Source organism: Nelumbo lutea, chromosome 3 (genome assembly GCF_056320005.1).
Source record: "Nelumbo lutea isolate HS-2025 chromosome 3, American lotus-T2T, whole genome shotgun sequence".
NCBI lineage: Eukaryota > Viridiplantae > Streptophyta > Magnoliopsida > Proteales > Nelumbonaceae > Nelumbo > Nelumbo lutea.
In genome coordinates, this window is record NC_142686.1 from 62,372,337 (window position 1) to 62,494,731 (window position 122,395).

At 37.7% G+C, this 122,395-nt stretch overlaps 4 protein-coding genes across 14 annotated transcripts; 2 read left to right on the forward strand and 2 right to left on the reverse strand.

Annotated features, from left to right (window-relative positions):
* Window positions 1–24,431: 24,431 nt before the first annotated feature.
* On the reverse strand, window positions 24,432–25,907 carry LOC148865289 (Gibberellin-regulated family protein). The gene is made up of 4 exons (XM_088979044.1): window positions 25,659–25,907; window positions 25,526–25,567; window positions 25,250–25,280; window positions 24,432–24,762 (listed from the first exon to the last, which is right to left on the reverse strand). Exons 1-4 carry the CDS (start codon window positions 25,734–25,736, stop codon window positions 24,581–24,583), a joined length of 333 nt encoding a protein of 110 aa, XP_088835170.1. The 5' UTR covers window positions 25,737–25,907; the 3' UTR covers window positions 24,432–24,580.
* A 4,446-nt stretch (window positions 25,908–30,353) lies between these two features.
* On the reverse strand, window positions 30,354–34,240 carry LOC148865290 (Pentatricopeptide repeat (PPR) superfamily protein). Of its 5 annotated transcripts, none has more exons than XR_016110375.1 (4): window positions 33,750–34,240; window positions 33,072–33,462; window positions 32,454–32,579; window positions 30,354–30,857 (listed from the first exon to the last, which is right to left on the reverse strand). XR_016110375.1 is itself a non-coding variant. In XM_088979872.1 (3 exons), exons 1-2 carry the CDS (start codon window positions 34,122–34,124, stop codon window positions 33,073–33,075), a joined length of 765 nt encoding a protein of 254 aa, XP_088835998.1. In that variant the 5' UTR covers window positions 34,125–34,240; the 3' UTR covers window positions 30,354–30,857; window position 33,072. The 5 variants fall into 5 exon arrangements, 3 of the variants coding, with proteins under 3 accessions (XP_088835998.1, XP_088835996.1, XP_088835997.1); XR_016110374.1 differs by having other exon boundaries at window positions 30,354–30,904; XM_088979872.1 differs by lacking the exon at window positions 32,454–32,579.
* Window positions 34,241–70,391: 36,151 nt separating this feature from the next.
* On the forward strand, window positions 70,392–101,797 carry LOC148865291 (ubiquitin carboxyl-terminal hydrolase 2-like). 7 transcript variants are annotated; one of them, XR_016109245.1, is made up of 6 exons: window positions 71,182–71,335; window positions 71,443–72,979; window positions 73,070–74,564; window positions 97,239–97,435; window positions 97,896–97,998; window positions 99,755–101,797. XR_016109245.1 is itself a non-coding variant. In XM_088975286.1 (5 exons), the coding sequence occupies exons 2-5, from the start codon at window positions 71,659–71,661 to the stop codon at window positions 97,928–97,930; spliced, it is 3,048 nt and encodes a 1,015-aa protein (XP_088831412.1). In that variant the 5' UTR covers window positions 71,182–71,335; window positions 71,443–71,658; the 3' UTR covers window positions 97,931–98,056. The 7 variants fall into 7 exon arrangements, 6 of the variants coding, with proteins under 6 accessions (XP_088831409.1, XP_088831412.1, XP_088831411.1 ...); XM_088975286.1 differs by lacking the exon at window positions 99,755–101,797 and having other exon boundaries at window positions 97,896–98,056; XM_088975285.1 differs by lacking the exons at window positions 97,896–97,998; window positions 99,755–101,797 and having other exon boundaries at window positions 97,239–97,854.
* A 16,378-nt stretch (window positions 101,798–118,175) lies between these two features.
* LOC148865292 (uncharacterized) lies at window positions 118,176–120,186 on the forward strand. The gene has a single exon (XM_088976085.1). It carries the CDS (start codon window positions 118,982–118,984, stop codon window positions 119,873–119,875), a length of 894 nt encoding a protein of 297 aa, XP_088832211.1. The 5' UTR covers window positions 118,176–118,981; the 3' UTR covers window positions 119,876–120,186.
* Window positions 120,187–122,395: the final 2,209 nt, after the last annotated feature.

Consider the following 122,395-nt stretch of genomic DNA (forward strand, 5'->3'; position numbering starts at 1 on the left):
GGCTTAGGTAGATTTGACTTTGGCTCGCAGGAAGTGGCCTCTTGAAGGGTGGACCGAAGTGGCCCCTTTAGGGGTGGACCGGTTACTGGTTCAAGTGCAAGGGTGCGACAGACGTTATGGTTAGGAGGGCTCACAATTAGTGTCACCATGCTGCATTTGTCCTATATGTTGCATCCCCTGATGGTTAAATTTGTAAGAGTGTGACAGACGTCATGGTCAGTTGAAGGGTTGAGATATCCATCACATGGACGCCCAAAGATTGCGGAATAAGGGGCGAATTTCAAAAATTTTTCTCTCCCTTCAACTGGAAATCACATTCCCTATTTAGAAAATCATATTTTCAATGATCAATCTTGAACCTTAAATTGAACCAGATCTGAACCAAAAGAAATGTGAGAGAATAATACCTGATACGGAGAAGTAATATCTCCCAACGAAGGTGTTCACGCCCAAGGAAGGATCCAAAGACTGCTCCCACTGAAGATGGCGCAGTGCAGGATGGAGCAGAATCAGCAGTGTTCTTCCCAAGAACTCCGTCCTTCACAAGAAACAGCAGGATGGAACGTGAGCACAGCTTCCCTTTTCAGTCCTTTCTCAAAGAACTGATGTCAAGATTCAATCTTGACTTCTCCCACAGCTGGAGATCGAACTGGCAAACAGGGCGGCAAGAGCAGGGAGGCAGCAAGAGAGTATTCGCAGGGTGCAGAATTCTCTCTTCTTGATTTCAGCACTGAAGAGGATCTGATGTGTTTCTTGGTCTCTCTTCAAGGCTGCCGCCCCCTCCTTCCTTTTGTTAACTTGAAAATATCAGCTCCTAATCCCATTAGGAGGTGCTTATCCAAATCATATTTGGATCAGCCTTCTCTTCTAATGATAAGGATAAACCCTTATTTTATCTGCAGATTAGATTAGCTTTATCCTAATCTTATTAGGAGGTTCCTAGATCTGAATCACATTCAGATCTGGACTCTCTGAGTGGATAGGATTAAGACCCTATCCTAACTGCTAATCCATCTCATAATTCGCCCATTTAATTAACTAAATTAATAGCCCAGTTCGAAATGGGCTTTAGGCCCATTAAGCTTATGTGCTCACTTAACCTTCCTAACTGCTGCCCAGTTGGGCTTCCTTGTATGGCGTGGGACCCAAGCATTGATCTACACATCAGTCACATGGGTTTGGCCCAGCCTTTGTTACAAGGCCTGGTCGAATACACTGTTAAAGACAGTGCACCCCCTGAAACCCATCAAATGGGCTCTATGGGCCCAGCACTTACCCTAAGTGGTCTCTGGGCGAAGCCACCTTGTAACACCCAGGGACTGTGGGCAGATGCAAGATTAGCCCATCAGGTATTATCCTCAATGGTCTTACACTTAACCTCTCAGCCCATAATGATCATACACTACCCGACAAGAGAGGACCTCTCCCTCGGCTGCAAGGAACAGTGTTGCACTCTCCACTTATATGGATCCCGGGAATTAAAACCTTTTGCAAACATTTTAGAAATCATAATGTATATACTTTTATATCTCATATAAAATATATTTTGCAAAACAAATTTCAACGATTGAAATCGGCTACCGGCAGTCTTGGTTTCCAACAGTGAGAGTGCATCCCCGATCATTACCTTTGTCCGACAAAGGGGCTGATCCTGTCACTATGATCACCCACTCAGATGAATTCTCGGATTGTCCCAACATACCCAGGTTTTGATCCCGCTAAGGATCTCACTGATTGGTACATCAAAGACAGCCCGATCTGACACCTAGTGTAGTATCATAATCGAGTCTAGGGGTCGGGTGTAACTTTCCAGTTTTGCCCATCAATCTCCAAGGTCCAGGGAAATACTGGAAATCTGGTCCAGTTCAAAGATTTAATTAATCCCACATTGTATGTGCCTAGGGTCTCACCCCGGTAGCTGAGACAAGCCACCCCAACCGACTTGGTGGCACCACAGTGTCAGCCTTGTCAGGATAGGTCTCCCCAGACCGACCCACTAGCTGTGAACATTCAAAACTAACACGAGTCTCAACAAGTGTCCAGTTTAAGGGTAATAGACAGAAACATACCAAGGGAACATGAATCAAATATGTACTTTTATTCATTTACAATAAACTCATAAAATACATCAATTTTGATTGAAGTTAAGGGCATACAAAACTGTCTAACATCAGGAAGGTTCACATAGCTTGAGGGTAAATTTGTAAAATAAAAAACTTTCAGATGTAACATTTAGATTCTTTAACAAAGCAACTCCACTATATTCAGATGTTCAGATGTCTGCAAAAATATAAAAGTAAATTTTTCAGTAAATGCTTTTAAAGCTTTTTCAGAGTTTCAGACTTTAAATTTCTTGAACAGAACATATGAATTGAAATAAATGATCAACAGTCAAATCTAGTGGAGAATGCACCCAAATGCAATTGCAAGGTCCCTATACCTAGTTACCAGCCTAAGGGACAGGCGGACATAGTGAAAAGCAATGGAATGGAACTCCGTAGTCATATTGAAGGACATCTTACCAACTAAGCTGGTTGGTACTTTAGGCTGCATTTGGAAGGAGTGCAAATGCTGAACCATTGCAAATTTGCACTCCAGTTCAGATTTGTATCCGTTTGGTAAGAATATGAATTTGGATCGATAAACGATATAAATATGTATATGTGCCAAGTTTTATCTCAAGAATGAAAACAAAGTTTGATAAAAAAAAAACCAAAGCAAACTTTACTCTCATTCTTAATCAAAAGGAAAGAGGTAGATGGTTTGCTTTCATTCTCGACTGTAACCCTCAGAATGATACGATAATGGCTTCCTCTGAACTACAATATCTACCATCAGAGACTTAAAAAAAGTAAGGATTTGGCCAAGATGTTAGTAGATCTTGCGATTTTGACTGAGATCTAAGCCACCGGTTGCTTCTCCCTCATACGGTGGAACTCCATATCAACAATAAGTTCAGTTCATACTTCCTAGCTTCGATCTACTTATATTTATGCAAAGTTTGCTTCCAATATTTCAATACAAGTTCAATCTACTTATCAATGGTTCTCTTTTTTCAGATATGAGAAGCTTGTTTCTTTTTTTTGATAAGACAGGAAAGATTGTTACACAGGACCGGGGGTAGGGCGACCCCACATAAAAAAAAAAAAAAAAGGAAAATAAGCTCAAGAGAATTAGGGAACGTAGGTCCCAAAACTACATTATGGTGAGCTAAGTTAGCCAACCAATCAACCACTCTATTGCTCCATGGCAGTTCCACCATATTGTCAAGAGTGTCGATGACTAGTTTTGAATCTCCTTCAATGATGATCTTCCTCTTGCTGAACTTTGTATCCATGAGTATGGACCCTCCAGGCGGCCCAAGTTTCGACGGTGTTGATAGTGCTGGATCCAATCTTGTAGGCTTTGGTGTCATGGATTTGATCCATTTAACTAAGACATTACGGCTTTCCTTGTGGTCAGCATGAACTGGATTGATATGGGCTTTAAACTCCTGAAATGAGTTATGGGCCCTATCCAGAATGATCTGTTGTTAAAAACTATATCATTTCGATTTTTCCAGACTTGCCAAAGCAGAATAACAAGTTTTTCTTTTGTAAAGTTCCCACGCAATTGATATGGGCTTTATGCTCAGAAGGAATGAAGATGGCCTTGATTTTTTCCCAAATAGAATCTGGAACCAAGTTCCTAACCAACTGCTCTTTCCAAATTCTCCTCTCATGGTCAAAAACCTCACTAACCCTTAGGTCTAAGTTACTGATGCGATTAGTATCCACAGAATTAACGAGAGGATCATTAGTAGCTGATTTGTCGAGTCAGAACTTAGTCAAATTACCATTACCAATGACTTTACCCAGACCACTCTTAATAAGCTCTCTAGAATTCAAGATGCCTTTCCAAGCCCACAAATGAACCTTTTTTGGTTTGGTTCAATCAAGGTTATTGATACCTAGACCACCCCAATGTTTAGGTGTACACACCTGATTCCAATTGAGAAAGTGAATAGGATTTTTCTCTTTATTATTGGTCCATAGAATCTTTCTCTGAATTCTGTCCAAGTCTTTAATTATCACTTTGGGAATTTTAAAATCCTAATAGATAGTTAGGGATCATACTGGTAGAGGCTTTGATGAGTGTGATCCTACCCGTAAGGGATAGTGCGTTTTTCTTCCATCCTGCATGTTTTTGTTCATTCTTTCATAGAGGAAATTAAAAGTTTTCTTGCCAAAATTATTATTAAAAATCGGAGCTCCCAGGTAAGAGTTGCTTTTGCTACTTAAAAGGGATTTTTAAAATTTTGGCAAGGATTTTCTGAATTTTCGGGTGAATATTTCTTGAAAATAAAATGCTTCATCTTACAAAGTTTGGCTCTTGCCCGGAGGCTTTAGAAAACTTGTCTAAAATATCCTTCATTTTGAGGCAAGCCATAATGTTGAATTTTGTGAATATTATATGCAGTCATCTGTAAACTGAAGAATAAATAAGGGGAGAGGGGTCACCTTGTCTGATCCCTTGTGAATGAATAATTTCCCTTGTTAGAACACTACTCACTAGAATTTGGTATGAGACTGATTTCACACACTCCATAACCTACTCCACCGATTTGTTGTGGAACCCAAATTTCCTAAGACCTTTTTCAATGAACTCCCACTCCAACCTACCATATGCTTTCTACATATCTATCTTGCGAGCAATAAGGCTGGACTTAACTTTTTTCTTTCTCATAGAGTGGCTGATTTCATGAGCAATAAGGACATTATCTGTGACTTGTCTTCCAGGATGAAGGGTACTTTAAAAGGTGGAAATAATGTCACCCAAAAAAGGATTGATTATATTGACTAGAATTTTAGAGATAATCTTATAGATGACATTACATAGGTTTATTGGCCTAAAATCGTCAGCCAATTCGGGCTTTTGATTCTTTGGAATAAGGGTGATGAAGGTCTTATTTAAGATTCTATTCATTTTACCAGCATAGAAGAAGGCTTTAACCACACTACAGATAGTGTCAACTATCGTGGGCCAGTACTTTTTAAAAAAAACATGGCATTTGGCCCATCAGGCCCCAACGCTTTGAGATCTTTCATAGAGAGAATGGTAGTAAGAATTTCTTCATTTGTGACCTCCTGAATAATAGTTTAATTCTGCTCACTAGTAATACATGGATTAATGGCATTAAAAAATTCATCAACATCTTCAGTGCCCTCTGTATTAAACCTGATTTCAAACTTATTACGAACGCTACGTTTGAAAATGATGCAAATATGTATAGCGTAAAACAGTTCATATAAATTGCAAGGTTGGGTTAGTTTTTCATTGACAAATTTACCTTTTCTTACCATACAAACTTTTAGTTGTAATGGATGAAAATACGAATTCCAATAAAACATATGCTTTTTTTTATCAAAATCCCACTTGAATTCAAATTTACTTCTTTTTTATTGATGTACTTTTACATCTTATTATCAATGTAAATATCAATTGATCTGTCATTTGTCCAAGCAAAAATGCAATGTTGCCAAACACAGAAAAAAAGTAAACCAGAGTGCAAATTTACCCTGAACTGAGATTTACAGTCCATTTGCATCATTTCCAAGTGCAGCCTAAGGTGCTCGACAATATCCTCATGGTTTTTAATTCATTCCCCATATCATTTTTAATTCGAGAGATTTTATTTTTTTTCTTTCTCTTTTTCTGATAGTGGCCACAATGTAAAAGAATTTGTTATTCTTATCCCCTAATTTAATCCAGTCGATTCTTGCTTTTTGAGCCCAGTAAGTTTCCTCACGAATCCAAACTGCATCATATCTCTTTTGCAGATCACTTTCTAAATTAATCAGGATATTGGACTGGTCTTTAATTAAGTTCTTTTGGACTTACCTTAATTGGCTAAAAATATTTTCCTTAATGTGAAAAATGTTTCCCAATGATTTTTTATTCCAAGCTTTAATTTCTTCCTGTATCTCATGTACATCCTAGTCTTCCTCCATCCTTTTCTCAACTAGGTAACGATAGCTTCCTATCAGTTGGGTTCAATGTTTGGTCTGTGTTTACATTATGGTTTTTTCTCATCCTTGTTTGAGTTTCCAGTTCAATGGTTGTTCATGTACGATGTTTCCAATATTTCCAAATAGATCCAAGTTCTAATCTAGTTCTATGGCTGTTCATTCTTGTTTATATTTGTTAAATGGGGCTTCCCCTTTACCCCCTATTAGGACGGGCTTGGTATGTGTTTTTTAAGATCCCAAAGCAGCCATTTAATTATTGTATTCCAAAATTTTGGAATAGAGGGGATATTTAGATTTTGGAGCTTCTTTCATTTCATCACAACTTAGAATCTAGAGGTAGTTTTTTTTTTCAATGTTAACAATTTCCATTTCTGAAATGGCTACAAAAATCACATCAACATGTGGACTATTTTAAGATGGGCATGGATTTCCATACCTTTATCCTATTACAACATAGCCACAAATCCTGAACTCTAGGCTTATTTGCAGACCCAAAAAGGCTATATTCATGTTTACTTATAATATGAAACTTTTCTTGGAATAAAATCCCCTCTTCACATCTCATAATTTCAAATAAAACTAGCATAAGAGGACATTTACAAAGGACATGCCACCAGGATTTATTCAGTGTTGCTTTTGAAAGTTAAGAAAATGGAATCCAAGAAAGAAATCAACCTCAAGGAAGCCACCTTGGCAAATTAGTGGACAACCATTATATTTTTGATGGAGGGTGATTTGTCCCGACCTCGCAGGTGGGCGTGACCTTGCTCAAACAGTGACTCAGCATGACAGTGCAACGAGCGTGAGCACAACTCGGAGGGAAAGTCCCACCGATTTCAGCTCGGCAACTCACAGGTAAACTACTCGCCAAAAGCCGCCTAACCCGCACCTCCTCCCCAGGGTTAAGGCACTTCGAGGCGTCCCGAGTTCGGGGCGCCCTGACCTCTCTTAAGGCTCGAGCTCCTCCCAATGGACCTCGGGCCACTCCCAAGCAAGAACGCATCGATCCATCTCTGGACACCCCGAGGCATAGACACCTCAGGTCAGCTAGCTCGGCATAACTGGCTACAGGCAGCCCATCACTCAAAGGACAGCCCGGCTCAGGGTAATTCGTGGGTGGGTAGTTCGATATACCACAGGAGGGCTTCCTGCTCGACTGCCGTACCCGACAAATCTATGGACAACAAACATATCCCTCGTCAGATAGCGCCGCGCTTGCCACCTTTAGAAAGGTGTCCTGCACCTGACAAGCATGCACCCTGCAACTACGGCCCCACGCGTGCCACCTCAGCCTTGCTTGTAACGGCTATGGTAAACTAATAGTGGCAGTTATACCTACCCTGTCAGAAGTCAGAGGGCCTGAAGCAACGGAATTCAGTTATAAGGGGCTTATTCTCAAGGAACAAGGTATCTTCGAATCACCCGCGCAATCTGCACTCTTATCCTTCATTTTCCCTTTGCTTCTTGCACACAATACTAATTTAAGCATTGGAGCATTCCCCTCGGGAAACCCCTCGGGAGTTCTTCCTCTTTCCTATCGTCTCAGGTAACTCACAGCAGCCACGCGAGTGCCATCTAGGAGTGACCGGATTGCGCTACATCATTTGGCATCGTCTGTGAGAAACGCTTCAAAAGGCCTTTCTCTCTAAACTATCACAGTTATTTTCTTCCCTGAAAAAATCCAACACTCATGGCTTCCTCTAGCAACGTCTGACGAAGCACGGAAATGGATAACTCCAAGGAACAACCCCAGCTTCCTACTGTCTGTATCAGACAGTTCACCGTCCCCCTCTCGGTGGACGGAATCCCCAGCTTGAATGTACCTCTTACAGTGGCACCTGTCGTCGCCCCACTCCCTGCTACAGTCGGAGCGACGTTCACCGAACCTTTGGTCGTGCCCCTAGTGGCCAGCCCGAACCAATTGGAGGACTTGATGCAGTGCATGCGAGCCATGCAGGCCCAAATGCAACAGTTTCAGCAACTTCAGCTCTATCAACAACACGTACTGCACCAGGTCTCCTAGTATCAGTATCAGCAGCAGTTCCCCCAGCTGCCTCAACCTCAGCTTCAGCAGCCGCAGTTCCCGCCTCGGCACCCAGCCTTGCAGCAAGCTAAGTCTCGCCGCTAGGACAAACGCCCCTCTGGCCAAGGAGAGGCCCCCCAAAACCTCCCAAAAAACCAGGCCTCCCCCCGCAGCAGACAAGAGAGACCGGCTACCCCAATCTCGCCGCGGGTGGATAGGTCGGGAGGACCCCAGCTCGCCAGGTCTACATCACCTCGGCAATCGAAGTATGAAACCCCGCTCCTTGAGAACCGGTTCGAGATCCTCAACAAACTCCAACCAGGATCCCTCTATCCGCAATCATCGCCAGCAAACCAAGCCACTTCGGGGGACCATCCACATGATAGTAGGAGGTTCGATCGTTGCGGGTTGCACATCAGCAGCAGCTCGGACGTCAGTTCGTGAGGCCACCTGGGAGGAGCAAAACCCCCTCAAAGCGGCCAAGGACAGAAGAGTCAATCTTCTTCACAGAAGATGATACGCGAGGGGTCCACTATCCCCATGATGATGCGCTTGTAATAAAGCTAAGAATCAACGACTTTGAGGTCAGGCGCGTACTCGTCGACTCAGGCAGCTCAGCCGACATCCTCTTCAAAGTTGCGTTTGACCAGCTTCAGTTGCAGAGAGGCGACCTGAAGCCTATAGACATTTCTTTGGTGGACTTCAGCGGAGAAGAAGTCCAGCCCCTTGGGAAAGTAACAGTACCTATGGAAGTCGGCACATGGCCTTGTGTGGTCAGATTCAAACACGACTTCCTGGTGGTCGCGACCCCCTCCCCCTACAATGCCATAATAGGTCGACCGATCACCCATGTCCTGCGAACGGTGGTCTCCACCTACCATCTAGCTATGAAGTTCCCTACAGACTTCGGTGTGGGGGTAGCGCGGGGTGACTAGCTCGAGTCCCACAAGTGCTATGTCGCCGCCCTGAAGGAAAAGACCAAGGTAGTCGACGACCTCAAACTGGAGCAACTTACGGAGCAAGGCGAAGAATGACCCGCGCCCACAGAAGAAACTATGGCAGTCCCGACCTCAGCAGCAGACCCAGTTCGGATGCTTCAAATCGGCGCTTCCGTCCAGGAACCTCTACGATTAGAACTGGTAAGCTTTTAAAGTCAAAATTTAGATATTTTTGCATGGTCCGTGGCAGAGATGCCCGGTATAGACCCCGAACTCATAACTCACAAGCTGAATATTGATCTTGTAGTTAGGCCCGTTAGACAAAAGAAACACAACCTAGCCCCAGAGCGATGGATAGCAGTCGACGAGGAGGTCAAGAAGCTCCTCGCAGCTGACTTCATAAGAGAAGTTCTTTACCCGAGCTGGGTAGCTAACCCCGTTCTGGTAAAGAAGGCTAACGGCAAGTGGCGCATGTGCGTCGACTACACCAACCTAAACCGAGCCTGCCCGAAAGACTGCTTCCCGCTCTCCAGAATTGATCGTTTGGTGGATGTGACCTCAGGGCACGAGTTGCTGAGTTTCTTAGACGCCTATTCGATCTATAACCAAATCAAGATGGACTCAGCAGACGAAGAAAAGACTGCCTTCATCACAGAATTCGGTCTATACTGTTACAAGGTTATGCCCTTTGGGTTGAAAAATGCAGGGGCAACCTTTCAAAGACTTGTAAATAAGTTGTTTGCGCCATTAATTGGCAGAAAAGTAGAATGCTATGTAGACGACATGGTCGTCAAAACTCAATTCTCACATGAATTAATACAAGATTTGCATTCTGTTTTTGAAATTTTGCATAAGTTTAATATGAGACTAAACCCAAACAAGTGTGTGTTCGGTGTGACCTCAGGCAAGTTCCTAGGATACATTGTTAACCGGTGTGGCACTGAAGCCAACCTGAATAAGATTAAGGCCATTTTAGATATGAGACTACCCCGGAAGTTGAAGGAGGTTCAAAAGTTGAATGGCCGCATAGCCGCCCTAAGCCACTTCATGTCTAAATCGGCGGACCATTGTCTGCCATTCTTTAAGGCAATTAAGAGCAAAGGGTTCGAATGGACCCAAGACTGTCAGCTCACGTTCGACGAGCTCAAGAAATACCTCACTAGTGTGCCAACTTAACCTGGCCCGAGGAGGGTGATGTTTTAGAACTGTACCTCTCGACAAGCGACAAAGTGGTCAGTTCGGTGCTAATAAAAGAAGTAGATCAGGTCCAACGACCCATCTATTATGTTAGTAAAGTATTGTAGGGAGTAGAGACGAGATACCCAGAGATAGAAAAGCTAGCATATGCACTGGTAATTGTAGCTCGGAAGCTCCGCCCGTACTTCCAAGCTCATACTGTTATCGTCCTCACCGACAAACCTCTGAGGCAAGTATTACTTAAGCCTGAGGTCTCTGGTCGGTTGACGAAGTGGGTCATTGAGCTCAGCGAGTACGACCTCCAGTACAAGCCACAAACTGCCATCAAGGCCCAAGCCTTAGCAGATTTCATAGCCGAATGCACATTCAGCTCCGAAGTCCCCAGGCCGATTGAGCACAAGGCTCCCAGCTCGAGTGAGCCCGAAGCTCCCAGGCCGGTCGAGTCCGAACCCCATGAGGTAGTAGCTAGTGTGGCATCTCTCCTAGCTCGGCCAACCGCGAGCTGGGATGAGGAGCCCTAGATCCTTCACATAGATGGCTCCTCGAACCAATAGGACAGCAGAGCCGGAATAGTTCTACACGGCCCAAGCAGCACGAAACTGGAATACGCGCTACGCTTAGCAGAGCCGGAATAGTTCTACACGGCCCAAGCGGCACGAAACTGGAATACGCGCTACGCTTCGAGTTCGCGGTGTCTAACAATGAAGTAGAGTACAAGGCGTTGATAGCTGGACTAGCCCTAACCAGAGAAATAAAAGCAAAGCACATTGTTATCTGCAGCAACTCCCAGCTCGTGGTTAACCAGGTCACCGGAGAGTATAAAGCTCGCGAGCCAACCATGATTGCCTACTTGACCAAAGTTAGAGAGGCCCTGCTCAACTTCCAGTCACACTTCATCAGTAAGATACCAAGGTCAGAGAACGCTGAGGCCGATGCCCTGTCCAGACTAGCCAGCGCCAACAACATCACCATGAGGACTGTGCACATAGAGGACTTGCTCCGGCCTAGCATTCTCGGGGGGCAGAGGAGGTCGCTCCCATCGTTCAATCAAAGCCGAACTAGATTGACTCACTCACGAGCTTCCTGCTACACAGGACCCTCCCTACAGATCACAATGCAGCCAGAAGGGTGCAGCGCCAGGCAGCCAAATACGTCATGATAGACGAATGACTGTACAGGAGATCCTACATGCTCCCCTATCTACGTTGCTTGCGGCCTACCGAAGCCGAGCTCGTACTCCGCGACACTAATGAGGGGTTGTGCGGTGGGCACTTGGGGGGCAAGGCCCTTGTGTTAGACAGTTTTGTATGCCCTTAGCTTCAATCAAAATTGATGTACTTTATGAGTTTATTGTAAATGAATAAAAGTGCATATTTGATTCATGTTCCCTTGGTATGTTTCTGTGTATTACCCTTAAACTGGACACTTGTTGAGACTCGTGTTAGTTTTGAATGTTCACAGCTAGTGGGTCGGTCTGGGGAGACCTATCCTGACAAGGCTGACACTGTGGTGCCACCAAGTCGGTTGGGGTGGCTTGTCTCAGCTACCGGGGTGAGACCCTAGGCACATACAGTGTGGGATTAATTAAATCTTTGAACTGGACCAGATTTCCAGTATTTCCCTGGACCTTGGAGATTGATGGGCAAAACTGGAAAGTTACACTCGACCCCTAGAGTCGATTATGATACTGCACTAGGTGTCAGATCGGGTTGTCTTTGATGTACCAATCAGTGAGATCCTTAGCGGGATCAAAACCTGGGTATGTTGGGACAATCCGAGAATTCATCTGAGTGGGTGATCATAGTGACAGGATCAACCCCTTTGTCGGACAAAGGTAATGATCGGGGATGCACTCTCACTGTTGGAAACCAAGACTGCCGGTAGCCGATTTCAACCATTGAAATTTGTTTTGCAAAGTATATTTTATATGAAATATAAAAGTATATACATTATGGTTTCTAAAATGTTTGCAAAACGGTTTTAATTCCCGGGATCCATATAAGTGGAGAGTGCAACACTGTTCCTTGCAGCCGAGGGAGAGGTCCTCTCTTGTCGGGCAATGTATGATCATTAAGGGCTGAGAGGTTAAGTGTAAGACCATTGAGGATAATACCTGATGGGCTAATCTTGCATCTGCCCACAGTCCCTGGGTGATACAAGGTGGCGTGGCCCAGGGACCACTTAGGGTAAGTGTTGGGCCCATAGAGCCCATTCGATGGGTTTCAGGGGGTTCACTATCTTTAATAGTGTTTTCGACCATGCCTTGTAACAAAGGCTGGGCCGAACCCATGTGGCTGATGTGTAGATCAATGCTTGGGTCACACGCCATACAAGGAAGCCCAACTGGGCAGCAGATAGGAAGGTTAAGTGAGCACATAAGCTTGATGGGCCTAAAGCCCATTTCGAACTGGGCTATTTATTTAGTTAATTAAAGGGGCGAATTCTGAGATGGATTAGCAAATAGGATAGGGTCTTAATCCTATCCACTCAGAGAGTCCAGATCTGAATGTGATTCAGATCTAGAAACCTCCTAATGGGATTAGGATAAAGCTAATCTAATCTGCAGATAAGATAAGGGTTTATCCTTATCACTAGAAGAGAAGGCTGATCCAAATATGATTTGGATAAGCACCTCCTAATGGGATTAGGAGCTGATATTTCAAGTTAACAAAAAGAAGGAAGGGGTGGCAGCCTTGAGAGAGACCAAGAGATACATCAGATCCTCTTTAGTGCTGAAATCAAGAAGAGAGAATTCTGCACCCTGCGAATACTCTCTTGCCGCCTCCCTGTTCTTGTCGCCCTGTTTGCCAGTTCGATCTCCAGTTGTGGGAGAAGTCAAGATTGGATCTTGACATCAGTTCTTTGAGAAAGGATTGAGAAGGATGCTTTGCTCACGTACCATTCTACTGATTCTTGCGAAGGACAGAGTTCTTGGGGAAGAACAATGTTGATTCTGCTCCATCCTGCACTGCGCCATCTTCAGTGGGAGCAGTCTTTGGATCCTTCCTTGGGCGTGAACACCTTCGTTGGGAGATATTACTTCTCCGTATCAGGTATAATTCTCTCCTATTCCTTTTGGTTCAGATCTGGTTCAGTCTAAGGTTCAAGATTGATCCTTGAAAATATGATTCTCTAAATAGGGAATGTGATTCCCAGTTGAAGGGAGAGAAAAATTTTTGAAATTTGCCCCTTATTCCGCAATCTTTGGGCGTCCATGGGATGGATCTCTCATCCCTTCACCTTGCCCATAAGGCACTTCGACAGGGGTATTATTGGCCAACAATGAAAGCAGACGCTATTGAGTTTGTCATAAAATGTGATAAATGTCAAAGACATGCCAATATTCACCATCAACCCATTGCCCACCTCAAGTATCTCACCAGCCCGTGGCCCTTTGCACAATGGGGCATCGATCTACTCAGGCCATTCCCACCAGCAACGAGTGGAAGGAAGTTCTTAGTAGTGGCAGTGGACTACTTTACCAAGTGAGTAGAGGCCGAACCCCCTTGTAACGATCACAGCCCGAAATGTCCAAAACTTCGAGCTAATATGACCTCGGCACAACAGGACCCAGTCACCTTTATGGCATGGGCAAACTCCGAGAGTGGGCCATGAGCCACTCCTCCTTTCTAAGGCCTGAAATGCTGAGCTAATGGAGAAACCTCGGCAGCATACAAAGCTAAGTTGCCCCATCAGCACGAACTAAGTTACCCCATCGGCACGAACTAAGTACTTGCAGCACCTGAGGTGCAGGCGGCTCGGGCACGAACCTTACGACAAATAGCCTACCCTAGCATGCGAAGCGTTAAACCCGTAAGGACAATTGATAGAAAACTACCTCGGGTGTAGACAGGTTGGGCATGAGCCCTACCATGCCCTTCACCCGGGCATACACAAGGCAACCCCTACTAAATAGTTTGAGGCCGCGATGGCCGTTAAGGAACTCCCACCTCGAAAGTTCAATTCGATAAATTAACAGCCTGAGGTGAACGACCACTCCGACAAGGTAGAATACACAAACTCTTGGCAAAAAGAAAGAAAAAATCTCTTCATTATGGAAAGTTTGGTACACAAATTTCATTAAGAACGTCCTGATTAAAAGGGAGATTAAGTTTACAAATACAAATAGAAAACTACTTCGGAAGCTCATTGCCTTAGTTAAGGACCTCCTCGAGGGCAGTAACTGGGCCAGCATCCTCCGCTTCATCTTTGGCACCCTTGTCTTCAAAATCTAGATCATCTTTTGACTAATGCACGATGTTGTCAGTGATCCGTGAAGTGGTGATGGTGCTCGTATCCAAGTCAGGGTAGAGGTGTCTGATCAGCCACCGACTAAGCTTGAAGCCCTTACGGTAGGCCTCCATCATCACGTCGTTGAACCTTGAAGAATTGACGTAGTCAATGATGGCCTGAGTCTTGGCCTCCTCGAGAGCACCCTCAAAGATTGCAGTCTTCTCTCTTATGTCTTCCTAGAGGTACCCCACTTCGTGTTCCAGCTTCCCCTTCACCTCCTTGAGGCCTTGCACCTCGAGCTTCAAGGCATCCTGCTCAGACTTGAGGCTGTTCAGCTCAAGCCCTAAGGCCTCCTGACCGACCTTGAGGTCATTCACCTTGGCCCTCAGCTTGTCTTTGTCTCGGCTCAGCTCCCCCTTTTCTGCCATTAACACCTCGATGAAGCTCTTCTGAGTCAAGGCGTCACTCTCCAAGTGGTGGACCTGACAGCGAGCTGCCCTCAACTCAGTATGGGCTGTGTGAGATGACTTCTCAACCTCCAGAGCCCGCCTCAGGTGCCAATCTGATTGAAGGGTCAAGGCGCGAATGGCGGTGTTCAACTGCAAAAGGGAAACCGGTCAAGAGAGAAATCAAAAAAAAGGGGGGGAGAAGGAAAGAGAGGAAAGACTCACCACCATAGTATGAGTGGCAGCTCGGGCGTCGAGCTGACCAGGAGTGAGTTCAGTCCACTCGTTGACCTCCCCCGGGTACGCAGCCAGCTTGCTCTTCTTTAGGCTGCACTGGGGTTTCAGGACGGTTTGGCTCCCCTGACCCTCCGAGCTGGAAGCCGTCATCTCCACATCACGAGTGGAACTCTCAGAGGCCTCGATGACAGTTTCGGCAGGATGAGCCCTGGCAGCAGCAGCATTGGCCTCGGCAACGCTTTTACTAGCAGGTCCGGTGGGCTTAACAGCAGGCTCGGTGGGCCTAGCGGCAAGTTCTGCTATCACCTCAGGCCCCTTAGGCACGGCCCCTTCTTCTAGGTCAACGACAGGCGCGGCCACCACCTTGGGCCCCGAGGTTGAAGTCTGTGGAGGTTGGGGCTCGGCTGAAGCTCACGGGGACTCAACGCGCGCCTTCTTGGCTATGCGTTTCTTTCTCTTCATCTGGCGGAAGAGCTTCTGGTTGTCTATTCTCTCTGTCTTCATGGGACCTGCAGCAAAACACAACATCAGCGACCCGAAGTAAACATATGAACAGAAAGCCGAAGTGAAGGAAAACCTACCCGGGCTCAAGCTCGCCTGGACGAGCTTCTCCTCAGAAGTGAAGTCTTTATAATTCAACCTGATCTGAGCCAGTGATTGGAGCACCTTCTTGGTCTTCCTGTCTAGGATGACACTGGGGTCTTGAACGGCTATCCTCCATTCGGTGGGGAAGGGCCACCCCGTACTGCTCCGGACTACGAAGTAGTCCCGCTTCCAAGCTGGGACTTTGCTCGGAAGCTTGTGCATGAGTTTGAAACCCGGGCGGGGGGACAGGTAATAGGATCACCTGTGCCCCGGGAGAGCGCCCGAAGTGCTCTTCTTTATGGCCAAAATTGTGCTGAGAACATCTAAATCTATGGAGAGGGAACGGTCAAAGCAAAGAGAGATGGACCCCACCACATTCCGTATAGAGTTTGGGTGGAGTTGGTCCAGGGTGATGTTAAAATGTACCAACACCTCAACGATCAAAGGGTGAAGAGGAAGTCAGAGCCCGGCTATCAATTGCTCCCTGAAGATCATGATCTCGTTAGGACTGTGCTCCCATGGGAAGTTGCCGATGGGAAGGCTATATGAGTATTCCTTAGGGAGGCGGAACCTCTATATGAGGTCCTGAAGCCTCTCCAAAGTCATTATAGAAGGGCCAAACTGATCTGGCTCCCGGCCTCGGTGGGAAGTGGACGCCAGATGACCCGAAGCCACCCGTACTTTGGATGGCTGAGCAGCAGAGGAGCCACCCCGAGCCGAGGTACCCACCTCGGGCTCGTCGATAAGACTATCTACACTAGACGACATAGTGAACTGAGGGGAAGAAACAAATTGAAAAGAGAAAAGAAGCTCAGGGGGACTCACCAAAGAAACGCAACTGGACTGGGAGAACAGGACGAATTGTGTGTGACCTTGCTCAAACAGTGACCCAGCATGACAACGCAACAAGCGTGAGCACAACTCAAAGGGAAAGTCCCACCGAGTTTAGCTTGGCAACTCGGCAAGTAAACTACTCGCCAGAAGTCGCCTAACCCGCACCTCCTCCCCGAGGTTAAGGCACTTCGGGGCGTCCCGAGTTCGGAGCGCCCTGACCTCTCTTAAGGCCCGAGCTCCTCCCAATGGACCTCGGGCCACTCCTAGGCAAGAACGCATCGATCCATCTCTGGACACCCCGAGGCATAGACACATCGGGTTAGCTAGCATAGCATAACTGGCTACAGGCAGCCCGTCACTCAAAGGACAGCCCAGCTCAGGGTAATTCGCAAGAGGGTAGTTCGGTATCCACAAGAGGGCTTCCTGCTCGACCGTCGTACCCGACAAATCTATGGACAGCAGACATGTCCCTCGTCAGATAGTGTCATGCCTGCCACCTTTAGAAATGTGTCCCGCACCTGACAGGCACGTACCCTGCAACGACAGCCCCGTGCGTGCCACCTCAACCTTGCCTGTAACGGCTGTGGCAGACTAACAATGGCGGTTATACCTACCCTGTCAGAAGTCAGAGGGCCTGAAGCAACGGAATTCAGTTATAAGGGGCTTATTCTCAAGGAACAAGGTATCTTCAATCACCCGCGCAATCTGCACTCTTAGCCTTCATTTTCCCTTTGCTTCTTGCACACAATACTAACTTAAGCATCGGAGCGTTCCCACCGGGAAACCCCCCGGGAGTTCTTCCTCTTTCTTCTCGTCTCAGGTACCTCTCAGGAGCCATGCGAGTGCCAGATAGGAGTGACCGGATCGTGCTACATCAATTTTTTTCTTGGTTTACTGCTTTGTATTTGATAATTCTCTATATTTATATGTATTTTCTTTTATTTGTACTAGAATATAGTGGGAATGATCATATTTTTTGGATTTGGATCTGATTAGATTAAAATGGATTAGATTATTTTTACTAGTCAAATTCCAATTTTCTGAAACCTTAATTTCACACATAGGAAGTAATATGACATTTAAAGGTGCAATAAAAAATTTGAGACTGGACTAATAATCAAAAAAAGGGAAAAAAAAAGAATTGGAGGCTTGATTAATTGTAATTTTGTATTGATTAACCTAAAATGTTTCATGTGGAAATAGAAATGATACTAAACACAACTTTTGCTTACATCATTCGTTGTTCATTTTTGGTTCCAATAAAGCTGATATTACTTGTACAATATATCATCTACAAATTGGGATTCTTATCAACAAAGTTGATAATGATGGAAAGAAAGAATTGCATTCTGTATGAGAAAACAAAAACAAAAAATGATATTCTGATCCCTCTTCACACACCTACTCACAGCTTTTGTTTGTTTGGAAACTGAGTGTATGTGACCATCCAATTGTAAAAAGCATGGCATCAGGAAAGATAATCGCCACCCCCTCTTCTTTCTACATCCATTGCACTAAAGATGGCACTAATATAACATAACCAAAGGACAAGCCACAATCTATGGATCTCTCTCAAGCAATTACTACATTGTCGATCATGCCATAGGAGATCCCTTTATCAATGCCATGAAAAATGGAAATTGTTAATCCCCATTACTCCAATAGGGAAGGTAGGTCATAACCCAATCAATCGGAAATGGACCCACCAAATTAGGCGAGTTACATGATAATCCTATTCTCTCATTTTCCATTTTATTTAAACAAGATACTACTGATCCCTCTGACTTTCTGGAGGTGCACCACACAACTGACAACTGACAAAATAGATGTTATGAATAGGAAATGTCAAGTAGAGATCCTGACCTAGACTTAGAAGGATAAGAAGATCCAGAAATATTCAGAAAGCTCTCAATTCCCCAGGTGTTCTAGGGCAAAGATAAATACCTGAATTCACTAAGGGCGGAGGAGGCACGCCCAAACCATGCCCCCACCCATTCATGAAGATCCTCTCATGGAACTGTCAAGGGTTGGGGAGTGCCCAGGTAGTTCAACATCTTACAAAACTACTATACTATACTAAGCCTGACGTTATATTCCTCTCTAAAACAAAATTAGTTGAAAACAAAATAAAATCACTAGTAAGGAAGGTGAATTCGACTCATTATCACTATGTCAGTGCTATTGGTTTATCAGGCAAACTATGTTTGTTATGGAATTCCAACTAAACAATCCAAGTGGTGAACAGTAATGCCAATCTAATAATAGCTAGAATTTATAATCCCTTGAATAGGGGAGATTTGGATTTACTTTTGCATTTATGGATTTCCTCGTCGTGAAGATAACACATTCTTTGGGATGCAATCAGATTGTATCATCACAATTCCATTCTCCCTTGGACTCTAAATAGTGATTTTAATGCTATATCCTATAGTAAAGAAAAAAGAGGTGGAAGGTCAGTTATTAACAATCACACAAGGGGCCTTAACAAGGATTATTAACTACTGGATCTTGGGCACCATGGAACCATTTACACATGGTCCAATAAAAGAGACTTTCAGAAGCTTATTCCCATATGCTAGATTTGAAAGCAATTTGGACTACTTGTGATGGTTATAAAAGGAGCTTACAATAGGCCTAGTTAGGAAGCAATGGTTCCTTTACTCGAAAATGCCTCTCTTGTAAGGCAAATTTATTAAATCACACATCTCCCTCCTTCAGTTCAAGACTAGAATAGTAGAAATAGGAAAGCAAATTAAAGAGATTCATATGAGTGATATGGATGAAAACTCAATACAAAGAGAAAAGGAACTCAAGTCTGAATTCAAAGTGTGGTATATGACAAGAAAGAGCTCTATTCGAAACAAACACTCTCAAAGGGACTAGCTGAAACATGGTGATTGTGATACCAAATATTTCCACATTTCAGTAACAACAAGGAAGAGAAGGAATGGTATAAACTGGCTTAAGTGCAGTAGTGGTCAATGGATTTCAGACCCCAAAGAGATTGAGCTCTCTTTAGTTAACTTTTATAAAAATCTTTTCATTGCATCTCAATGTGATTTTTTCCACTATGGACGATCAATTACTGCCTTTCATCATAGCACCACTAGAGAATGAGTCTTTGCTCAATTCCTACAAATAAGAAAATCAAATCAGTTCTCTCTAGCATGGCCCCTCTCAAAGCACCTAGCCCCGATGGACAGACTACACACTCTCTTTTATGAGGATGGATGGAACATGATTGGCGAGGAGCTTTTCTCATTCATCATAGGTCTTTTTCTTAACCCTAATCTCATTACTTCCATTAATGACACTCTACTTATCCTCATTCCAAAAAAAGACAAGTCAAAACTATCTAGTGATTTCCATCCCATTGGTTTAGCTAACATCACTTACAAAATTGTGGCGAGGATCCTACAAGTAGATTGAAACAACTGCTTCATAAAATTATATCTCCTTTCGAAAATGCCTTCATTCTAGGAAGACAAATCTCTAGTAAGGGGTCTTTCTTACTAAAACTTAACCTTGCAAAAGCCTATGACAGAGTTGGTTTCATTTTCTTATTCACTATTGCTTACATAGGTTGGGTTTCTTTGAATGGCTTTTCTCTCTAATTAAGGCTTGTATTGTTTCACATTGCATGAGAATTATAATTAATAGTGAATGTGTCAGTGCCTTTACACCCCAAAGAAGTTTACATAAAGGGTGCCCTCTCTCACCCTATTTGTTTATCATCTACACTGAAACCCTCTCTAGATTATTATCTCAATCTCTTCTTAGGGGTGAACTACATGGTTTCTAATTCTGCACCCCTCATGAAAGACTAAATTATTTGCTTTTTATAGGCGATTTTTTACTTTTTGGTCAACTTCAGCATGAAGCCCTAAAGATTAAAAAAAATCCTCAATTTTTCTGTAGCTCGTTAGGTCATATTGTCAACTTTAGCAATTTGGCCATATATTTCAGTAAAAACAGCTCTAAGTAGTGAAAGAGGCTATAATGACAAAACTAGGAGTGGTGGAGATGAAAAATGATGAAGTCTATCTCGTCAGCCCTCTACTTACTACGAGCAGAAATGGAAAACATTTGTCGTGCCTTTTTGTAGGGCAAATGTCATGACCAAATATTAAAAGCATGGCACACTTTCTTCTCTGTGGCAAAGCATGCTTCATGGACGTTGATACCTATTAAATGGTTGTAAGTGGCTCATCTCTAATGGTTGGGAAGTTCATATCATTGGTGACCCATGGATGGATGGAGTCCCTACTGAAAAACCCTCATCTTGGTATATTACTTAAAGTAGATTTGCTACTATTATTACTCATAATATAGGCTTCTGGAATAAAAACCTTACAGAGCAATTCTTTGATGAAACAACCATGACCTGATTAGTTCCCCTTTCTACCACTACTCAATCTGGAAAGGATAGACTCATATGGAGGTTTACACCTTACAAAAAATATACCTGTAACTCGGGCTATAAATTGATGACAGAGGGGGGTGAATCATCCACAATGGGATGGATTTCCAAAGGTCTCACCCAGAAAAATTTTGAGGAATCAAACCTATAATTCTTTGCATTAAAACCTTCATTTGGAGATGCTCTATGAATGCCATCCTAGTTGGTACCAAAATGGCTAAGAGATGTCCCTCAATTGATCCAATTTGTAGACTTTGGTTGGCAAACTCTGAAACAGTTGGTCCTATTTGGCTTGCTTCTTCTATGAGTGTTAGGCCAATGGTGAACAATAATGGAGATCTAAAACAGTGGCTTGAAGAATAGATGCAGGTGGATATTGCCCATAGTTCTAGGGCTGGCAATTTTGACCCCAATCCACTTAACCCACCCACTTGATAATAGGAATGGCAACGGGGCAGGGGGGAACGAGGAGCCACTCCCATCCCCATCCCTACTGACGGGGACAAGGTTATCCCCACCCCCTTCCCCGTCCTCGCTAACGGGGACAATTTTACCCCCATCCCCGTCCCCATCGGGATGTTAACCATTTTGTTTTTGTTTTTTATTTTATTTAATACCATTCAATATCCAAAATCCCCATCCTCGTCCCCTCTAACGGGGACAAGGTTATCCCCATCCTCGTCCCTGTCCCTGCTAACGGGGATAAGGTTCTCCGTGATTTTTTATAATGTTAACCATTTTGTTTTTATTTTTTATTTTATTTAAAAAAATAAAAATAAAATAATTAAAATTTACAATCCTATTAGAAAAGATTCAAACATATTCAATCATATTTTTAAAAATATTAATATATAGATATATGTACATATATTCATATATAACGTATGTATACATATATACATATATATTAGTGGGGATCCCACGGGGTAGGAATCGAGGTCCCCGTGGGGTGGGGAGTGCTCTCCCCATCCTCATCCCCGCGGGGGAAATCATCCCCATCCCCGCCCCATTCGGGGTGGATCCCCACGGGAATCTAGGAAATGGGGAAAATTGCCATCCCTACTTTATAACCCACCCATTTGAATAATGGGTCAATATGGTTTGAATGACCCATAAGGGTCAAGAAAAAAGGGTTAGGGTCGATTAGGTCAAGGGTTACCCATCGACCCTCTCTTTAGGGTTAGATTTATTCTCCTAAGACCCTCCCTCTCCCTCTCTTTCTCTTTCATGTTAGCACCGCCAGTCACCCCTCTCTTCTTCCCTCTCACCCAAGAAGCTAATCAACTCTCTCTCTCTCTCTCTCTCTCTCTCTCTCTCTCCCATGTTGCTGGTCACCCCTCCTTGCCTCTCTCTCACCCAAATCTCTGTTTGAAGATGATCACGACACCATCTCTTCCTCTCTCATGTCATCGGTCACCCTTCTCTACTTCTCTCGCCTAGATCTTCATTTAAAGCCAACCGCTTCACCGATTCCTCAGATCTATGGAAGGTGGATGCTGCACCGTCCCTCTCTTAGATCTTGAAGTTGGCTGTCACACCGACTCCTCAGATCTATGGAAGGTGGACACTGCACCACCTCTCTCTTCTCTCTTTCTCTTTCTCTCTCTCTGATGTTGAAGTTGGTCGCCACACCACCACCACCCTTTCTCTCTCTATCACTCAAATCTCCTATTTGAATATAGCCACCACACTGCCACTCCCTCTTCCTCAGCCAAATCTCCAGATTGAAGATTTGGATCCCTATGATTAGAGATTTCAGCCACTAGTATTCTGAAATTGTAAACTTTGCAAATTGAATCTTGAATGTAAATTTTACATCATGTATACAAAAATATTTTTCTAAATTTTTATCTCATTGTCTAAGGTATTTTTTGAAATTTGGTGCAATATTCGTTGGATGCAATGTTTAACTTTTGTTTGAATTTTTTTTTGAAAAAAAATTACCATTTTATTAGTTTACCTACAATTTTTTTTTCTAATAAGCATTTTTTGTAGTTTCTGATTTTGATCGAAATATCTTTTATGAAAAAATTATCATTTCCTTGTTTTTCTACATTTCTTTTACTTTTTTGCTATGATACATAAATTTTTGAATATTTTATCATTTTATGTATTGTTGCAATTTCTTTTTTTATCCAATTTTATATTTTTCTGAGTTATTTTTGCCTTTTCCAATTTTCTTGTATTTGTTTTGCAATTTATGATGTTTTACACGAAATATATGCAGTTTTATCATTTTTCTGTGTTCCTATGTATTTTATATTTAAAAATATTTTTTGAACTTTATATATATATAATGCGTGTGTGTAAGTGTATTTATATTTTTCTGAAAATTTTTATTTTTTATAATTTTTCTGTATTTTTTATAAAATTTCTGGTGCTTTACATGAAATATATGTTATTTATTGTTTTCTATGATTTTTATAGGTTAAGATGGTCAAATGGGTGGGTTAGAATGGGTTAGAGTGGGTCACAACCGACTCTGACCCACAAACATGGGTGGCAAATGGGTTAACGGGTCAATATGAGTGGATTGGTACTCAACCCACACCCAACCTAACCCAAAGCACCCATTTGCCACCCCTACATGGTTCATATCTGCTCATTCCTATATTTGTCCATGGAGTGGGGTTTATGTGATATATTTAGAAGGCGAGAATTAAACCTAGTATAATTTTTGAAGATATGAACTTCTCTCCATTAAGTGTGATTAATTCTGGCAAGGCACATATTGAAAATTTGTTGAAGACCGGAAATAATGAGCATAGTGAAACTGGGCCTAATCCAAATCCTACATATCAAACTCTCCTCATTGGATTAAACCCACTCCTTTGGTGCATGGTCACCCTCAAAAAGCTACAGTGGAAACGAATCATCGTTAGAGATCACAATGGCTGTTTCATTGTTGCCCCCCATCTTTTGCTCCACATAGGAGGAATTTGAGGCCATGCATTGCGGTGGTGCAAGGTCTGAGACTTGACCATTACATGTCGATGGAGGCTATCCAACTGGAGAGCGATGCTAAGGCTGTCATTGAAGCAATTTATTCTCCATGGAGAATCCACACCAATATTGTTGATTGCCACAATCTTTGCTTTTCATTCTCACAGTGCAACTTGTTTGTTGCATCTCAATTGTGTAATGGAGTAACCCATTGGTTAGCTCAGTTTGCTATTTTTGTTGAATGAAATTCTGCCTTTAATACAATTAAGGGGTGGTCTGATAACATCCAAAGTGGCTCAACTGACATATATATATATATATATATATATATATATATATATATATATATATATATATATATATATATATTTGTTAATTTCGTCTTTTGGCAAATAAGTTATTCTAGGTTGAAAGCTTTTCTTAATGGCTGAGGCTGAAGTTGGATTGATCATTACGCCATTAAATTATTATATTCAATGTAAAGCAAAGCAATTACGTCGTTCAGTTCAGCCATTATCAAACATCTCCTAAAAGCAAATGGATATGTGGAAGAGAGAGAGAGAGATCTTCAAGCAACTTATAATTTATTTCTGGTCCATTTGATTAGAATGAGCACAAAGACAAGAGTATTAGCTAGTGATCTAAGCTCCATCCTCCATGGCTCGCTCACAAACCAAGAGATAAAAATATTTGTCCGGATGGGTCACTTAATTAATTCAAGGGCACTTGGGCGTGCCTCTCTGTGTTTTCCAATTGTTGTAGCATGGGCATTCCTCCTTGTGCCCGTATGTGCCAGACGGAACGCAGAGACACTTATCGCAGCACATATTGCAAAAGAATAAGCAAGGCTTCTTGTGGGATGTCGCTGAACATCTACGAGCACACTCTTTTGGGCAATCTGCCAAACAGATGTAGAGAATGATTAATTCTTTCATTCAGAGGACAAATAATCTATTTAACTTTGCATGCATCCATCTTATTTATCCAGCAATAACATATAGATCAAGGACTCAAATGGGCAATAGGGCTGCACATCATTTTTAATTCAAATTCAATCCCATTAAGGGCAATCCAGATCAGTCCGTTTATAAATGGATCAAATATGGATCCACCACTATCTACTTCAATAAAATCCAATTTCATTTGATTTATAGTTTTACTAAGATATGTTTAAGTTTTATATTTCAAATTCACTTTGTTCATTAAAATATTTTGATCACTTTTAGTTTAATTTCTTAATACCATTCAATATCCAATTGCTATCCGAATTTGATTCAAAATGTAATAAAAATAAAATGTTCAGCCCAGGCCCAAGACATGTTTACCATTTCATTAAATACAAATTGATAAATGAGAAATTAATAAAGGGAAATGGAGTCCTTTACCTTCTCTGCGAACGGATCCTTCTGCTCCTTCCTGTTAAGTTATGCAACAATCAAATATCACAAAATCATAAAAACACTAGCAACATTCTGTGCACAAGATACTACACCCGCACATCAGGAGGATCTTCTCATGAATTATGACATCAAGTACAAGAGATATTCCGAATGTGCGGGCTATATATAGAGTCTTGCAGCCAGTGAGTTGATGTCTATTAATAAATTTACGACTTGTTAATACAAAAAATATTTAATTCTAAGGAAAAAATAAATTCTTACAGGATGGTAAGTAGTGTTTTGACCATTATCAACTGGTTCAGCCTGAAAGAGAAGATAAGAAGAAACCTCCATGACATGGTCTAATATTAGCAAATCATAGACAAAATTGAGAGAGAGAGAGAGAGAGAGAGACCAATGAAACCTCCATGACAAACATCAAGACAATGAGGATAAGAAGAAAGACAGATGAAGGTCTTGAGGACTTGGCCATAATCTTTTCCTTGGAGACCCTGCAATTACAATCTAGAACACAAGAAGCACTTCAGCGGTAATGGTTTGGTCTAATTAACACAATGCGCACTTGCTTATATAGTTGGTGAGCAACTGAGCAACCATGAATTTTCTCTTTTAACGTGTATTAAAATCTCACAGCTGAAATCATGGTCTCATTAATTAATAACTTTTCCCTATTTATGGTAAGTAAAGCAGAGCGTATTAAAGTTTGTATCTGTTAATTCCTTTATTATAATACCCATTGATGGTTACCCAATAAGGACCTTCCTTATTTTCCAATTTTTTTAAAGAAACTTCCCACGTGCAACCAGAAGCAGAGGGCACTAAATCCTCCATTACCACTGTCTTTATTGAACAATAATTCTTCCCTTAACCTTATGCTGTGTTTGGTTTGAAGGAAAAGGAAAGGAAGGAAGCTAGGGTCTTTTTCTTTCAAACCAAACACAGTCTTATAACAATGTTTAAAACCAAACACAATATTTGGTTGTTTGGCAGCTTCCTACACATGACATAGCATGACGAATAGGGGTGTCAATTGGACTGGATTTGGTTCAATCTGATTCAGTCCAATGAGAATCCATTTTGGACCAATTTGGATCGGTCCAATTCAATGTCTGGATCATTCAATCTGTTCAAATTCATTTTGATTTAGATAGGTGTTAACCCAAACCCAATCCATTGAAAACATATATTCTTATCTTATATCAATGGATCAGATATTGGCTTAATCCAACCCAATCCAATATAAATTTGTTACGGATGGATCAGGTCCTATCCAATCTAATAAATATTTTAGACTAGATTGATCCAATCTAATATGTCTTATTGGTCCATCCAATCCATCCAAATTGATTTTGGACTGGATGGGGTCCAATCCAAAACTGGTCCATTGACACCCTTACATGACATACGTTACCATGGATGTGAGGTAAAAGGGTATTTGCATTGCAATAATATCTTCTCAAGCCAAAAGAGTAAGGCTGTGTTTGGAAAAGATGCAAATGGAGTGTAAATCCCGGTTCAGTGTAAGTTTGCACTCTGGTTCACTTTTGCTTGTGTTTAGCAACATTACATTTTTTGCATTGACAAATGACAAACCAATGCATATTTACATTGATAATAAGATGTAAAAGTACATCAATGAAAAAGAAGTAAATTTGCATTAAGTGGGCTTTTGATAAAAAAAAAAAAAGCATTTGTTTTATTGGAATTCGTATTTGCATCCATTATAGTTAAAAGTCTGTTCGGTAAAAAGGTAAATTTGCCAGTACAAAATTAACCCAACTTTGCAATTTATATGAACCGCTTTACACTCTACATATTTGCATCGTTTCCAAAAGTAGCCTAAAAAGGAATTGAATGGGCAATTAAGGTTTGGTGCAAGGAAAGCTCCCAAACAGCTAGAGCTATTTTCTCCAAACATTCAAAGATTTTTTTTCTTTTTTAAGCCCTAACACCTCTCTTCTCCTTTTCATGTTTTTTTCTAGTTGTGTTGATTACATTGAGGGGTTCATCTTCACCATGTTTGCTCTTTTTTAAAATCTTATTAGTTGGGACCCATGCTACACGGGTTTTGTTAAGTGAAACTGAAGTATAAGGAGCCATATAACATTATTCTCAAGTATATGCCGATGTAGTCCATGTTCAACCCAAACCATAAATCTATTAATGTTTGGTTTTACCAACTTTTAAATGGATTAAAAATATTGAAAACAAAATTTAAAACAAATAAATTTGTATTATTTTTTCTTATTTTTTTATATTATTAGACAATTTTGTATTAATTTTTAAATGGATTTTGAATGCATATATATTAATTTTAAAGATATTTTATTATTTTATTAATTTGGATTACTTTTATCTCCAAATTAAATGGATTTAAAATTGATAACAATTAATAATTGTTTATTATATTTAAGTAATTTCTTAAATTAATTTTACTATATCTAATTAATTTTTAATATTTTTAAATGGAATGCAATGGATTTCTTTTATTTTTGTGATGTTTTATTTGTACTATTTAATTATATATTTTCTATTGAATAATATTAAATTGTGACTATTTGTATTATACAAAGTTAATTTTTTGTTAATAAGTATACATTTTTATTAAATAGTATTCCATTTATATTAATAATTATAATTAAATGGAAGTATGTTAAGTAGATTTTAGAATATAATTTTTAAGTTTACTAATAATTATAGTATTTCTTTTAAAATGAAAAATAAATGGGTTATGATTATGAATAAACGAAATTTAGCATTTCAAATATTAATTATTTTATTGTTAAATTATGTACATGATATTTATTCTAAAATGGAATTAACTTAATTAATTAGCTCAAAAAATAAATGGAAATAGATTATGTAGCCTATAATCTACCATTTAATGTTAAATGGGATATAAATTATAGTTAAATAGAATTTAATCTTTTGTCATGAAATATTAATAATTATAATTAAGTTAATTGGTTTAATTTAATTTAATTAATTACTAGTTGGAACCCGTGCGATTTTGAATGCATATATATTATTTTTTAGGGGTTCAAGTAGTAGATTAAGCAAAAATTGAGAGATTATAAGGTCCAAAAACCGCTCTCTTTCGAATCAGCTCCTAAAGGAAGCCCAAGATAAGATAGAGGCCAAGAAGCAACCTGACACCTCAAACATTCTACCATAGACTTAATAACACCATCATCCAAGTTATCCCTACCACACTGCTCTTTTCCATTTTTATTTTCATGTTTGAGACCCCTCATTAAAAATAACAATGTCATCCGTAAATTGGAGATGGATCACTGGTACTTTATTCCGTCCTAGTCTCCATCCTCTTGTCAACCTTTGAGAGTTGCCTACTAAAAACATCTATCATAAGGGTAAAGATAAAGGAAGAGAGGGATATCCCTACCTTAATCCTTTAAAAGCTATAAAGAAGTCCTTAACGACACTATTTACCAACACTAAAAAGTAAAAAAAGCTAATGCAGCCCTTCACCCAATTACACCACCTATCCCCCAAACCACATTTCCTCAAGACCTCTAAAAGGAAACCCCAGTCCATTAAGTCATAAACCTTCTCAATGTCCAATTTATAAATAACACCTTATTGATACGTCCTCCTCATATCTTCCACATATTCATTGACTATGAGTATTTGATCAGCTATTTATCTTGCACAAAGGCCCCTTGAATTTGAGTTATTAGAAAAAATAATACTACTTTTAGCCTCAAAGAAAACATCTTTGCCAAAATTTTGTAGATACTCATCACCAAATTAATCGGTTTAAAATCCTTTGGGTGACTCGCATCTAACTTTTTAGAAATTAAGGCTAAGAAGTGGCATTGTCTCCTTGACTCACTTGATGTCTATCAACAAACTCCTTAAAGTCCCCAAGTAGGTATTCTTTAATGACCACCTCCCAACAATCTTGATAAAAGGCCATTATTAACCTATCTAAGCTATGAACTTTTGATCTGTCCATCATGAACACTATCGTCTAATTTCCTCCTCATCAAACTTCCTTTCCGGCCAATTCAGACTTCCCTCTGCTTATGGATGGTTTTTTCAAGCTAGCATTTTCTAAAATGATTAGACTAAGGTGCCAATATAAAATTGTTAATATTTATGAGAACCCCCTGCTAAAACAAGATCATTGTGTTCATTGTGTAAGGTATCGTTACATGGAATTATTGATTTTGTCACAGATCCAAATGACATATTGCCAAAGGGAAAGTAACCATGAGTTCTTTCATGTTGGATTGCATAGCTTAATTGCATTGAAGAGGAAAGCTAGAACCAGAATGGTCCAACTGTTTGATTAGACAAAATTGGAATATTCAAGTCCTGGTGGAATGGTATTCTCCCATTTCAAGGAATGAACCCTCCCCCTCCCTTAGGGATAAGAATCCATTCCAGCCGATTCCATTTCAGATTCCCGTCTGAACCAAATAGACGGGGAATAGACCCAATCATTTTGGTTGATACTAAAGATGGAAAGTAATGGATTACAAAACCTTGTGAACGTGGGAACTCAGCCCGCAAAGATACTTTACTGATTTAGACCCAACTTCTTCAAAATGTTAAGCATATCCAATTCGTTATAGTTAAAAAATCTCTGGTTTACCCTTTTCCATAAGCACCACAGGAATCCAAAAATGCAGTAGTCATGCGGGGTACCAACTTCAATGGTAAAGGAACTTCTTATCAAATGTATCATTTCTTTTTTTAAGGGCTAGACAATGGGGGTAGCCCATCACCCAACCCATATCCCCGCCCCCCCCCCCCAAACCCCTGTGTAGGCGGGATTCCATCCCTGATGGCCAGAGTCAAGATGGCTAATGACCCTTTATATACATAAACTAGTGAAATCTATTCATATATCAATCCAAAACATATGAATCCATACAAATTATATACAACAGAAGCAAAACATCCAATGAAGTTCATTGTTGTAATTTTTAAACCCCATTTGGAAATCCTTTCACAGATAAGCTTCTAATTGTGTTTTCACTAAACATGACTCACTAATCCAAATATCAAGTTCTCTGTAACGAGATCAATGAAAGAAATAACTTGGGAATTGCACAAGTGTACATATAAAATATAGGTTAGCCCATTGGAAGCTCAAAAGGTATAGCAACATTTACAGAAAACTTGGAATAAAGTATTAAGGGAAAAAGCAATTTAACAAGAAGAGACAAAGGGCAAAGCCCAAACCTCTAAACTAAACTAGAGTGGGTAAATAATGAGCCTTCCCAAGTTCCAATTCTTTATCTCTCCTCTTGGAAGCCTCTGCTAATGAAACCAAGGATATGTTCAGCACCCACTTTTCCTTTAGCGGGATCATCAACAAAAGGAAATCCATTTATGATGGTTATGGTTATGGCTATAGCTTTGACTGGTCAACCATACCTCCACTTGCAGCATACTCATGGTTTCTTAATGTACAGTATAAAACAGAACTAGAAGAATGGATAAGTAAAAGCATGGAGCTCTATTTTCAATATTAAGGTAGCAACCCCTATGCACTTTCTCATCATCATCATCCATGCCTTATCCCAACTATATGAAGTCAGCTACATGAATCCCGTTCACCAATCTGTTCAATTTAAAGCCATATCCACTGTTAACCCCCCTTTGCACTTTCTGTTGACCAAAAAACAAAAGAATCAATATGTTCTTATAATAATAGATCAATATCTCTAAGAAATTTAAACTGAATGCCTTCATTGATATTTGATTTCAAATAGCAATAGTAGGTTTGATATTGTGAATGCAGCATTATTTAACACTGAGGAAAGCCTGTGTTTGACAGCTTGTGCAGGTTGCTGCCTCAATCTTTCATATCTGACCCTAACCTGAGTAATAATGGTCTAGGGAGGTATACATACGCTGACTATGCTCAAGTTAGAAGAGGTGTTCAAAGATTAGTTCTGGAAGTCCAGGCTTCCATCTGCATCAAAGAGGTGTTCAAAAACAAAATGAAAGCAATTGAAAGGGTCCCAGGGTGGTTATGGCGCTTCCAAGGGATTTTGGCTTCTCTGACTGCATCTTGACCATCTAAAGTGTTCAATAGCAAGTGCATGATGTTGTGGCATCTGGTTCCTGGGGCTGTGTGCTGGGCCATTTGGCAGGAGAATTATAATAGTCTTCAACCAATAAGGTTCAGAAATTGAAAGACTGACTGGGAAGATTGAGAGTGCATGATTGAATGGGCCAGTGTTCTGAAAGAGTTTCCAGGCATGAAAAAGGAGCAGCTCACAAAGCAATGAGAGAGTTCTTTTTGTTAATTGTGAAAACAAGTGAATACCAGATACATCTCATACAGTCGTATACTTTTTGTAGAGTTTCTCTGGGCTGTAGACTGTAGTGGCCAGATGCATTGCTTTTGTAAATCATCTTTCAGGGAATCTCTCCCTCCTTTTGATTAATACAATATATCTCAAAAGAAAAATGCAAAGTTGATAGATGTAAGGATGAATTAGGTGGAAAAAGAAGAAATCCAACTAGAAATATGATAGAAGCATCATTTTGAATTTCATAGCATCTGAAAGGAGCCTATTGATGGATTGGTGAAGTGGATATATGTGATGATGATTCTATTAGACAGAAAAAATTATAATTCCAAATTCTGAAGAGATGACCATAATTTGAAACAAAATTGTTTTCTAAAATGTAATGGAAGAAAAATGAAATGATTTCATCACCAGGTGCTCTCTAACAGCATCAAGTGTTTCCTGTTGCAATTGTACTTCGAAGCATTCCAAGTAATTGACTCAGACAAATATAACCTGTCTCATTTGCAAAGCATTTCAGGGTGTTCTTTACAGTTTTGGAAATTATTGTTTATCTCCACAGTGATTGCATGTCAAGGTCCTCTAACATGTATCTATCTTGTGGTTTTAAGTACCATCTATCCCTCTAACTTACCCTCTCTCTTTAAAACTCACCAGGACTCTATTAATTTGGAGCATAAGATGGTTTTCAAGTAACAAGTAACAACCAATAATTATGTGTGTATGTTGCACTGGTACCAGATCATAGAGATTAACAATGATTCTTGCAAACATATGCCCATAATTTTCAAGTAAAACCACAAAATAAAAAGAACAAAAAACAAAAAAAAAATGAGTTTCATTGTTCTAAAAGAAATAGATTCTATCCCTTAGTAAGTGACAAAGTTTCAAATTACAACCAGACAAGAACTTGATCAGCTTCAAGCCCCTAAGATGTTATCAATGAACTGGGGCAAATAAATTAACTTGTTTCACAGGGACAGGTATGACTAGCATAATTCAACAGCTGTACACAAGGTTGAACCCTGCAAATCCAACAATGGGGTTAAGGGACTTAAAAAATAAATATAAAAATGATAAAGAGCAAAATAGATACACGTGATGTTATCTTTTCAAATGGAAAAGCTTTGATACTGTCTACTGATAAGTGATTTAAAACTAAAGACACAAATGCATATTATGATTAAATTAGAAAAAGAAAACACAATGCTACAGACAAGTACATGGGCTTTTAGAACCTCAATTCCTACAATGCAGTCCATATTAATTGATGATTCAAAAGCATCTGGATCTGAAGTATGAAGAAAAGTTTAAGAAAGAGAAAACACAAAGCTACAGACAAGTCCATGAGATTTTAGAACTTCAATTCTTACAATGCAGTCCATATACATTAATAATTCAAAAGCATCTGAAGTATGAAGAAAACTTTAAGAATATTTAAGTAAATACAAAGACTCCAGACGCAACTATCTGGACAACAATTAGGTGGAAAAAAGAGTAAGAAATTATATTATTACCTCAAATTCTTCCAAATATCTCTTCAGGAGGATCATAGACATTCCGGTCAGGAAAAATCTCCTCAAAGTCTTGCTTTACTCTATTTCTCAAGAGCGGATGTGGAAGGAGGCCCTTCAACAAAATCCTGAAGGGCAATTCCTCTGGTGGATCAGGTGACTTCTTCATGTCCTCATAGATGTTCATGGCATCTGCAGGTGAACCATACCTCAAGAAACCCCTGATAACTTCAGCATACGTCTGACAATCAGGGAACAAATCTTCCTTCCGCATAGTTTCCCATACTTGCATTGCTTCATCCATCTTTTTACATTTTGCTAATGCTATAATTAAGTCCTTGTATAGATACACGTCAGGCTTATACCAGTCCTGCTTCTGAATTACTTTGAACATCTGAAAAACCGAACAACATTTCATATGAATTGATTTATTTAGACACTCAACTCATTATGTTGACAACGAATAATCATTAGGCTAATCTAGATAGACGCAGAAGAGAGAAAGGACTTTGAGCATAAAAAACAAAGTCAATGAATAAAACTTCCAATTCAAAATAGAAAGACATTAAAACCCTAATCTCATTCAACATCGTCCTAGAATCAAAAGAACCCAATTACCCATTCCAAAACCCAATAGGGGAAAAGTAGGTAAGCACATAGTTGGGATTTCTAAAAGCTCACCTTGAGACCCAAGGGCACCTCCTCCTGCCGTTCGAGCTCGTTCAGGACAGCGATCATATCCATCTTCAAGAGCCTCAATACATGCGACTTGATGAACTTGTCGAGCTTCTCTTCATCGTCTTTGAATCTCTTCAGACCCAAAATCACGAAAAGAGCTTCTTTTCCTAAGAGTTTCTTCCCCCTCCAAAGAGGTCCTCTAGGTCTACCATCGTGGTAACGCCTGAAATTGGAGAAGGGCTTCTTAGAATCAATTTCTTGAATGGCATTTTGCAACTTTATAGGCATGGATACCCTTTCAATTGGTATTATAAGTTCTCGAACGAGCACTGAAACTAAAAATGGGACTTTGGATCTCGAAATGGCTCGATTTGCCATTGAAGCTCTGCAAGTCTGAGATTGGATGACTGACGACGATTCTTTTATCTTAAACCCTTAAAAACCCTGGCTGTGTTTGGTTTCGGTGCAATTTTATTTGCACTAGTACAAATGTCTGAGAGTGCAGATTTTAGTTTTAATTTTATTTTTTATTTTATTTTATTTTAGGACAAATTTCTTAAATTACCTTATGATTTAGCAAATTGACTAAGTCTACTCTACCCTTACTAATTATATATTATCTAAAAGTATTCTTAAGTTTTTTCATAATTGACATTATTATTAAGCAATAGAAAAAATGAATATTAAATTTATCCTCCACTATCCTCATATTTTCAAAATAAAACCATCTTCTTGTCATAGTGACATGGTGACTCATTGACTTGCAATCTTCACACCCATGTATCCAACCCCCCCCCACCCCAAAACGAGTTCTCATATGTACCCCACAAGGGTACCTCACAACCTGTATTGGGAACATCATCAGATGATAGTATCAAAATCGATGATGTCATCATCGGAAGATGTTTTCAATACACAGCATGGATGTGTTGTGGGGCACAGATCTGAACTGCCTTAAAACCCAGATTTTTGAATTTTATTTTAGGGCTAAAGTACCTTTATAGTTTAGAAGATTGACTAATTCTACACTTGTTGTTTACATATTGTCTTAAAGCACCCATAAGTTTTCTGATAATTAATATCGCTGTTAAGTACTAACTCTCTTCTTGTGATATGACATGGTGACCCATTGCCTTGCAATCTTTACACCCATGTGTCCGATCCAAAATGGCTCAATGAGCTATACACTTTCAACCCAGCGCACATTAGTGGGGCCACTTGTTCTAGTGCCAATCCATTTGGTATTTTCACTACGAATCTAGCATAAATACCCAAAAGCAAGGTTAAAAGAAATTATTAACCTTCCATCATGGGGTGGAACTAAAAACTAAAAAGGAGGAAAGAAAGAGACTAGTAAAGTGTTTTGGATTTTGTTTCTTTTACTTTTGATCAACGACCATGGTGCCAGCAAACCCTCCTTGGGTGGATTTACCATCCAGGTGGACATCATTATAAGACCAAATGTTCTTGTTATTAGGGGTGAGCAAATGGATAGATTCTACCTAGAACTGAATGAAATCAGCCTTGAATCGACCATACCCAATCTATTACAAGGTAAGGTCCAGTTCTAAATTCTTGGAACCAACCCCTATCCAGGTTGGTTCCAAGGTTTAGGGGTTTACCTACCTGAACCAATCCAATGAGCAGGCCTTGGTTGGCCTTATTGGAACTGGCCTTGAAACCGAATTTCTCTTGAAATAAACTCCAAAATATTTTTAAGAACGTGAAGATTTGAACCCAAGCACTCAGTGTTACAAAAGAAATGATCCCAATTGACCATTGAATTAGTAATTTGATCATTTGTTTTCATTTTAATATTTGAATGTGTATACTCGATGTTAGACTTACAAGGAGAGCATTATTTGCAACACCCAACTATGACGCCAACTCTGACACGATGATCACCAGCTTTGCACTTCACCCAAGAGTTCATGCCTTGAGTTATTTACAGAACAAAATCATTGAAATATACAAAACACAATTTAGTCCTGTAATAATATATAATTTACAAGCAATGGGACGATCGAAGTAATATATAATTGGGAGAATGACGGCTCAACCCAGCACCAGAATTTGTAGGCCCAATGTACTGTTGGGGTAGGTGCCAGTTTGAATTGATGCCAATTCATGGGCGGGTGTTGATGCATAAAGTGTGGGTATTTGACATTTGAATGTTTATAGATCTGCAATAAGATTCAGAAATCTGCATTGGGCCTGTCCATACTTCTCCATATATAACTTACATACCCAAGAACCATGGGGTAGTTGAACATTCCGAGGCCATTCTTGATGATCGGTATGGCAGTCTTGGCAAATGCCACAACATAGCACCTGATGAACACATCCTCCGGGCCTGTGTTTTTGTTTGTTTTCACCACCATAGAATAAACATAAATAAAGAAGAAGAAGCCTTAACAGACAAAAGAGCAGATTAGGTTATGAAGGAAAGTTAAAACATAATATTTGTCAACGGAGTTTCAAAGCGGGGTTTGGAGGGTTTTGTCAAAAGAAAGTTCTACCTTAGACTGTAAATGTAAGGCAATAGGAACCCAGTTGGGTCCCCTGCTGCCCAACCCATCGTAGTTCTCTCCTTTTCTAGACTACCCATCGAGTGTAAATTCTATTAATCGGAGATTCCAAAATTCATGAACTCAATTGAAATTTTGAATAACAGCTTACAGCCTCGCTACAATTGTCCTAACATCTTGATGGAAATGAAATAGAGAAAATGAAAGAATGAAATGAGAGAAAAAGAGAGAACGAGAATGAAGTCACCGCTACTAGTTCGGTGGCGACAAAGGAGACCAGAATCGAAGGAGGGAATATTTTAGGAATTTTTAAAAATATAACAATCACGTGATGTCATATGTGAACGGAGTGTGACAAAAAATTAACAGTAAGAGAGGTTTTAGATAATTATTAAAAAACTTAAAGGTATTTTAAGACAAAATGTAAACAGTAAGGGTAGAGATAGTCAATTTCCTAAACCATAGGCGTACTTTAAGAAATTTGCCATTTATTTTATTCTGTTTTGGGTCTTATTAAATACTTTTAAAGTCTTCCTATGGTTTAGCAAATAGACAAAATAAACCCTACAATTTCAAGAATTACTTAAAACCCTTAACTTTTCTAACAATGGACATCAGCATTAAATATTGACAAAAAAAATAAAATATCAAATTTGCCCTTCATTATTTCTCAAAATTTCATAATAAAACCCATCTGTTCTTCCTACCCAATTAAGGGTATTAAGCGGAGAAAGCACAATTTCTCTAATATATCGAGACAGAACAATTCAGAGATGGAGAAAAGAGACATTATGCTGGGAGTACTTTTACTTCGATGGAGAAAGCAAAGAGGTTTTACATTGATTTTTTTTTATGTATTTTTTACATTGATTATTGATGTAAAAATTTATCAAAAAGGAATTATACATCAATCATCGTTCTTGTTTCACTCCATCCAGACAGCTACAAAACTGAACCAGAATGTGTTATTGCACTGGTTCAGCATTTACACTGCAAATAAACGTAGCCTAATGTTGAAACCATACATTATGGGTAGTAATTGTAGAGGTATAATATTATAATTATGCAACTGGTGTCCATTACCATTATCATTTAATGCATAGATGTTTATCAAAATGCACTATGCAAAATAGGTAACATTTTGTAGTTTTAGTGTATTGGAAAGAGAGTCCTTAATGCAAATGTTTGTTATTTGACTCATTTCCAATATATTAATAACTTTAAATCATATTGAATTCATTGAGCTAATAGTGCTAAGCACAAGAATTTTAAGATATGAGATGCAAGTATTGGAAATACAAGGTGTGAGGGTGTAAAGTAAATTGTAAAAGATGTTATCAAAATGCACTATACATGTGGGATGTATAAATGTACGATCGTGTGAGAAAATCTAGTTAACAGGGCTTTCACTAATATCCTTGTGGAGCTTGCAACTTCAATTGGGTCCACATGGCGATTCACGTATGGGTCCACGTGGGCTCTCAGTTGTCATAAAGTGGGGTCCATGTGAACTCTCAGTTAAAACATATAGCATAACATGTGAAAAGCATTGTATATATGTATGAATGAAGTGATGGCTAAAATTGTCATTTGTGTCAATATAACCACTTATGGGGAAAGTAGCTTACCAAACATCCCCACCCCAATAAGTGCTTAAAAATATAATAAATGATTTGGAAAGTAAGTTACCAAACAGCCTAAGTGATTGTTAAAATAAGTACTTCTAAGAAGCACTTGTTTTAAAAACCACTTAATCATTAAACAATGCCTAATTGTTGAGCTTCGTGCTCACTTTGGCTAAAGGGACTCTAGCATTGGTGTTTAGAATCAAACACAGGAAGGTTGGGATAGCACCCATTAATAAAACTTTCAAGTAATGTGCTTTAGGAGAGGACGTAGGCTAGGTAGGGTTCGCAATTGGATTGGATTTGGTCCAATCCAATATTGGTCCATTTACAAATGGAGTGGACCAAATTCAGTCCAAACCCATATAAACCAAGTACAATCTAGTCAAATAAAATGCAAATGGACCGGATTGGGTCCAATAAAAAACCAAAATAACATAAGAAATCCAAAAAATATATATATAAAAAACTACAATACATTCTGTAATTCAACCCAGTCCAATTAAAATGCAAATGGACCGGATTGGGTCCAAATCCAATCCAATGTGAATGAATAAAAGTGCTTTTACAAAAGTACTTTCTTAAAAATGCTTTTGTAAAATATCTTTTGTAAAAATACTTTCATAAAAGTACTTCCTAAAAGTGTGTTTACAAAAGTGCTTTTATAAAAGTACTTTACTTTCATAAAAGCACTTCCATAAAAATGCTTTTATAAAAATAATTTTGTAAAAGCACTTTCATAAAAATGCTTCCACAAAAGTGATTTTATAAAAACACTTTCATAAAAGTTGTTTTATAAAAGTGATTTTGTAAAAATACTTCAAAGTACTTTGAATTGTTTTTATAAGATTAGTTTCATAAAAGTAGTTTTATATTAAACTTGACCAAACCATTTTTACTGTGATTATTTAATGACTTTGGCTAACCGACCAATCAATTTTGTCAAAATTCTGTCCACTATGCGTACAAACCATTTATATTTGGACTAATCCAAGTCCATATAATCTTTTGGACCATCCAATCCGTCTAAAAGACATTTGGACTGAATGGGGTCCAACCCGAATCCAGTCCATTGACACCCCTAAGGTAGGATAGTTAAACCTCTATAAATCTTTGTATTCCTTCTGTGTTCTTTTGTGCTTTACATTATATATTTCATGAACTTGTATTCACACACACAAGTAGTAAATTGTTAAATATTTTGAGTATAAGCAAGGGCAAAGTTCTTTGCCAAACCCAATTCACCCCCTCTTGGGTTTAGCCACTAGGCAACATGGACAACTTCAAGGATTTTAAAGCCTTGAGTTTCCGATTTGAATTGCCCTATTAAGATCCTAATCTAATTAGGAACGAGCAGTTTATAGGAGCTTTTCTAATTCAGCCCTCCTAAGTCAAACTAGTCAATGTCCTAATCATATTAAACCACTTTTTGATAGGAGTGTTGTTAACACTTGATTTTTGTTCGGTCCCCTCTCTAACCCAATTCTTGCACCACAAATTCCTAATCAAATTTCACCATTCTCTCTAAAACATGCCAAAACCCCAGGAAACCAAATTTCATCCTAAATCCCCTTAAATCCACTATTAAATCTACAAGATTCCCTTTTAATGGTCATGATTATGCCACATCACAATGTCAGTCTCCCAATCAGACTCTATCACATGAAACAAAACCTTTGAACATCCAATCACACCAAATTTCATCCCTAAATTCTTTGATTTCGTCATTCATCTATTAAAATTTCCATTTTGAAACATCTTATACTATGACGCATCTCTAGCCTAAAATCAATGATCTACATGTCATTACACAATCAAACCCTCCCAACAGCTTCAAAGTTCAACAAGAAAATTTTTTATCAGTACCTTGAACTTTGGGGGTTGTGTCTAGTCAATCCCCGAACATTCAAACATGTCTCTATAATACCTCAAACTTTCATTTTGTATCTATCAGGTCTCTACCGTTAGTTGACCATCAGTCAACACCATCACGTGACATCAGGTGCACATATTTTTTTTCAAAATGGCAAAATTACCCTTTCTGATATTTTTGTGACCATTTTGCCCATTGCGCTTGAGTGTAAAAAGAATGGAAGGGAAGAAGAAAAGGGAAAACCAGTTGAAAGCTCTTAGTTCACCATGAGCCATTGTTGAAGCTCTCCGTCCAGGCTCTACCGTCCATTGTGAGCCACTGTTGAAGCTCCCTGATTGAAACCTCAGACGATTCAAAGAATGGAGCTTATGTTGTTGTCAATACTTAAATGGAGAACAAACATAGTGACGCCTCTTTCTTTCATTGACTATTTCTTGTGCAAAACTCAAAGACCCAGAACATCCAAACCCTTAATCTTTGATTTTTCGTTCTATAGAGCTGATTTTAATCACCACCAAAGGTTTCTAACGCCTCTATTGCTCTCGCTGAATGGGGAGGCATCGGATTCCTTGAGTTCTAGCCATCAGAGATTGCATTAGCTATCACAATCTCCATTGTTGGAGAAAGCCAAACCATCGATTTTGAACGTGCCTTTTGACTCTTGTTTTTCTTTTTCTTCATCCCATCTAAACAATGTAAACAAAAGAAACAAAAACAGACAAAACCCCTAGAAATCTCGACTGTTAAATTTCCTTGCTTTCTAGATGTTTTTTTAATGGGCTTTACTAATATGATTGTTGAAACACAAGAGAGAGTGTTCAATTGTTATGAGCTGGTTCAGAATCTGGCAATGAGCCCAATCGGGGTGCTTGTTGCTGCTGCACTCTTGAGCTACGAGAGCAACAACAGAACAATTTCCACCTGCTTATCTTCTGCGCTTCATTCATCGTAATTAATGGTGCTGGCTCTAGGTCGGGAACGAAGAGAAGAAAGTTGACCCTATGAAGAACATGAAACATGAACTAGGGAGAGACTGAGTGTTTCTTACAAATTGAACACTCGAAGAGATAAAAGCAACAAAAATACAGGAGAAAAGAAGGAAAAAGAAAGGATGAAGGAGCTCTTAAAAGGAGAGATTTGATGCAGTTTCAACTTTCAATCAAGGAAAAAGAAACAAAAAAAAAAAAAACTGAGAAGTGGACAAAGATGTTCAAGTGGAAGATAAAGAAAATTACATGACACCTAATGGGTATTTTTGACATTTCCAAAATTAACTGATGGACTATTAACGACAGAGACCTATTAGACACATTTTGAAACTTTGGGGTACTGCATAGATATATTTTGAAGTTCGAGGACCGATTAGAGACAACCCCTAAAGTTTAGGGTACTGATTAGTTATTTTCCCAAATTCAAATCCATTTCTCTCTCCCAAGTTTCAACCTAAAAGCCCCTTATTTACACATCCATTAAGCCAAGATTTCGTTAGAAGCCCTCTTATTGGCCAAAATACCCATAGCCCAAATTCCTACGTTTCTAGCACCTCTAAAGCCACCAACCTCTCTCATTAGACTCCAGATATCCTAATATGCCCATCCACCGAATTTTATATCCAAAAATACCCATTTTGCTCTTTATATAAAAAGGTTCCGAATCAACCACTCACATCGTTCGCCACTCTCAAAATCATAGATCTTCATTACGGTACCTATCCTAAGACACCTCAACTTTACCAAAACTTTTATCAACCTCCTGATTGACCACCCAACATATTTTAGACCCAAAATGCCCATTTTGCCCTTCATACAAAAAGATTCCAAATCGACTACTCTTGTTATCCGCTACTCTTCAAATCAAAGATCTCCAATATGGCACCTCTCCCAAGACACAAAATTTTCATCAGCCTCTTGATTGACTAACCCATCAAATTTCAAACCCCAAAATACCCATTTTGCCCTTCATAGGAATAGATTTCGAATAAACCACTCTCATCACCCGCCACTATCAAAGTCATAGATATACATCACGATACCTCTCCCATGAGACCCGAACTTTACCAAAACTTTCATCAACCTCCAAATTGACCACCTAACATATTTTAGACCCAAAAATGCCCATTTTGCCCATCATACAAAAGGTTTCAAATCGACTACTCTCGTCGTCTACTACTCTCAAAATCTAAAATCTCCATCATGACACTCCTTCCAAAGACTCCAAACCACACCAAAACCTCTATTAACCTCTTGGTTTCCCATCTACCAAATTTTAAACCCCAAAAAACCCATCTTACCCTTCATACATAAACATTCCGAATTAACCATCCGCATTGGTCATCACTCTCCTATTTCAAGACCTTGATCGTAATACATTACCCAAGACCTCCAAACACTACCAAAACCTTCATCAACCTCCCAATCTACCACCCACGCAATTTCATACCCTAAAATCTTCATTTTACCACTCATTTAAAAAGATTTCAAATAAACCATTCACAATGCCCAATATTCTCTAAATTCAAGATTCTTGTCGTCACGCATCATCCAACACCTCCAAACCCCATAAAACCCCCCAATCAACCATCCACCCAATTTTAAACCCTAAAATTCCCATTTTAACCCTTGTTTAAAAAGATTCCAAATGGACCACCATTATCGCTAGATATTCTCCAAGTTCAGGATTTCTATCATAACACACCACCCAATATCTCCAAACTGCATCAAAACCTCCACCAACCTATTTATCTACAACTCATCAAATTTTGTACCCTAAAATCCATGTGTTTGCCTCTCATTTAAAAGATTCCAAATGAACCAACCTCAATGCTTGTTATTCTCTAAATTTAAGATTTATCACCACACATCATCTAACACCTCCAAACCCCATAAAAAGCTCCTAATCAACAATCCACCCAATTTTAGACCCTAAAATCCCTAATTTACTCCTTGTTTAAAAAGATTCCAAATGGATCACCGTTGTCACCTGATATTCTCCTAGTTCAAGATTTCTATCATAACACATTTCCCGATACCTCCACCAACCTCTCAATCGATGACCCATCAAATATTCTCCAAATTCAATATTTTCAACGTAACACATCATAGACACCCCAAACCCCAACAAAACCTCTCAATTACCGATTCAAAATTTAGATCTTAAAATGACCATTTTGTTATTCACTTAAAAAGATTTTAAATAGGTCATCCTCGCCACACAATACTCTCCAAATTTTGGATATCCGTCATCAAACCCCATCAAACCTCCCGATCAACAATCTGTCAAATTTCAAGCTCGATAATAACCATTTTACCCTTTGCTTAAAAAGATTTCAAATAGATCATCCTCATCGTCTGACATTCCAAGTTTAAGATATTCATCATCACAAATCATCGAACACCTTCAAACCCCATAAAAACCTACTAACCGACAATCTGTTAAATTTCAAACCCTAAAATGACCATTTTATCTTTCACTTAAAAAGATTCCAAATAGACAATCCTTGTCGTCCAATACTCTACAAATTCAATATTTTCATTGTAACACATCATCTGACACCCCCAAACCCCATCAAAACCTCAATTGACCTTCTGATCAACCATGCATCAAATTTTTAACCTCACAATATCCATTTTACCCCTTATCTAAAAAGATTCCAAATCAACCATCCTTATTGACTACTACTCTTTTATTTCAAAATCTCTATTGCGACACACCTTCCAAGCCCTCCAAAAACCCTATCACTACCATCCCAAACCTCCTAGTCAACCACCTATCAAATTTCAGCCCCAAAATACCCAATTTACCATTCGTACAAAAAGATTCCAAAATGAACCCTTTCATTGGTCACAATATTCAAATTCAAGATCTACATTGAGTCACGCCCTCCAAGACATTTAGAACTTTCCATCACCCTCTTAGGCATCCCAATAGATCATCCCCTAATTTTTAGACCAAAAATACCCATTGTACCCCTCAATCAAGAAAGATTCTTATTCGATTACTCTCATTACTCACTACTCTCCAAATCACGATTTCTCACTCTGATGCACCCCTAACACATTGTAGTTTAATCCCAACCCTTAGATCCTACACATTACACTCCCTTGAACCTAAACTTTCTTTCCATAAAACCCCTCCAAATTTTCATTTAGGTTAGAAAAATCAACTAGAGCCCCCCATCCACTAGAAGCATCCTTAGCCTTAGATTTAATCCCACACACATCCTCCACCCTAGGATTGGCCCATTCTCACATTATCACACCCAAAACGCTAAATATCAAAACCCTAGCCGCCCTCCTCTCCTTTCCCTCTCTAATTTCAACCAAGCCTTTTTGAAATTCAAAATTTAATTTTAATTTTAGAACTCCCCCATTCTAGTCATAAATGAGGGAGACAAGGGGGAGCTTTTTAAGGAAGACTATCCCCCAACCTCTTAATGTGGTCAATGGTGAGAGCCAATGGGAAAAAAAAAGGAAAAAATAAACGAGAGAAGAAAAAATGAAAAAAAAACTCTTAGAGAGCCTCATCCCTTATATTAGAATCCAAACAGTCCCAATCCCTCGTCATTTTAAACCTCCATAACCTAAAACCCTAACCTCTCATACTCAAACCCTAACTAACCTTCCCTTATTCGGTCCAAGCTAAATCGAACCCTAACTGAACTGTTCCCCACCCAGCCCAAACAAAATTAAACTCAACCTATTCAGTCACAACCCAACCCAACCGTAATCTAAACCAAACCAAACCTCTCCAATTCGGTTTTAGACAAATGGAACCCCTAAACCAAACTGATTTTGATTCTCTTTCTCCCACACACCCTTACTAGACCTATTCATGGGCTGGGTCGGGTTCGGGTCGGGCTTTTACTCTTTATTAACAGAAAAATGTTAAGCCTGAAGCCCGACCTAATAAAAAAAATTCAAAATTTTCCCTATTCAAATAAACATTATCTATTTTAATTCAGATGTTTTTTCCCCTATTTAAATGAACAATGGGCCTACAAGTGAATCAACAACCTTCTTAAATCAAAAAAATTATTCAAATGGACATCACATAGGGTTTTTACTTAGGTTTAACTATAGGTCGGGCCGGGTCGGGCTCGGGCTGGGCTATTTTGGCAAAGCCTGAGCCCGGCTCAAATTTTATGCGGGCCAGGCTTTTTGGCCCAAGGTTAAGCCTGCAGGCCAAAAAGCCTGTTCAAGCCCGGCCCATGAACAGGTCTAACCCTTACCATAACAGAACCCTAGCCTCCTATCTCCAACATCTTCCTTATCTTTCTTTCTCTTCCATCTTCCTCTATCTTCCCCATCAAAACCTAGTCACCAAACTCTTCTCCTTACCCTCATCTCCCTCCTCCATTCAACCTCTTAATCTTTCTTCTTCTCTCACCCAACCAAATCTTAATCTCTTCTTCCTCCTCTCCTCTCCACCTTCTTCCTCCATTAACAGATCCAGTCCTCCATCTCCACCTCCTTCATGAAACCTCCATAACTGAACTCTCCCTCACTCAACACTCGCTCATTCCCATACAACCCTTATTCTCTCATTCCCCCCAAAATACCTAGACCACCGAAATTACTCCCCCACTCCCTCTCCTTCTTCATTCTCTCTTCTTCAATCTTAAGCACACAAAACAAAAAGAAAAACATGAAGACTCCCATCTCTAGTCTGTGGTAGAGAGGAAGGAAGCTAGAGGAAGAAGGCTTCAAGGAGGAAGATAGTTTCGGTTCAAAGCTTGCCACCATTCATCCCATGAGTTCAACACAATTTTTTGGCTTTCTTGACTAGCAATTGAATAGAGAGTCTAAACCATCAGTTCGGACTGTCACTACTAGTCCCTTGTTGTTGATTATTTTTCATGTTTTTCTCATAGATAAAATGCTAGGTTGAACTTATATGATTTATGTTGTCTCTATCCTAATGATTTGTTTGTTGTTTATTTCGTTTGAGGATGAATGAAGATTACAGGCTGAAGTTGGTTTTCCTATGATTGCCTAATTGTTTGGATTTCTTTTTAGACTAATGCATGCCAAGTTCATCCTTTACTCTCTCTTGAATGTTCCTTTATGGAATGTATATGATACCATTTCTCCCTAGTATGTCTACCAGAAATTGTTTTTGTCTTGATAGGTTTCTCATGAATAGCTTTCTTTCTTCTTTGTACTATTAGTGTTTTAATTGTTTGCTTCTTGCATTTGTTTTATTACTCTACTTGTGAACCCTATTTGGAGGGAACCCCATGAGGAATACGCTCTTTATGGCTTAATTCCTCTCTCCCTTTAGTAGGAATGTAGAAGGCCTTGGATAAAAGGGGTAGGGTGTGCATACACTCACCCCTTTGCTCTTCTAAGGGCTTCCTACATCCGAAAAGAAGAAGAGAATATTGAACCATAGAAGACAACATTCTCTCAATGGTAAAACCTCCATTAAATTGGGGAAATCTCGTAGCTACTAATTTAGTTTTTATCATCATTAGAATTGGCATTCACAATCCCTTTGATGCCTAGAATTGTGCCTTTGCATTGGTTTAGGGAGTCATTCTTTATTCTTTCATGTATCTTTTTCAAATTTGGGAGACCCATCACTCCCTTGTGTTAGCTGTTGATGGGTGGTGGCTCCTCTCTTAGCTAAGAAGTAGCACCCAAATTCATTGGGATGTTCATAGAATGGTGACTCCATTGGAGATGGGAAGGTGTGTGTAAGCCATTCCTTCTTCCACTTGAGTGGGGAAAGGACTCACATTCTTAGGTTGTTAATGGTTTCAATTGCTTGCTTGTAGGATGACTTCTTTTGGATTATTAATTATTTTGATTGCATGCATATAGACTGAATTCCTTTGAACTATTAATGCTTAGGTTTAAGTGCATATAAGCTGATTTTTTGGGGACAGTTAACGCCTAGGACTGCATGCATATTAGCTGAATTTCTTGGACTGTTAATAGCTATGTAAGCATGCATAAAAACTGATTATTTTAGGACTGTTGAAAGTTTCATTTGCATGCATAAAAACTGAATTCTTGTCAGCTCTTAATGCTTAGGCTTGCATGTATGTAGGCTGATTATTTTAGGACAATTAATAGCTATCTATGCATGCATGTAAACCCAAATTTTTAGGACTGTTAATGGTTTAACTAGCATTCACGTAGGGTGAACTCTTGTGGGTTGTTAATGCTTAGGTTTGCAGGCATGTAGGCTGATTTTTTTAAGACTGTTGATGGTTAGATTAGTGTACATATATGCTGAAATTTTTAGGACTATTAATGATTTTACTAGCATTTACATAGGCTGAATTCTTGTGGGCTGTTAATGCTTAGGTTTGCATGCATGAAGGTTGATTTCTTTGAGGTTAAGTGTTAGAGACTGGTGTGCATAAAGGCTAAAATTTCAAGGACTGTTAATAGCTTAATTTGTTGACCTGCATGAGGGATGAAACTTCTTGAACTGATAATAGCTTTGTCAACATGCATGAAAACTGAAATTTCATTGACTGTTAGTAGTTTTGTTGGTATGTATGATGGCTGAAATTTCTTAGACTGTTCATGGTTGTTTTTGCATGCACATGGGCTGAGTTCTTTGGGACTATTAAGGGTTTTGTGTACGTACATGCACATTGGTTGAGAGTTTTCTTGCACTGTTAATGGTTATGTTTGTATGCATGTTCAATTGTGCAAATAAGATGTTATCAAGGGTAGTTCAAGAATGATAGCGATGCTGAATTGCATGCGGTTTGATGATATATGAATAGACTTGTTCATGGGCAGGGCCAAGCTCAGGCCAGGCTTTTACTGTGTATTAACAAATTTTTCTAAGGCCGGAGCCCGAGCCCGGCCCGACCATCGGGCCTACAACTTGGGCCCGAGCCCGTCCCTCATAAAAAGCCCGAAGTTCGAGCCTGGGCCTGGGCCCAAAATTTAGCCTATACTACTACTATTATTAATGTTGAAGCAGCTGAATAGAGAGAGAGAGAGAGAGAGAGAGAGAAATTGAAATTATAAAGAAAAGAATAATATATATATACTAAATTATAAATATATATTTTAATAAATATTATATTATTTATATATTTTATATAATATATAAAATACATATTATATATTTTATAAAATATATAATACTGAGTCGAGCCGGGTCGGATTCGGGTTGAGCTTTTTTGACAAATCTCAAGCCCGGCCCGAAACGCAGTCAGACTTATTGTGTTATGCCCGAGGTCAGGCCCGCAGGCCTAATTATATGACCATCGGGCTACCCGGCCCATGGACAGGTCTATATATGAACAATATGATAGCTTAAGTTGAATGTCCTTGGGCTGAAATCATGTTTCATGTGCAATCAATTGAGCTAAACATGTTAGAGAATCATGATAATTAGGATTTGATACATGCTGAAGTCGATGACATGATATCTTTTGCAAAATCTATAGCATGAGAACATAGTGGCATCTGGGGCTGAAACCCAAAGAAGAATAGAATAAAAAAAAAAAGAAAAAACACAAAAAAAAAAGAAAAAAGCACGTAAAAAACTAGGGGTAGCAAAAATAAAAGTTGGAAAGGTTAACATGTGTGAGCCTTACGTAACTAGTTAAGATAAGAGGTGAAGGAAATAGGGGTAGCAAGCTTTGCTTTAGGATAATTGAATCAAGCATAGGAACCAACCATAGTTCAATGTTTGGGGAAAATAAATCAATTGATAACAATCCAACTTTAGGAAATGTAATTAGTTGTTCACATGCTTGAAGTAAGTGATTAGTTTAAGTTTAGGACACAATGTAACTTGTTTTTTGTTAAAAATGTAAAAGAATCAATAAAATAAAGGAGGTTTGAGGTAAGTTGGCTTGCTTTAACTTTGAAAAAAAAATCGATCAATCTATGGTTTTGGGAGTGTAATGGAAGTCGAGTGCAATTTATGAGGGGAGGGGGGGGGGGGGCTAGTTCATGAGAAGGCCTTAGAAGCTTAGCTTAATCAAATTATTTTAGGCCTTGTTTGAGAGAATGATGAGATAGGAAACTAGGTAGGTTAACGTAGGGGATTGGTCAGGGTGTGAGGTATAATGTGTGCAAACATAAAGTCATGTTAAGGAAATTAAAATCCAGCCATGATTAATTCTTTAGGATATCCAAAGAAACAAAAAACAAAAAAAAAGAAAAAGAAAAAGAAAAATCAAGAAACAAAGAAAGGGATTAAGGAGGGTAGAGTGGTAGAGCTAAACCTTGGCCCAAGCCCATTTCCCCTTAGTGCCACTAAATCCTTAACCCAAGCCCATTGCAACATAGAAGCCTAACTTAAGCCAAGGTAAATAGGCTTAGGCCCAAGCCCATCTCAGCTAAAAGCCAAACTTAACCCAAGGCCAAAACCAAATAGGCTTAGGCACAAGCACATTCTAGCTCAAAACCAAGCCTCAGCCGAAGCCAAATAGGCAAAGGCCACGACCTAGTCCAGCCCATGGCCCAACCCGGGCCATAACCCAATTAAGCCTAGGCCATAGCCACAGCCACAACCTATCCTAGGCTGCCTAGGCCACAGGCCACAGTCTAGTTGCAGCTCAAGCCACCTAGGCCAGCCTACATATGACCCAACCCAGCCAGCCTGCCCATAGCCCAGCCCAAGCCGCCTAGACTACTGCCCAACCAGCCCAATGATGCATCTTATATAGTGTTACCAATGAATGATAATCTTTAAAAGGCATCTAAGTGGGTCAAAACTACACAAAGACTTTATGTATATTATTTTATTGGTCGCTGCTTATGTTTTCTAACATGAAATCAAGTTGATCTTCATACCTTTATATCGAACTTCAAAACTAAATTTAGAAAGCATCAACCTTCTAAAATATGGATTAGGCAAACTCAACCCCAAACCCAGTTTTCTCCACCAAGAGAATGCAATTGGTAAGTGCATATAAGGATAAAAGATTATGTATAAAGTAACATTTGAAGGAAAGGACAAATTCTTTTTGATGCTTTCTTGGACATTTAGCATCAATTTCAACAATCATGTAAAGAGAGTTCAAAGTATAATAAAAATCATATAGGTAGATGGCAAGTCTATCCCCCAGATCTTAACTTCACTAGGTGCTTATTTCACTCCCTACTGGGTGCTAAAACTTTGAACATACAGCCACAAGTTATACCATTTAACAGGGGAAACAAGGATAGAAAAATAGAGGACCATCGATCAATATTATCAACAGGTAGGAATAACCAAAGAGAGATTTATCGATCAATATTATCAACTATTGTACAAGGAATATGTTATTACCTCAGGCTAAATCGATAGGAAGATGACTTTAAACAAATCAAAAAAACAAACAAAAAAAAAAGCAATACAAAAATTGAATATAGTAGATCTAGAAATCGGCAAAATCTGAATTTAGCCAATGGAAATCAGCGAAAAAGAGGGCTAATAGCATATCTAGATTAAGTTTATCCAGTGAAAACCAAGTTTAGTGGTTGATGCTAACAAAAGCAGCAAATATGAACCAAGCAGATACTAGAAGCTAGATTTGGAGCATTGACGTTAAACTGAAAACATATGGCAATTGATCTAGAATAATGATGCGTTGGGCATTAGATCGGCCACTTGTTGACGATGGAAAAATGGTTTAGATGACCAGGGATGGAGGGGAAAGGCGATGGATTTTGAAGGGGAAGAAATCAATGAAAGAAGATGAAAATGGCTCAAAAATGAATGAAAATCATGAGAGAATGCTAGATATGTGCTTACCATCACAGGAAACCACCAAATATGTCACTGGAGGGTGAAGGTGGAAGACGAAGACCTGGAGTGGTGTTCTCTGATAGTGTTGACAATTTTCTCACAAACTACATTCAGTTTTCTTTTCTCGACGAGGTTTCACTATTTTGGTGTGACCTTGCATACTCGATTTTGGGATCCCGTATCCAATTCTTTCCTTTCCAATCTTAGCATTTCTTTCAAAATAAACACCGAGAAAATGGAATATTCGGTCAAGATGTTTCTCTTCCCATCCCTTTCTCGGCAACCAAACACATGATTTTTCTTATGAAACTTATTGAAATTGTAAAGATGAATCACCTAGCATTTTGGAATCTTAAATATGTAAACACCCTAAAATATGATGCAAGATTTGTATAGCTACAACATAACATGGAAATTAGACTAAAATGGAAATACAACTTCATATGAAATTTACCATGTCCCTCTCATGAGCTATGTTCTTGTTGCTATTATTTTTTTATGGACTATGAATGATAAGAATTTCAACAACAATGATATGATTGCTTAAATTCTGAAAAAAAGGACTGACAAGTGATGTACATGGTGAATTATAGTCAATTGGAAAATTTTCCTATAGATGATCTCATTTTGTAATTGCCATCCTTTTATCTAAAAAATTTTTTGTTTGATATTATTATTTATTTTTAACTAAATAAATAAAATTCTTTCCATACAAGTACCTTATGAGCCAATTGTGTGATGATGATAAATTACATGGTTTCATATGGGGAAGAAATGAAGTGAAGTTGAGGTTAATGTGACGGGATATATGTTGAAATTGGGTTAAGTCTTGTCATCTTTGTGTTTGAGTCTTGTCTGGTCCAGCCTTTAGTGAGGTGGTAAAGGTGGCAAGGTGGGTTAACTTGTAAAGGAAACATTATATCATGGATTAGGTTATTGTCTTCTCACATTTGATTTTGTTCTTTTATAAGTCTTTGGTGTCCATACTTCATGAAATAATTATAAATAGGACCCTTTTGTACTAAATATAAATACTCATGCATAAGGATAAAATCTCAATTTGAAGAGCAATATTTTTTAATTAATGTCAATGTATGTTGGCAGTCACAAATCACGACAAAACCCAATTTGTGAAGTGAGCACCATTTTGTACTATGTTTGGTAAATGTCACCAAAACCACCTTTAGCGATATACAGAAGGGGTCTTTGGCGATATTTATTAAATGTTGTGAAAGGTGGGGGGTTTTGTGACAATGGTTAAATGTATCACTAAAAGTGATTTTCTTTTCTACGATGCTAACTAAATGACGCAAAACCCCCTTTAGCGACATTTAATAAATGTCGCAAAAAAACATCACCATTGTATGATGTGATTGAATTTTAGGAAAATGTTTAGTGACATTTGTTAAATGTCGCAAAAATTAGAATAATTGACACAAAAAACTGTTTTAAGACATTAGCAATCATGATAGAACTGCAAATGTCACAAAAAACTTTTTGCAAGATTTGCTTAGATTTTAGAGACATTTATGAAATGTCATAAAATGCTTGCTTTCCTATAGTGATTTGGGTTCAAATTATTAGCTTTGATGCAACCATGGGTGGGTTGTTGTAATTATTACATCAATAGTAATTTAATTAGTAATTTATACTTGTTCCTCTTACTTTTACTTTTAAAGGACATGATTTGGGATGCAAATGGATCGAATTGAATTCGAATCGGGGTGGATTCGAATTCGATTCGATAAAAAAAATCAAATGTTCAAATTCGAATCCGTCGGATTTTGTATTCAATGGTTCGAATTCAACTTGAACCTTTTCATCAAATATCTGATACAGATTCGATTCGATTGTGCATTTTTTAATCAAATATCCATTTCGATTCGATTCGAATATCACCAATTTAACCTATAATCTATGCATTATCAATAATTTAATACACTTCTAAGCATAAATTTAACCTGTAAAATTTCAGCAATTTAACCTCTTAATTATCAACAATTTAACATTGACTTCTAACATAAATTCAACATGAAAACTTCACTATTTCAACAGTTTAACCTGTGAAATTTTCAACAAATTAACTTATAAATTATCGGCAATTTAACCTATAATTTTCAACAATTTAAGATAAACTTCTAGCACAAATTCAACCTATAAATTTTCTGAAATTCCCAAATATTATATTCAGTTTAATATTCAGACTACCCTATTCTGATATTCAATTTAACATTAAGAAAAAAAATTATCATACAAAAATTGGATTAAAGTAGAATTTAAAAATATAATAAACATGTATAACAAAAAATGAAAAATCAAATTGGGCATGTCAAATCTGAGACTCATGTCTTTCTCACTGCTTGCATACAACATATTTAATTAATCAATTTAATATTCATACACACAAAAAAAAAAACAAATACACTCATACAAAAACCTAAACGACTAAACAAAATCTAACTCGAACAAACTTAAATGGCTAAACCTATTCCATATGGTAAAACTCATAGAAAAGGGAATGGAAAAAAAACAAAAGATGGGGGGAAGAAAGATTACTAGCAATGCTGTTGAGTCATGAATGGTTGAATGCAAGGCAAGCGGCAACTAGCAATGGTCAAGATTGAACCAAATGGGTGAACGACAAGTCGCAACCTACAACCGGTCACCAGCGATGGCAGCAGGCAACAACACAGTGAAGTGCGGCGGCTAGGGTTCTTTTGCCTTCTCATTTTCACTCTTTCAGTTGTTTAGAACATAGAAGAGAGGAAGAGTCTAGGGTATTCAGACTACACTTTTTAGTTTTTACTAGATAGGACCTCATTTTTAAATTTAAAATTTTAGACCTATGTAATTAACTAAATTACATTATATTATTTTAAAACAAAATATTAAAATGGGGTATAAATGTCATTTTATAATAATTATAAAAAAATAATATTGTATATATATATATATATATATGTGTGTGTGTGTGTGCGAGTGAAGGGTCGAATTGGATCGGATCTTTTCGGATCGAATCAGGGGTGATTCAAATTCGATCCAAATTCCAAACAGATCCAATTTCACGATCCTATCTGATTCGAAAGTCCGAAGAGGGGGTATCCGAATCCGCTAATTTTGGATTGGATCAGAATCCGATCCATTTGCACCCATAGATATGATTATTGGATGTGTGAGGAAGAAGATGAGGCAACTTGTTTCCTCTAATTATGGAGCATAAGAATGTTTATAAGTTACGCTTGGTCTTTAATGATCCGGTCAAATAATTGATGCCTAATGAGACCCATACGTGGTTATTGTACATGGACTTCTTCTTTTTACAAGTGTTGATTAGAACTCAATTGTACTTCCTTTGTCTAGTTGTGATGGATTAGATGTGGCAACTACACCACCAATGACCAATACTCCAATTATACAACCTTGGAATGATAGGGTTACAGTTGTATGAATCCATGTTCTTTTTGTAACATTCGAAATCCCTTTTTGTAATTATAACTTTCTTTAAAATTTTATCATTTCCCATGGGGAATGGATAAAATTTTGAGAGAACTAGTGGCTAGTATATATGAGGATACTCAATAGATGATGAAATTTGTAGTAAGAATATTAAGTATTATTTGTAGTGCTTTTACTTATGAATGAAATTGAAGTTTGTTCAATCAGGTAAAATTCTTTAAAGAATTTGATGTTCAAAGTTTAATATAAAAATAGATTTCTAATTTTGAACGATTGAGAAAATTTTTAGATTCATACCAAGAGGAGAAGTGGTTTAGCATTGAAATGGTTAAATTCATTGATGTATGACATTAATAATTTAAAGTTGTCATAGAAACGATTGAGGAACAAAATTGCAAAATCCAGTTAGTATAGAACCTGATGATATAGGATTAAATGATTAATGGGTGAATGTTTAAATGATTTAGTGTTAAAAGAACTTCATACATTTGAATCATTACTTGCTAATTTTAGTGTTGATGATGAAACGATGTTGGAGATAATGGAAAATAGTTAAAAAGAAGGACCATCTCAACCAAATGAAAAAGGATTTCAAAATAAAAATAAAAAAGTGAGCTTCTTATTTTGTTTTTTGAAACATTATCTTTAGAACCAAGGCATATCTAAGATATTTTAACTTTTATTTTCTTATTTGCATATTTAGGTAAAGATAAGAGACTAATGAAGTTAATAGATGAGAAAGATGAAGAGATGTTGGTAAATGAACAATTATTGTATGAAGATGATGAGACAAATCAATTTCATGGATAAATCTTCAAATGATGTTGATGAAAATGTATTTAAGGACAAGGTGGATTGTTGTTATTTGATATTTTATTAGCATGAGATGGGATAGCATTTGAATTTTTACAATAAAACTTTGAATTAAATATTTTGGAGTATGGATATTTTAATTTAATATTAGAACCATGTTTTTGTAATTTAGAATGGTCTCCTAATGTGTAAAATTTGAAATGTAGAATGGTTTTCTATCTAAAGTTTGAAATTTGGAATGGTTTATGTAGTCATATATGTTTTTTAACTCAATTTTTTTCCTTTACATGATTAAAAGTTTTAATCCATTCATCTTTAGGGTGAATAGGAATCATAAAATAAAGAACGCTATTCCAAAAGTCTTTATTTTCTTATAGGAATTTTCACTTTTGAACTTTAAAGATTCATATTTGTAATTTAGCTATTGGATTACATCATGTGTGTTCTCTAATTAACTAAGATATGCTCGTCAGATGAGTGTCACTTTTCCAAACAAACTGAGCATTGGAAGAGGAATTGTCCTTAGTATCTGGAATCCTTCAAAGTGTTACTTCTCCAAGCAAACCGAGCACCAGAAGAGGAACTATCATCAGTATCTGGAATCCCTCAAGAAGAAAAAAGAAGGTAATTTCGAAACTTAGTTGATATAGACCAATATGTTGGTCATTCCTACCTCCTGGTATATTCACTCTGGGGCTTTTACTCATACATATAACACTCTACAAAGGATTAAGGAAAGTAGAAAGTTGAATGATGATAAGATCGTGTTCTACATATGTACATCTGTAACCATTGCAACTGTTGCCATAGGATCAGTAGAATTAGTTTTTAGAGAAGAAATTATTAATTTTAAAGATTGTCTTTATATTCCATTTGCTTAGGAGAATTTTGATTTTAATTTCTAAATTATGTAAGGATGGTTATTCCATTTTATTTAGTAATAAGATTACAATTAAATTGAACAATAAATTCCTTGCCTATGGAGAGTTTGAGAATGGTATCTATGTACTCCACCCTTCATTAGAAACAAATGTAACCGAAACAACTTCGAAACATAACCCCATGAAAAGAACATGAAAAACTATTAATCCCACGGTGCCTATGGCATTACCAATTTGGCCATATAAACATAGATCGAATCCCAAGATTGGTGAATGATGGTCATTTGGATTTTTTCATTGTAGAAAATCTGCTAACTTGTGAGCTTTGCCTTCAAAACAAGATGATTAAAAGGTCAATTATAGATAAGACTGAAAATAGTACAAACATACTTGACTTTATACATACAGATGTATGGTGTCCCCTAAATGTTAGGACACATAACTTACACTCATACTTTATAACCTTTACCAATGATTATCCTCAATTATGTGTATATAATGAGACATAAATTTGAATCATTTAAAAAGTTTAAAGAATTCAAACATGAAGTCGATAAACAGTTAGAGAGACAAATCAAATTCTATCGATCAGATTGAGGAGGTGAATATCTCTTTAACAAACTTAGGGACTACTTAAAAGACAATGAGATTATATCACATCTATCTCCTTCTACTACACCACAATTAAATGGCGTATCAAAGAAAAGAAATCAGACTTTATTAGACATGGTCCAATCACTCCTCGTCCACTCAGAGTTACCCATATCCTTTTGGAGACACATTATAGAGTATGATTTACATGTTGAACCATGTTCCAACCAAGTCAGGTTCTAAGACTCCATATGAGATTTGGGTTGATAAGAAACTAAGTGTTAGACATTTTAAGGTATGGGATTATCCAATACTTGTCAAAAGGATAAGTGCAGACAAAGTGGAATCCATAACTAGTCATTGCCTATTTATAAGCTACCTTAAGGACTCTACTGGGTATCTCTTCCATGACCCAAGTTGATGAGGGAGGATTTGGCCCTCCAATGAAAATATGACACTTGGCACCTCATGCCAACTAAGTGCAGCCTCTTGACAAATAGGTGGCTCGCCACTTAGGGGCAGCTCGACACTTACAAGCAGCTCAACATAGGTAGCTCGCCACTTGGGGGCAGTTCGGCATAGGCAGCTCACCACAGGCAGCCTGGCATCTTATGAAGAGCTCACCACTTAGGGGCAGCTCGCCACTTACAGGTAGCTCGGCATAGGTAGCTCGCCACTTAGGGGCAACTCAGCATAGGCAACTGGCCACTCCACAGGCAGCCTAGCATCTTACGAAGAACTCGCCACTTAGGGGCAACTTGGCATCTTATGAAGAGCTCGCCACTTAGGGGCAGCTCGACGTATCGCAGGAAAATCTCCTGCCTGACAACCGTACCTGACAGATTCAGAGACATGCGCCCACGTCTCTCGCCAAGCAGCGCCATGCCTGCCAGCCCTGAGAGTTGTCCCTTGCCTGGCAGAGCAATACTTTGCAATAGCTGCCTGCACCCACCACCTCAGCTATGGCAGTAACGGCTGCGGTAGAGAGACAGAGGCAGTTATGCCTAACTTGACAGAGGTGGTTATGCCTGATTTGATTGGGCACCGCTATATAAGGACTCTGACCCCCAAAGACAAAGAAGAAGAAGAAAAATGGAGGTAATCCCTACTCTCTAGTTCTTTCATTTCTCTAATATCATCTTCAAGCTCTATACAATCAGAGTGCTAACTTAAGCATCGAAGAGTCCTTACCGGGTAAATACCCCCGTGTCCCCTGATTCAGTTCTCACAGGTCCCTCAGCTCCCGCCGCCTACAAAGGAGAGAAGATCACCTCATGCAAAGGGCAGTCGGGTTGCGCTACACTAGGGAGCTCCACCATTCTCTGAGTCACAGGCCGCATAGGAGCAGGTCAAATGACGAGTCCACCAAGGTAGCTCACCATCAAGGAGCTCGGCATAGCTCTCCCCTAGGCAATCCGCCATCAGGGAGCTCGGCATAGCTCTCCCCCAAGCAATTCGCTATCAAGGAGCTCGGCATAGCTCTCCCCCAGGCAGTTCGCCACTAGAGAGCTCGGCATAGCTCTCCCCAAGGCAGTTCGCCATCAGGGAGCTCGGCATAGCTCTCCCCCAAGTAATTCACCATCAAGGAGCTCGGCATAGCTCTCCCCCAAGCAGTTTGCCACCAGGGAGCGCCATCATCCTTTGAGTCACAGGTCACTTAGGAGCGGGTCAAATGATGAGGTACTTAGCCAAAAAAAAAAAAAATTGGTACGTGACTATAACCGATTACATCACAAGTGAACAAAGAGTATTTGTTAGTCAAAATGTCCACTTCTTAGTAGAGGTCTATATCTTGAGAAATCATCATTAAGAGATCATTCTTGACAGGGATAATTCAAGGTGGTGTGAGATAACCCATGAGTTCTAGATACCAGCAATACCCAACTTAGAAGATCTACTCGAGTGTCCAAACCTTCTATTAATTTTGGTTATGATAAAAAAAAAAATTATTTGATGGAATTCCTGGATAGCAAGGAAGATCCCCTACTATGTTAGACATAAACTCATTGAAACGGGTAGATGCCATAAAGGCCAAGATGGACTCGATGAAAACTAATAGTGTCTGGACTCTTGTAAAGATACCAGCAATACCCAACTTAGAAGATCTACTTGAGTGTCCAAACCTTCTATTAATTTTGGTTATGATAAAAAAAAAATTATTTGATGGAATTCCTGGATAGCAAGGAAGATCCCCTACTATGTAGACATAAACTCATTGAAACGGGTAGATGCCATAAAGGCCAAGATGGACTCGATGAAAACTAATAGTGTCTGGACTCTTGTAAACTTGCCCCTAGGGTAAAAGCAATGGATTGCAAGTAGATCTATAAGAGGAAGAAGGGCACTGATGAAAAAATTGAGACCTATAAAGCCCGACTTGTGGCAAAAAGTTACACTCAGAAAGAATGAATCAATTATAAGGAAATATTCTCGCCTGTAACCATACTTAAGTTCATTAAGATGTTGTTGGCTATACCTGCATACTATGATTATGAAATCTAGCAAATAGATGTCAAAACTGTGTTGCTAGATGGAGATCTTACTGAAAATATCTATATGCAATAACTGGAATGATTTGTTGCCAAAGGTTAGAAACACATGGTGTGTAAGCTCAACGGATCCATATACGGGTTAAAACAAGCTTCTAGAAACTAAAACATCTAATTTGACTCAACAGTCAAAGAGTTTGATTTTAAGTAAAATCCAGACGAACATTGTATTTACAGAAAAATAGTGGGAGACAAGGTTGCATTCTTGGTTCTATATGTAGATGACATATTGCCCATTAAGAATGATGCAACAATTTTAACAATAGTGAAAGTATGGTTCACATAACAGTTTTCCATGAAAGATATTGGAGAACCTTCTTACATCTTAGAACTTTGATTCTATACAAGGGTGGAGCTAGGATTTTTTATTGAAAGGGGCCAAAGACTAGTAATAGGGGCCAAAAGTTAGTACACATGAATATGGGGACCAAAATATAGGTGAGGGTTTAAGTGGGTATTAGGGGGTCATGGTCCCCCTCCGCCACCCCTAGCTCTTCTCTTGACTCTATAGAGATAGATCGAAGAGGTTAATTGAATTGTCTCAATCTACTTACATTAAAAAGATAGCTAAAAGATTCAACATGCAGAATAAAAATGAATTCATACTTTTTAGACATGTAGTCACCCTCCCAAAAGAATGTCACCTAAGACCCTTGAGGAGATAAAGGATATGAGAAAGGTTCTTTATACCTCTATCGTATGGAGCATCATGTATGTTATGTTGTGCACTTGACTTGACATTACTCAGACCGTTAATATTGTATGTAGATATCAATCCAACCTAAGACAAGAGCATTGGTTAGTTATGAAGAACATACTTAAATGCCTAAATCGAACACTTATGAGAACTGGTATGCTTTTATGAATTATTCCTTAAATTGAAAACATAGGAGACTACTCATGTTAGTTTAAATTGTTCACAACCACTGAATAAACTTAGAGAGTTTATCCTAACAAGGTTGACATTAATGTACTACCAAATTGGTGGAGTAGTTTGTCTTAATTGATAAGGTTAAACCCCAAGCATAACTAGTGGGTGTTTAGAAAAAGTATTAAAATTTGATCAATTTTCAGTTATGCCTTGGACTTTCGAGATAGATGGAAAAAACTAAAAAGTTGCATTGAATCCTAGACTTAATTATGATACTACACTAGGTTTTGGACTGGACTATTTTTTATATGCCAACTAGTGAGATCCATTAAGGGTTAAATATGTTGGGGCAGTTTAGGAAATTACCTGAGTGGATGATCATAATGATAGGATTAACTCATTTGTTAGACAAACTGAATATCAGGGTTTACTCTCTCTGGTGGAAACCTAAACGACCAGTAATAGATTTCAACTGTATTTAAAATTTGACTTGCAAAATAAATTTATATGTTATATTGCTACTTATGAAAATGTTTGCAAAATGTTTTAATCTCAGGATCCATTTGAGTGGAGAGTGTGACATTGCATTTTATAGTTAGGGAAGAGGTCATTCCCTGTGAGTAGTGTATTGATAATTATGGGCCAAGATGTTAGGTGTAAGAGACCATTATAATGTTTATTACTAGATGGACTTCGTCTTAAATAAGTCCATCATCCTTGGGTCTTTATAGGGTGGCTGATAGGGATGGTAATTTTTCCCATCCCCAACGGGGGCCTAACTTCTCTGACCCGATGGGGCCGGGGGTGGGGATTGTTTTGGCTGGGACGGGACAGGGGCCGGGGATGGGGACTTCCCTGTCCTGCCCTGACCTTGATTATATATATTAAATGTTTTTTTATATTAAGTATATTATTATATTATTTATATTATATCATATTATATTATATATATATATATATGAAAACATAATTAAAACATTATTTATAATTTAACATTTTTATTTATTTTAAGTAAATTTATTTAAAAAAATACTATTATTTGAAAACATTTCGGAGATTCAGGTCCCCACGAGGAACCCATCCTCCATCCCCTTCAGGGATCGGGGATGGGGGTTAATTTCGGAATCAGAATCGGGGATGGTGAATATGGTCCCCACCCTGAACCCACCCCGTTGCCATTCCTAGTGGCTAAAACCAAGGATCATTTATATTTAAATATTGGGACCAAACTGGGTCCACACTGATTGGATCAAGGGTTCACTGCCCAAGGCAATGAATTTTCAAGAAGTTGGTTCTCGGGTTGGGTTAGAAAAAAATTTAAAAATTAGCCAGCCATTAGATCTGATTCATCTACGTCTGATTTTTAACCCTCACAACATTATTTGTGTTAAATTTGATTGTTACTAGGGATGTCAATAGCCTAGGTTTGGATTGGGCCCAATTTGAATAGAACCCAATTCAAATGGATTTAGATAGTCCAATATATCTTTTAAATTGAACTGGTCCAAGCTTAAAGGTCCAATTGGTGAAATGGATTGTTAGGGATTTAGTTTAATAGTCTATGGACCCCATTCTTATCCAAAGAAGGGAAATTAGAGGCAACGAGAAAAAAGATTTGAGTTTGAAAAAAAGTATACCAAATTAATGGTAGACGGGTCATCATTTTAACATTGTTTTTTGGTTGTACATTTTTTTTTTCTGTTTTAGTGTTTGACTAATTGTAATTCAATAATTAATTCTCGTCTTAAATAATCAAATCTAATATGTCATAAAAGGAAAATCATAGCAGAATTCTAGTGCTAGGGTAATAGTGATTTAATTTATTAGGTCTGTTTCACGAGTATTACAACACAACTTCACAAGTATTACAGCATAGAGGCTCTTAGGAGTAGAACACCAAGCCTACTAAGGCACATCATCGAAGCTACAATCATTGTGGTCAAAATTGTTTTGCTCGATGGGTACATGATGTTCCAAAGAAAATGTGTTCTGTGTCCCTTGATGTAACTGTACATTTATTTTTTTTTCTTTTCTTTTATTTTCTTTTTTTAAAAAATAATTTCCTCTCTTTTTTACTTTTTAGTGAGCCTGTACTTTGATATGCCTATCCATTTAGATTTTAAATTCTCTACATTCATCTTCAATGAAAGGTTAAATCCTTAATATCGACCCGTTTATTTTTACGTAGATTTGTTATTTTCTTGTTTTTATTTTCTTTTAGAGTTTTTATTACAATCAGATTTCCAAATTGATTTCAAGAATAAAGGTTTAATATGGAGAATTTGGTATAAATTCTAATTTCGAAAAACTTAGATTGATTGTAGATGTTTTATAATTTTTGCAATTAATTTTTAGGTTGTTTTTAATTTTTTTGCAATTATTGAAAATTTTATATTATTTATTCAATTTCTATTATTTTATGTAATTTCTACTTTTATAATTTTGTTGTTTTCTCTAAAATTTTATATTTTTGTGAAATATAAGATATTTTATTATAATTTTTTATGTTTTTTTTTTTTTTTTGCATTCTTATGTGATTTATGTTATGTCATTTAGTTTGGACTAGATTGGACCTAATCCAATCCATTTGCATTTCAATTGGATTGGTTTGGACACGGCTTGTATGGGTTCAGACCAGATTGAGTCCAGTCCATTGGTAAATTGATCCATATTGGATTGGATCAAATTAGAACAAATTCGATCCAATTGACCCTACTTGTTACCTTGTTACAATCTATTATTAATACTAATCATGGTTTGGCATTATTTTCTTTTTTATGGGAATAAGTAACGTTTGTGATTAGAAGATGATTGATGTATTCATGTGGACATGGATGGAAAAAACTATGGGAGATGGCTTTTTAAGTGTCCTTCTAGTGAGATATATTTCATTTTGCTAATTATTAATTGTAGGTTGAACAATAGTAATGATAGTTGTGGTTGTCTTTTTAATTGTAGCATTCCAACTTCATATATATATATATATATATATATATATATATATATATATATATTTGCATCCAAATATTATTCATATGATATATGATATTTAAATTTAATTTCATACATTATATATAAGAAAATATCTATTTTATATAGTATATATAAATAGATTTTTCAAAAATCAAATGGATTAATGATTAATTAAATTAAATAAATATAAAAATTTAAAAATATTATCAAAATTATAACAACAATGATAAACAATTAAATAAATGTCCCAAAGCCATTTAATAAGTAGTAGGATGGATGTTAAGCATGAAGAGGTTCTAGTGGGTACAAGTTCTTGAAGTTCACATCAGTGCCCCACAATGCTCCATAGCACATCCCAACGATGTTCCTAACACAAGGTTGGGATGTGCTGTGGGGCGTTGATGTGACCTAAAATTCTTTAGAGTAAAATTTTTAGTCTGCACTAAAAGTTTCCAAATTGGTACATTTTCTATTTAGTCATCAAAAAATTAAGGAAAATTTTCCATAAGTATCCTGTACTTTAGGCCTAGTGTCAATTTAGTACTCGAAATTTAAAATGTGATAATCTAATACTTTGACTTTCAATTTGCGGTAAATCAATACTTGGCATTAACTCAACATCGGTCAAAATGCAAAAATACATAATTACCCATCCGTAGGTTCGACCAATGTATGAACTATTTTCTGAAATGACAAAAATGACCCCAGCTGTAATCCCCGGAAGTGGGAACCACTGTTCACCCATTCTATTAGCTGAAGTTCCAAAGAAACCAGTTCCACGAGCCGATAATATTAAGTGGAATGCGATGTCGAAAAAGTTGAAATCGACAAGTGACAAACTAGACAACGCCATACGAAGATCTGTTCCGTAGGATTTTCTGACCAACCTATATGAAGCTACTGCTACTGAACCTTTTGGTCCCACCATCTCTGATGCCTTTGGCAAAATTTGGTTTTTCTGAGGGTTCAAGGTCCAGTTGTGCAACTACTGGGTTTGGCCAAGCTGTTTATGTCAACTTGTTGGTTGTAGGTTCTGTAGAGAGCTCCAGATGAATCTGAGTAAACAAATTGATCGAATTACAAAGACACAGGTGAGACCGTTACGAAGTAATGGAGAGCCTTAATTCACACTTTCTTTCCATATATACTTCATAATCATTTGTCAAAAAATCAAAATTTCCCAATCCCCATCCATTTCTTGCCGGGCAATGTACCGATGGCTAGCACTGATCAGACGAAAAGCAGAGACATTTATTGCTGGACATCCATAACAGCCACCTTGCTCTTCCAAACAAATCAAACGAAAAGAAGAGGAAGAAAAATAGGGAAAGGGACTTTTTCAACCTGAAAATTTAGGTTCTTTTTTTTTGTATAACCACACCACCTGAAAGCGCATTCTGGAAAATCTCATAGTCCAAATCATATTCATCCACTATTGGGGAAGATGGGATCACTGTAACTTTGGAGGAGAAGCTCTGAGGCACGTCTGAAGACACTGTCTTTAGAACGTTATTTGCCCCCACTCAATTTTACTGAGTTTGCTGTTGGGTTATAGGCAAATTCGTTCCCAGGATACAATAGAGCCTTGGGCGAGAATCTGCAACAAGCAAAGTTGAAGAGTCTCCAAAGAAACCTTCTGTGAGACTGTAGCAGACCGTACTGAGAGAGAGAGAGATAGTGAATTTTGAAATTGTGTGTTTTGGAATCTGATTCATGCTCCTTAAATAATTTGTGAAGAGGTATAAGGAAAATGTAGGTGCTGGTTTAGAGAAGGCACCTTGAATAGTTACAATTTCAACCATTGTGACTGTTTAAAAAGTTGTTAACAGTTGGTGACTGTTAACTTTGAATTGTGCTTCTTGATCACACCCGATCGAATCGTGACCGTTGATCTCATCAATGGTGATCAACGGTCATCAACGTACCAAAACCAGAGCCGCTCATCGCAAACCATGCGAAGTGCGAGCAAAATGCGCCTCTAAAGCGCCTCATTGCGCCACACACACGCACGCACACGCGTGCGCGCGCGTTGCACGGTATCGAATCCCCATACTCTCCTCTACTAATTCTAAGGAGTGTAAATCAGGTCCTATTGAAATATTGAAAACAAAACTTATAATTTTCCAATGTGGGACAAGTTCAAAACTGGGTTTTTGTAAGAGAAAAACTGATTTTTTTCAAACAAGTGTACAAGTGCAATTTCTCATGTAATTGACCAATCAAACCCATTGGATTTAATCTCTTATGAGATTGAAATCCAACAATCCCCCACATTGATTGATCAATTACATAGTTGTCTCTCAATCCAAATTATTATGACACAGTTATGCATACAAAAGGTGTTTATCAACTTAAACCTCTTGTTAGTATAGTTATCTCAGAGCCTTGTCAAAGTTATTGGTGGTAAGACCTTAAACCAACTACTCTCAAGACAGACCGGAGACACTTATACACATAAAAATATTCAGTCTCTGCAAGAGTTTCAAATTTTGCTCAGCACTGTTATGGCCATGTGCTTCTTTCCTGGTTTCATGAACAATCCCGAGAGCAAACCTAAACCCTCATGAGAAGCGGCACCACTTCTATGTTCACATAGGTGAAGTTCCACTATGTGCTCCGTTATTTGACACATTTCAGAACTTCATTAAGAGTTTATCTCAACCTCTCATCATAACGGACAGCACTGTTTATGTTGTGATGGGAAATTTCTCAATGTTAGTGCTAACAGTCACATTGCTGTAACTTGTTGTTACCCATTAAACCCAATACTGATGGCTTTTCAGTTCAGGTTAGGTTACCATTACAGGTGACTAAGTAAAGGGTTTTAATCCCATCTCTTTGGTTGTCATTCTTACCAATTCTTTGGCTAAACCCTTGGTAAGAGGATCAGCCAAGTTTTTACTTGACCTTACATAGGTTATAGTGATGACTCCATCTTGAATCAGTTGCCTAACAAATTCATGTCTCAGACTTATATGTCTGGACTTACCATTGTAGGTACCACTGTAGGCCCTTGACAGAGTTGCCTCACTATCACAGTAAATGGAAATTGGAGGCATAGGACTAGGCCAAAGTTTTATATCCAATAATAAATTCCTAATCCACTCAGCCTCTTTTCCAGCAGCCACTAAGGCTATGAATTCGGATTCCATGGTCGAATGAAATATACAAGTTTGTCTCTTGGATGCCCAAGAGATCGTACCCCCACCAAAGACAAAAATCCATCCAGATGTGGACCTGTTATCTCCATTACCGGTAATCCAACTTGCATCAGTGTACCCTTCTAGTACAGCTGGATGATCACAATAAAACAAGCCAAGTTCCAAGGTTCTCTTGAGATACCCAAGAGCTCTCTCAATTGCCTTCTAGTGCTCTGCACCGGGATTACTTGTAAACCGACTGAGTTTACTTACTGCAAATGCAATATCAGGTCTGGTACAAAGCATAACATACATCAAGCTCCTTACTGCACTAGCATACTCAAGTTGTGCAATTGCTCTACCAATATTTTCTACTAGCTTTATACTAGAATCATATGGCGTGCAATATTCTTTAAACCCTACATGCTTAAATTTCTCAAGTACTTTCTTAATATAATGTGATTGGCTTAGTGCATAGCCCTACTATACTTTTTAACTTTTATTCCCAAGATTGTATCTACTTCTCCTAAATCTTTCATGTTGAAAACAAAGGATAAGTAGTTTTTAGTTTCATTTATGCTAACCATATTTGTACCCATAATAAGCATATCATCCACATAAGGACACACAATTACTCCATAATTTTCAGTGAATTTTGAGTAGATGCATCTATCATTACTATTATGTTTAAAACCAAAAGCTAGAATGCAAGAATCAAATTTCTCATGCCACTGTTTAGGTGCTTGTTTTAATCTATATAGTGATTTAACCAGTTTACAGAGTTTTTTCTCATTTCCAAGAAGAACAAATCCTTCTGGTTGTTCCATGTAAACCTCTTCATTTAAATCACAATTTAAGAAAGCAGTTTTAACTTCCATTTGGTGAACAGATAAGTGATAAATGGATGCTAATGCTATAAGTGTTTTAATAGAAGTTGTTCTAGCCACTGGTGTATAGGTGTCAAAGTAATCAATTCCTTCCTTTTGACTAAATCCTTTGGCTACCAATCTAGCCTTAAAAGTTTGTACAGTTCCATCAGTGTTGTATTTTCTTCTAAACACCCATTTACATTTTATTGGTTTTGAACTTGGAGGCAGATCTACTAGTACCCATGTGTTATTTGACATTATTGAATCCATTTCATCATTTATAGATTCCTTCTAAAAGGCAGCATCTCTAGAGGTCATGGCCTCACTATAGGTTTTTGGATCATTTTCAATGTTTAGGACAATGGGTATTTTATTTAAAATCTTCTCTTTATCAGCCTTAACCAAAAATACAACTGACTGAGTAGAGATAAAATATAAACCTAAGTGTTTCTCGGTTCTTTGTCTTTGACTTTTCTAAGTCCTATTGTAGGTGTTATAGTTGTGTCATTTCTTCTTTCAGTCTCATTATTATCAACAGGTATTGAGATCTGAGTTTCTCTGTCATTTTCTATGAATTCATTTTCTGCAGGTTCAGAACAGTTTATTTTCAAAGAATTCAACATCTCTAGTTTCAATTATTATGTTGGACTCTAAGTCTAGAAGTCTATAGGCCTTGCTATGTTCTGCATATCCAACAAACATACTTTTCTTAGCTCTGAGTCCTAATTTGGTTCTTTTAGGATCTAGAACTCTATAATATGCTAAGCACCCCCACACTTTTAGATATGCTAAATTAGGTTTTCTTCCTGTCCATAATTCATATGGGCATTTGCTATTAACTCTAGAAACAATTCTGTTATGTAAATGGCAGGCTGTTAGGAGTGTTTCCCCCCATAGGTTTAAGGGTGCATTAGCTTTTAACAATATGTAGTTTATCATTTCTGTAAGTGTTATATTTTTCCTTAAAGTATTCAGCACCCCTATCACTTCTAAGGATTTTAATTTTCTTTTCTAGTTGATTTTCAACTTCAGTCTTATATAGTTTAAACATGTCAAAGGCTTCATCCTTAGTTCTCATAAGATAGACATAGGTGTACCTAAAAAAGTCATCTATAAATGTTATGAAGTATCTCTTGCCTCCTTTAGTTAATACACCATTGAGTTCACAGATGTCGGAATGGATTAGTTCTAGAAGTTGAGAATTTCTCTCAACACGAGGAAAAGGTTTCTTAGCCATTTTAGATTTTACACATATTTCACATTTTTAGTCAATTCATTACTGTAAGCAATTATACATAGTTTGCTCATGTTCTTTATGGATTTAAAATTCAAGTGTGTTACTCTATCATGCCATAAAGAGAAAGAATCAACAATATAAGCAGAAAACTTTTCCTTCATTAATACTTAATTTGAACATACCATTACAACTATATCCCTTTCCAACAAACATCCCATTCTTGGATATGATTAGTTTGTCGGATTTAAAGGCAACTTTGAATCCCCTCTTACAAACAAGATTTACTGAGACCAAGTTCTTTCTAATGTCAGGAACATGGTGAACATTCAGGAGAGTCAGTGTCTTTCTGAAGGTGAAATTCAACTCTACGCTGCCTCTTTCAGCAACTTTGGCACATGTTTGGTTTCCCATCTGTACCTCCTGACCATCAGTCACTTCTTCATATGTCTTGAATAAGGACTTGTCCTTACAAACATGGACTGTGGCGTTTGAATCAAACCACCATCCAGAAGACGATTCTACCATGTTGACTTCAGTAATCATGGCCATGAGATTGTCTTCTACCATGTTTGTAGACTTGGTTCTGCCTTTCCGATGTCGGCAGACTCGGACATAATGCCCCTTCTTTCCACAAACATAGCATGATCATTTCTTATTGCTGCTATTTTTGAAGTTTTCATCCTTCTTCTTTAGTTGTAATGCTGGGTTAGTCTTCTTCGATCCGTTTTCCACAAAATTTACCTTAGAGTTCAGCATACCGATCAAGGTCTTATCCTTACTGTCTCTAATTCGAGACTCTTATTCAATACGAAGGTGTTGCTGAATTTGCTCCAAGGTAAGTTTTTCAGCCTTGTGCAGAAGCTTCTTCCTATAATCCTTCCAAGAGGGTGGAAGTTTGGCAATGATTGTTCCCACTCAGAAAGATTCAGGAAGGATGATGTTAAGGGATCGAATTTTATTGACTATCACCTGTAGTTAATGAACTTGCTCCAGTATAGGTTTATGGTCGTTCATGGTGAAGTCAAAGTACTCTGCAATAAGATACTTATTCGTACCTGCTTCTTGTGCATTGTATTTGAATTCCAGGGCCTTCTAGATTTCTTTTGGAGATGTATGTTCATTGTAGAAGTTGTAGAGCTGGTCTGATAAAGCATTCAGTATGTGTCATTGTCACAGAAGTGAACCATATTCCCGTTTTGCTCTTTCATTCTTTAGTTTCTCTGAGTCTTTGTCAGTGGGTTCAGGAAGTGATTGCAGATTCAGATCCAACAAATAGTATAACTTCAGTGTGGTCAGAAAGAAGATCTTGTCTTGCCATTTGCTGAAATTTGCTCAATCGAACTGGTCTAGTCAAACAAGATCTTGGTTCATCATCTTGATCAAAGTCATGCTTGCTTCTACCTCCATTGCATAATAACGTTCTAAAATTGTTGGGGAAGATGGGGTCACTGTAACTTTGGAGGAGAAGCTCTGAGACGCATCTGAAGACACTGCCTTTAGAACGTTATTTGCCCCCACTCAATTTTACTGAGTTTGCTGTTGGGTTACAGGCAAATTCGTTCCCAGGATACAACAGAGCCTTGGGCGAGAATCTGCAACCAGTAAAGTTGAAGAGTCTCCAAAGAAACCTTCTGTGAGATTGTAGCAGACCGGACTGAGAGAGATAGTGAATTTCGAAATTGTGTGTTTTGGAGTCTGATTCATGCTCCTTAAATAATTTGTGAAGAGGTATAAGGAAAATGTAGGTACTGGTTTAGAGAAGGCACCTTGAACAGTCACAATTTCAACCATTGTGACTGTTTAAAAAGTTGTTAACAGTTGGTGATTATTAACTTTGAATTGTGCCTCTTGATCACACCCGATCGAATCATGACCGTTGATCTCATCAATGGTGATCAACGGTCGTCAACGTACCAAAACCAGAGCCGCTCATCGCAAGTCACGCGAAGTGCGAGCAAAGTGCGCCTCTAAAGCGCCTCATTCGCCACACACACGCACGCACGCGCATGCGCACGCATTGCACGGTATCGAATCCCCATACTCTCCTCTAATAATTCTAAGGAGTGTAAATCAGTTCCTAGTGAAATATTGAAAACAAAACTTATAATTTTCCAATGAGGGACAAATTCAAAACTGGGTTTTTATAAGAGAAAAACTGATTTTTTTCAAACAAAGTACAATTTCTCATGTAATTTACCAATCAAACCCATTAGATTTAATTGAAATCCAACATCCAACTTCTTCCCACCAACCCCAAGACGAATTGCTGCTGCAACCCGATCCTTACTGGTAGAAAAATCGAGTTTGCTGGCCACTTTGTCAAGATCGTCACTAAGAAGCGGAGCACAAGTAGAGCATCCCAAAAGTCAGCAGGCTCCTCGCCCTCATGAATGCTCAGAATTGGACCTTGCGCTCTCTCATAACGGACGACCTGACAGGCAGCCACAGCCACTCTAGCACGATAGCTAATTTGTGAAACTGATCAGACGTTAGGAGTTTAAAGCTTACCACCTTCTTTGCCGTTCATTCAACCTGCGCGTGAACAGTCTCCTCTCCTCTCCTCTATCGTTCCTTCAAGTTGGAGTTAATCGAAGCTTACCACCTACGCGATAAAAGTGTAGGAGGTCAAAAATTACCGTGGAGGTCGGAATCAAAGGTTACGCTTACCACCCATGAACACTGTGCTCGGAATGAAGGGCTGTGCTTGCCACTTCTCTCGATCCTTCTTCAACCTGGATTGAAGAGAAAGGGAAAAAAGGAAAAAAAAAAAAAAAAAGGTAATCATAAAGGTTAGTTTTGACATTATGAAAAATATTTAAATCGCATCTCACATCACGTGATGACTGACGGTGAGGGTATTGATTTATGATAAATTGAAAGTTCGGGCATTAGATTATGGTGTTTTAAAATTTTATTAAGCTTAAAGTAGAAGGTACTTATCGGAAAATTTCTCAAAAATTAATAATTTTCTAAAAATACTTCGCATCCACGATGGCAGTTTTCTTCTCAATTCCTATTTGTAAATGAAAATTCATAAGTGTCCAAATCGGTAAAATCAGTAATTTTTCTAAGAACATTTTGTGTTTGTGAATGCAATGGACGGTTAAGATCCCCTAAGCTGCCTCTTACGTGGGCCATATTCTTGCGAAAGTGGTCAGGAGAGATCCTTGTAGTTGTAGATCTCTTTCTCAAAAAGGACCTTCCACATCCAGACCGGATCAGACCGGACAACTTTGTTAATCGGGTCCAGTTATTTACGTTATTACAGTTTGCCCAAAGAACTGCAGCTTTTTTTCACATCCAGTTCCATTATGCGCATGGCCTTAAAGAGCGCACAATCGCACACCATTCTACTGTCTTCGTCGCTTCAGATTCTACTTGTACCCTAGCGAGGTAATGCTCGCACAACATGAATGCTATTCGTTCGAATCATCTCCATGCAATCTCGGTTGCTTCTCCATTCAGTCTTTTTGGTGAGCAACTCTTCTTCTTCTTCTTTCTTAAAAAAAAATTATACTGAACTTTCCTTTTTTTGTCTTTTATTTATTTGTTCGATTGCTCAGAGATTTCTACTTTTCAGAATACCATCTCGGTTCATTTTAGAACACGAATTTGTTGATGGGGTTTTCACCATGACTATATGTTTCAGCAGATAATCGGTGCTGGGTTTGATTGTTTTAAATCAGACTGTGGTTTTGTTTGAACAGTTGGGGGATATCTGAGTACTTTTGGATGATATTTGCTTGGTTTTGAGAGTTTTGGGGTGCATGGTTTTGTTGGATCCACATAGGAAGTAATGGGGAAAAAGGCTAAAAAGAAGGCAAAAAACAGTAGTCATAAGGAGAAGCGGGTTTCTTCTGGTTCTCCTCAAACAGTTCCCCAGTACTCGAATCCAGCAGATGAGATTAGACATGACGAAGATGCAGTAATAAAAGAGAGAAAAGGATGTACCCATATTGAAAAGGGCGTTAATTTGGAGAAAATCTCTTCAAAAATTGGGTCATCGGAGCATGTTAAGTGCGAAGATTGCAGGGAAGGTGCTCTTGACCGGAAGGCGGGTAAGGGAAAGAGAAAACATGGAAAGAAGAAAGGAGCAAGTTCTATGGAGGCAACGCCGGAAAAAAAATCCATTTGGGTCTGTTTGGATTGCGGGCATTTTGCATGTGGAGGGATTGGTTTGCCAACAACACCTCAAAGCCATGCCATTCGGCATGCCAGAAGTATGGGCCACCATTGTGTAATTCAGTACGATAATCCTCATCTACGCTGGTGTTTTCCATGTGAGTCACTAATTCCAGTTGAAAAATCAGAAGAGAATGGCAAGCAGAAAGATATCTTATTGGATGTTGTGAAATTAATCAAGGGACGATCTGTAAAAGTCTCCATGCATGATGTTGAAGATGTTTGGTTTGGCAATGGTGCGGACAAAATTAAGTTAGATGATGCTCAATCACAACTTATAGATGGAAAAGGTGCTTATACAGTCCGTGGCTTAGTTAACCTTGGGAATACCTGTTTCTTTAATTCAGTAATGCAGAACTTATTTTCAATGGATATGTTGCGGGATTACTTCATGAAGCTGGATCAGTCTGTTGGTCCTCTTACTATGTCTTTGAAAAAGCTCTTTAGTGAAACAAGTCTGGATGTGGACCCGAGAAATGTACTGAACCCAAAAGCCTTGTTTGGATGCATTTGTTCAAAATCCCCACAGTTTAGAGGATACCAGCAACAAGACAGCCATGAGTTGCTCCGATGCTTATTTGATGGGCTATGTACAGAGGAATTGAGTGTGAGAAAATTGCGCAATTCTTCTGGGAGAGATGCAACTACTTCAACTTCAAATCAGGGCTCCACTTTCATAGATATGATATTTGGAGGCCTACTGTCAAGTACTGTTTGCTGTCTGGAATGTGGGCATTCCTCCATTGTATTTGAGCCCTTCCTAGATCTCTCACTGCCAGTCCCAACTAAGAAACCTCCATTGAAAAAAGCAACCCCAGTGTCCCATCCTAGGAAAACAAAGCTTCCTATGAAAAAAGGCAGAAAGGTTCGTGTAAAGGGGAATACTGATGCAACCACTCAATTGGTTCAAAGTGAGCCAAGCCCTTCAGAAAGCAGTGAGTTTTCTTGCCCACTACATTCTAGCATTTCTTTTGTAGAACAGAATGCTGTTTCACTTGATAATATTACATGGCTTGATTATGCAGGGCCAGATGAAGCTTCCCATGACTTAGACTTGAATTCACAAAACCTTGATGTCTCAGCTATTCAAGATGCTGAAAACAGCAAAGTCTTTCAGAATGTTGAAGAGCAAACATCTGCTTCCCTGGATCAGCTTTCATGGTTGGATTACATTGACCCAGTTAAAGCACCTGCAGACAATAATTTGGTATCACAAGACTATGATATCTCGGTTGTTCAGGATTCTGAAAACCAGCAAGTGATCCAAAGTGGCATACTACAGAATGGCTCTGATTCACAAAGCTGGGCTTGTTCAACAAATGGAGAATCAAAATTGGAACATAGTTCTTCTCAGAGTAATCCCTGTGAGGATGAACTCCCTTTACAGATTCAAGGTTCTGAGGTTCTGTTACTTCCATACAAGGAGGATAACTCAAACAATGAGGAGATGATGAGAAGAGAAACTGAGACCTTCACATGTGTTGCAGGCTGTGAACAAGATACATTAGAGTTTGATGGCTTTGGGGACCTATTTAATGAGCCTGAGATGCCTGCTGTAACTAATGCAGAATCCTGGTTATGTGACAGTAACTTCCAGTTCCAGGCAAGCGAAGTGACAGACTCAAGTTTCTTAGCTGCAAACAGCAGTGATTCTGGTCCAGATGAAGTTGATAATACCGATGCCCCAGTTTCTATAGGTAGTTGTTTAGCTTATTTTACAAAACCTGAGCTTCTAACCAAGGAGCATGCTTGGCATTGTGAGAGGTGTTCGAAGATACTGCGAGGCCAAAGAAGGGAATATAGGGAGAACCTCCAGCAAACCGCATCAAGGACTGGGGAAAAAGCAGCTAAATTGAGAAGGAAAAATTCTCCATTTGGTTCAGATGATGATTCCTTGAATCCTGTTAATTACAGACATTTAGGTAATGGAAAGCTTGAAGGCAATAATGTTTCCACCACCACTACTGAATGTTTGATTCTTCATACTGAGAAACCTGATGATTCAAAACCAAAATGTACCAATTGTACAAACAATCAAATGGGAAAGGAAGTTTATTCAGGGTTGGTAGAGCCTACATGTAGTTCTCCAGTTGATCATCCACAGATTTCTCCAAGGGATAAAGGTATTGGTAAATTGGAACATGCTTCTCGAGAGTCATCACCAAGCTCAGGTCAATGTAAATCCATCAGCCAAGTGAGTTTTGGGGCTCAAACCACTGATTCATCTAGTCCAGATGAATCTACTAATATGGTACACAATGCTGATAAAACTCAACCTCCAATATCCCAGTTATTGACTAGTGATAAGGAATTGGATGACAGTGCGGATGAGGAAATGGACTCTGAAAACGTGAAGGTTAAGAGAGATGCAACTAAAAGGATTTTCATCAATAGGGCACCACCTATTCTCACCATTCATCTTAAGCGGTTCAGCCAAGATGCTCGTGGTCGCTTGAGTAAATTGAATGGACATGTCCATTTTAGGGATGTAATTGATCTCAGGCCATATATGGACCCCAGGTATGCTCATCCAAGCTCAATTGTATTTTCTTATTTTTCTTTTGATGGTTGTTGCTGTTACTATTGTTGCTACTATTTTTTATTATTGATTCTTACTATTTGATATTTTTCTACTAGTGTTAATACTATATTGCTGTTCTTTTGCTACTACTAGAAATTGTGCACGTGCTTTGCACGTGACAATTCTAGATGATGATAATGATAGTAATAAGTTAATAACATATCCAAAATTTTCTATCAATGGTATGCATTTTTTATTTTTTTATTTTTATTTTTATATATTTTTTGTTTTGTATTATTAATCGAATGCAGATTGCAAAATCCAAATATGATTACATAAACACCTCGTTCAAATATATGATAATAGGATCAAGTTGTGAAGTTTCAACTATCATTGACAGGCCCACTTGAAGTTTCAAGTATCCGCTCCCCGAGCAGATAGATCCCATTCGTCTCACGGCCAGTCCCAATCACTTTCTGCGTCTCCAAGTCCTGAAAAACACATCGGTTGGGGAAGAAGGTTACTGAGCAATTCATATGCTTGGTAATACTACTGACTGAAAGAAGGTTAGTATCAAGCTTAGGCACATGCAAAACAGATGATAGGGACATAGTATCTGAAAGCTTGATGTCACTCTTCCCAGAAATAGGAACTAGGGAGCCATCAACAATAGATACCTTATCTCTATCAGAACACAAATGGTAAGTAGTAAACAATGAAGGCAAGCTAGTCATGTGATCAGATGCACCTAAGTCTATTACCCAACAAGGCTCAGTAGTACCTGGAGCTGAGGCATGATAGGCTGAAGCTCGAGTACCTGAATGGGCGAAGGCAGATGTGATAGGGGCTGATGGAGGCTGTGGTGGCTGAGTTGAATTTCCAACCTCTTTTTCTAGCTGTATTAGGGCAGCCCGAACTGCAACTAAGTTCTCCAAAGATGTTCCTTTTGTGCCAGATGAGGATGCTGAATCAGTGTTCGTGGCTACATGAGCAGTGCCCTTCTTGTTTATTAACTTTGCAGGAACCAAGCGATGATGCAGTTTCCAACATGTCTCTTTTGTATGTTTGGGTTTCTTACAATGTTCACATACTACATCCTTCTTGTCTTTCTTCCTCCTGTCATTCTCTGAATCACCCCCTGATTTGGGTGTAGCCGCTACAAAGGCTGATACGGGTTGCATCATAACCTTCCTTCTGGTTTCTTCATTGTGTACAAATGAGTAGGCCTGAGAGAGAGTCACACTATCTTTAGTCAAAATCTGCTGCTTCACAATATCATATTTTGGGTTTAGTCCCGCTAGGAACTCAAACACTCTGTTTGTCTCAATGTGCTTTCTATGGGTCTAAGCATCTTTGGGACTCTCCCACTCAAGAGTCTCTAAGTGATCAATCTCATGCCACAGGGACTTCAAGGTAGATAAGTAGACTGATACCGGTTTCTCTCATTGTTTAAGGGTGTTCACTTCGCATTTCAATTCATATGCTCTGGCAACATTAAGGGGTTGGGAATAAGTTTCTTTCATAACATCCCATATCTCTTTGGCTGTCTTTGCCCACAAATAATTCCGGCTAATATGAGGCTGCATAGAATTAAACAGTCATGCCATAACCAAGTAGTTTTCTTGCATCCACTTGGTATATGTCGGGTCTTCCTCGGAAGGTTCTTTCATATATCCCAGGAGGTACCCTAATTTACCTCTTCCACCAATAGCTATCACGGCTGATTGGGCCCATTCCAAATAGTTTGATCCATCAAACTTTACGGTCGTAATCTGACCATCCATCTCAGAAACACCACCATAACTGATGTTCCCAAGACTGCCTTCTGCCTGTATCTTAGACTCCATTTCTGTCAAGTATCAAAAACAGTACTTGAGTCACCAATCACAATCAAAACAGTATAGGCCTGATCTGTATTGTCAGTATATGTGCACAAAACCAAAGTAATTCTGATCTGAAACTAACTAGCCAACAAAGCAGTAGCTGTCCGTAGATCTCTAACCCCCTAAGAACTCTGAGAATAGCTTTAAAACAAAACTGATATGCTAGGGAAAGTTAGGGTTTTAATCAGTCCTGAAAGGAAGCAATTCAGTCGTACAGTCCAAACTGTATAGGTGAGCTTGCAGTAATAAGAAACCCTAGAATCTGATCGGACCTACCAATCAACTTAAGAGTAGCTCTAGGTAGATCGCAGGGTTCAGTCAACCACTAGGGCTTGCCGCAGATCACTTTCAAACCCTAGAGTAGAGAGAACACAGTTCGGTTCAGGGTTTGCTGTAAAACCCTAGGAAATCGAAGAGAGAAAGAGCTAGAATGGTTCGGCCTTCCCCTCTAGATAGGTCCAACCTATCTTCTCTGAAAGAACTTTTGTTAAAAAGTAACAACTTACAAGGAAAAATAGTTCGCTGCCTTCTAGGGTTACCTGAACCCTAGTCTTCTCTGATCCTTCCTGACCACCAACACTCTGCAACCCTAGCAAGTTTCCAACAGCTGCTAGTACCTTTGGCGATCTCCAAGAATCACTCTGCGAACTCCTCCTCTTCAGCTTTCAGTCCTAGGAGATTCTCATGTGGTTGGCTGGTATTAGACTCACATGAAAAACCCTAACTTGGCTCTGATACCATGTAGGTTGTCAAGACTGCTATTTAGTCTTGATCACTAAGATATTTCAGGTTCGATGAGAAGAGAATGTGAAGAAGATGTAGAGGAAAGAGTGGTGGAAGAGCAATAGAACACAGAATTTTAGGAGAAGAATAGAATGTCAATATTCTGCCGCCTCCACTTTAAGTTAATATATATAGGTTATGCTAGTTACATGAAAGGACATATCTGCCCTTGGTGTTTACATCATAACTGCTAACAAATAAAAAACAATATAAAACTGAAACTAGAGATAACAGAACAGAAAAATAACCACAGCTGTGACTAGCTACATTCTACCCTATAGACAGAGTGGGACCACAGCTATGGGGCCCACATCACTATTCTCTACATTTCCCTTTCAAGAAGGTTTGGTGCAGTCATATCCCCTCAAGAGTCTGCTTCTTTGTGTGGGAAGGCTGTTTGCAAAGAATCAACATTTGCGATCTTCTCTAAAAGAAGAGCTTGAGTAGACTTTTTATCTCTCCCCACACTTGCATCTTGTTCCTATGTGGAGGAGAATCAGCTGACCGCTTACTCCTCCACTCCAAGGAAACCAAGAAAATCTGGCATCATTTTCTGAAGATGGTTGGTTATAGTTGGGATGCTCTGGAACATATTCTGGATTTATTTCAACAATGGCAAGGCAGAGGTCTAAGACTTTAAGTAGAAGAGGCAAAGTTTATTGGCAAACAATTCTGCATGCAGTGACGTGGGGTGTATGAGAGGAAATAAACAATTGTTTATTTGACAACAAGACTAACGTTCACAAAGAGGTAGTCTCTCACATTACTTATCATTGCAATCTATGGGCTATCAATTCTGATATGTTTAGAGGTATCTCATTGAATGACGTAAATAGGAGTGCTCATGTTTGTTTTTTTGTTACGTCCGAATGCTTGTAGTACTTGTCAGAATTCCAGGATCCCAGCCATTGTCCTCTAACCCATGAATGCGAGCCACTTTTGTCCACAATTTTTCCTTTTGAAACGGAAACCTCCATAGCCACTTCCCCAATAAAGCCATGTTTCTTTTCCTAATATTCCCAATCCTAAGACCACCTAGATTTTTACATCTAGTTACCACCTCCCAGGCTCCCACCCTACCTATGGTCCCTCTTCTCCTCTCTTGGCTCCCACAATAAGTTTCTCATTAACTTTTTCAATTTATTAGACTTTTGTGAATATCTTGAACACTGACAGGTAAGTTAAGGTAGACCTAATCAACGTGATCCTTCCCTCTAAAGAAAGATAATTTTTCCTCCAAGAAACAAGTCTTTTCTCAAAATTTTCCACCACCGGGTTCCAAAGACTTTATTTCTTGGGATTATCTCCTTAGGGGAGACCTAAGTAATTCATAGACCACTTCGAAATTGCACAACCTAATTAGCCTGTGTATTCTGTTATTTTCCTTTCCTCCATGTTCACTCCCGCTATGCAACTCTTATCAAGGTTCACCTTAAGATTGGGCAATTGCTCAAAGAGTTGTATTGCCATTTTCATGTTCCTAATCCAATTAATGTCCCCACCTTCACAGAACAGTATTGTATCATCTGCAAACTACAAGTGTGTAAGTGGAATTTCCTCCCTTCCAATTCTCCAACCTCTTAATAATATATTTCTTGAGTCAGCTCTATGGATTAATCTCCCTAAGACATCTACAATCAATGTGAACAAGAAAGGGGATAGTGGGTCTACTTGTCTAATCCCTCTCAGTGCAGGAAAAAATCCACCGCAGTTCCATTAGCCAGGATTGAGTAGTGACAACTCCTAACACATCTCCAAATCCAATTGCACCATTTGTCCCCAAACCCAAAGTTGGCCAAAACCTCCAACAAGTATCAATCAACTTGATCATTAGCCTTTTCTAGGTCTAGTTTACACACCACTCCCTTCTTCTTGGTCTTTTTGAAACTTTTGAAACTCTCCAAACTCTCATTTGCAATCAGGATTTGATCAGAAATCTGTTTGCTCTTTACAAAAGCTCCTTGGTTGGTGCAATAATAGTAGGGGGAACTTTCTTGATCCTGAGAGACAACACTTTTGCAATTATTTTATATAAGCTGTTCACCAAGCTTATTGGTCTAAAATCCCTTGGTTGTAAAGCCTCTCTCCTCTTTGGGACCAAAGCAATAGATGTGGAATTTGATCATCGGTTAATTACTGATAGAAAGCCATGGTGAATCCATCTGGCCCAGAGCTTTTGTTCTATCCTTTGAAAACACAACTTCCTTTATTTCCTCCAATTCAAGCTTGCTTTCTAGCCACTCCCTGTTCTCTTCTATATTCAGCCACTCTAGACCCTCTAACCAAACCCTTTCTTCTCCTATATTCGGCCACCAAGCTTTTGTTCACTATCAAACTCTCTTAAGACTCAAGTATGGGGTTTAGAAATCTTTTCTCTAGGGAGAAAGCATAGCCCTCCTCTAAGGAGCTTAAATAGGGATTAGGGTGGTTACTTAACCACCACCCTCCATAGGTGAATGACGCCTGGGTTCCCCACTTAAAGAGAGGGATAACGAAATATAGGACACTCCTCAACCTCAAGTAGTCTAAATAGGCTCTAGTTAGACCAACAGTCCTTGGGTCGTAAACAGTTTTAGTACTGGACTACAAGGGCTTGGAATTAAGCCCATTCTTTTTCTTAAGGAAAAATGAAGTACATGTAGATGCCTCCTATCATAAATTTCACATTCAAAATATAGACATATCCATCTCTAAACAATCAAAAGGATGGAAAGGGCTGTGGAGACCTGGTGAATGATAAGAGAAAAATCTCCATGCAATAGGAAGTTCCAGTGCTGCCTATGATTAGGGCTTTTACTTGGGAGGTTTATCATATGAAAATCAATACTTGTGATGTTCTTCAAAGAAGAAGACCTCTTTGGTGTGTATCCTCACATATTTCTTGTCTTTGCATGGCAAATGGAGAGATTACATATCATTTGCTAATCTCTTGTCCATTTGTCACTAGTTTCTGGGATTGGTTTTTCTCTCTCTTTGGTTACTAGTGAAACCTCCCTCTTGATATGGAGAATTTGTTCAAAACTTCATGGTTTAACATGAACACACCCAGGAAGTGAAGAATGAATTTGTGGAGATGTACTATAGCTGCAGTATTGCGGATTGTATGGGGAGAGAGAGAGAGAGGAATGAAAGATTTTTTTTTTGAAGGAAAAGAATGAACAAAGAGGCTGTAATTGAATCCATTTCAGTAAAGGTGGCACACTGGTTGAAGACTTTGGACACATTTTCTCATTTTAGTGTGACATTATTACAGAATGGCAGCAAGTGGCTTCCTACAACTAGCACAAGGACTGCAGTCTCTTGGCACCCTCCTGGAAGAAACCAAGTAAAGTTGAATTTTGATGGGTGTACTTTGGGTAATCTAGGCCCTTTTGGCATTGGGAAGAGTCTTTAGGGATGAGTTTGGAACCATCCTAACAATGCGTTCTGGTCTTATAGGTATTGGAAACTCTGTTGGCTGAACCAGTTGCAGCTTTGCAAGGCTTGGGATTGGCAAGAACCTTTAGTTACAGCTTACAACAATATACCAGTTGAAGGTGATTCAAGAGTAGTGGTGAGTTGGCTAAGAGGAGAAGGAAAAGAACATTGGCAGTACGGTACTTGCAAATATTAAAGGAAATAAAATATCTAATTGGTGGGGGGTGGGTGGGAATATCACATTTACATGAGTGAGAAGATCAGCCAGTGGTTGGTTGAGACTTTAGAAAAATAAGGAGTGCATAGGGAATAGTTGTTTTGGGACTAATAAATGCAGAGTTAATGTAAAAGGGGCACTTTTGAGCGTTTCTGTAAAATGGTATTTAATTTCGATAAAATTTTAAGTAATCCATTTAAAAACAGGAAGGAGGGTGCAAATTGAGAAAGAAAACTGGTGTATGTTTTTAACGGAAGGAGAAGAGAATGCGGCGTTATTAGTGTTAAGTGCTAAAAAAATATAGAACTTTGGCATTCAATGATTCACAAAAATGCACAAACCCACATGGTTGGAAGTTGGAACTATAGTTGTCAAGGCGATCCCTAGGTGCCCTATCTGGGCGATGACTAGGCAACAAGGTGCCCATGGAGGGTTGCCTTGCTTAATTGCCAAGGTGTTTTATACATGGTGCTATTATATATTTATATATTTTATATTCTTAATTTTTTGAAATTATAATAATAAATCAAACATTATTAAACTAAATTATTCTGTTTGTGTTGAACCCTCAAAGACTTCAAAACCTGAGCAGATAAGCAAGGAAGAACTCAAAATATTGTCCAATCAAGACATTAAGTATTTTCTTCTTTTATCCTTTCTTTTCTTTTTTTTTTTTCAGGACAAAAATAGGGTTTGCCTCTATTTTTTTTGGAATTTCTTTCTTTATTCCTTTTTTTCTTTTTTAAGTTTCACAATCATTGGTTAGGTAGCTTATGAATTATTGTATTTTCATATGGTAGTGGTAAGTATTTTGTTTTTCCTAGTTTTAGTAGGATTGGCCTCACTAAGGTTTAAAGTATCGACACGATATGCTCTATATCGAGCGCAAGGTTTAAAATGTCGATGCCGATGGAAATGTCGCTTACCAAAATATAGGACATGTGTTGGAAATGTTGGAAATGTTGAGGGGAAATATTGTAAAAGTTAGAGACATTGTGGAAATATTATGAAATATGTGGAAATGTGCATTGATATTTTGTACAATGATAAAAGAAGCATTAATACATATTTCTAGACTATTATCTTATTCCCAACCATTATATAAAGCTAAGAAACTAAGATCAATAACAAATTAGTAAATGGCGATTTACTAATTTATTATGCATTTTGATGTTTTTACAAGGTTATCCAATATTTTTAATTTTGATTTATTATAAATTTTAATATAGTTATTTCACACTAGTAAATAGAAATACATTTATTTTGATTTTTTTTCAAATATTAACGTTATAATACATTATGTTTTATTATAAATCTAATAAACTGATTCTCCTTTTTGTAGTATTAAGATTATGATAAATTCTGATTTCTTGTAAAACTTAATGAATTTATTATGATTTTTAATACTAATTTTATAATAAATTATGATTTAGACATTTAGTATAAAATTTAATAAATTTATTCTGATTTTTTATATTAAATTTAGAATATGATTTATTATAAAATTTAATAAAAATTTTCTGATTTTAATAAATATTTTAAAAATATTAACTAGTTAATATTTTATTACTTGAAAAATATTTTATGTTTTATATTATAAAGTAATTAATTTATTCTTTTGCTTTTATTTTTTATTAATTCTTTTTTTATAAATATTTTATTTGAAATATTAAATAGAAATTATTGATGGAATAACTTATATTAATATACTGTATTATATTAATATAATATACTAATATATTGTGTTATTAATGTACATTAGTTGACATCTTGTCGACATAATAGGAAAAATTGCCATCCATTTTCATTTGAAACCATGATTGGGTGTACTATATTGTATTGTATCGACAAGCCACCGATACTTCAAAATATAAAGGGTTTGGGATTTTGGGTGTTTTCAGTAGGTAGGCAGCCTAAGACCGACCCGTTGACCAATTCAGAGAAAAAAATAAAAAAAAAAGATCTTTTGTGGTATTGAAACACCCAATATGCCTGTTCATGCATATCGGCTGTATTGATACTTTTAAACCTAAACCTTGGGCCACCCCTATTTTGTCTATATGTATTGTAAAGTTCCAATGTGGAGAGAGAAATGAATTGAGCTTATTTGAATTCTTATAACTTACACTAGGAATGGTGAGTGGTTTTCATGCCCTAAAGTAATTTTAGGCACTTGATTGAGTTATTACAGTCTCTCTCTCTCTCTCTCTCCCTCATTTCGCAAGTTGTAATTCCAACCATTAACAGCAAGTCATAAAAAGCGTCCATTCAACATTGTCAAAGAACTGAAACTTTTCTTTATTCTTGTAATCACAATTGAAACTTTTCCCAGTTTAGCCATTTCATCCTTTTGTGCCAAACCCATCTCTTATCTTCATAACCTTTCAACCCATCAAAGCTCATCTCAAAGCTCCACCAAAATCCTAGAACCCATACTTTTTGTTTTTTCTTCAAAAAGAACTTTTGTCCTTTTGTCCAAGACGTACTCTGAACCTTAAAATACTTGGTTGTCCTCTAGAACCATCCATTCCAAGTTTCTGTTAGAGTTTCCAACCCTAAACCTATTTTTGTCAATTCAAAGTTTTTCACCATCTTGGAACAAAGTTCCAATTCTAGTGGTTGAACTGCAATAACCTACCTAACCAATGCCACTAAACCCTGTTCTAGCTATTTAAACCTTCATAAACTTGCCCTTAGGTCATGGCTATCCTATGGTAGTTACTTTTCCTGATCTATTTATTTATTTACTTTTCCAGTAATGGACTACACAACAGGGGAAAGCCCTCTTCCAAACCTCTAGACACCCCCAAGCGCAGGTGAAGTGGGACTCAATCCCTGGTCTCTGCTACAACCAGCAAGAGAATTTACCAGAAGGCTAGCTGGCACCTTCCTACATGGTAGTTTGGTATCATAGTTATTGGCCCTACATTATTTTTGAGTCAAATCATGAGATCCTACATCCTAGTAGCATTAGAGCAGTGACCCTACTTTGGTGTTAGAGTTGGTCATTTATGTTCTTACTAAATGATTGATTCAATAAACTTAGTCTCTCTCTTAATTAATTGTATGGATATGGATTTGATGGTAACCATCTCTTATGGGTCTGGAATCAATGGCAATTAATTTCCTAGACCATATAAAGACACTGTGGTTAAATTGTATACGAGGTTAGTGGAAAAATTCAGAAATGATAATTCCTGTTCAAATGAGTAGCATTACCAAGAATGCAAGGGAATATTAGAGCTTAGGGAGATGGCAACCCACTAGTGTTCTTTGATTGGTTGATTTCATTGGACAAGTATACTTTACCTTTTCAAAAAAAATATTTTAATTGGAAAGACATATCTGATGACTGATGACTTAAAATTGCACAAAGTAAATTGGTAGGTAATATCAGTAGTTTGTGGGTGTCAATGGACCAGGTTTTTATTGGACCTCGTCCAAATGTCCAATTCAAAATCAATTTGAATGGATTGGATGGGCCAATAAGACATATTGAATTGGACCAATCCAGACTTAATGGTCCAAAGTATTTATTGGATTGGATTGGACCTGGACCACATGGTCCATTTGTAATGGATTTATATTGGACTGGGTTGGATTGAACCAATTCGGTCCATTTATATAAGATAAGAGTACAGGTGTCAATGGACCAGGTTTAGTTGGGCCCAATCTAAAGTAAAACCCATTTGAACAGTTTGGACAATCCATACATTGAATTGGACCAGTCCAGAATGGTCCAAAGTATTCACCAGATTGGATTGGACCTGGACCATCTGTAATGGATTCATACTGGAGTCTGGACCCACATCATATTGGATCAATATCAGGTCCATTGACAGTCCTAGGTGGAGGCACATGGAGGGTTGTCTTGAGTGCACTAGATTGACAACATGTTGTTACCTATTACTTGTAAGGAGATTGCTGAAGATTAATCAGTTTTGTGTTGTTTTATGAGTAGATGTTTTATGTTAGTTGTTAGATAGCAGGTGGGGACCACAGTAGTTATGTGAATCCAAATTTTATTTATGTTTTTGAGTCTTATATATGCTGTTTTATGTTATGCCGCCTTTAAGGGCATAGTAGTTGTCTTTGTACTGCTCTTATATTTTTAGTATAAATAATAAGTGAAGGGGGCGGCTAGATTATTGTTCTCTTTTCTTTTCAAGATCTCTTCTTCTCTTCTTCCCCTTCTCTCTTTCTTCTCTCTTCAAGAAACTACATTTTTTGTTCATATTTTTTAAATTCAGTAGATTTCTACTTAGTATCAGAGCCTCGGCTAGGGTTCTTGAAGCATTCTCATGCAGCCCTAGATCGGCCGACTGCATGAAGTAACAAAGGGCTGATTGATCTGCTATAGATTGCCCAGTTCTTGGATTTTTTTGGTGGGATCTAGTCATCAGGAAGGTGATCTACTATTCGACATCAAAATCAGGAAGAATTGGAGTACAGGGAAGAGTTTCAGAAAAGTTGGACTCTTTGTTTTTGATCTGATCTTGGGCGCCTAGGTATTGTTAGTTTTCTTTTGTTATTCCGAAGAGGGCGGTTAAGTTTCTGGAATTTTTTGAGCTTCTTGGAGTGATCGATTCACTCTTCTCTCTGCTGGGAGGCATGGGGAGGAGAGGGATTTCTCTTCGAATAGGGTTTTCTTTTGGAAGGGTTGGTTTCTGTGTGTGAGTTATTGAATTGCTTTTGGAAGATCTCCAATCTATTTTTTTCTTACTGTTGAACTATTTGAAGTAAGATGGAGAGTTGGAGTACCGAGGTGAAATCCACTGGTACCATAGGACTGGGTGTTGGAGGTAGTAGTGATATTTTCGGGTCTGGAATCATTACTATAGTAAAACTTGATTGTACAAATTATTTAGAGTGGGCACAATCAGCCAATAAGGCTATTGGTGCCTGTTGAAAATTAGGATACATCATTGGGGAGGAGAAGAAACCTGATACAAATTCTTTTGGATGGGTATAGGAGAATTACATGGTAATGTCCTGGCTGTGTAATTCTATGTTACCTCATATCGGAAAAAATTTCCTATGGGCTAATACGGTTAAGGAGATTTGGGATGGAGAGATTGAAACCTACTCTCAGAAGCAAAAATGTAGCTAGAGCCTATCAGTTAAGGAATCAGGTGATTAGTTTAAAACGAGGAGAATAACCCCTTGCCATGTATTTCTCCATGCTGAAATCCCTTTGGCAGGAAATAGATCACTTAGAAACTATGGTATGGGAAAGTGTAAATGATGCAACAACCTATCAAAAACTGGTAGAGAAAAATAGGGTTTTTAAGTTCTTGGCTAGGCTGAACCCTAAATTTAACATTGCTAGGTAGCATATTCTTTATAGGGAGAGTGTGACACTTTCTCAAGCCTATGCCTTTGATTTTGGAGAGGAGAGCAGGAGGAATCCTAGTTGGCTATGGTTAGTACAACCAAACCTAAACCGAATGGAGACAGGGGGAGCAGTGAGACTAGAAGGGAAGATAAGAAGGACTTGGTGTGTGATTATTGTAAGAAGCCTAAACATACTAGGGATACTTGTTGGAGGCTTTATCCAAATCTTATGCTTACCTGGATAAGGAACAAGAAGGAAAATGCAAATGTGGCCACTACAAGAGACTCTTTGGCCCCTCTTTCCCAAACTGATTGGGAATCCATTGCAGTAGCAACAGTGAGAACAAAATTGGAGAGGTTTGGACAGCTTATGAGTAAGAAAGACACAACTAGCTCTAGCCTTCCAGATGGACATCAGAGTGTAGGAGCCAACTACACCACTTCTTTTACACATACAGGTAGTTCATATGCAATTGCAAGTCTTGCATCCACTTCAGGTAAGGAGGGATCTCCCTGGGTTATAGACTTAGGATCATCTGAGCACATGAATAATGTCCCTACCCTTTTTAGTTCCTATCAGTTGTGCTTTGGTAGAGACAGTCTCTATAGCAAATTGTTCACATATTCCCATTGCTGGGAAGGGGACAGTTAGAGTGACCAATGATATTACTTTATCTTCTGTCTAACATGTCCCTAGACTTCATACCAACCTACTTTCTATTAGTTCTTTGACAAAAAATTTGAATTGTCCAGTGACCTTTCTTCCTAGTAATTGTGTTTTGCAGCACCTGGAGTCAAAGAAGATGATTGGGAGTGGTCGTGAAGTGAATGGAGTCTACCTTTTGGATGAGATTTCGAGACATCAGAGCCATCATGTTAGTAACAACAATAGTAGTGGGTCAGGGTCAGTGAGCCAGATTATGCTTTGGCACAATCACTTGGGACATCTTTCTTTTAGTTCATTGAAATTTCTTTTCCCAAAGTTATGAGTATGTTCATGTATCTACCTTGGAGTGTGAGAGTTGTTAGTTAGGGAAAGCATTGTAGACATTCTTTTAAGCCAAGAAATAAAAGAAGTACCTTTGCTTTTAATATTGTTCACATTTGATGTATAGGGGCCATATCATATTCCTTCTATGGGAGGATACCATTATTTTCTCTTGTTTGCGGATGATTATACACAATATTCTTGGATATATTTGATGAGATCACGAGATGAGGTTCCTAACTTGGTACGACAGTTACACCATATGGTTCTCACACAATTTGGAGTGAGAACTAAGGCCTTTAGATCAGATAATGCCAAAGAGTATTTTGAGAAGGACTTGACCACATATTTCTTGGAGCATGGTATAATTCATCAGAGCAGTTGTACATATACACCGCAACAGAATGGAGTAGCTGAGAGAAAAAATACACATTGTGGAGGTGGCAAGAAGTCTTATGGTGTGTGCTTCAGTTCCTGTGCATTTCTGGGGAGATGCAGTTCTTACAGCTGTGCATTTGATTAACCATGTTCCTTCACGGACTTTGGGGTTTAAGGTGCCATTTAGCCTTCTTTTTCCAGATGGAGAGATATTTCACATACCTCTGAGGGTTTTTGGTTGTGTTTCCTTTGTTCACATTCTTGGCCTCCATTGCAAAAAATTGGATCTTAAGGCCAAGAAATGTGTTTTCCTTGGATATGCTTAGAACCAAAAAGGGTATTGTTGTTATGACTCTGTGTCGAGGAGCATATTTGTCACTATAGATGTTACCTTTTTCGAATCCACCTTCTTCTCGAGTGGTTTTCCTCAGGGGGAGAGTTTTGGAGAGAACTTACAGTCTGTTCCTCTTCCTATTTCTTTTGTGCCTTCATCAGTTCCATCAGCACCTCCATCAGTTTCATTGCTAGCACCTTCATCAGTTTCACTGCCTGAGCCACTACGGCCAGCCTCATAGAAATATCAGCACCGATAGATGATGGTTGACTCCACACATCCTCAACTCACACCACTCTCTATCAGTCCTTTTGAAGCTCCAAATTCAACTGATACAGTTCCAGGTATTCCCCTTGAGCCTGAGCCTATTATGTTTTCTAATGATAATGTTCCTGTACCTAACACCATTGTTCCAGCTAATCCCATTGACCTTGATCTTCCCATTGCATTTCGCAAAGGGAAGAGAAAGTGTACAACCCATTGCATTTCACACCATCTTTCCTACAATGCCTTATCACCCTTCTACCGAGCTTTCCTTTCTTCCCTGGATTCTGTGTCTATACCCAGGAATGTTTCTGAGGCTCTCTCCTAACCTAAGTGGAAAACGACCATGCAAAAAGAGATGGAAGCCTTGGTTAAAAACCAAATATGGGAAATAGTTGATCTCCCTCCAGACAAGGAAACAGTCAGATGTAGATGGGTATTCACTGTAAAGTACAGGGCCGATGGCAAGATAGAGAGGTACAAGGCAAGGATGGTAGCAAAAGGGTATACTCAGACATATGGTGTTGATTATTTGGAAACCATTGCACCGGTAGCTAAGATGAGTTCAGTTCGTATTCTTTTATCTCTGGCAGCCACCTACTCATGGCCCTTGTTTCAGCTTGATGTTAAAAATGCCTTCCTCAATGGTGATTAACAGGAGGAGGTATATATGGACAATCCAGCAGGTTTTTATGAAAATGTTGGTAAAGGAAAGGTGTGCAAACTCAGAAAATCATTATATGGCTTGAAACAGTCACTTAGGGCATGATTTGACAGGTTTAGAGGGGCACTTATCTGTTTTGGGTGCACTCAAACCCAGTCTGATCACACCCTCTTTGTAAAGAGGAGAGATGCTCTGGTGTCAATTCTAATTATGTATGTTGATGATATAGTGGTTATAGGAGATGATCATGAGGAGATTGATGATCTCAAAAAATTATTGCAGCAAGAATTTGAGATCAAAGATCTTGGTGAGCTCAAATACTTCCTGGGGATTGAAGTTGCAAGATCCAAGCATGGGATCTTCATCTATCAGTGAAAGTATGTACTTGACATAATACGGGGGAGACTAGGAAGCTGGGGACCAAACTAGCAGACACTCCTATTGATCCAAATCATAGAATTAATGCTGTGGATGGTGAGCTGGTAAAAGATGTGGGGATATATCAAAGAATGGTGGGCCGATTGCTATATTTGTGTATGACACGACTAGATATTTCCTATGTTGTCAGTGTTGTGAGTCAATACATGCATGCAACTCGGGTTCAGCATTGGGAAGCTATTGAGAGAATACTTGCATATCTAAAAAAGCACCCTGGCAGAGGCATTATTTTCTCAAGTCATGAAAATCTGAAGCTAGAATCCTATATAGATGTATATTGGGCAATGTGCTTGGATGATAGGAGGTCTACATTAGGAGTGTGTACCTTTGTAGGTGGAAACTTGATCTCATGGAAGAGTAAGAAGCAAGCGGTTATGGCAAGGTCAAGTGCAGAGGCCGAGTATAGATCCATGGCTCATGGTGTCTCAGAACTTCTTTGGGTTAGATATCTTTTGAGTGAGATTGGGGTGAAAGCAGAGGAACCTATGATGCTGTACTGTGACAATTAGGCTGCAATCAATATTGCCCACAATACAATTCAGTATGATAGGATAAAGCACATTGAAGTTGATAGACACTTCATAAGAGAAAGGGTAATTGCCGGAGAAGTCTGTTTGCCTTATGTCTCTTCAGAATTGCAGTTGGCTGATGTTCTCAATAAAGGGGTGGCAAAGAACAAGCTTGAACATGATCCACACAATGGGAATGTGTGACATTTACTCCTAACTTGAGGGGGAGTATTGAAGATTAATCAGTTTGTGTTGTTTTATGAGTAGATATTTTATGTTAGTTGTTAGATATGAGGTAGGGACCACAGTAGTTATGTGAGTCCAAATTTTATTATGTTTGAGTCTTATATATACTGTTTTATGTTATGCCGCCCTATAAGGGCATAGTTGTCTTTGTACTGCTCTTATATTTTTAGTATAAATAATAAGTGAAGGGGGCGGCCAGATTATTGTTCTCTTTTATTTTCAAAATCTCTTCTCTTCTTCTCCTTCTCTCTTCCTTATCTCTTCAAGAAACTACTTTTTCTATTCATATTTTTTGAATTCAACAGATTTCTACTGAGATGAATAGAAAATTATTGGGGAAATACCTGCCAATTGAATTTCTAAATGATTTATATGAGATTATGTCTTTCAAGTAGGAAAGTTTGTCTATTAGTGGAGGTATTTGAAGTGCTAGTTGTTCATTGTGATTATCATTGAAGATGACATGCAAAGATGGTTGTTTTAAGAATGGATTAAGAGTGGACATTAAAAGGGAATGCAGACCTAGATAATCTATAATTTAGATGATCTTTTTCAATTAGTCCTTCACGTGGACATGTATTTAAAGCAATTTGAAGATACAAAGATGACAGGGCTCAAGTTTGCAAATGGTTCGTTTCATTTTTAGCATGAATATCCTGATATTGAATGTAGGAATGAAGTCAAACAGATTGGAAATAAAATTTCTATAATGAGGGTAAGCTTGAGTTCCATCCTACAGAATTTTAAATGTTGAAATTCAAGATGTTGGTCAATAATAGGTTGCAATTGAGTGGTGTTATAATTTGGGAGTCACATAACAAATATGAAAATAAGGGCCTCCATTCGTAAAATTTGTGAAAAATGTCGACTGATCCATAGGTGGGGATGAATTATAGTAATTTGTTCCAACCCGAGACAAACAAAGACAAGGATAACCTTTCAATTTTTAAAATGAGAATTGATAAACCTTTTTTTTTATAGAAAAATAATTTTAGTTGATTTAACTCCAATCAAAGAAAGGTCTCCATGGATGGGGATTTTGGTAATTCTTAGGAAGGTGATAGGCACCCAAACAGGCCTTGCAAAGGTCAATTTCTACTTCAGCTTGAAGAGTCTTAAGAAAGAGAAAATGATAGGTAAATAAAACCAAGGAAAATCCTATTGAAAAGTTCTACCAAAGATAATAATGGTGATCAATGAATTGAGAGAGACGTTGGGTCTCTTCTTTGATTGTATGTAGCTCCTGACTGTGATTATTGATATGGCCATATGGGTACCTCTTGGTTTGGGCAGTTCCTCCTTCTGACTTGGTTTCAACTAGGGCTACACCATAGGTTTGAACCTCTTAGAAGAAGAGAGAGAAGGCCTAGTTGGCTCTATAACTCTTGCATGGTTTTGAATGGCTAGATGTTGGGGTATAGTGATTGGAAACTTTGAAATATTTGATTGGTTATCAACTAGTTATTGTTTGCCAAATCAGGATAGGATTAGGTTCTGCTCAAAAACCTTTTGCTGAGTTTTAATGGCTTAGGTTGATGTAGGGCTTTGTTGGCTAAAAATTGAACCAAAATATCAGTCATTTGGTATTTTAGAGTTATTAAAGAGCGTTCAAAAATTTGCTCTTGGGCCTGCATCATTTTGAAGAGTTGCTAGACTTCATATCTGTTAAAGTCGACAGTAAGGGGGTATTCTTGTCTTTTTGTCTTGTTTTATTAAAGGGTTTTTGTATTTTATTGTTTCGGTTTAAGTAACACTAGTTAGGACCCATGCGACGCACGAGCTTTATTTATCAGCAAAATCGAAGATGGAGCTTCATGACATTTCCAATTAAATAGTGTCCATCTAAGTTCAGTTCAAGTATTATTTTTTTGGGGTTTTGTCTAGTTTATCCGATCACAATCTAAGTTGCGATTTAGTGAGAGTGGCCAATTTCCTATTCTCTAGATATATTTGAATTTTTTTTTGTATCTTAATGCTATTTTTTTAAATTTTTTGGAAAAGCTTTTTTATTATTTTTTATTGGTTTATTATTATATATGTATAATTTTTAGGTAAAATTATAAAAAATCCTCTTATAACAATTCTATAAACCATCTTTGTGATTTGACCCTAACACAGGCCTCCCCTATAGTTTTGAGAAAAATGTGCAAATACCTCCCTTCCCTTGGCTCATCGGTAACAAAGACATTAAAGTTACCAAAATACCCTTATCATTGTTAGTGCATTATCGTACCTTTGTGTTTTGGTCCTAACAAAGGCCTCCCCTATAGTTTTGAGAAAAAAGTGCAATAATTGTTTTAAAATCAATTTAAATTTCATTTAAAAATAAGGAAAATTCTAAAAACGTCCTTGGGTTTTCTATCAATCCTATGAAACTCCCCGGTGTTTTGACCTTAACAAAAACCTCTTCTATTGTTTTGAAAAAAGATGCAAATACCTTCCTTTAGTCAGCATTCCAAATAAAAAATGTTAATGTAATGCATTAGTTTTACTTCACTTCAGCCTTTTTACATTTTTCCAAGGAGAGTAAGGAGAATTATTCTTTGAAAGTTGTCTAGCAAAATAGGTTATTGGAGGGTAAAGTTGAAACTTTAAATTATGTATGATAATGCATTGACAATGATAAGGGTATTTTTTAAATTAGTAAAAATTGAATTTATTTAAGTATATTAAGTTTTTATTAAATTTAAATTCCTTGTAAAAGTTAATTAACTATATAAATTTTTATTTTTTACTGGAACTTAAGTTGGTTTTAAATTAATAAAATTTAATTATAAAACTTATAATTGTGAGATAATTTTGTATTAGTTTTATATTAATTTTAAATTTATATTTGTTTTTAATTTATCTTATTCCTTTTATTAATTAAATTCTTTTTGTTATATTAATAAAATATTTTTATTATTGTTAATTAGTTTTTATTCTTTTCAAATGGAAAATAAATGGATTGCAATTTTAAATGGAAGTAGATTATTTAGTGAATTTATATAAGTAATGAAAAAATAATTAATTTTTACTGTTAATTACATTTTAATGCAAATATATCTATTATATATATAGTTAAATTGAAATGGATATATATAAATAAAGTTAATGAATTTTATGCAATTTAATGGAGTAATTGAGATAGTGGCATGAGTTATTGAAGGAGAGTTAATGGCATAATTAACGAGGAGAGATTATTAAAAGAGTTAAGAGAGGGAGGGAGACCAGAAAAGAGACAAGTGTATTTCAGAATAAACCATAGAGCAAGAAAGTACCAGCTTGGCACATTGCATTTTAATATATAGATTTGGTCAGGTGGAGGGATTAAATTGTTTCTCTCTAGTCTGGACCATTTAATTTATTCTCTCTCTCTCTCTCTCTCCTTTTCTTTTCTTCTCTTCTTTTCTCTTTTCTTGGGTTCATTGGATTGAAACTAGTGTGAATCGTACATAAAAACTTGGTATCAGAGCCTCAATGGTCAATCCATAAAACCCTCTATCTCTTCCAGCCTTTTGTTTTGAAGAGAACTTATCAATTAATTGGGATTACAGGGAGAGAAGACAAAGAGCTCATCATTTTTCTGTGTAGGAGGCAATCATGCCTCCAGTGGTTGTTGAAGTTGCAATTTCAGTGGGTTGATCAAAGAAGGACTGTCAATAGACAGATAGGTCGTGCCTATTTTCTGAGGTGATTTATTGACTCTTTAAAGTAAGGAAGTGGATTCTAAACTTATTTGGTTGTCAAATAACAGGTATGTGTGAGAGGTTTTTTTTTTTTTTGCTAGAAGTGTGTGACAGTTGTGATTTTGTTGCTGAAACCATGTGATAGGTATTTAAGCAACAATTGACCACTAGTAGTGTGTGGTGTTGTGGGTGCTAAGTTGTGTGTGGTATTGTTGATTAGAAACTTGATTTTTCCTAGTCTCATGGTGTAGGTAGGGTAAGGCTGGGTTGAGAGATGGTCTCTTTGAAAGACAAAGAAAGACTAGGAACTGGGGAAATTGGCTTTCGGGCAAAGGGTGCTAGGGTAAGGAGTCCAAAGCAACGGGTGCTCGAGCGTTGGATGCTGAATATTGAATGAGTTTCAATACAAGGAGGATCTCTATTTATGAGGGAGATCCCGAGATCCTAAAAGGTGGGAGATAAAGGTACTTGTGACCTATCGGGAAAGGGAATATTTTATTTGCTGTCAATCATTAAGTGCACCACTGGGTTTTCGCCACGTGTCTCGTGAAGATCTTCCTGAGGATCGGCTTTCCTTCCACTTAAGATCCCTCATTACTTACGTGTGCTACTACCTCTTGTACGCTTTATTTAATTGATGTGGCGCTCAGTGACGTCACTACCTGGCGTGCGGTGTATTGTTAGTCACACGTGGCGCCTTGCCACGTTTATCCCTCTGGAGTCACACGCGTAGGTGTCATCTGGATGCGGTTCTTTAACGGGCCATGAGTTTATCGCACGTTCAAGCAGGTGTGGGGTCCTGTCGCGGGTTTGGCCATGGTTTCCTTTGGCTTGGGCTACGAGTGGGCTTGCCAAGGGTGTGCAGTGAACCGCGAGTTTATCGCAGTTCTGCGATGCGTATTGTGAGTTCATCACAGAACTTGTGGTGCATTGCGGGTTCATCGCAACTGGAAGGTTGACTATGGGCTCTTCGCATGCAATCTCGTGGTGTTGTGATAAAAGTCAGATGTTATGATTTCCCCTTATTACTTAAATGTGCAAATGATAACTATTAAACTAAATGGTGAGCCATGTGCCAAATTTGTGAAGGTTTTTTTGAGAGCCAATAAGGTGAAACATGTGAAAGATGATAAACCTTTTGTTGAATCTCAAGGTAGCATGCTATAGGTTGCATGGGAGCTCACCACTCTTCCTTTTGGGCAAAATGCTATAGGTTGCAAGTGGGTGTACACTATTAAGTATTTACTAGATGGCAAGGTGGATTGGTTGAAAGCTAGGTTGGTTGCTAAGGGTTACTCATAGTTGTATGGAGTGGATTATATCGAAACCTTATCTCCTATTTCCAAGATTGGTTCCGTTTGTGTTCAGATATCTTTAGTAGCTATGCATGATTGGCCCCTGTTTTATCTAGACATAATAAATGCTTCTTACATGGTGATGTTCTTGAGGAGGTCTATATAGAGCAACTACCAAGGTTTGTTGCGCAGGGAGAGGATGGTAATGTGTATAGAGTATAGACTTAATTAGGTTTCATGGGCTAAAATATTCTTTGCGTGCTTGGTATTCAATGAAGTGGTAAAAGAGTTTTGGTATGGGGTAGTGTTAGGTTGACCACTTGGTATTTAGTTATGATTTTGAAGCAGGAAAGATCTTGTTGATAGTATGTGTAGATGACATTGTTATAACTAGCAATCATAGGTTGGGGATTGATAGACTGAAGGTCTTTTTGCAAGATCACTTCCAAACAAAAGATCTTGGCAAGTTGAATTGTTTCTTGGAATAAAAGTTGCAAGGTCGAAGCATGATATTAATTTGTGCCAAAGAAAGTATGTTCTTGACTTATTAGAGGAGACATGGCTATGGGTGCCAAGTAGTTGAAACACCTACGGAGCTACATGTCAAGTTAAGCTTTGATGCAAGTGAGGAGTTTGATGACCCTAGATGGTATAGATGGTTAGTGGGTATGTTGAACCATCTGATACCTAACCAGATATCTCCTTTGCAGATAATGTGGTTAGCTAGTTTATGTGGAACTCTCGGGTTCCTCATTGTGATGTAGTCCTCAGAATTATGCGGTACTTGAAGGGAGCATTGGGTTGTGGGCTGTTGTACAAGTTGGGAGGAAGTCTTGAAATAGAAGGTTACATGGATGCAGATTGGGTTGTCTCAATATCTGATAGAAGATCCACTATAGTTGTACCTTGGAGGAAATTTGTTGGCATGGAAGAGTAAGAAATAGACTATTGTTACAAGAAGCATTGATGAAGCTGAATATAGAGCCATGACACATTACTTGTGAGCTTGTGTGGTTGAAAATCCTCCTAGAGGAGATTGGGTACTTGGTGAACAATCCTATGATATCGTATTGTGACAACCAAGCCTTAGTCCACATTTCATCTGATCTAGTCTTTCATGAGAGAACAAAGCATATAGAGGTTGATTGTTACTTTGTAAGAGATTAAGGGTGAGTATTAGAGTCAGTAGTTAAGGGCTAAGGGGGTACTTTTGTCTTGTGTACTAAAGGGTGTTTTGTTTTTTTCTTCTTGTTTCAGTTTAAGTAACATGTCCCATGCTTAAGTAGGGTTATATAGAAGTCTTTGTATGTTGATTAAAAACCTATAAATTCAGATCTGGTTGGCTGGAGAGATTAGATTGGTTCTCTCTAGTGTAGGCCATCTATTTTCTTTCTCTCTTCTTCTCTTCTCTTCTTTTTCTCTTTTCTTCTTGACCTAGGACTGAAACTAGTGATTCGAACATAGAAAACAATATCTATTTAGAAAACAGGTTGTTATCTCCAATGATTCTCCAAAAACTCATTATACATAAAAAGTTGTAGATCACTGCCATTTTCAAGCTTTTGAAGATTATTTTCAATGGGAAAAAAATAATTTCAAATTCAATATAAAACTTATCATCTAAAGCCAAAAATCGTCTCTATGGGTCTTAGGAAATAGGGTTATTAATGGATTGATGTCTTGAGATGTGCTTTATTTTTGTGAATTGATCTTGTTTTGAAGCCTGAGAAATCTTTCTGAATAGTATTTGTAGAGGAGATGGGCCGAATGGCCCATAGCCCACAGTTGTTATTTATCTTTATACTTCTATTCTGTTTTAATGGGCCTTCCTGTTAACATCAGTTTTATTTTGTTTAATTAGCTAGCCGCCCAATTAAGGGCTTGTAATTTTTGAAATTAATGATTAATTCTTAATGAAAGGATTAGGGGGAGGAGCTGTACGAACAACACTTCTTCTCACCCTTCGCACAACCAAACTCTTCTTCTCTCTTCTCCTTCTTCTTGCTGCTGCTATCTCCTTTATTTTTCCCCTTTTTTTAATCAAATTTCTTATTCTTTTGGGACTGTTTTTCTTATTCTTTTGGGACTGCTGTTATCCATCCAAACGATCAAAATTTTATCTGCAGTATCATATTATACTTTACCAAAAGAAATCCTTTTATTTGATTCAATAATTTAGAAGCTGCTGCATACATGAATGTCACCATGAAATTGATCCTATCAGAAGATAATCTAGTTATCCTTGCACTTTGCAGGTGTGGGGGAGAAAGGTGTGACTACAGTCTGGTTGGGGTGGTGGAGCACTCTGGGACCATGAGAGGCGGCCATTATGTTGCCTATGTGAGAGGCAGAAAAGGCAGAGGGAAGACCAACAATGGAGACGGGGAGTACACATGGTACTATGCCAGTGATGCTTACGTACGGGAGGTTTCCCTTGCAGAAGTCCTCCAGAGTGAGGCCTACATCTTATTCTATGAGAAACTATGATAAATTTTTAGCAAAATTCTATCTACATTTACCGAGTTTTGGTGCAACTGAGCAACACACAAAGCGGAGAGAACAGAGAAGGGGCTGGAAGAGGGGGGAGGGGGGGTTCTTTAGTGATACATAGAAAATTATTTATATTGGAGGGAATTTGTTATTATTATGGGTGATGAGAATACCCATTTTTTGATGTATCATGAATATGAAATTTTGCTTCTTCAAATTGATACCTGGGAGATTCTTTGGTTTATGGTTCCCATCGTCATAGAGAAGAAAATCATGCCATTGAAGATAAATGCGATGCCCCATAATATTTGGAGATACGTTGAGAACACTATTTCTCTGTTCCAATGACCTTTCTTGTGTTATACCCATTAACATTCAAATAATTATTTGTGCCCTCTTATCTTACATGTCTCCATTTTCAGGGCCCTTTGATTACCCAAACATCCCCTCTTCGTGATTCTACGCAAGAAGACAAGAAGACAAACATGGAAGGCTACCACTGTGTCTGGGCACTGTCCGGATCAGGTACGCACACACTGTTCATAAGGGCATTTTAATTTTAAAAAGGATATAAAATAAGGAATGTCAAATGCATCCTAAAATCAGGTGTAGAATATTTATTGTGTTCATCTAGTGTGATTACAATGCTGCGCCTACTAGATCGGGAGTCGTCTGGGCAGGTTTCAGCCAAGGTAAAAAAGTATCGAAACGATACGAGTTTCGGCCGTATCGTATCAGTACTTAGAAACGGCCGAAACTCATTTTTTTTAGTTTTTTTTTTTCAATTTTTGGTTTTTTGGGAAGCTTTTAGCATGCTTTTTATTATAAAAAAATTGGGGGTCCAAAACCCCTGAAAACAGACGTTTTGGATCGTATAGTTTTCAAAAGATACGGTACGTATCATATCGATACTTTGAATCATGGTTTCAACATTTCACTCCACTGAGATTAGATGCAAGAGAATGATCCAAACATACCCTAGGCTGTAATAATGATGCCTTGAACAAATTTTTTGATTTGTTTAAAATAGATGGGAAGTGTGCTCAACTGATAAAAGTTGTCTTGGGTGCCGTTGGCATTTAAACCTGCAATGTTTTTGAGTTGAAATGCTGTTTATCCTTACGAACATCGCTATTTGTACTTGGATCCAGTTTGGTGAGAAATGCGTTTTTCATCCATGTCAGAACCACTTTAATGCCACACTAGTGAGATGTTAATATGTTTTTAACTTTGCTTCCTAGAGCAGGAAACATGAAGTTGATATTTCTTGAGACACCTAATACGGATTGTTTAAACCAATGCTTTTGAACTGCCTGGATGGTTGGACCATTCGGGCTGGGAACTGTTTAGACAATCGGTTCTGTTTTATCCCAATCTCAGTTCCTGGTCAAAAACTGTTGAATTGATCAACAACCTATTGATCTGGATGGTTAAACCGTAGATCCGTTTGACTTGTTCAAGGGTTTTTAGTCATTTTTATAATTTTATAATTTTTCTTTTATTAAAATGGGCTGTTTATTTGAATCGGATGGTTGAACTGTCAACCTAAAAACTGGTGGTCAAAACGGTTCCGGTTACAAGTCAATTTTTAAAACATTGGTTTAAACTCAAAAACACTTACGTGGTGTCGCCGCAGTGTCTATTTGAAACTCCAACAATACCAAATAGCCCCAAAGTTCGTGGATGCAGTTCCCAATTTCCTGTTGACTTGGGTTAAGTTCCACCTATACCAGCCACCCGAGTAAAAGGGACCCTTCTAAAATCAAGAACTATTATAGGATGGGTACACATGTTTGAACAATTTTCTTGATAATTAAAATAAAACATATATTTACTAGAAAATTCATCAGTACACCATTTGGCAACCAAGATGGTTAACGATGCCACCAGACCTGCTCAACAAAATATTAACTTTCTAAGGCTACCGACTGAGCTGCTCTATCTAAAATAAAGTGTAACTTGGTCAAAATATAATGGTCACAGTTTCCTACTAGTTAGGTGGGAGTTATACAATATGCATGGTTTTGTTTTGTGAAAATAAAAAACAATTTTCACATCAGTAAAAAGAAATTGTTTTATTTCCTGTGTTGCAGTTATTTTTGTTTTATGCATGGTTTTTGAACCATCGTTGACTCAAACCATCAGATCATTTGGCCTGAAAATCATCTAATTGTTAGCGATCCACTGCCCCAGGTGGTCAAATTGTTGATCCATTTGACTTAAACAATGGTTTTTTGTCTGTTTTTTTTTTTTATTTTTCTTTTATTTTAAATTACAACAGATGGTCGAACCATTGACTCAGAAACTGATGGCCAAAGCGGTATTGATTTCAGGTAAATTTTTAACACATTTTATGAAACAAAATCATGCATTTTAATGAATATCCCTAGGTGGGTTCTTGATCATTCGACTGAAACGGTTAAGAGGTGTTTGAGAGATTATCCCAATAAGCCTTTTGTATAGAGGGAAATAGAGTTCAAAAATCTGGGTAAACTTTGTCACCATGTCTGGCATTAGAGTAGATGTTTTCTCTACCAAGAAGTGCAAACAATAATAGTAATAATAGCAATAAATAAATAAAATAAATGCAGAAAACTAGTAGCGATGGTAGCAGTAAGTTGGTCATTGCGCATTAGGCACACTCATTCTTGCACATTTAAGAGGTTTAGTAGAGTCTGTGAATGCTTCTTAGACATAGTTCATACTCATTTGGAGTAAGTTATTGCATTTTTTGCACATTTAAGAAGTTTACTGGGGTTTGAGAAGGCCTTTCAAACTCAGTTCATACTCACAGGGAGTGAGTTATTGCATCTTTTGCACATTAAGGAAGTTCACTAGTGTTTGAGAAGGCCTTGTGAACCTAGTTCGTACTCACCGGGTGTCGGGTGTGAGTTATGGTTTTTTCTTGTACATTAGAAAGTTCACCAAAGTCCAAAAAGGCTTTTTGGACTCAATTCATACCAACTAGGAGTGGGTTATTGTATTTTTTGCACACTTTGGAAGTTTACCATAGTCTAGGACATTCCTCAATCTCAGTTTGTTTGCACTAGCTAAGGTCTACATTCATCTATTTAAATTCTCTATTTAGGAAAGACCCAAGAATTGCTTAAGAACATCTACTGCCTAGAACCAGGTCATTTAATGTACTTTTACTCTGCTTGCATTGTTGAATTGTGGAATCTTCTATTAAGAGATCCATTGCTCATTTGTATGAACTCGATCAGTCTGTTTTGGCCTAACACCTTCCCTCTCTCCTCCCCGACTTGCCCGTGCGGCCTTTGTCTTAGCATGGGAATCACAACAAATCAAAATTTATTTCAAATTCGAATATCAGGAGTCACATCACTCCCCTTTCTCTTCAATGATAGGTGGTAGCTCCAATAGTATGAAATGGGCTACCTTCGGTGCCCATAATATCCATTAAAGCATTGCCTAATTTTGCAATCAAAACTGTAATATTTCCAATAATTACATCTGATCTAATCACAAAGGGTACATAGGAAGCCTGGGCAATGGCACTTGGGGGTGACTTGGATAATAAAATAAAATTAAAACTCTGTAAATTGATCAAAACCAATCAATTGCTAAGACTCTTAAATAAATACTTCTTAATCTCTTTTCCTAAAATTTTAGACGTTCTATAAAACCCATTGTAGGTTGCAACCCATATGGTCTATGCATCAATTACATCATCTAAGCATTATATGCACACATTGTACACCACCTTACACAAACTTCACTAACATTCATTCCTTGCATGTCTTCATTCTCTCTAAAGTCTGATGTTCCCCACAAAAAGGATGACCATACCGATTTGAGATCCACTTAGAATCATTAAGAGATTGAAAAACTTCAAGAAGTAGTGAACCTGTTAACCTTCAAAGTTGATTGGCTAATCTCACACACAGGAGTGACAAATTCAATCTTCAAACCTCCCTTTGTCTCAAGGCCTATTCTACTTGTTCAACCATCCAAGAAAGAAGTAAAGAAGTTTATTCCGCTACCATGCCCACTTTCCCAACTTTTGCTAATCTTGGTTGAGAAAGGATACCTTCATTTTCTATCCTAGAAACCTCTCATGGATCCAAATAGTTCAACCAAAATGTTCGTTATGCTTATTATCATGGACTGGGACATGAGACTGATAGGTGTTAGGAATTGAAGTATGCCATCTAGCGCTATATTGATGATAACCAATACAACCTTAAGCGTGAGCTTGTGGATATGTTGCTGCCTAAAACACTTTGCAATAAATTTTCGTTTTGTGAAAAAATGTCATTGTAGTCAATTTGTTACTTAATGGAAATTTGTATATTTTGTGTCTTTTTTTAGTGCTTACACCCGTTAAAGTAGAAAATTTGATTGAGTCCTATTTACCCTTCCAATGTATTTGGATTTGATGGTTAAACCTAACTTGACTAAGGACTTACATCAAGTCCTAGGGATGTGTTTTTGAGAAAAGTTGGTTGTCAACTAGAAGTTCAAAGGAGGAAATGTTCAAATAAGGGGACAACCTAGTTAGCACAAACATTGAATATGCGTTCCAAGGGTAAATTAGAAGTACAAAGAAAAATCTACTTATGATAGCTCCTATCAAGTCTTGATTTAAACCAACAAAGTCCATAAAATGTACCTCTCAAGTTAGCATGGAATAAATGTGTCCTTAAAATCCAGTGTCAACTATTGATCAATTGAAGAAAGGACTTGAGGCCATCATTGGTTGATTATTTCCGAAAGTCCCTTAGCACTTATTTTGACACTAGTTAGCCCATTTAAGTCTTTCATCAAAACCCTTCTTTTGATAAACCCTACAAATTCCCAAGGATGCATAGATCAAAGGGAAAAAGAAAACATAAGAGAAAAAAGGAAAGCAAAACACACACACACAAAAAAAGAAAGTAAACTTGAGATGTACTTAGATTTAATTGATTAGGATGAGCTTTCCTAGTAGGATTAGTTATATTCTATCTTATCTAGGATTAGTTTTATTTTAATCTTATCTTTTATTGCCATGTAAGCATTAAAGTTCTTTTATAATTAGGAAACTATGTATATAAATTAAGGAGTGGGGTGGCTGTTTTATGCAATCTAACCACTCTCTTCTTTCAAAGCTTCTCCCATGATTGCTCATTCTCTATCTCTCTTATTCTCTTATTCCCTTATTCTTTTCTTCTTCTTCTTCTTCTCTTTTATTTTCTATTCAAAACCTAAAGAGTCTTTGTAGTCTTGTACGACTACCTGGTATTAGAGCCAAATTTAGGGCTTCTCACGTGAGTTTGATCCAACCGACCACATGAGAACTGCCTAGGGATGGAAGAATAGAGAAAGCTCCCTTCGGCTAATTCTTGGAGGTTATCTACAACAACAGTTCAAAAATTGGATCAAATATTTGATAACCAGGAAGAATCAGAGGAAGAGAAGAGGATCAAGATCAGTTCTTGATCAAGACTAGAGGTGGTGATCAAAAATCCAAAAGAATTCTGGTTCAAGATCAGCTTTTTCCTATTCAAGACTGAAGTTTGATCAAAGTTTAAGAAGAATTATGGTTCAAGATCGGTTTTTTCTATTCAAGACTGAAATTGATTATCAAGAACAGAGTTTCTCAGAATTTTCTAGCAAGTTTTCAAGCCTTTCTTGAAATCATTTATCTTCTAGTAAAGACTAAGTGTCCATTACTGATGGATCCCTTGTTCCTATTTTTGGCAAAGGAGACATCAAGTTGTCTGATGCAATTTGCCTATCCTCCGTCCTATATGTTTCTAAGATTAATACTAACTTGCTCTCAGTAGTAGCATTACAAAAGGGCAGAATTGTTCAATAACATTTTTTCCTGATCTATATGGACTAAAACAATCCCCTAGAGCATGGTTTGACAGATTCAGATGAGCTTTTGATAGGTTCGGATATGTGTAGGCTCAGTTAGACCACACCTTGTTTATTAAGATAGTGGGTTCCTCCGTAACCTTGCTTGTCGTGTATGTGGACGATATTGTAGTAACCGGGAGTGATACTAGTGAAATTGAGTCTCTTAAGCAACTCCTTCATCAAGAGTTTGAGGTAAAAGACTTGGGGGAACTACGATACTTCTTGGGCATTGAGGTAGTTAGATCCAAGCATGGGATTTTTGTTTCTCAATGAAAGTATGTTCTTGATCTGTTAGAAGAAACGAGAAAATTGGGAGTTAAGCTTGCGGACACACCCATTGAACAGAACCACAGGATTAGTGCAGAGGGTGGAGAGCCTATTGAAGATAAAGCTATGTTTCAACGGTTAGTTGGAAAGTTTCTCTTCTTTGCCTCACACGACCTAACATCAGTTATGCAGTCAGTGTAGTTAGTCAGTATATGCACTCTTCTAGAACTACTCACCTCCTTGTGGTTGAAAGGATATTAGCATATTTGAAGAGGTCCCCAGGAAGAGGCATTTTGTTCAAGAAAAATGACCACATGAAGATAGAAATCTACACATATACTGATTGGGTTGGGTGTGTTGATGATCGAAGACCTACCTCTAGATATTGTGCCTTTGTTGGAGGTAATATGGTCTCTTGGAAATGCTAATTGGGCTGGGTGTGTTGATGACCGAAGATCTACCTCTGGATATTGTGCCTTTGTAGGAGGTAATCTGGTCTCTTGGAAGAGTAAGAAACAAAGTGTTATTTCTCGTTCAAGTGCTGAATCTGAATATAGGTCCATGGCAAATGGTGTGGCTGAGATTCTATGGTTGAAATCATTACTTGAGGAATTGGATATTATTTATGAGAAACCCCTAATATTGTACTATGATAATCAGGCCGCCATCAATATAGCCCATAATCCAATACAACATGACATAAGTAAGCATATCAAAGTGGACCGGCATTTTATTAGAGAAAGGGTTACATCTCAAGAAGTATGCCTTCCCTACATCACCTCTGACATGCAGCTTGCAGACCTATTCACCAAGGCTGTTTCAAGAAAGAAGTTAGAAGAAGATCTATGCAAATTGGGAATGACAAATATCTATTACCCAACTTGAGGGGGAGTGTAGGAAATTGTGGACCCCACATTAAGTGTATCCGTATGACACCCTAAGATGTACTTAGATTTAATTGATTAGGATCAACTTTCCTAGTAGAATTAGTTTTATTCTATTTTATCTATGATTAATTTTATTTTAATCTTATCTTTTATTGCCATGTAAGCATTAAAGTTTTTTTACAATTAAGAAATTATGTATATAAATTAAGGAGTGGGCCGACTGTTTTATGCACTCCAACCACTCTCTTCTTTCAAATCTTCTCCCACGAGTGCCCCTTCTCTATCTCTCTTCTTCTCTTTTATTTTATGTTCAAAACCTAAAGAGTCTCTGTAGTCTTGTACGACTACTGAAGGAAAAAGATACTAAAGGAAAATTAACTAAGGGGCCCCAACATTTTCAAGAGCAATAATTCTCCTTTAAACTACCAACTAGGAACAAGCTTGACATGCAATTCTTTTTATGAATGCTTACAATCAAGAAACGAAGGGAGGCCATCTATCAATCATTTACTTTACATTGTTCACTCTAACCTATTTATTTAATTAGCTAGCTAACCCTTTGAGCCTTCATGTTAATCATTGTTCTAAACCCTTTCCAAGAGACAAATGTCAAAAGTTTAAATGTTCTTACACCAAAACAATAGAGAATTGGAGCAACAAAGCATATTAAAAAAACAATAAAGTGAGAAATTGGAAAATATGGTAAATTGAAATGAGAAAATTGGGGCAACAAAGTACAACATTGAAAAAGGAAATACAAATGAAAAAGGGGAGTAAAAAAAGGTAGGGCAGTCAAGCTAGTAATGCATTCTCTAGGTAACATTCACCCTCTAATTTCATTTTAATCCTATCCATTCACATTTCGTTCCAAAACAAAGTCCTCACTACTTAAGAAAGATGTATGACTCATGGCATCGAAAGGCATAGAAGGCATTTCTCAATCCATGTGGTTATGAAGGGAAGCCAAAAGAAAAGGTAAGAATGTAGTAAAGACCTTATTTGTCAGCTCAAATATACAAAACCCATATCGAAGAGAACTTTGAGCCTCTTATCCTTTATTTCTGAGCCCTATCCTAAACAAGGATTAAAATTTTGACACGATACACCCAATACGGGACATACAATATCAGTATCAGACCTCATCGACATGGATTCGTCACGATTGGAGGCATATCCTATCAATCATGTGTATTAGTCCGATATGCTACCATATCAACGCGTATAATATAGTACCGAGTGATAAGGTTCGATACACACCGATGCAAAAGCATATTGCACCTTCGTTTAACAACAACGAAACTGCTCTCACTTTGTTATTTGAACCCAGGAACCCAAGTCACCCAACGACTAAGAGTGTATTGCCTCTTCATCCACCAAACCACTTTATACTTTTTTTATAATAAATGAAATACATTAACCTTTATCAACATTAATGTCTACATGCAATCAAAATAAACAACAAATACTAATATTCAACAAGTCCAATTACAAATTAAAAGAATAATTTTCAAAATTAGTATTTTATAAACCAATGGAATAAATAATTTATCAAATCTATATATATACCAAAAAATGATTTTTAATTTCAAGAAATTTACACAAATAAAAATATTAATAAGAGAATAATTATTTTAATACTTAAAATTTATAATTTTTCACACTATATGTATACTCAAATTTTTATAAATTATTAATTAATATTTTAATTTGTATTAAATAACAATGTATTTATTAGTTGCAAAATAAAAATATTATTTACAAAACACTTGAGAATATAACATAAATTGAAGTGATCAAATCCACTAACCTACATTTATATGAAAATAATTTTGCACTTTAGAGAATTTATAAAATAAAAAAATTAATAATGAAATAATAATTTTAGTAATTAAAATTTATGAATTTTCATATGATATGTATATTCAAAATTTTAATAGATTTGATATATTTTAAGTTAAGGTTATATATATATTTTTTATAAATTATTAATTAAAATTTTATTTTACATTTTATAATAACATATTTTAAAAATGAAAATATTGTTTACCAAGCATTTGCGAATTAATTTTGTAGTTGATTTTATGTTAATGTTAAAATAAAAGTAGAAAAATAGAAATTTTGATATAATAATTCAAATAAATTGCATATATTTTGTTTATTGGACTTTAATAGAAAATAAAATAACAGGCTTTGTACATGTATTAATTTGTAAGAATCTATATAATATGTGTCTTGGATTTTTTTTTTGAAAAAAGGTAAGGTAATTTTTTAAGACAAACAAAAATTATAGAGGAGCTCCAAAATCGGAGCTAGAATACAAAGAACCAAGCTCAATGTTCAAAATTTTGATACATACGCCCAATACGGGGTGTATCATATTGTATCTTTGAAAAACAAATATGAGATACACATGAAAACTGGGTGTCTCATCTTTTTTCATGCATATTGGACCCGTATCAGTGGTGTATCGGGGTGTATCGGGAGGTGTATCAGCATGTATTAGTAGTGCATCAACTGATACGCTATGAAAAAGATACGACAAAAAACTGAAAAAAATAAAGGGGGAAAGCAAGATTCTTTTCCTTGAAATAAGCCCCCCGAGTGAGTCTAAAACTCTAAACTTCATTCATAGAGTACTAGATTTGCAAAAATATGCAAGAAACAAGTGTGATTCGTTAACTTTTTAAAGATTTTTCAAATTAAAAAAAAAATATGGAAAAAATAGGTAAGTTTTAAATTTTTATAATATTTTGTGATTTCTTTTTTTTTTCTTGAATGTTTAAATTTATGTTGATATACATTTCTTACATTCAAAATCATAATTTTTTTTGTGTTATTAATATATCTATGGAAATTTCATGAAGATATTTGGGGAAATATAAATTAACAAAAAATTTGAAAATGCAATTTTTTCTTTGCCTATAAAGACTTAATATGTTTTAGATCTATGGAATTAAAAAAAATAATAAATAATTTTATTTTATCATTTGATCACAACAATTGAATATATTATAATTTTATTGATGATTTATCATATCCATGGACCAATTGAAAATTTTTCTTTAATTATTATTTTTTATTTTTTTATTTTTAGAATTAAAAATAAATAGTAATTAATTATATTTTATCATTTGATCACAATGACTGAATATATTATAATTCTATGGATAATATATCATATCCACCAAGCAATTAAAATTTCTTATTTAATAAATATTTTTTAAATATATTGTATAATGATTATTTATTTATTTATAATTTTTGGAAATAAATAATAAATAATAAATAATTATTAATTATATTTTCACTTAGAGGTTATGCCAATGCATGTTTTATTTTTGGATAGGAGAGTTGGGTTTTTTCCCATCCCATAAAATATTAAAACTTAAGAATTATAATTTATAAATTATAGTTAAGCATGTGATTTTTAATGAAATTATAATTAACTACAATGTATTTATTTATAAAACCATTAAAATATGTTAATTTAATGTATATACACCTCATTGAGGTCTTATATTTAGTCTTATTGATGTATTTTTATGATTTATTAAAGTATTTATAGTGTTTCCTAGCATATGTATGCGTATCTTAGTTTTTCTCTGATGCGCATGCATATCCAAGACGTATCCCAATACGTCTCTTAAAATTGACTTTCTGATACACTTGGCATTTCTGATACTTTGAACCTTGAGCAAGCCCAAAACTAGATTACAGCTCAAACAAACTTCTAGAGCTCAGTTGTGCACTAAGAGCCCTAGATTGGAACCCTTTCACAGTTGAAGTCCAAGACACTAATTTCCACACACTACAAGATACAAGATTGTCTACATCTTTAGATTTATTTTGAAAAACTCTTCTATTTCTCTCTACCTAGATGGTGCTGATCACTGCTGTAGGAATAACCAACCACATACTTTTTGCCAACTTGGAGAGGTCTTGATGCTCCCAGGTTCTTAAGATCGAGATCCATCACTTTACTTGGCATGATCCAGGATAGTCCCACAGAAGAAAGAAAATGATCCCACAAGGCTGTTGAGACAGGATAATGTATATAAAGATGGCTATTGTCCTCTTCATTTTGGCCACAAAGAGCACAACCCAAATTTTGAATTTGCATTCCCCTTCTAACTAGATTCAGCTTAGTGAAGTTTCTATCTAAGGCCACAACCCAAAGAAGTGCATTTATTTTATGAGGGGGAATCTGGCTCCAAACTTTTTCAGTCAAGAAATTCTCATTATTCCCCCTGACAATTTTTTGGCAAACGACTTCACTGAGAATAGGCCATCAGCCGACCACTTCTACACCTAGGAGTCCTCTTCCTCCACTTTTAACATCTGATTTGAGAGCAGAGCAAACAGATCCATCACTTGATCCACTTCCCAATCTTGAAAAGCCCTTCTAAAAACAAGATTCCAAGAAACCAAATTTTCCCTTAGCTCATAGTATTTTCCATAAATTATGGTATTTTCCACAAATTAATGAATATTTAATATTTTTGAAAACTTTAATGATTAAAAATAAAAAATAAATAAAATTTATTAATAACTAATAACAATTAATAAAAATGTATTTATATAAAATTATTGTTCTTAAAATTAATTATTTGTAATATAAAAATATTATTGATTATTATTAATCTTAAAAAAATAATACTCTTTTACAATTCTCTTAAAATGATTTACTATTGTAATAAAGAGTAAATTATAATTTTATTAATAAATTTTTTGTTCTGTTTAAAACTAATAAAAATAACAAAACCAATGGTTTGCAAATAATAAATAATGAAAATAAAATTATTAATAAAACTAACATACATTTCAATTCAATTTTAAATTAACTTTTAGTTAATCAGTTGGTTCTACCTGTTATAAGGTTCATTTTCCCTCAACTTCCCTTAAAAATGGCCTTACCATTAGGAATCCCTCTTGAAGTAAGTTGTTATTTTTAGTTTGAACATGAAAAACTTTGGTATGTTAAAGCACTATTTCAAAAATTTTATTAATAAAGCATTTGTTTCGCATTTACATAACCCAAAAAATTAGACTTTGCTCAATTGGATTAAAATGACTTATCCCTTTTTGATTGTACAATAACTCCTTTTGCTTCAATTTCATTGAACAAATCCTGTGCATCACACAGGTCCCAACTAGTGTTAACATTAAACCTGATTAGCTAACTTCGAATAAAAAAAGCACTCTTTCGACAATTTTATTAATAAAGCATTTGTATCGCATGTACATAACCCAAAAAGTTAGACTTTGTTCAATTAGATTAAAATGGCTTATCCCATTTTGATTGTACAATAACTCCCTTTTGCTTCAATTTCTTTGAACAAATCCTGTGCATCACACAAGTCCTAACTAGTGTTAATATTAAACTTGATCAGCTAACTTCGAATCAAAGATATGAGAAATTATTTTAAAGGAAAAATGTGAAGAAATCCAACCAACTCCATCATTGCTCGAGTCCCAACTAATCCATCATTATCTCTGAGTTTGGTTAGGGTTAAGAAGTTTAGGATTTAATATGATTGAAAGCTGTTAAGTTAAAATAAGGTTAGGGTTAGGGCTTCTCCTTTTCTTCATACTAGTTTTGCACATGGCAATTTTTGATAATGATGATAGCAAATAATATGTTTCCAAAATTTTATACAGTTTTTTTTTTATATTTTCATGTCTATAAAAATTATTCTTATTTGTCACACTTATTTTTGTTTAATATGATAAACATATGATATTAGAGATGTGTCCAAAATATTTTCTACAATATTTTTTGTATTTTTTTCATCTTTTTATAATTTTATTATTATTTAATTATAACATCAAGAGTTGGCACATTTAACCCAAAAGGTTTAATTGTTGACTTGGCACCAAACAGGAAAACAACTCCATTTTTTAGTTGGTCTTAAATTTTTATTTTATATCATTAAAAGAAACAATTATTCTTTGTCACACATTTTTCTTTAATATGATTAATTAATATACTATTCAATGAATTAATGGAGTTAATATCCTAAATATAAGATTTAATGAGAGAGACTTAGAGTGACTAAATTAAAAAATAAGGGTATTCTAGTTAAGAATAGGATTCAATGAATGTTAATGGGAGTTAATACGTTAAACACAAGACTTAATGAAAAGGATTTTGAATAAGGAGAAAAGTGGTTGTTCAAATAACATTTTTGTCTTTATAATTAAAGAGGATTCAAATTCAAAACTTAGGGTATTTTAGTTAAAGAAAACTCCACACTCCCATTCACACTTTTAATAGTAATATAGATTTTTGTTATTCTAATGTAATATGCAGCTTTGCCCGTATAGGGGCAGGGTGCTATATGTTCAACCTAGCCAATAGGTTAGTTGGGTCGATCCAATTCATTTGCAGTCCTAATTGAGTTATGTCGAAATTTGTTAAATTTTCAGTTGGTTCTTCAAACCCTAACCCAAGTCCAATGTGGTTGAAATTCTTCTAAGCAGAAAAGCTGACTTGCAGCCTATGGTAGGGTTGTCACTATTAATGGGTTGGGACAGGGTGTCCTAGTCCCGTCCCGATTATTAATTAGGATAATTGGGTTTGACCTGATAAACCCGATTATAGTAAGATCTATATTTATTTATATGGGTTAAACTACATTAATGGAAAGACATGATATCCCAAAAATGTGTGACGAATCAACTAGTATCATGAGCATGGTAATCGATTAGGTGGTATTTATCAAAATTCACGATGGATTTTGATTGGTTAAAGTACTTTTAGTACCATACTATGTCTTTCTAATATAATAGATTTTACATATTTATATAAATAATAACTTAAATTTTGATTTTTGATAATATAACCTTATACAAATTACAATAAATTAGTAAATTATTTATATGTTAATAAATCTAGTGTTTAACTAAAACTATCTTATATATTACCTATTAAATTTACCATTTTAGACATATAATATAATAAAAATTACAAGAAAAACTATCAAGCCTTTATATATTATTAACAAAACAATTGGTCTGGGTTTGAATCAGTTCAGAAGAAGCAAGGACCAGAACTGATTCAATTATTGAGGCAGAATCACAAAAACCAGAACTTGTGTAAATGGTTCAATTCGGTCTAATTGGTCGGGTAGATTGACCCATTAACAGCCCTAGCCTACGAAGTTAGGGACTTGGGAGTTTATACACATGTATATATAATTAAAAAAATACTTTTATATAAACACAATACATGTATGTATGGGGTTCGACTATGGTATGGAAAAGATATGATATCTGAAAAACTTATGACCAATGAACTGGAATAATAAATATGGTAGCCAATCAGGTGTTATTTATCAAAATTCATGGATGGGTTTTGATTGGTCAAAACTCTTCCCATTCCATATCTTTTCTGCATCATAGATTTTCCCATATGTAGGTTCAGCTATGTATATATTTGTTTAAAATGGGCTTGGGTTGGATTAAGCTAGCAAGGTCAGGCTCAAGCTATTTGAGATCTCAACCCAAGCCCAAATCAGTTTTAGGTCAAGCGTGAGTTTCATGGTTCATGCCCATCCCACAGATTGAAAAATCAGGCCCAACCCATACAAAATCTTGGGTTGGGACATGTCCAAATTGCATCCCCTTCATGTTATTTAGGGATGATCTCAATCTGAAAGTTGGACTTGATTTGTACCCCTGCTCATTTCTAACCAAACCTTTCATCTAAATTGGCAAAATACTTAAAACTACCCCGGGTTTTGCAAAATTAAGTAATTATATCCCTAATATTTACAAAATGACTTAAAGGTCTAAGTTTTTTAGCAATAGGATGAATATTTCCATTAAGTTCACATGTGGCATCACGTGACTATTATAATATTTTAAAAATCCAAATTTGCCCTCTCTTTCTCCCTCTTCTCCTCTGTCTTCTTTCCTTCTTGTCTTTCTAATTTTCTTCCCTTCTCTCCTCTTATCTCTGGTGAATGGTGATATAGCGAAAGGCTCAAAGGCTGATAGAAGAGTGATAACAAAAGGCCAACCGAATAGGGATGTCGTGAAAGCCTAGAGTTATGGGTAGACCTTGGAACCGCCAAGACCAAAACCGACCTTAGAATTGATTTTGATAGGGTATTTCGAATTCTAGAAACTTAGAATTGAGCCCTATAGGGTAGGTTCCATATTCTTCCTTGGAACCTAGTGAATCAACCCATGCTTGTCCCTACAGATAACACCATAGCATAGTATGTGTTGAATGTCTATGCAAGGGTTGGTAACAATGTTTTAAGACTCGGCCTAAACTGGACAACTGGATTGAAAAAACCAAGAACTGGTGGCCTTCCTAAGTCCTGATTAAATGATGATTTTAGAGTAATGTTTTCAATCCACCATTGACCCAGATAATTGAACTGCCGTCAAGCCATGCTTTTGGGTCCGGTTTGGCTAAAACTTAGAATTTAGTCAAAACCTTTTGACCTAGTTAAATTTTGTCTGATCCGGGTCATTGAACCGTTGATTTATTTGACCAATCACCAAATCACGAGTTGCACAATTAATGTATTTGCAAACTTCCAAAGATCATAACTTTGTGTTTAAATGTCAGATTGGGTGATTTTTTTTTTTTTGAACAATTTTTCGAGATTTATGCATTTCAAGGGGCCAAAGGCACCTTGCCTTTCTATTTTCACCCAAAACCATTTTTTGGCATCAAATCACAATTTTTAACATTTTTTAAAATAAAAAATAAAAATTAAAAATTAAACATAAAATAATACTTATTTTATGATAAACAGAATTAAACTATACATGACACATGACGCCGTGGCAAAAACAGTTCAACCTCTAATCAGTTTTTTAAAACTTTGGCGTAGAGCACTCCGATTTATAGTCCGGTCGCATCTTAAACACTCGTTGGTAGTAGCTTGGGACCATAAGGTCCATAACCATAAAAAAGTGAGTAGGTCAATCTCGTCCACCTAACCTACACTCTGTCCCCAATAACGCCGTCGACTACATAGGTGTGTAACGAGATCGGACTTTATTTATAAAACTCTGAAAGTGGTCCATGATCCACACCAATTACAACTTAGAACCATGCAATAAATTGATAATGGTTCTTTCCTGGACTACCTCTATGATTGCGTAGGAGCACCCGTACAATTATATTCCCATAGTAAAATGTCAGCCACGATCCATCCGTGATGCATCTCAATCAACGGCTAGAAAGCCTTGATACATTTTAATACAATGGAAGTAGTATTAATCTCCTCGAGGCCTAATTTTTAATTGAAAGGGTAAATTACAAAGACCCCGTATACTATGGGCCTGTGACAAGGATCACCCAAAATTTTAATTTGCGATAAAGACCCTTTTGAATTTTAGCCATTAGACAAAGACCCCTTTTATTAGTATTTCCTCAATTTACTTCAAAATAAATTTCATTTAATTGTTTCAAATTTTAAATTCTCAAACTACCCTTGTTTATTTGAACGGTGAGAAGAGATTGATGGAGCACGATCTGGATGTTCCTAGCTGGAGGATGACCTATAACTTGGTTGCGTGGCAAGTTGGTTTGGTTTGCAGAACAGTGAAGCTTAGAGAACCCGGGGTGGCAAACCCAACAAGGTCGCTCCGATGCTTAAGTTAGTATTGCGAGCTGAAAGTTGAATGATAAGTGTACTAGTGAGCAAATAATTGTGCGTACCTGGGCCCCACGAGAGGTTGTTGCCCTTATATAGTTGAGCTGCCATGGGTCTCACGAAACGGTTTTGGGATCTTTGGCCTGAGTAGATGAGATCCGTTTCCGCTTTAATCGGGGAGTAACATATCAGTTAATGAAGTTTATCGTCTCCACCCGATCTGGGCGAGGAGAAGATAAGGCCAGCCGTTACACGACGTGATCCCATGAGGTTTGGAGTCTGCTGGGAAGCTTCTGGTGTCGATTATGTGTCACTTCGGTTCTTGGGCCCCGAACTGGATTAGGTACCAAGGTGACTTTATGCCAAGGTGGCTTTGTGCCAAGGTGACCGAACACCCGAGCTCTAAAAACTGCTGACTAGGCTCCTTTTGCTGAGCTGTCATCCTTCGGGCAGATCGCATCCATGTGACCTTTACTTATTAGGTCGTGTCAAATTACCCTTCATTAATTGCCCCCCACTCCTCGTGCCAAGGGTCCTGACCTGGCGTGAGGAGTTCATGACGAGCCTAGGTGGATTTGGCATGAAGTTTAGGTGATATGGAGGGCAGAGCAACAGTTGGACCTGTTCGACCGTTTGGTTCAACCAGGAAGTGACTCAGATTACATATCAGATACGCGCGGATGTCAAGCCAATTATAGCCTCCGCGGATGTCAAAATGTGCGCTAAACTGATTTCAACATCAGGAAGTGTGCAAACGGTTTTCCTAGGAGGCGTTGGATTGTGCAGATTTCGGTCATTGATTCCCGGATATACTAGTTATAAATAGGGGCCGAAGGGCTCATTTTCTTTGCCACAAAATCGCGAATCTAGAGTCCTTGAGGTTGCGTTCAAGTAACCTAGCTCGATGTCAGCTATTCCTGGGTCCGAGGTCATCTTGCTCTTTCCTGTCTTCCTTTTGTGAGTTCGCCTTCCTTTGCTTTTGATTTCATTGTCCTTTCTGTCAGTATGTCTAGCCTTAGTTTAGATAGCCTTTTAGATGGGAGCGTGAGTCCATTGGGGCCGAGGTGGGGATCTTGGCATAGACCGCGGAGCCTCATCTTGAGAGGTGGGCACTTTAGCACAGGATGTGGATTCCAATCCGTCCGAGGTGGACTCACCTCGGTGAGAGCGAGAGGCCTTTGGCAGGTCGGCCTCCACCTCACACCAAGATCGCCTACCAGACAGCTTCGGTCCGTCTACCATGATAGCGGACAGGCTCCTATTTCTGGTAGCTCAGTGCAGACTTTCCAACGACCTTGTGTACAATATTCTGTTACGCAACTTTCCTTGGGATCGCAATCATGACAAGATCATGGTCTTCGAGGAGTAGCTCATGGTTGGGCTGCGTCTTCCACTCCACCCTTTCATAATCAAAGTCATTAAGTTCTTTGACACTGCCATAGACCAGCTAAATTCGAACTCCATCCGTAACATTGTAGGTACCATTGCCCTTTTCCACGATTACAACCAACCTCTAGACCTTGACATCTTCTCTTCGATCCTTTCCATAAAAAATAACTCGTCTTGTGTTCTACCCGTGCACAGACGAAGTTCCCACAAAGGTGCCAAATGATGGAGCATGATCTAGATGCTCCTTGTTGGAGGATGACCTGGAACTTGGCTACATGGTGAGCTGGTTCGGTTTGCAAAATAGTGAATCTCGGAGAACTCGAGGTGGCTAACCCGGCGAGCTCGCTCCGATGCTTAAGTTAGTATTGCGAGCTGAAAGTTGAATGATAAGTGTACTAGTGAGCAAATAATCGTGCATACCTGGGCCCTGGAGGGGTTGTTGCCATTATATAGCCAAGTTGCTATGTGTCTCACGAAACAGTTCCGGGATCTTCGGCTTGAGTATTAGTTAATGGAGTCTTTCATCTCCGCCCGATCCGGGCAGAGAGAGGATAAGGCCAGCCGTTATGCGGCATGATCCCATGAGGTTCAGAATCCACTGGGAAGCTTTTGGAGTCGATTACGTGCCACTTCGGTTCTTGGGCCTCGAACTGGATTAGGTACAGAGGTGCCTCTATGCCGAGGTGACTTTATGTCGAGGTGGCTTTGTGTCGAGGTGACTGAACACCCGAGCTCTAAAAACTGTTGAATAGGCTCCTTTTGCTGAGTTGTCATCCTTCAAGCAGATCACATCCATGTGACCTTTACTTATTAGGTTGTGCCAAATCACCCTTCATCAAGCATCATCAACCAGATGACTAATCACCATGAGTCCAATGACCACAACGACAATTGATTTGTTCAATCCTCTTCAATTGGTGGTTTTTGTCATGAAAATCCACATGATTGGTGATTTTGTTGGTTGTGCCATTCTTTGGTTTTACCTTGATTTGTTCAATCCTATTCAATTGGTTGCTTCTATTTGTTGTGCCATTCTTTGCCTAATATAGCCATTTCTTCCTAAAAGGTAAATAGCATTTTGTCTCTCTTATGTGAGGGATATCAAGAGACTTGAAAAGAGGTCGGTATTGAAGGTGTTTTGATTGTCCAATTTTGTTATTCGTGTGGGTAACGCATGGTAAATGTTGAGGGTGAATGGTGATCGGCATAGGCAAGGGGTAGAGGCAAAAGCAAAGGGAGATGAGAAAAATGGTGATTGTTGAGCAACAAAGACTAGGAAAAGGAATACAAAGATTAAATTAGGTTAGGGTATAAGATAAAAGGGCAATGGAAACAAAATAAACAAAATTCAATGGGTATTTTGATAATTTAATACATTCTCTCATCTAACTTAGCGATAGGGGTGGTAACGAGCTAAGCTTTTCACAAGTTGCTCAAGCTCGGTTCTGTTTGGTTTCAACCGAGCTTTGAGCCTAATAGAGCTCGGCTCGCGAGCCGACTGGAATATATATATATATATATATATACAATAAAAATATTATAATTATTAATTATTATAATTTTTAATTTTTTAAATATCAAATAAAAATATTTTTTATATATAAGTTTTTATTTTTATAAAACATTTTTTCTCAAAGTCGAACTATGAATTTTTGACTTGAGCCAAGCTCGACCTCAAGGTTCTGGCTCGAACCGAGCTCGAGCTTGAGCCTTGTAGAACAATCTCGAGCCACGTACTATTCAGCTTGGCTCGGCTCGAATCCACCCCTACTTAGCGGCTAGGGGGAATTTGTCGCACGGTAAAAGTTCACTCAAAGGGTCTTTCTCACAAATTAAAGAAGAGGAGGGTCTTTGTAATTTATGCTAATTGCAAAAATAAAAAGAATAGCTTTTTTAAATCCACCCATGGGATGCTGTTACCAACTAACAACTTTTTTAAATGAATGGCTGGTAGGTAAGCTCCTAGGTTTTTTATTTTTTTGGGAAAACTCCATTTTCATACCCTAAATTTTGGGGTAGTGTCATGTTAGTACCCAAACTTTTAAACGTGCCATTGTAATATCTAAACTTTCAAAAAATATCAAGTTGGTCCTTATTGTTAACTGACGTCAATTATCTATTGAAAATGTCAAAACCAAAAAAGACATTGTTCACTCTACATTGAGATTGAACCGGTTATCTTAAAAAAAGAGGAGAGAAAAACATAAAATATGATGGAGGGAAAAAAATAACTGAAAGTAACAAAATGTGTTTTTGAAGGCAGTAGAGAATGACTTTCATCAGTCTAAAATCTCAATTACGCAAACCAATTCAGGGTAGAAGAAAATGTACAATGATAGTTTTGACATTTTTGACATTTACTGGATTCAGTCTTGACTCATGACCCATGGACGCGACATTTCATCTATACCGTCCATTCCATGTGATGGAGCCGCCTCTATTTCTGACAGATCCAAATTAATACAAAACTAAACTAGATAGGTCTTCCCAAACTCCAAAATCAGATTCTTTTTTGTACGATCAGGATTATAAGCAAACGATTCTATAACACCGAGCCTGGAGGAGCGGTGTAGGAAATCAGCCATGCTTTGAAACTCAACTAACCAATTAACTAACTAATCTTTACCACAAAAAAGTAAATAAATAAATAACGAAAAAAAAAGGCTCGCCCGTGTTTAGGTAGATGACCAAATCAGTCCACTCACCAAATACGTCGTTGAACGTCTCGGTCTCAGCGTGGGCAGTTTGGTCATTTGGACACCCTCTCTGGCTCTCTCTCCCTGCCCTGTGGTTTCCTTAAGACCCGCTCGACGTTCGACGGTATTCCCAACAGAAAGAGAGGATAAACCCCGATGAAGCGCAAAATTCTATCTCGTTGTATCGACATAAACCAGAGAGAGAAAGTTGGAAATCGAGAGAAGGGCAACCATTAGAAGGCAACAAGAGAGGAGAGGTCCTCTACGTTCGTTGTAAGCCAGAGTTGGCTTTTACGTTCGTCTGGTACTCTCTCTCTCTCTCTCTTTCTCTCCTTCCCTCTGTTATCTTCGTTCTAGCTGCTTGTTTTTTCTCATTGCCTCTCATGCCAAGTGCTTTCAGACACTAAGGCTTAGAAAGATCAAATCTAAGTTTCAAGTTTAAAGAAGGAAGGTACAGCCAGGGAAAATATTTCGTGCAGGGAAATAATTTTGCTGAGTTTCGTGAATTGGGTTCTTTGAATTTGGAGCGTCTTGTGGCAGACCTTGCGGTTCTGCTCTGAAATTCCCGAATCCCATAATTAGAACTTCTTTTACCTTTTCGTGAAAGGAAACTTCCAATCGTTGGATTTACTCGAAACACTGTGTTCAGATTCCTCGAAGAACAAGAATCTTCTCCCCTGTCAGTTATTTCGGCCTTTCTGCTTCGGTTACTGCGAATCTCTTGTTCTCAAGACTCCGCTGTTCTCTGTCTCTGTATTCAAGTTATCGGAATTCCATACCGGTTTGAATGGATATTTCCGGTGGAGGTAGTCGCCGGAAGAAATCGATCTCAGAGCCATTGGCGGTTCTTGAGAAATCGAATCTCCGGGATTTTCTGAGAGTCAGAGATGACGACGACGGCCGAAAAGCCTTGGCGGGGCTAACCCTGGGGGCAGTACTCGGCTGCGAGGAGCAGAGACCGACGCCGGCCAGCCAGACGGTTCACGACATCATTAAATATGAAGATTCCAGCAACAAAAAGAACTGGAAGTCGTTCAAGGACCGTCTCTGCCGTTCCGGGACCCCTCGGGCTTCATCCTCCTCGCACCTAGATGCCTACCTTGCCAATGGCAGAGTCCAAATTTCACGCCCCTTCCCGGTCCCACATTCCATCGCCATCAATGCCGTAGGTCCGACAGACACTACAATCGCCACCTTAGCCGAAGCAGAGAACACACCTGACAGCCGAGAAGACATCGTCGCCGAGCACAATTCGTCGTCTTTGACGATAGCCCCACGGCTTGGAGACGCGATAATGGCGGGGTGGGGGGTAGAAGGGGCAGCACGAGAAAGCGAGCAAGAGGCTCCGAATGCGGAAGTTCCGTCGCCGACGGTGGTAGAAGCGGAGGAGGCGCCGCCAGTAAGGGTGTCGTTGATGGCGTTACTGGAGGAGACGGATAGGCAAGAGGGTACGCTGGGGGCCTTGGTGGGGTCAGGGATGGACGACGATGATGAGGACGAGGATGAAGATGATGGAGGAGGGGAGTGCGTATGCTGCGTGTGCATGGTGAGGCATAAAGGTGCGGCGTTCGTACCATGTGGACACACGTTCTGCAGGCTTTGCTCAAGGGAGCTCTGGGTTAGCCGGGGGAATTGCCCGCTCTGCAATGGTTACATCTTGGAAATTCTTGATATCTTCTAAGAAAAACAAAGAACAAGAAGGAGAAAATTCCGATTTCTCAATTCTTCAAATATATATAACTATATATGCTTTCTAATTATTTAAATTTATTAAAATTTTCTATTTTTTTTTACTAGTACTACCACTACTATATTATTATTTCATGCAATTAAGTTGGGAAAAAGAAATTCTATATAAAACTATAGATGTAGATATGGAACCCATCCAGCTCCAATGGTGGGTCCTGGATCCCTCAATCATGTGACAAGTGGCAAATTAAATGCATTACTGTGAAAAGCATAATATAATATAGTTTTTGGTATTTAAGTTTATTTTCTTTTCATAGTCATGAAGCAACTTTTTCTTTCGATTTTTTTTTTTTTTAATTTTGGTATATATGTTGTAGGTTGATCAGTAGATATGAATAGGCGTAGGGTGTCAATGGAGTGGATTTGGTCCAACCCAATCCAGTCCAGCGTGAGTCCATTACAGATGGACCAGGTCCAATCCAATCCCATGAACTTGGACCATTCAATCTATTTAAACTTATTTAAATTTAGATTAATTTTAACTCAAACTTAATCCATTGACACCTACAATCAGATATTGACTCAATCTAGCCCAATCCAATATAGATTCATTACAGGTCGAATCCAATCTAATAAATAGATTGGACTAGTCCAATTTAATATGTTTTGTTGGTCCGTTCAATTCATCTAAATTGATTTTGGTTTGGACACAATCCAATTCAAAATTGGTCCATTATGAATACATGTTCCCAATGGAATTCAGCACATGAAAAATTTATCCTTTACTGAATTTGAATTCGAATTCATGTCTACTTAAATGGAGGGACGCCTATTGACCATTTGGACTGCTGAATCATGGGCAATGGCCATGAAGCATATGTATTCAATTGTGTGGTTAGCGAGGTTTGCAGTTTGGAGGGGTTTCTTTTGGTGGACACTACATTGTAGAGTTTGTTATTTGTCAAGGAAAATTACAATTGAACTTTAGGCTTTATTCTAAATCTCAAATGTTTCATTTCTATTATTTTTTAGGCTGTTGTTTGAACAAAAAGTTTCGGCATAAAAGGAGTAGAAATAAAGCTGAAATATCAAGGTTTTAAAAATTGACCCGAAAACGGAACCATTCTGGCTACCGGTTTCTGGGTCAATGGTTTAATCGTCTGGGTCAAACGGTTCGAAAGGTTTAAATATTGTAACTGGTGATATGTCATCTTACCCATTAAATTGGAATGTTAGGGTAAGATGCATATAAATATAAGAGAAAAAATGTTTGACTGTTTGAGAATGAGAGAGATGTGAGAAATTGTTGATGGCTGAGAGAGTTTAAAAGAAGAAGAAGAAGAAGTAGAAGAAGAAGAAGGAAGAGGAGGAGGAGGTCACTTGTAGGTTGCAGTGGCAACGACGACTTATAGTGGCAATAGTGGTGGCGATGGCGATGGCGAATTACAGCGGTAGCAATGAAAGTAGATCTGAGATTTCTCTCAGTCTCAGATTTAGAGATCTTATTCTCTTTTCATTCTTGCTCTAACTTAATAAATCGCAAACTGTTCTTCGGGTCGAACAGTTCAACGGTCAAACTATCTGGGTCGGTTTTTGACCAAAGACCGGATTTGAGGTAAAATGGAACCGGTCGTCTGAACAGTCCGACCGTCCAAGTCAACAACGATTTGAAAACATTGTGAAATATTTCACAATCATTTCATTTTTTAATTTCAGATGGTCACAAGATGCGTATTATATGCTGCATACCCAATTACAAACGAATTGAAATCTTCTTCACACAGGGCACCTCACAATGACCTCACAGACACATCCCACTATGCATTAAAAACATTTTCCATAAATAATAACACATAAATATGAAAGATGTTCCTAATACATGGTAGGATATACCTGTGAGATCGGTGTGAGGCGCCGAGGAGCAGATCTAATCTCATTACATACAGAGACGCCAGAAGTGTATATTCTGTAAACAAATATACAGCTACTGATATGATTGGATTTGAAGATGTTCAATGAAGCCACGAAAGCTTTTTTTTTTTTGAGGTATAAAGCCCGAAGGCTAAATCATTAATTCAAACTTGGTGAAATGTCATCAACAAGAATTGCAATCAAGAAATGATTGAGCACATTGTCATAAAAATAAAAGCATATTGCCAACCGTAGGCAGAATATTAAGAGTACACATCGTTCATAATATGGTGCTGTTTGGCAAATCGCTTTTGGAAGATCTTTAAATAGATTTGATAGTTAAAAGACATGATGAGTTTTTTCATATAGATCTTACAAGATCAAAGATCGTTTGGTTGCAACATTTTTTATATATCTTTTAAAAGATCAGAAAAGCTGGAAGACCGTTTGGTTATGTGATGAAAATATATTTTTCATATATATGTTAATCAAGTGAAATGTTCTATTTGTGGGTCAGGTAATGTATTTTTAGCTTATATTTAAGGCTTTTTTTACAGTCCACTCCACCTCATAATTGGGAAATTATTTTCCTAAATGTTTT

What these genes read in the sequence shown, in the direction of transcription:
- LOC148865292 (XM_088976085.1), top strand. Translation starts at nt 118,982, where the DNA reads ATGGATATTTCCGGTGGAGGTAGTCGCCGGAAGAAATCGATCTCAGAG.
- LOC148865290 (XM_088979872.1), bottom strand. Translation starts at nt 34,124, where the DNA reads ATGGCAAATCGAGCCATTTCGAGATCCAAAGTCCCATTTTTAGTTTCA. An exon ending in AGGTGCCCTTGGGTCTCAAG is followed by an intron (nt 33,463 to 33,749) that starts GTGAGCTTTTAG and finishes TCGGTTTTTCAG; the next exon opens with ATGTTCAAAGTAATTCAGAA.
- LOC148865291 (XM_088975283.1), top strand. Translation starts at nt 71,659, where the DNA reads ATGGGGAAAAAGGCTAAAAAGAAGGCAAAAAACAGTAGTCATAAGGAG. An exon ending in AGGCCATATATGGACCCCAG is followed by an intron (nt 74,565 to 97,238) that starts GTATGCTCATCC and finishes TGCACTTTGCAG; the next exon opens with GTGTGGGGGAGAAAGGTGTG.
- LOC148865289 (XM_088979044.1), bottom strand. Translation starts at nt 25,736, where the DNA reads ATGGCCAAGTCCTCAAGACCTTCATCTGTCTTTCTTCTTATCCTCATT. An exon ending in TTGTCATGGAGGTTTCATTG is followed by an intron (nt 25,568 to 25,658) that starts GTCTCTCTCTCT and finishes CTTCTCTTTCAG; the next exon opens with GCTGAACCAGTTGATAATGG. An exon ending in AAAACACTACTTACCATCCT is followed by an intron (nt 25,281 to 25,525) that starts GTAAGAATTTAT and finishes ATAACTTAACAG; the next exon opens with GAAGGAGCAGAAGGATCCGT.